Source organism: Maniola hyperantus, chromosome 12 (assembly GCF_902806685.2).
Source record: "Maniola hyperantus chromosome 12, iAphHyp1.2, whole genome shotgun sequence".
In the NCBI taxonomy this organism is placed as follows: Eukaryota; Metazoa; Arthropoda; class Insecta; order Lepidoptera; family Nymphalidae; genus Maniola; species Maniola hyperantus.
This window is the reverse complement of record NC_048547.1, coordinates 7,257,082-7,391,434: the sequence shown is the minus strand read 5'-3', so window position 1 is coordinate 7,391,434 and position 134,353 is coordinate 7,257,082. Positions and strand designations below refer to the sequence as shown.

The 134,353-nt window shown below is 36.0% G+C and overlaps 8 protein-coding genes across 15 annotated transcripts; 3 read left to right on the top strand and 5 right to left on the bottom strand.

Moving 5' to 3' along the window:
* Positions 1-1,434: 1,434 nt before the first annotated feature.
* LOC117987203 (trichohyalin) lies at positions 1,435-10,521 on the bottom strand. The gene is made up of 9 exons (XM_034974160.2): positions 10,428-10,521; positions 9,467-9,611; positions 7,855-7,977; positions 6,360-6,546; positions 5,805-5,878; positions 5,628-5,720; positions 5,019-5,524; positions 2,620-2,692; positions 1,435-1,602 (listed from the first exon to the last, which is right to left on the bottom strand). Exons 1-9 carry the CDS (start codon positions 10,457-10,459, stop codon positions 1,435-1,437), a joined length of 1,401 nt encoding a protein of 466 aa, XP_034830051.1. The 5' UTR covers positions 10,460-10,521.
* Positions 10,522-13,825: 3,304 nt separating this feature from the next.
* qless (decaprenyl diphosphate synthase subunit 1 qless) lies at positions 13,826-90,374 on the bottom strand. Its single transcript, XM_034973649.2, has 8 exons — positions 90,138-90,374; positions 64,518-64,706; positions 52,743-52,882; positions 47,867-48,008; positions 21,103-21,192; positions 20,312-20,443; positions 19,450-19,644; positions 13,826-17,933 (listed from the first exon to the last, which is right to left on the bottom strand). Exons 1-8 carry the CDS (start codon positions 90,285-90,287, stop codon positions 17,712-17,714), a joined length of 1,260 nt encoding a protein of 419 aa, XP_034829540.1. The 5' UTR covers positions 90,288-90,374; the 3' UTR covers positions 13,826-17,711.
* A 4,002-nt stretch (positions 90,375-94,376) lies between these two features.
* Positions 94,377-96,847, top strand: mRpL32 (mitochondrial ribosomal protein L32). The gene is made up of 4 exons (XM_034973650.2): positions 94,377-94,660; positions 95,198-95,434; positions 95,632-95,762; positions 96,635-96,847. Exons 1-4 carry the CDS (start codon positions 94,576-94,578, stop codon positions 96,770-96,772), a joined length of 591 nt encoding a protein of 196 aa, XP_034829541.1. The 5' UTR covers positions 94,377-94,575; the 3' UTR covers positions 96,773-96,847.
* Positions 96,848-97,123: 276 nt separating this feature from the next.
* spn-F (Protein spindle-F) lies at positions 97,124-98,729 on the bottom strand. Of its 2 annotated transcripts, XM_069502122.1 has the most exons (3): positions 98,050-98,729; positions 97,701-97,932; positions 97,124-97,607 (listed from the first exon to the last, which is right to left on the bottom strand). In XM_069502122.1, the coding sequence occupies exons 1-3, from the start codon at positions 98,437-98,439 to the stop codon at positions 97,255-97,257; spliced, it is 975 nt and encodes a 324-aa protein (XP_069358223.1). In that variant the 5' UTR covers positions 98,440-98,729; the 3' UTR covers positions 97,124-97,254. The 2 variants fall into 2 exon arrangements, with proteins under 2 accessions (XP_069358223.1, XP_034829635.1); XM_034973744.2 differs by having other exon boundaries at positions 97,701-98,729.
* A 693-nt stretch (positions 98,730-99,422) lies between these two features.
* On the bottom strand, positions 99,423-107,394 carry LOC117986827 (major facilitator superfamily domain-containing protein 9-like). Of its 6 annotated transcripts, XR_011237350.1 has the most exons (7): positions 106,909-107,394; positions 105,866-105,997; positions 104,885-105,014; positions 104,104-104,322; positions 101,684-101,939; positions 100,013-100,160; positions 99,423-99,658 (listed from the first exon to the last, which is right to left on the bottom strand). XR_011237350.1 is itself a non-coding variant. In XM_034973748.2 (5 exons), exons 1-5 carry the CDS (start codon positions 106,948-106,950, stop codon positions 101,236-101,238), a joined length of 1,227 nt encoding a protein of 408 aa, XP_034829639.1. In that variant the 5' UTR covers positions 106,951-107,394; the 3' UTR covers positions 100,716-101,235. The 6 variants fall into 6 exon arrangements, 4 of the variants coding, with proteins under 4 accessions (XP_034829639.1, XP_069358153.1, XP_069358152.1 ...); XR_011237351.1 differs by lacking the exon at positions 101,684-101,939; XM_034973748.2 differs by lacking the exons at positions 99,423-99,658; positions 100,013-100,160 and having other exon boundaries at positions 100,716-101,939.
* Positions 107,395-107,925: 531 nt separating this feature from the next.
* LOC117986824 (major facilitator superfamily domain-containing protein 9-like) lies at positions 107,926-113,339 on the top strand. 2 transcript variants are annotated; one of them, XM_069502353.1, is made up of 5 exons: positions 107,926-107,945; positions 109,026-109,157; positions 109,394-109,523; positions 110,398-110,616; positions 112,368-113,339. In XM_069502353.1, the coding sequence occupies exons 2-5, from the start codon at positions 109,080-109,082 to the stop codon at positions 113,069-113,071; spliced, it is 1,131 nt and encodes a 376-aa protein (XP_069358454.1). In that variant the 5' UTR covers positions 107,926-107,945; positions 109,026-109,079; the 3' UTR covers positions 113,072-113,339. The 2 variants fall into 2 exon arrangements, with proteins under 2 accessions (XP_069358454.1, XP_034829634.1); XM_034973743.2 differs by lacking the exon at positions 107,926-107,945 and adding an exon at positions 107,952-108,229.
* A 70-nt stretch (positions 113,340-113,409) lies between these two features.
* LOC117986826 (protein PET100 homolog, mitochondrial) lies at positions 113,410-113,774 on the bottom strand. Its single transcript, XM_034973745.2, has one exon. It carries the CDS (start codon positions 113,638-113,640, stop codon positions 113,422-113,424), a length of 219 nt encoding a protein of 72 aa, XP_034829636.1. The 5' UTR covers positions 113,641-113,774; the 3' UTR covers positions 113,410-113,421.
* Positions 113,775-123,753: 9,979 nt separating this feature from the next.
* Adat1 (Adenosine deaminase, tRNA-specific 1) lies at positions 123,754-125,791 on the top strand. Its single transcript, XM_034974159.2, has 2 exons — positions 123,754-125,270; positions 125,364-125,791. The coding sequence occupies exons 1-2, from the start codon at positions 124,336-124,338 to the stop codon at positions 125,668-125,670; spliced, it is 1,242 nt and encodes a 413-aa protein (XP_034830050.2). The 5' UTR covers positions 123,754-124,335; the 3' UTR covers positions 125,671-125,791.
* Positions 125,792-134,353: the final 8,562 nt, after the last annotated feature.

Below are 134,353 nucleotides of genomic sequence, written 5' to 3'. Positions count from 1 at the left end.
GAATGCAGCGACCGAACGGTTGCGCAAGGCGGCAATGCAGTCGGTGGGGACTGCACAGCGCGGACCCAGCAACAGCGGAATGCGTTACACAACCGTATCACAGTGACAACCGCGGTTCAAGGCCGACTTTACTTTTGAAATAAGGTAAATTGATGCGTTTTGAAATTTTTTAACTTAACTAGCTTATGCTCGCGACTTCGTCCGCGTGGACTACACAAATTTACCCCTATTTCACCCTCTTAGGGGTTGAATTTTCAACAATCCTTTCTTAGCGGATGCCTACGTCATAATAGCTACGAGTATCTGCATGCCAAATTTCAGCCTGTAGTTTCGTCTAGTAGTTTGAGCTGTGCGACAGATTTTTATTTATTTTTATGCATCATCATTTGAATTATCGTGCAAAATGTCGAAGAAATACGACTGTAATACGGAACCCTCAGTGCGCGAGTCGGACTCGCACTTGGCCGGTTTTAACTAGTTGAACATTTATGACCTCCACTTCCAAAGTTTCTACGGCTCTAGGTGCTCGTTCCTTTTTTAGAATAAAATCCATGTGTTTCTAACTCTCTACTCTCATCTTCCACGTGACTAACAAATACTTACCGTAAGATGTGTTTTCTGAAAAAAACGGATATGGAACATTATTTTACCTCAATTCCACCCGTGCAAAGCCAGGGCGGGATAGCTAGTAAGAATTAAAGAGCTTAAGTCCCGCAACAGTCTGCAAATGATGACCGATAGAAGACCGATAGACGTCTACTGCTGGATATTGGTCACTTGTAAGGGCTTCCACACGCCACTGTCTTGCGCTGCCTAAATCCAGCGGCTCCCTGCGACTAGTTTGAAGGCGTCAGTTCACCTAGTGGGGGGCTCTTACAACGCTGCGCTTTCGGATGCGGGATCACCAAATAGCATCTTCTCAACTCCAACACGTCTATCGGCTTTTCGAACTATATGTCCTGCCCATTGCTACTTCAGCTTTAACACAAGATTTTGACGCCTTCCTTGGCGCAGTGGTAAGGGCTGTGGTTTTATAAGTGGGAGGTCCCCGGTTCGATTCTCGGCAGGGGCAATTTGGGAATTTATAATTTCTAAATTTTGTATGGTCTACCATAGGGGAGGCTTCGGCCGTGGCTAGTTACCGCCATACTGACAAAACCGTGCCGCCAAGCAATTTAGCGCTCCGATACGATGCCGCGCAGAAACCGATATCACTTATCACCGGACGAGATTGTAGTCAAGGCCTAACTTCGGAATAAAAAAGATTATCTTACCCGCACCGGGTTAGCGTGGGGGGCTGTGCGGCTGTGCGGGGTATTCCCTCCCCGATTACCATTTCAATCTGTCGCGTATACACATGTTCATTTTCATGATGTACTTATAAGTAAGTAAAGAATTTTAAAATATGTCGTACCCGTAACAGTCGCAGTTTATCTATAGCTGAGCATTAGCAAGCGGCGGGGGCACATACAGCAGTTGCGCGAGGTTGCTTCGCGCGTAGCGGCCGCGCAGCTGCGGCGCGCCGTGCCCCGGCCGGCCCCACAACGAGGCCCAGGTGGCGTGGTGACGAACCACGCTCTCTGCCGAATCACGACGGCTCTCCTAATGCAACAAGTCCAATTTAATAAAAGTAGGAAAAGAGAGCCTTGATGGCCTAGTTGTGACGATGCCTGACTGTCGGTGTTCTACAGGATATACAAGGTGTAACCAGAACGCTAGCATAAACGAAGACAGATGATAGCACTGATGATTACTGATAAGGTACCATAAAAACGCGAAAAAATGCTGTATTTTTTAAAAGTTCATAATATATTGCAAATAAAACATCTGACTGACGCTAGAGGTCAACGAACGTTACGTAAATAGGCCACTCGGAGTCCATGCCGCGTCATAGGTAGGGCATTGACCCGAGTTTTGCACGTTATACATTGAGGGTTTGAAAAATACTAAATCACTAAAACTACAAGATCAGGCAAATGGTTCTTGGCATTGGATTGTGTTTAGGTAGTACAACAACAACCCTAAGTTTTTGCTAGCGTTCTGATTACACCGGTATTCCAGAGAGAGAGCTAAGGAACTATTCAACCTAGCGCACCCTCGCCATTTTACTCTTGAATCGCGATGCATCGGCAATGTCTGCACCCCTACAAAATCTTGCTTTGCTTCCTCTTTCTAATATGCACAGCTAGAATATGGAATGCCCTATCAGCTTCCTTTTTTCCCGCTAGCTATAATATCAGTATATTCAAAGAAGAGGGAATAGGCACCTTCTAGGCAGGCGCAGTTCTTAGACTGCATCATCTCCTGTTTGGTATAATTGCAGTCAATCGTAAGCCTATATGGTTAAAAAAACATAAATACGAGTAGGTATTAAAGCTACCAATGTTTACTATTCACGTTAGAGAACCACAATAAATTATGTACGTTGATAATAAATCAATAACTAAATTAATGAGTTGTAAAGTTAATTAAAATTCTTGACTAATGTGATAAATGTGATTAAATTAAATAACAAATCAATTTGCATGCGTACTTCTACAGTAAAAAAAGATTTATTTACCTACTTAGAAATTAATCTATCATTTACATTATACCTATTTAATAGTTGTACATAATTACCTCCTTCTGTTGACATTTTACGCGCATTTGATGTTTTAGTTCCCTCAAATAATCCACTGAGAGTTCGCGCCATCTGCAAAAATGATTTGAATTTTCCATTAAACACTTCATTAATTTGGAAAATACTAACTTGCATAATGCCCTTATTCCATGCTAAACTAATCGACGTGGTAGAAATCATATTTGCATAATATTTGAATAAAATAAGTTTTATGTTAAATTATGAATAAATCTACCTTTTCTGATGAAATCGCTTTACATTATATTTTACTAGCTGATGTGCCCGGATTCGCTCACGTGAAGTTATTCTGTATAGTTCTGGACTATGCTACTTTTAAATAAAGGTACCTAGTGTTGTAATGGTGCAAGAATTAGTTACTTAAATCGGTTCAGTAGTTTCAGAGTTTTTCGATTACAAACAAACAAACACATCTTTCCTCTTTTTTAAATATTAGTAAGATGTAGCTACCTACCGTAATAAAGCTTCATTTATCCCAAAGCAACACAGTGCGACACAGAGGCATGCCACAGGGCAAGCTTGAATAAATTAAAATGTAGGAAGAATCTTTAGCATTCTAATCTTACAGTATGATGCATGCCGCATGCTGCTTAAGGCTGCAAATTTGTACCATGCCATATTGTCGCATGTTGTTCCCCGACGTAAAACATGCGCCGCATGCGACAAGTTAAATACATGCAGTTTAATAGATTATAAGTACCTACTTAAATATTAATATTATCTCACTGGAACCGTTGCTGTTTCGAAGATTAATCAGGCACTTTTACGTCGATAACGTTTTAAAAGCCGCACAATACTTCATATTGATGGAAACAACCTATTACGGGAATGCCACGACCTTTTATGAAACGCTACGAAAGCTTATAAGGAAAAAAGCTGCTCAGAAATTTCTCAGAAATAAAATTTTATCTGCATGTTATTTTGCTTATGTTATGTAATACATTATCTGTTTATGAACTGTATGGTTAATGGTATCAAATCCACCCAAAATAAAAACATTTTGCCCTGTCATGTTTTTTCTTTTTAGCACCTAATCTTCACAATCCAACAGGTCCCCAAGACGCTCGAGTAAATCCCTATATAGCATCGTGGGCTCCCCTACTAAAAGAAACTCACTTACATACTTATCATATCCTTTCCTTTGTAGTTTTTTTAAAAAGAATATGTTAATGCCATGTTAATTATGACCAATATTCTCCTTTCCCCTCCAACTAAGCGTAAAGCTTGTGCTAGGTGTAGGTACGACAATAGTGCAAGGGTGGGGTTGGAACCTTCGACCTTTCGAAATTCATTACGCTCCTTAACCGTTGAGCTATTGAGGCTAACCCTGAAAACATTGCACTCGTTTTTTGGGCCGTCGTGTAATTATCATGAATCGTAATCAAATTACAAAACCTACGTATTTCTACACATTAACTCCTCATTTTGATGATGTTGAAGGCGCAGTCATATTATGTAAGATGCCTATGACAACAGCTATAAGTTATTTTCAACAACATCCATTTGGAAAACTAATTAATAACATTTCTCTAGTCATTGCATGTTTGTCTTCGTGAGACCTTGTGCGACAAGAAATTTTAACGCGTTACGATGTCGTAAATTAGCATCACACCTAATTCTTAACTTGTGAAACAAATCATATAGATAACTAGCTTATACCCACGACTTCGTTCGAGTGGACTTCATAACTTATAAGCCCCTATTTTACCCCCTTAGGGGTTGAATTTACAAAAACCCTTTTTTAGCGGATGTCTACGTCATAATAGCTAACTGCATTCCAAATTTCAGCCTGATCCGTCCAGTAGTTTGTGCTGTGAGTTGATAGCTCAGTCAGTTAGTCAGACAGTCAGCTTTTCCTTTTATATATATATATATATATATTTGTCTTTTTTATCGATAGAGAACATTTATTTAAAAGTTAAGCCAATAATATTTTGTTTCTTTGTCGCTAAACTACTTTGGCGATGCAAGACCGTGGCATGCAGAATTGCCTACGAGAGACATATTATATCCAGCCGTGGACGTCTATAGGTTGATAATGATATTTATCGATATTTTTAATAAGAATGAAACTCGTAAGGTATCATCTGAAATTTGTGAAAATATGCTAATCGTTAAAAAAAAGTTGTAGTAGGCATTTAATAAAAAATATTTAGATTCTACTTAGTTAAATAGAAATGCAATACCTTAATTTCGAAATGGTCTATCATTCTTATAAATAGATTCGGAAGTTTATCTTTAATTCCATGACAGAATAGCTTATAATAGCTATCTATCAATTCGCAGGCAGTAAACTTTCCCAAAACAATAATCTATAACAATAATTACGCTGACCTTATCAGTTGTCATTGATTCCATGATTGGTAATTGGTATACGTACTCGCACGACTGATCCGGAGGCCGAGTGACATCGCTGGAGGGCAAAGTGCGGGCTCCCACGCGCCTTCTCCGCGCCAACAGAGGAACAAGCTCTATTCCACCCGTCAACCTCAATATCGTAGCATCTGGCGTCAGTTTCTTTTCACCACTACCCTCACCATTGTCAACTTCGTTATCAGGCAATGTCTTTCTTACTCTTTCACCATTCGATAACCTCTTCACAAACATATTCTTCTTAGGGCTCCGTTTTGTTTTACCATTCTTGACTTGTTTCACTTCTTTACTGTCACTACTTTTCCTTCTTCGCTCCGGACTAACCTCGGGGCTCGCCTGTTTCCCTATATCAGGCAATTTCTCAACACTGGAAGGCTTAACATTTTCTTCGTTATTTACATCGTACTTGGATTCATCGTCGGCTGTCTTTACTTTAGGTAAAAAAAGTGACGATCTTTTAAACCGCTTGTGCTCCCCTTTCATTTTGTCAAAAATTTCATTATCTGTCCAACCCTGAATTACAATTGCAGCTATTACAAAAATACACATCAAGTCTGAATCTTTAAATATATACTTAATTGAAAAATACATCATAAATAAATTAGGTTTTGGTTACCATAGACTTAGAGAAATTTAGACCAATATTTCGAGGATTCCTCCAAATGGCTCCGCCTGGTCCTGGTCTACCCCATGGAGCATCCATTGTTTGCTACAATTAGTTTTTAGAATAATTTTAATACCTAATATTTTGTGGTAAAATTTCTTTAAACTAAAAATAATATCAATGGGTTACCATTTTCCGCTCATATTCCAAGTCACGTCTTATTTCGTCGTCTAATGCTTTTTGTCTTTTTACCACCATGTCATCTAAAACGAATTTAACGATATTAACTTTAAAACTTATCTATAAGTATATTTATTTTAAACATCTTAGTGGTAGTACAAATATTACCACTAATATATTTAAAATGAAGCACTTAGTTTTTGAACGACTTGTTTTATGCACAGACCAGCATACGACACGATTCGGTCACGATTCGCAACACACGATACACTGAAATTATTTTTAAATCTGCAAGTGACGATTCCAGCAATACACCGTAGTACGCACCGCTCGACTTCCCTTACGAGTCAAACAGCGTCGAGCAATTAGGAATACTTCTTACAGAGGATATTATTATCACTGGAAAAAACTCGCAATAAGTAGCGTCACCAACACCATAGCCATAAAATCGTTTGCAAATCTTGCGACATGCTAAGGTTGCATGAGACGATTCGATATGTAGTTCGAAGTCGTTGATGCGGATTTTGTCATGTCGTGCAATGGTCAGTAGAGAATGTCCCTGACCTAATATTTGTTTGTAAGCCTGCTGCTCGCGTGGAGTTTGCCTGTATCGTATGTCGTTGTCTACAGTCTGTCGCAGCAGCTCCGCGTAGCACAGTTGCGGGTCTTCGCGCAGACGCAGCGGTGTGCGACCGCGATGACGTCGGCGAAAAAGCGACCACCGTCGGTTGAGCTCGTGAGCTGATACACCCTGCAGAGTGCCAAGAATATTCAGTTTATGGCTTAACCACAATAATATGATGCCTCTGATTTTGCGGAACAAAATTTAGCCTACATCCATTCTCCGGAAGAATAAGCTCTGTACTAAATAGATTATACCCATGACTTCATCAGGATTTTATGAAAATCTCGTTGGAACTCGTTGATTTTCTGTGACAAAAAGTATAATAGTGTCCATTCTCGTAATATTATAATTATTTAATTAGCGAAAGTGTGTCTGTCTGTCTGTCAGCTAGATTTTTACCGCCCATCTTTTAAACCAATTTCGATAAAATTTGGTACAGAAATAGCTTGCGTCCTGGGAATGTTATGGCTACTTTTGAAAGAATTCCCACGGGATTCTTAAAAAACCTAAGTTCACATAAATAAATAAATCCACTTAGATGAATTTGCGGACATAATTACTTGGTACAGAGACAGCTGGTATCCTGGAGACGGACGTAGACTACTTTTTATCCCGGAAAATCAAAGGGTTCCCACGGGATTTTTAATAACCTAATCCACGAAGACGAAGTCGCGGGGGGCCATCTACTTAGTAAACTAATACTTAATTGTCGGCCCTCTAAGATCTCCCACACTACAGTGCGAAAAGTAAAATTTTCACACGTTTGTAAAGTCAGGACGAGGTTAATAGCACACTCTGCGGCACCCTCGTTACGTCATTCACGCATCGTCGTCGACGTACATACGCAACGTGACCCTTGCCTTATATAGATTTATTGCATGTTGTTACTTTATGAGCGTTATTAAGTCGCCCGAAGCTCTGATGACGCGATGGAGTTTTCATATTACTATGCGGATGTGCAATGCGTACGTATAGTCCGCAAAAAATGACTCCTCACGCGCTTTTTTAACTCTATGGGTCAACTGTCATGTCAAAAGTACGGTTCACCTTTAAAATAAGGACTGTACTTTTGAGATGAAATAGACAAAAAATTAAAATGACGTGTAAGGAATTAAATTTTACGCGTTATAATTTGCTGGTGACTGAAAACTGCACAAACGACTGCAGCATATTGTTACAATATAATAATAACTAACCAGATGATGTTCGCGACTCATGGATTTAGGTTCTAGAAAAACTTTTAATTTTTCGGGATACAAGTATCTCGAAAACTTCGCGCTCGCTGGGGCGTTTCGAATTGCTACAAAAAAACTGTCATTTTGTATGGCACACGTCTTCCGGCGTACTTTTGCATATGTCCATCTCAGTGGTAAGTAGAGACTAATGTCAATTAATCTAGGCCTTCGAAGTTTAAGCTTTGTAGCTACCTCGTACCTTTAATTCGTCCTCCGGATAAATGCCGACGGCCCGTAGGTTGGTGAAACGTATGCCGTGAGGGTTGGGCGCCCCGCCCCCCGCACGACCCCACGGCTCATACGAAGCCAGCTCACGACGAAGCTTTAAATAAACCTGTATATTATATAAAAGGAAAAACTGATTGGCTGACTGACTGACTGACTGAACTATCAACACACAGCTCAAACTACTGAACGCATCGATCTGAAAGGCAAGCGGATAGCTATTATGACGTATACATGCGCTGAGAAAGGATTTTTGAAAACTCAACCCCGAAGGGGGTAAAATAGGCGCTTGAAATTTGTGTAGTCCACACGGACGAAGTCGCGGGAATAAGCTAGTTACTTAATAATATACTAAGAAGACGTTGGGATCCCAAGGTACTAGAATGGCGACCTCGCACCGGAGAGCGCAGCGTTGGAAAACCCCTGCTAGGTGGACAGACGACATGAAACAAGTCGCAGCCGCAGGGAGTCGCTAGCTTTGGGCGACGCAAGACCGTGGCGTGTGGAAGTCAATACAAGAGACCTACATATTTTTCTAAACATTTTTTATGCACTGGCAGCAAGTGAACCGTGACCTAGCGGTCTAAGGCGCTCCGGGCGCGATTCCCAGGGAGACGCGGGTTCGAATCCTGCCGGTTCCGCAATTTTTGATGTGTATTTAAAAGTATAGTTAGGTAAAACCGAGTTGTTTTCCTAAGGTAAAAACATTCATAAAAATTATAAAAATTGGCTTGTAATTTTTGCTTGAAATAAAATTAATTTATTAATTTATTTATTATAAACAAGAGACCTACCCTATGTCTAGCAGTGGTTTAATTCAGCGCTTCTTTCACCTATTTGGCATCCTGGACAATTGCCCGACCCACCGGCGATCGCGCCGGATATCAACTCATGTGACCGTGCTCTAATCTAACGCCATCGCTAGGTACTAGTTCACTCTGCCGCTACTCTAAAACTGTAGGTAGGTACATAGTTTCAGTGCTCTGAGAAAACCATACAAATAGTCAATTTTATTCCCGTTCGTCATTTTGCTGCAGCTTTCTCTATTGGAACGAGAAAATAAACAATTGGCTTTTGTGTTTTGTGCCATTTCCTTTGACATGCCATTTAAACTTACGTAAAACCACCGTAAAACATACAATAACATTAGGTATTATAAATGACATTCTGCTGTAGTAAGGTGTGAGGAAATTCCATCCGTATTATGCAAAAATCTAAAATGCCAATGATTTTCTATTAAATTTTAAATTCAGTCATTATATTTTTATACTTTATGTAATTACCTAGTTAAGAACCCACAACAAAATTACCATTTATCTACCTACCTAAGTGTAAGCGCACTAGTGTGGTTGTATTGTGTAGGCGCGATTTCGTCTAGGTTTATGTCGAGCCGTGGACACAAACATACTCCTAATAATGACGATTTTGATTAGAAATCGATGTCTGTTCATAGTTTGGTACCTTCAAGTCAAGAGTGAATAGGCATCTTCTAGGCAAGCGTGCTCTATCTTAGGCCGTATCATCAGTTGCTACAAGGTCTGATTACAGCCGAGCGCTAAAAAAAAGTGCCTAAAAAGCTTACCTACCTGGTTCTGTGATTCGAACTTTTCCCTCTGTCGTTGCTCGCGTCGCTCCTGAGCAAGCCTCTCGCCTTCTAGGCGCGTCTGCTCCGCTCGCCGTCTCTCTCGTGCCCGTCTACGCGCTGACCCAGAAGTAGGGGCACTCAATCTTCTACATAGCACAAATTGTATTTACATCCTTTCTTCAGGCATTTTGTATGCGACGGCGGCGAAGCCCAACAGAAGGACGAAGTATGTGTTTAACCTGTATGTATCTCCGTTCCTATGTCCGCTCAGAACTGCGGCGCGGCTCAACCGATTCTGATAAATGATACGGTCTACGCTAAGCCATGAGATTCGTCTTGATGGCACGAGTATAACTGAGTAGGCACATAAAAATTCTTTAAAAAATCAAAATGGGGGACTTTATGCGCTTTAATGCTGCAGACTGAAAAAGGTGTGGTGCAAACCGCAGTCGGGATTTTCACTGAGAAAAATGCAGTTATACGTCCCGATTCCCGCACATAAGCGGGTAGGTATGTAGGACTCACTGGCACTGGCCTAAAGTCAGGATGAACTGTCACGTCCCATCTTTAACTTTAGGCCTAATGCAACTGATTTTATTTTTAAAAAATCCCGTGGGAACACTTTGTTTTTTCGTGTTGGAAAAACAATTATCACTCCTGCATAGTCCTCTACCAACCAGCGACGTTTTGTCAAAGTTGGTTTAGTCGTTTCGAACAGTTAAGTAGCAAAATTTTAAAAATAAGTCTGATTTGATACCTTTTACCCTATAGGTAACCTTATGAGCAATAATTGGGTATTTTGGTATCTAAGATAGCCCCTTCAAATTAATTTATTGCCTAGTATCAATAGAAGCTCGATTAACTGTCTTTTTCTTTGTCTACTTAACCAGGTTCTAAATAAAGTATATAAGCATAATATTATAATCATTATTTCATAGGCTCAAAATTTAAATTTAGCTTACCTCCGCAGTCGATCTGAATGTAAAGCAAACATTTAGGTATACAATTCACTAATGTATCACAAATATAATTTAAGAGGGATCATTTTAGGAAAATCGCATTCATATAAAATAATGTATAGTCATAATAATTATTAAAAAGCAAAAACGATAGAAATTCTTTCAGGCCTGAACCGATTGTAACTGCACGACTCTACGCTCGCTACTGCTAACTTGAGCCTCTGAAATAAGTACGACAAACCACGCCTCAGGAAACGTTTCCACTGTCCTAATTTCAGACGTGATTCGTGAATTTGAAGAAAATAATGACGAAAAGAGGTAAGTACCTACCTACCTAGGTAATGTCCGCGACGTCGTCCCCGCGGATTATGGTTTTTAAAAATACTGTGAGAACTCTTTGATTTTCCGGGATAATAAATAGGTACTTAAGTAGGTAGGTGGCTGATTGAAGGACAAACCGAAAAACAAACGTACGCTAGCATAATATTAGTACCGATATAAAATACAATATTAAAAAATAAGTAAGTACGAGTAAGTTTTTTAAAGTATCTAACTATCTACTTTATCTTAAATCTACTCAATTAACAAAATTGCTTTTAACTTTTACGAAGGCGGACTGTATTAGACCACACCACACCCCACACCTAATGTCGAATATCTTTAGATATTACTATCCATTCTTAAGAAATATTTCAGGCGGCCGGACGCCCCGCACATTTAACATTTACATTTTTCATGATAGAGTAGATTAGGTAGGTAGCAATTAATAATTGTGTAGGTAATTAGTAGGTAAGTATGTAGATTACAGTAAGTAGGTACCTACCTACCAAGCGCGGAGGCTGTGCGGGTGTGTCGGGCGTCCCCACCCCGATTGCCATCTCGACCTATCGCGTATTGTAGGATAGTACCTATACCTACAGGATAGTAGATAATCTATGCCTACAGGCTTTATTATATACCTACTAACCTCTAGCTTTACATACAGAGATGTCACCCTACGTCTCGGGAAACGATCAGTAAAATGAGGACAAAAATACGCAAATTTTTGCAAAGGTTGGACCGACTATCATTTCCATGCTACCAATAATCTCGTTGGGCATATTCAATAGTTATTGATAAAAGTCACGGTATGAGTCTAATTTTATTTTAGTAAGTAGGTATGTAGATAAGATTACATCAAAAACCTAAAATAAATGATATCTAACATTAATTTAATTGAAACATATTTTTTTATAAGTAATTAAAATCCACTCTAGTTTTATTATAATGTGAATCGAGATAATACTTTCATCAAGGATATGGATATCCTTTAATCATCATCATCATGATTAACCCATCGCCGGCTCACTACAGAGTATGGGTCTCCTCTCAGCGTGAGAAGGGTTTTTGGCCATAGTCTACCACGCTGGCCATGTGCGGATTGGTAGACTTCACACTCCTTTGAGAACATTATGGAGAAGGCATTCAGGTTTCCTCACAATGTTTTCCTTCACCGTTAAAGCAAGTGATATTTAATTAATTAAAACGCACATAACTCAGAAAAGTTAGAGTTGCGTGCCCGGGATTGAACCCCCGACCTCCGAATAGAAGGCGGACGTCCTAACCACTAGGCTATCACAGCTTTTATCCTATATCTACAGTTAATTACAAAACGACATGCTACTAGTTCACAATTGGTAATTAAGGCCTAACAATTAAGTAGGAAGGTAGACATACACCTAAGTAATTTGATAAGTACTTACATAGGTATATATACTTTCATACTTATAGTATATTTGCGTGATTATCAAGTTTTGTTATATTTCTAAAATAAACCTTACTGCAAAGTAATAAAGCTTCCTACACCATACAGATAAATGGGTAATGAAGAGTTGTATTTGGAGCGGGCGTCTGAATTTTCCATGTCATTTTTCAGTTAGGTCCTGGCGGTGCCGGTCGCGAGACGATCGATAGCCGCAAACACGCCACATTGTATAGCAGGTAGGTACCCACCCACAAGCTATAATATATTAAAAAAGAGTACCAACTTAGGTTCTTGTCTGTCAACTGAACGATTCTTCCAAAGATAAGCATGCTCCGCTCATGAGCAGTTTATCATATTCTCAATTCACCAGATTTGCAAATCACCAGATTCTCAACGTAGCAGATTCGCAACTGTAAACAAAAAATTTAAAAAAACTATATTTACAAGCAACAATAGAGATAAAGAAAAATGAATTCATAACAAAAAAAGGTGGAAACAAATTATCGCGGGCAGCCGCGACATCGGACGCGTCTCATAGTCTGAAACAAACTATGAGACAGGCGCGACTGATAGCCGCACTGTCGTTTGGGACGAGGCTTGCGAGATATTTCTCAGAAATTACGTCCGTGACATAGTTTATCATAGTTTGCACATTTCAATGTTACCTACTATACAATTGTACTATCCAGATACCTACAAGTCGCGGCTTTTAGTTGCGTTCGTCAGCCGCGTCCGATAATTTGTTTCTGCCTATAAGCTATAATATTGAATTTCTGTTTGATTCTATAAAATCTGGTGAGTTAAAAATCTGGTAAACTGCTCATGAGCGGCATAATCGTATCCATAAATTGAAAATACTGAAATACCTACCTATTAAGGAATTAAAATGATTTATTTTTGTTCTTGTAGAACATATTTGAGGTGGATTTACGAAAATCTTACTAACTTTAATATCACTAGCTTTTGCCTGTGACTTCATCCGCGTTGTAGCTTTCCATCAGTCAGTGAAAACATTTTCAGAATCGGATTATTATTTTCGCAGATTAACCCATACATCCAAACTTACAAACTTTACCTCGAATGATGTTTCTTTATTGCTCTAAACTGGCTCCAGGTTGTTACGTGGAGCCACTGCAATCTTTCCTCCTCAACGGCTAAGAATGAATTATACTATCCACGGAAAGAAGTTAGTATAGCGCTCTCTGTTACGTAATCCCATACAAATGATAGAGACAGAAATCTCAGTGAGCTTTAACCATTTTGAGTAACCAATACTGTAACTTCTAGATGTTTTTCATCGGTTAACGTGCTCTCCGTAACAAAAAGAAACGGTAAAAGTCAAATTCGATCACTCACTCAGATAGTCAGTTACCTACATAGTCGAGTCAACATCCCTTACCCTATACTGCAGTGGAACGTTGACTGACCTCAATATAGTTCGCGACAGGACAACATGGCAATCGGCGTGGGGACGCTCCGCACATCTCCCGCGCTAACCCGGTGCGGGATAGCACGGGCACTGTGCGGGTGTGCGGGGCGTCCCCACGCCTCATACCCCGACTGTCATGTCGACCTGTCGCGAACTATACTTATAGAACGCTCAGAAAAGAATTTCGTTTCCCAGACTAATGTTATTTTGGTGTTTTGAATAAGACAGTTTATCGATTAAATAAACACGTTTATTAAAAATAAAACAATATTCTTGTAACTAATATTTATAATATTATTCGTGATTTAGCATTTTACAAAGAAATAAAATAATATTTACAAACAATAAAAGCTATGAATATGACTACATATTACATAATTATTTTATGTAAATAAAAATTCATTGACTCCCTTTAAACGTATAATGTACACATACGTCCGTAGAGCCTCTGAGGCTCGCGGACACAATGACTAAAAATACAAAATATTAAGTATAATCCAACAAATTAAAGGAGTTCATTCGTAGCGCACTCCAAACAAACGTACTTTGATTCTCATTTGAATACTAACCAATCAAACTCAATAAAATGTAGACACATTCTACAAATTAGGTTTTCCAGATTTCTGTGATATTTTGTAGTTTTAAAGTTACATGGTCTCAAAGATCTACATACAAATCATGAAGCCTGCATAACTTTGCAACTACACGTTTTTACGAAAATCTCACAAATCAAAGACATAGATAGATATTTGCCTAAGAACCAAACTACATTTGTATGGACAGCGCTGGGTGCACCTAAGGAAACTTCTTAAGGATTGTGAACAAAATTACTACTTGAAGAGGTTTCAATGCGGAGAATTACTTACTATAAATGTTCCTTATATTTTATCTCTTAACAAAAATATTTATAAGAACTGTTGAATCTTTAATCATTGCGTCTGGCTCTTAACTGTTTTATTATTATTATTATCAGCAAACAACTTTAATGCTTGCAATACAGTATTAGACAATCGAGTATATCTTTTGCATACTCAATATCAGAAAGAATCGAATTTTCAAAGTTATCTGCTGACCCAATAAGTGCCTCAATCTTCATTAACTAATACTTATGATTAAACAAAAATATTTTTCATACCTTGATCATACTTCTTTTTCGAAATTCTGAATACCTAATATATCTCTATTATTTACAAGTAATAGCTTAGTATTTAACCGTTTTATCTTAATTTTGAAACTAAAGACTTCGTTTACAATTTCGTCTAAATAATGTTGTGCGCGTTCGTACAGAACTAACAATTTAATACTACGCAAGTCCACATACACGAGTACGCAGATACACCCCTAATACGCACGTGTCTACTAACGGCTGAAATAATCAATCTATCCGTAATCTGTCGACAAGTTACTGAGCAACGTTGTTATTTGTTAAAAATTGTATGGATTTTTTTCACAAAAAAAAAAACGTTATCGACAAGTTACAATTTACAGATAGACTGATTATTAAATTTGGCCGTAAAGAAATTGAGGTAATTGGTTTTGAAGATTTAAACACGGGTAACTTAACCAATGACTCGAAGTATTTACAAAGAAAAAAGTACGGAATTTGAAAACTTGCAGCCAAAAATTGAATGGAAACCGCGTTACAAATTTTGCAATGGATCATAGAAATAATTATTGTGCTCTCACACAGCAATGTATCTATTAAGAATTATTGAACAACAGAAAAGTACGAAGGTATAAAACTAACATAATCCTATATACAATTTTCGCCTACTATGCTCAAGTAGACCTGTAATTTATGTAATATTTGAGCACATTGATGTACATTTATTTACGACGGTATTTGGTAACGAGTGGTCACATACACGCTTAATCTATTATACATAGTGGCTTTTTCGTACTGTTCTTATAGATAGTTTACGTTGAACATGGAATTCAAAGAAAACTTAAAATAAATCAGGTCACATAAAAAGTAAGAAATAGTACGTTACAAAATAATAAGGAAATTATACATTAAATAAATAAAACATTTAATTCATGATGGATTTAGCGTCAAGTGAACTTACAGTTGCTCGATATCGAACAATATTCATGTTTTCACTTGACGTAAAATATTTACATTCAAACCTTTTTTCATATTCCATCTATCTCTCTCACACACACAAAATATCTAAGCACACACAATTTCACAATACTCTATAGACACACACAGGATAGTCTCTAGCTATTTCAAACACTCACATAAACCAAAGTTTAATAATTTTCAATTTCACTTTACCTTCAAAAAGGTATCCATAATTCTGCAGTTCGTCGTTTGAACCATAAAGGTTATGCGTGTGATAATGTGTACTTCTAAAGTACTTGGAAGTTCATATATCAGCTTCTGTATATAGGACCTTAAAAGTACTTTGAAGTTGTTCATTAAGAGTTTAAGACCTCCCAAAAACTCCCATAGGTAAATAAGTAGTCTTTAGAACTGTGGATGCCTTTCGATAGTGATTTAAGTACTGTACAGTTTTGTATCGAGATATAGTACGAATACGCCCTAACTATAACATTTAATAAAGTTTCTTCACTTAATTCTCAAAAAATTTCAAACATTATTTGGACTTTATAGCGTCCGAATCCACATAAGTCAATAAATATTTTTTGTTGCATGCTATATACATTCCACGTCTCTTACTCTACTTTCCTGGAATATCAGGACTTACCCAAGCTTGTAACCATATATAAACAATTCCTAGTCTGTTTCTCAAACGTATAACAATGTTATCGTGGATGTGTTTCATGTATGCAACTTAAAGTTTATCATCTTATGTACAAGACAAAAGTCTTTACTACTAAGATTACCATAAAATTAGTTCAGACGCTTAATCTACAATGTTGCTAATTCGATTGTATACGCAAACTTTAACCTAAATTGACAAGTTAAAAAAATTATGCTTTTATTGGAATGAAACTTCTTTAGGCGCGTTGGGCTATTTTAGGATGGGTAAAAATTTCAAGATCGTCTGACTGACATGCTATAGCTATAAGTATGACCTGTTACGCGTATGATATGCGCTTTCAATAATGTTAAGAATTTTTATTGTTTGATACTATACTTTATTGAAACACAACAAAACACTTATTAATTTATGTTTTTAAGTTTTCACTTCTGTCGGCAGTACTCACTGGCTGACAATTGTTTCTTTAAAAATAGTCAACAAAAGAATAACCTACTTTAGTTTTGTCAATTTTTAAAAAGGTAATTCGTGTTCAACCAAATTAGCACCAAATAGTCCATAAGATTTCAGATGTAACATCTCTCAATTGCGACTCGTATTTAAAACTTTGATTTTCTCCTGAAACGGACGTTACCCGTTCAGTCTAGCATCACTTCAGTTCAAGTTGTTCATTGCGATGAAACTGCTGATTTCTATACTGCTTAGTGTGAGATTTTACTTCATCGTTAACGCAAAGTGTACCTTATTAGCCTTGTTTTAAAGCTCAAGTTCATTGATATATTCTATAGAGTTCATTGATATCTTCTGTACTATAGAGATGTTGCCAACAAATTAAATCAGCAACTCTTTATTGACGCCAAAACGCACGCGAGCTTGAGTGAAATAGTGAAAAGTCATTATCATCATCATTAATATTTAATTAACTTTTTGCAGTTTGATCGATAATTTAAAGGGGATATCAAACTTATAACAGAAGATGTGGATTATACGTATTTTGGTTTGGACGATCCTGTATTTAATAATCACTAAAAATAGCTTATTTTCAAGTTAGCCCGCTTTCATCTTCATATACCTTATCATCTATCACCAGATGAGACTGCAGTCAAACCGCCGCCGCCGCACCGGGTTAGCGCGGGGGCTGTGCGGGTGTGCAGGGCGTTCCCTCCCCGATTGCCATTTCGACCTGTCGCGTACTGTAGTAACCCAAAAGCCAATAATTCAGCTAGATGACACATATATGTCACTGCTTTAGCAGTGATTCAAATCCGCTAAACGACATAAAAGCAGAATGAACACATCGCAGACTGAACTGATGCCAAACTGAGGAAGGAACCTCCGTATAAATACTCGCGCACTAAGTCCTTACCTCCGCGGGCAGCGGGCGGGAACTACTTGATCCTGTTGAGCACGAGGTCGGTGGTGACGACGAGCCCCTTCTGGTAAGGCGAGTCGGCGAGTTCGGCGGCCAGCCGCGCCGCCTCCACGCCGTGCTTGCGCGCCAGGAAGCGCGTCTGCTCCAGGCCGCGCGACTTGTGCACCAGCTCGAAGGCCTTCTCCACGTCGCCCGCCTCTTGGAACCGCCTCATTATCATCGGGTTCAGCTCGGGGTACTGAAATACGAGTTCATCTATTGTTACACCTCAGAGCACATATTTAGGGTGAGCGCGGGGTGGTGACCAAATAATACTCCGTAGGTATATAGGCAAAAGCTTTAATAGGTGCGTGCCAAGTGCACTGCGAAGCGAACCTATACCGACTGACTAACCATGCGTCCGTATACAATATATATTACGTTACGTTCGCATATATCAAACCCCCTACAGTAATCCCTGCTTTTGAAAAAAAGAATAATAATAATATAGAATAAGCTTGCTATAGAAAAGCGGGATTAAATCAGAAATGAGGAGATCCGTAGTCTCCAAGGTAAACGATATAGCTCAACAGGTTGCGAAGCAGCTAGCTTATGGCAGCGACTTCGTCCGCGTGGACTACACAAATTTCAAACCCTATTTTACCCCCGTAGTGGTTGAATATTCAAAAATTCTTTCTTAGCGGATGTCCATTGTCCACGTCAGGATAGCTATTAGCCCTTGCATACCTTTCATCCCGATTTGTCCAGTAGGTTGAGGTGTGTGTTGATAGATATTTCAGTGAGTATCAGTCACCTTTTCTTTTCATATAGATGATGCCCGCGACTTCCCGTGGGACCTCTTTGATTATAAAGTAGTATAAAGTAGAATTTGAGTATAAGAGCATCATTATAAAGTATTCCATTCAAGAAATACACAGACAAACCTTCAATAAAGAAACCGTTCAAAAATGATCAAGGTAATCTAGATAATAAATTAATATAGATAATATTATGTTCTCGGCGGTTGTTCTAAATTATTTAAATTACTTTTTAGAAAATATATAACACGTGAAATATAAAGTAAGTTACACGAAGGACAAATTTTAATCGAAACATATTTCGAAACATTCGTTTTATTGGATTTGAACGTGAATGAGGAGTTTGGCCGTAGTCCACCACGCTGGTGGACTATGCCCATAAAACTAAAACCGTTCCAACTCAACTCAACTTGTAACATATACCTACTGGTCAGTGGCGTGCAGGTCATAGAGGCATAAATGCACTGCTTACCCCAGTTGTAATAGCTCAATGCAAATTTTACATTATGACCTGCCAGTAAACAGGTTCCCCTAACTAATGCCTACCCTGGCTTCGAACCCTGTGCACGCCACTGCTACTGGTATAGGTTTAGCTATTTACCATTGAATTAAAATAATTAATAAATAATTTATCTCAGACATGCTCTAAAAAAATTAGAATTTTGCAGATAACTCACTATACATAGAAGCCATCAATTTATTCCGTGGTGTTGTAACAGTAGGGGTAAGCAATGGGCAGCATTGTGTAAGAAAAACGTATTTATCGTTATCGTAATCGGTATTTTGCCCATTGATTGGCTGTGAAAATGTAAACAGCGAATCAACCAATTCTTTAATTGGTTCTTTAATTGGCAGAATTTACTGACGATTACGATGAATACATTTTTCTTACACAATCGGGGGGCGGATCCAAGTTAGTAACATCTGATATATAACAGTCGTAAACCAAGTTTTTACCTTTTCACACGCAAAGAGCACGGGCGCGGTGGCCAGCCCAAGACGCAGGTCGGCGGCGGTGGGCTTGCCCATGGCCTGCGCGGACGACACGAAGTCCAGCAGGTCGTCCACCAGCTGGAACGACAGGCCCAGGTTGCGCCCGTACTGGAACGCCAGCTCGCACGCGCGCTCGTCAGCTCCGCTCAGCAGCGCCACCTGTGAACCACACCATTGTTATGGTATCTGCTGGTGCCAAAGTGATGCCAAATCCCTTGCCTAACCTAAAACTCCGACTGCGTCGTGATTAGCTAACTCAATGTTCAACTCTTAATGATAGAATGATTGAGTATTAAACTCATTTCACATTGGTTAGTTCTACATTGCTGCTTCACTGAGTTATACTTAAATAATTTTTCGTAGAAAACCTTCACTGGATTAAAAATCAAACGAGCTTGGGGGCTATCGTTCAGTGTTGATCACTATTTAGAGAATCACCATGCAAGACAATAAATGATGATTATTATTTATTATTATTCTCCCCGAATACCTATATTAGCTACCCGTACTTCGCTTGTTAACTCTAACAAAACATCATCATCCTTGGAACAGGACACCGTTGAAAAAGGACCCCGGAGCGCTTGAAACTATTCTGGAATTCTTCGACTGACACGTGAACTCAGCTGTCAGTCATTTGTATTTATAGGTACTATTCTCGATGGTGGCTATATGGTGCCTTTGATGTTGTTTTTACTTTTTAGTTAGTTTTTTGGCAAAAAAAATAAAAAATATGTTTTTTTAATTTTATTAATTATATAACTTGTATAAAAGTATTTGTCACAATTTAGAACTCTAGCGCAAATGTACAATAAAATTATATAATTACCGCTTTGACTGAGTTCGCGATTAGCGAGGCTGTCTTTCTGTATGTTTTGGTGAGGTAGTGCGCGAACCGCTCGTTCTCAGTCTCTTTGCTGCCTAGCTGCATGAATTCGCCTTGGACCAAATCTGTGACTACCTGGAAAAGGTCAATAAAAAACTTTAGTCTTAGATTAATGTAAAATGTAAATTGTAAATCAATGTGATTAGTTTTGCGGTTTTCTCGGTTAAAACGCATGGAAAGGCTGTTTTTGTGATCCTTATCTTTTTTCTGTGTTTGTACTGTGTTTGCGTTATGATCCCAAATAAAAGATTTATTTATTTATTTTTACTTATATCTATACAAAAGGAAAAGCTGACTGACTGACCTATCAACGCACAGCTCAAACTATTGGACGGATCGCACACAGATAGCTATTATGACTTAGACATCCGCTAAGAAAGGATTGTTGCAAATTCAATTTCTAAGGGAGTCTGTTTCTGTTAGTCTACATGTCATTTTTCACCTCACCTTTTCGCAGCCTATCCGTTTAGCCAATTTTGCCGAAAAGTACATAGATAACTTGCATTTCGGAGTTCCCACGGTCTCCAGGTATTTAACTAATATCCATCTAAACAATCACGTCGATCCGTTGTTGCTCCATCGCGGCGTGATTGAAGGACAAACAACAAACAAATACACTTTCGCATTTATAATACAGGTAATGATTATAATATATGCAGTTTGGTGATTGGCTACGTTAAGGTCAACACTAACTATGAAGATATAATTTTGTAAAACAAAAAATATTTGGATACCTGGCTGAGTACAAGTGTGACCTCGTCGCTGCGCAAGCGAGCTATCATCATCGACGCCACGGCGAGGATGAAGTCGCCGGCCATCGCCACCTGAAGAAAAATGAAATCTAATTACGCATAGGTTAAAGTAAAAATTGGTCACAGGTTCCACAGATATTCCACAGCGACCCGCACCGGCTTTGCACGGGTAGCTTATTAGTTTATTATATTTTTCGTAGGGATGAGGTTATTCAAGGGGCGGACCAACAAACTCCTGAAAGGCCGGCAACCACGGAACAGAAAAAACAGTGGAAGTGCTAAGTAGGCGTGGCACGCGTGCCACAATTAAGCGTAGTTACGCTTAACTGATCCCAGTCGCGTTCTAACATCGCGTGGAGTTGGTAGTCTCGCGACAAATTCATATTGCCCTAGCAATGCCGTACTACCGTTTTGTAGTGTAAAAATGATAGTAGGAGATAAAATCTTAAAAATGGAGGTGTTTCGTATTATCGGTAAGTACGATTTTCATTGTTTTCTAATAAATCTTAATTTATTTCAATTTACTAATATTTAATAGAATGGTTAGTCAAAATCAACCTTAAACAATTAAGATAAAGTTTATTTTGGATTGATTCTATTCCGAAAGTACTTCGCTCCGTGTTCGCTACTCAAATAGTGATGTGGCCAAGTAGAATATTGAATTTATCGATTGATATCGATACAAGGATATAAATAAATAGTAACGCAATAATTATAATTTATTAATGAGTGAGACGTTGCATTGATCACTAAATAGACATCAGTAGTTCCTCTAACCTTCATTTAAAATATTTTTAGGTTTCCCAAAGATGCAAGCATCAAAGAGAAATGGATAGATGCAACGGGTAGAGTTAATTGGATGCCAACCAAATCAAGCATGATATGCTCTGAACATTTTTTTAGAAGTCGATTTTATAATATCAAATAAAGGATATAGATATACGAAACCTACTGCGCTTCCATCAATGAAAATCGTTAAGTCTTTTAATCAAATAACCTTGTTTTATTTTATTACTTTCAGTAAGTATTGAAAATACTTGATATTATAATACAAAACAACACACCTCTTAGTTATATTTTTGTATGAAGATTGACTGACTAAATATCAAATTTAATTCATAAACACATTAATTTTTCTCCTATTCATTTTTATATAGGTACTAGATGATGCCCGCGACTTCGTCCGCGTGGATTTAGGTTTTTAAAAATCCTGTGGGAACTTTTCAACTTTCCGGGATAAAAAGTAGCCTATGTCCTTTCCCGGGATGCAAGCTATCTCTGTACCAAATTTCATCAAAAAACGGTTGATCGGTTGAGCCGTGAAAAGCTAGCAGACAGACAGACAGACAGACACACTTTCGCATTTATAATATTAGTACGGATTTATTCTCAAAATTTAATTTTGGTTTCAGCCACAAAATGATAAATGTGGTCACTCCAGGTTCTTCAAAAAGACAAAGTGATTCGGAGATTCCTGCGTCTAATCACGTTACCGATTTGATGAAGGCAATAGTCGAAAAATATATACATAAATGTTCGCATACACCATTTATTAAAATTAAAAATAAGACTTTCGAAACGTCAGTTTCTTAACAAATATGTTTTATTTCAAGGGCAATAAATAAAATTTATCTATTTTCATACGTTGCAGTATTTATTGTGCATACTTGTAAAAGGCATGCATACATACCAGCACTTTTATTCAATTTTATAATTACCTTTTTTAATTTTATTTTTGCGAATGAACAAAATAACGAGTATTTATCGATATCGATAGGTAATTCATTGGGCTACGTGGTGCAGCCTTAACTGAGTAGGAAAAAAAATCGACCGATCACGCAAATGTCAACCATATGTTTAAAGTAATTAAGTTTATAATTGCTACTACTTAGAATACCGCCATCTATGGTCAAGTAGCGGAATTAATTGGACAATTGAATCTAGTGTGACTATAGCTCGTAAATACGTTCTTCCGCTAAAGCAAAATAAATCTTATTTCTAGAACGTCAGGGTTTATTTCCAAATCTGTGACGTAGGCTAGTTTTGACTAAACTTAAACGACAAATCAAATGATTTGTTTCTTTGTAGTGCAATATATGACTATCGGTATATTTGTATGAGTTTGGCGACAGCGGTTCCTATAGTAATTTTGGTGAATTGCACTTCCACTGTTCTTTCTGTTCCGTGCCGGCAACGCACTGTAGCTGTCATTTTACCGTAATCGAACAGCTGCACTACGCTTTCAGGATAGCATCCACAGATGTAACGCCTGTAACACGTCATCGACTAAGATCGTAGTCAAAGTCATGTAATATGCATGTAATATTATACTGACCTGTAAGGCGACTACGCGGATTGTAAAATAGAAAACAAAATATTTACGCTGCCTAATGCTAAACTAATTAGATTTGGAAAAGTAAACCACGTACGATTCAGTTCAATGACAACTGCCCGAGGTACAATTTACTAGATAAGGCAAGTTAAATATTGAGTATGTACCTGCCTAGGTACTTTAAGTGACCAATGCTAAGTGGGACATCGTATTACCACGTATTTACTGTGCGTCACTGAGGTGTCGATCTCAATTACACGTCTAAACTCACAGACTACCACCTATAGACGCCTAATAGCCAGACAGCCCCTATCGCCAAGCTTAGGCAGTTGCTTAGCATAAAAGTCGGCCCACGCTCGTTCCGTACCCTTATTCCGCATATTGTCTTGAACAGGTGACTTTTGAGTCCACACAAAACAAAGCATTCTCCCCTGTCCCCCGCCAATATTTTACGATGTTGTTTTCATGCTAAACCTTGTATATGCATACTCTTGAGGTTGGATTCTCTGTGTATAAACTATAGCTTCTACTTCCTAGCCCGTTCCATTTTTAACCATGGTCTGGTTATTATTATAAGCCTTTATTGATAGATCACATACATGTTTTTAAACGGAGCGAATGCCAGTTAACCTGACACGGCTGGTGTAAATTGTTTGCTCTATTAGAATGTTAGTGACAACATAGCCGACACCGAATGCCTATAACCAACCTATAACAAACCCTTATTTTTGGGTCGTTCAGCAGCCGAAATTAAAAATCAATCCATAATCAGTCGATAAGTTACTTATTAACATTGTTATTTACCAAAAAAAGATTTTTGACAAATAACAACGCTTTTAAGTAACGTAGGCACCTATCGACAGATTACAGATAGGCTTGGTTATAATTAATTACGGCCGTAAATAAAACGAATTATCGACAATGATGTCATTAGATTGGTGCGTACTATCAATAAATTGTTATGTACCGATGGCGCTCATTTCTCCACTAGCCACCAAGAATGTGTAGAAAGTTGTGATGTCTTCGCATACTAACTAATACCTACAGTGCACTGTGCAGGAGCGGTTTCGCCGGACGCAGGCGCACGACTTTGCGCGTGTCTTTGTAACTAGGGTTGACACTTATATACAGGATGTATCTAAGGGCCGAAATTAATAATAATAATAATCAATCGTAATCTGTCTATAGTAAAATAAATGACATACCGCCGTACTTACCGCCGTACGCAGAGTCACTAATCGTTACTTAAGATTGAGTAAAAACGAGACAGATTTAACTAAACTTAAGTAACGATTAAGCTAGTCAGAGTACGGCGGTTAGAGTAGCTTAATCGTTACTTAAGTTTAGTTAAAACGAGACAGAGCTATATCTCTCACATAAATCTGTCTCGTTTTAACTCAATCCTAAGTAACGATTAGCGACTCTGAGTACGGCGGTTAGCGACCGCGTTGGTAATAATAAAAAGACCATACAACTACAATATTTGACAAATAACAACATATCGACATATATATTACAGATAGAACTGATTATACTAATTTCGGCCGTAAAACGTCATGATCCCGTTGTGTGGTAGAAGGGGAGGTCAATTTCTATTAAATGACCCATAAATATCTTTGGTCTAAAAGAGCTCGAATTATAACGCGTAAAATTTAACTCCGCACGCTTTTTTTACTTTTGTGTCAATTTTAACTTTTTGTGTCAAATTTCATGTCATATTTTAAGGTGAACCGTACTTTTGACATGCCAGTTGACCCATATCGTTGAAATGGCGCGTGAAGAGTCATTTAGTACGGACTATATGATACCTTTGCTATTTTTACAGAAAAATCTATCTATTTTATTTTGTAAACTTGACAAAAGTGCTATTTTTTAAAAATCACTAAGATTTTTGTCCTGCAGATAACTATTATAGCTATCTAACTATCTAAATATAGGAAGATGCTGTCATTGACATTTTTATTTTTCAATAAGTGTTTTAAGGTACGTATTTGCAACCCTAATGACTGTAGGCTTTCAGAACAACGTTTCCCATTAATAAATACTGGTTAACCTACATACATTGACCGGCTTTGGAATACCTACCTATATATGAAACTGGGTGAGACCGATGGGATTCCAGGAAAACACTACAGATTTCTGATTTATTTTTATGATTTGAAAATAGGAACTCCTGAGTTTCTTTCCGGCTTTTTTTCGGTAGAATCTGCTTTCCAAACCGGTAGTAGAGTCCCAGACGTTGTATAAGAGACATGAGCTGTCATTTAAATAAATTTTTAATTTGAATGTTAATCTTATAGTACTTTATAAAAATTAAAGTTAATCTTATCGTTTACTATGCGTTCGCCTATCGTTGATCCGATCTAGTTGAAACTTTGAACAGTTGCTGTTGGCACTTATGTACAATAGGTGGTGCACGGCGGTCACTTTGCAACGCATTAGATTAGCTAGTAGAGAATAAGTAAGAAGGAAATGTATTTATAGCTGGGCCCTATCGATTTAAATTGACCACCTAGAATATACTAAAAATAGATTATTTGACCTTGGGGCCAGCAGTTGCTATTCAAATAATATGTATTAGCATAGTGGTGTGGTAGCCAATAACAGGTATCATATTGATTAATAACATTGTTCGGTAGGACCATAGAATACTTAATAGTACCTTCCAGATAGGACCCTAAAGGTCTTCGCATATTACACAAACTCGACACCACCGTTCTAACTACAACTTTCGGTTCAGTTGTCCCGTCGACGAAGCGATTAACGTGACGGTCGCCAATGAGTGGGCAACGTGTTGTCAAGAAAATGATATTATAAGGCTAGAACATTAATTTGTAATTGGGACGTGTGCAGTCGTAGGCGCATTGTTGACACGGGCTAATGGGTGGTCAACGCAGGTTTAACGAATGGCAAACTGATCGGAGATACCATAGACTGGCACTATGATACTATGATGGCATTTACACTTCTTTAATCAAATGCTGAAAATTCCACCGTAAGAAACACGATGTAAAGCTGACATTTCCATAATTTACTGTGAGTCGAGTCGGGGTGGAGTCGGTGGCGTTGAGCCTGTGTAATGTGCGAAGACCTTAACCCTGTGCAGTGTATGTTAAGATTATGTTTATAATATAAACGGAGAAACTGAATGAGTCGCCGCCGGGTCTAGAAACTTGGGATTTTGCATCTAAGTAATTTTCTGTAACGTAAACGATCATTGAGAAAAGATTTTGAGGAATAGGTATCGAGATAGGAGGTAGGAATAGGTAGCGAGGTCTATAAAAATCTAAACCGTAATCCACGCGGACGAAGTAGACGGAAAAAGTGTGAGTAGATATTGCACGTTATAAAAATTATGTAGAAAATTAAAAGCAAATCAATTTTGATGAAGTTTGGTACAGAGATAGCTTGCATCCCGGAGAAGGTCATAGGCTACTTTTGATCCCGGAAAATCAAAGTGTTCCCGCGGGATTTCAAAGAACCCAAATCCACGCGGACGAAGTCGCGGGCATCATCTAGTTATGGATAAAACAGACATTGTAACATTTCAGGACAAAAGGTACCGCAGCTTTATTTAAGCTTCGCAAAGTAGAGTGAATGGTATATTTATGTCGCAGGGAAATGAATAAAACCGAAAGATCAAATCCCTTTGTATGTAACAACTAGCTGACATGCCTTGGTTTCGCTCTAGTAGAATATTTGAAAATCGCTAGGGGGTTGGAGTTTCCTAAATTCTTGAAACACGTACCAACTTCTTTATTTTTGCCCAAAAAGCGACACCCCAAATACCAATTTCCATAGATATGAGTTGAAAAATTACTTCATACAAATTTTCGTCACCTTGCCGTGGAATTTCCAGAAAATATTCTTTCTTAGTGAGTGCGAATATTCTTTCTAGTGAGTGCCTTACACTTCCTTAGTGAGTCATAAATTATGACTCACTAAGAAAGTGTACAGATAGTAGGTTCCTTAATTATTTGATTGTAGTTCCTCATAACCATTAAGAAACCTACTGAATTTGAAGTTTCTAACCCCAGCGGCTTAGGTTGTGTCAGTCAGTCAGGACAAGTACATATTTTATATGTATAAATTGCTCGTTTAGAGTATAATCCTATGATTATACAGAAAGTAGAGTTTACAAATTCCATTTCCTTCTCCATAACAAATAAAAATATAAAAGCAAGTTTGTAATCTGCCTACATTGTTTTATGTAGTTAGGTGATTTGCTAGACAGACAGGGGCGGTAGCGGTATCGATATTATTTTCTTGACTTTCATACAAGTCACCTCGTCACTATCACCGCACCCACTTAACCTATCACGTCAATGGTCAAATATACGAAGCAATATGGCCTTGAACCTTATGACCTTTCCGAGATTTACCAAACCGCTCTAAGAACTCGACTGTTGAGAAATAGTGCCACACGGACTATACCTGATACTTTACAACCAATAGGTATTTTAGCACAATATAAGCTGTTATTTTATGAAATTAATAACTTTGATATTAGTTATGACCTTCGTGCTATTTACAAACTTTGTAAGAATAGAACGTTGCTGTTTAATACGGAATCGTAAACATTAATCTATACTTAATAATAAAACTATACAAACTGGTCTAATTCTGTATCTACATTATTTTTTTATTTAATGGAGGAAGATTGTTTATCGATATAACGGATTTCCACAACTCTTTTGTCATTTGAAAGGTTCCCATCAGGTTAATTTTATTAATCCTTTGGTTAGGATCGGATGATTTTTTTAACAATTATGCAGTGAATTTCGATTAGATTTAACGATTATTATTCTTAGATGTTATTTGACAGTAGCCGGGATCGACGGGCGCCAAATTCTCCTGCAAATCTCTAACGTATCCCATCCATTTATCGCATTGAGTCGACGTTGTTATAAAAACCCCCAAAAAGATTTTTTTCTCTGGAAAACTCCTATTTCAGGATTTTTGAATATCTATACTAATAATATAAAGAGGTAAAGTTTGAAAGTTATTTTGAAAGGGATAATCTCTGGAACCCATTTTGAAATTTTGATCCGATTTTGAACATTCTTTCTTCAGTAGAAAGCTACATTATTCCTGAGTGACATAAGCTATAATTTTATTTAAAAAAAATTGGAGATCCTTACGATAATAAGCTACCGGTGCGAAGCCGGTGCGGGACACTAGTCGTATATATTTTGATTGAAAATTTTATTATTAGGTATTTTGTACAGTTATTACTACCTTAGACATTAAATTATTTATTGGTATAAAGCCACTGCCCTCATGACACCAATTTATTCGAACATCAGTTCCGAGGTTGTGATTTTTGCGTCAACCTCGAACTCGAGCTGTAACTACGTGCGCTGAAGCGCGGACACTCGTTCACGACATTCACCAACAAAAAAAGGAAGAAATTCCACTCGAGTGAAGTCAGTTAGTTTTGATTAGGAATCCGTAGCTGAAGGGTGCTAATGGGACCCTATTACTAAGCCTCCGCAGTCGGCCCATCGTCAGCGGGCTGTATCTCGTGAACCGTAAGATCTTGAGAGTTGAAATTTTCACAGAATGTGTATTTCTATTGCCGCTACAACAACAAATCATAAAAATTTAAAAATAAATAACATAAACATTAAAAATGTTATTTCTCGTACGATGGTATGGAAACATTCGTGTGCGAGTCTGACTCGCACTTAAACAATCTACACTAATATTATAAAGAGGAAAACTTTGTTTGTTTGTTTGTTTGTTTGTTTGTTTGTTTGTTTGTTTGTTTGTACTGAATAGGCTCAAAAACTACTGGACCGATTTTAAAAATTCTTTCACCATTCGAAAGCTACATTATCCACGAGTAACATAGGCTATATTTTATTTTGGAAAAAAATAGGGTTCCGTAAGATATTTGGGTTTTTCGGACACAAGGTGTAAAAAATCAACCAGAAAAGTTACTTATTTTGCGTACGCTGCCTAAACTATAAAAGATAGAACCATAAAATGTTCTAATTAATTGTAGATCTTATAAATATCTACAAAAAAGTCCGCGACACACTATACCCATCTATGTCGAGTGAGGCACAGCAACCATTTTTTTATTTAAAAATCTTGAATTTTTTTTGGACTACATTTAAACGCGTTTATTTTACTCATGCTATTAATCCTTATCAAAATAAATGATTTCATCACTAAGAACAGTTTATGGAGATAATATTTGGTCTTTGAATGATTAAAATTGGACGTTTGGTTTTGAAGTTATGGCGAAATTAAAATATTACGATTTCTGCTGCACGGCCCGTTGTATTATATAAAGAGGTAATGTCGTTAAGTTTGTTTGTAGGGGGTAATCTTTAGAACTACTGAACCGATTTTAAAAATTCTTTCACCAGTAGAAAGCTACATTATTCCTGAGTGACATAGGCTATACGGGATCTTTAAAAACCTAAATCTACGCGGGCGAAGCCGCGGGGATCAGCTAGTTGTTTAATAAAAGTATTAAAATAAACATAAGTACAGTACGCGGCAGAAAATACTGTACATCGACCTTTAGAAAGAGATAGCGGTTTCGTAGAGCGTTGTCTCTGTCGTTGAGACCGACAAAACGTCACATAGGTATGAGTGACAGGGACAACGCTCTACAAAGCCGAAATCTCATTCTAAAGATCGATGTACAGTATATCTTGCCGGATACTGTACTCGTTATTTGTATGGATTAGATATTGAACACGGATGAACCAACGGGATTGGAGACAGGAACGATCGGTGGTGGCGCGTGTCGTTCGCGCTTCGGTGCACAAATCACGCACGCATTAGCACACTTTCTGCCGCTATCCGAACTAAAAACACATCCGTTACGAGAATACCTACTTTAATACCTACCTCCACACAGGTAAAATTAATTGAAAGTATACTATATGCATAAAAGTATACATAAACAGCTTGAATTCGCAGCTGTACCGTATTTTAATCTATTTTTTTTCAAATAGATATCTGAGATAAACCGAAAAACAGCCATGTTTGAATTACTATAAGATTTTTTTTTAATCTACGTGATCCATAAAATATTATAACCTATACCCATACTCATATCTACTAACGTTATAAATGCGAAAGTGTGTCTGTCTGTCTGTTACGTTTTCAGGGGCCGATTTTAACGTTTGGTACAGAGATAACTTCCATCCCGGAGACGGACATAGGCTACTTTTTATCCAGGAAAATAAAAATATTGCGGGTAATTTACTTTTAATCCCAGAAATCAATTTCGACGGGATTTAAAAAAAATACGCGGATGAAGTCGCGGTGGCATCATCTACTCATTAATAAGAAAATCAAACAGATTGTATTAACGTCCAGAATAAATAATACTAAAAGTCTCGTTTTCAATTTAAAATTGGGCAGAATCTTGGGCAAATTCCATTGAATCAATTTAAGTTATTTACTCCTTAGTAGAGGAGGTTCCTATCTAATCGCCACACCTACCTATCTTAAAATTTGCGTAAAATCAATGTCACCAAGAGTAGATCATGATTGTAATTCTTGTGTCGTTCTGTTTGTCGTACTTAAGGAATCAAGTTTCTGAAATAATTATAGAACTCAAAAAATAATCAAAAAGAGAGATACTTTCCTACGATGTTGTTTTGGTTTAATTTACCAAGACAAAAAATACATTTAATCCTCTATTGACTACACCCACTCCTACTAAAATTAAAATGCTTTTTGCTACAGTTTAATCACTACCCCTATTAAAAATGCAAAAGTGTGTTTGTTTCTTTTTAATCACGACGAAACGGAGCAACGGTTCGACGTGAATTTTTGCAAAGGTATAGTTTAAGCCCTGGATAGTGACATAGGCTACTTTTTATCGCGGAAAATCAAAGACTTCCCACGGGATTTTTAAAACCTAAATCCACGCGAACGAAGTTGTGGGCATCAGCTAGTCAACTATATACTCGTGTGTATTGGGTAGACGGCACTCGATAAGAGTGAAAGGCTTTTTCAAGAATGCTTTGAAAGTCTGCCCATCGCAAGCCACATGAATAATTTACCAGAAAAATCTCTACGATTTCACGCCAACTATATTCTGAATGCGTTTGAGTTTCTATTCTGCAATTCATTTACACCTATGAATACTATCTTATTTATTCTTATGCAAGTGCTAACAGTGCTGTAAATGAGTCAAAATATTTTAGTTCCGTTACCCACTTCAAGGACTAGAGACCTATTAAATTATTTTATGAATGATTTAAATTTATAGAATTTGCAAATCACATTCCGGACGTGCGTCACATTACAAATAGCTCATCAGACTCATTTTAATATTAATATAGTAGCCAAATTCAAAGCTGACATTATAACTACTGAGTGAAGTCAAGTTTATATATACTCGCATATGGAAACAGACAGAAATTAATAATCAATCCTATCTGTAATCTGTCGATAAGTTACTTAGCAACGTTGTTATTTGTAAATAATGTGTGGTCTAATTTGACAAACAAACAATGTTGCTAACTTACTTATCATTATCAATAGAATACGGATAGATTGATTTTTAATTTTGGCCGTAGAAGAAATCTACTCGTAGTAGGCACTAGTGAACTTGAAATTAATATGACGATGTGAATAAACTGACTATTATTATTAGTCAGTTGCGAAATGAGTTTTTCACAAGTGGACCTCGCGTAAACTGAACGGTCTGCGTGTGTATACTCGACGAGATCTTTCGCAAGACAGCCTTGACAGTGGTGGTGGGCAGGTGGCGGACGTAAGGTGAATGTGGTGGGATGAATGTATGTCACGCGGACGGCCTTGACTCCCCTCTTATAACCCTCCTCTAACAAACTGCTTATATAGCCGCCATCGGCATCTGCAAACGCTCAGAAATCGTGTAAAGAATACTTTAATGTATTTCTTATGTTCACAACGCTAGTTCTCATAACTCCATAGCCTGTTTAGAAATCACACTGTGAAATCAAAATGAATCTACGCTATTTTATTCATTAATATAGCTATAGTAAAGCAGGCAGCTATAATAGTACGCGACAGGTCGAGATGGCAATCGGGGTTTGGTGCAGGAGCGTTCCTTCCTCGATTGCCATCTCGACCTGTCGCGGTCTATAGGCATTCAAATATTGTCACTTAACATATATACGATTTTTTTTAAAATTAGTTATTAATTTTAGAAAATTAAAAAGATATATTGAAGTTGTACTTTAATACTCCGTGCCACTAACCATACTAATACTATGAATGCAAAATTGAGTCTGTCTGTCTGTCTGCTAGCTTTTCAAGGCTCAACAATTTTACCGATTTTGGTGAAATTTGGTACAGAGATAGCTTTCATCCCATATACGGACATAAGCTATTTTTTATCCCGGAAAATCAAAGAGTTCCCTCGGGATGCTTAAAGGCCCATCATAATAGCATGCGTCCCGGAAATCGACATTTTTATCCCGGAAAAACAGAGTTCCCACGGGATTTTTAAAAACCTAAATCCAAGCGGACGAAGTCGCGGGCATCTCCTATTTTAATATAAAATGGGACGTAGTCTTAAATACAGAAAATGGTATCGAAATGATCAAGATTTATTCGAGTTACAGTCGATCGAAGTATTTCGCATTGAGTGAGTGGTCGGTCCGGTGGTTACGAAACATGCAGGCATGTTGTGGCGATTAGTAGCCGAGTGGGCCATCGTTTCAACACACCTGGCTAGATGGCAAGGCGACACATGTACCGCTTAAAATTTGGTCAGTCCTAAGACATTCCACACATTGATAAAGACGCACCTACATAACTATATGAAGGTGCGTCTTTATCAATGAACTCAATTAATAAAATCGATGTACCTAATTTCATAGCCACTACTCAGTTATTTAAATATTATTTGAGGCTACTAGCTACACGATTTATTATTGATCACAGGATCGGTCATTTTCAGTCCATCAGGTAAGTATGGATCTAATGTTCAGGTATGGTCGATGTCATTTCATAGCCACTACTCAGTTATTTAAATATTATTTGAGGCTACTAGCTACACGATTTATTTTTGATCACAGGATCGGTCATTTTCAGTCCATCAGGTTTAAGGGTAAGGTTAAGGTAAGGTTGGTTTCAGGTATGAGTTGTTTTAGCAGCGACATCTAACGCAACTTTAGTTTTAAGAGTCCGCTTTATCGAAGCGACAAGTGACAACTCGTTGGCGGGTGGAGCCTAAACAGTGCTGTTTCCATAGGTTACGGAAAAAACGTTATCTGTGCGTGTCACCATTTCCCTCTAACCACACCTCACCCTGAGAGGCCGGGTGATACAATATTTTTTAGTCAAAAACGGGAAGTGAAAATTTCCTATTTTTGGCAAAAAAAAAAAACATTTTTTTACACAAACTAAAGACATTTGAAATGATTATGAAGTAAAGTGTGACGCATGAAGTTGTTAATTTTCTAATTTTCTTTCTAAAGTTTCTTACATAGTTTATTTACGCACGAAGTTGACTCAAAATTTGCCCCAAGAAAGAGAATTTTCAAGGGCCATAACTTTTGAAATAAATACAATTTAACTAAATTAATTATTTTAGGGCATAGATAATGGAGAGATAAATCGATATATGGCTTAGTTATAGATGCAAGTATAGGAGAAGCGAGTAAGAACCCTCAATACTATTTCTATTATAAAATAATATAATTATTATATATATATTATATATATATATAGTGCGTTTCTATTACATATGGACTTATTACCCAATAAATAATTATTATTATAATCATATCTATCCAGTTGTTTAAGCTCGACATTAGTATTAAGCAGGTACCTTTTTTTTTTTTTTTCCGTGGGGTAATCCTCATGGATGCCACCGCACCCGGGGAGGTACGGAGGTTATGTCGGACTCTTACCGACTAAAACCCCACGATGTTCCACGCATCGCCTGGTGGCTGGGCTACGGGGCCAAACACGTTCGCGCAACCCAGCCAGCGGCGCCTGCTAAGGACCCACCTCAGGGGACCAATAAAATCCCTACACCCCGTCTGAGGCGCACCAGGAACACGAAGGTGCGCCTCCCGACTCGAGGACTGGTTTCTTTCCGGACGATAGTCTCCCCGCGTCCACATTGCCCGAGAGTCCTTCTCAAGGGGGTAGGCGGCGGTCGTGGGCGGCTCGCCTACGCCCGACCCTCCTACGACGGATGGCATGAGAGTCGAAATCATCTTCTCTCATGCGCTCCGCCGACTCCTTCTGCGACATTATCTCCTCGCAAAAGGACTCTACCGCTTTCCAAGACCCATCGCTGCCCGCCATGGCTTTGACCACGGCTGGCAGGGAGAGGTCTTGCCCCACTGCCGCCACGAGCGTCTCTCGCGACTCAGCCCATGCTGGGCACTCTGCATGCTGCATCTGGGCATGCTGGGCACTACCCATATTATAAATGTGAAAGTGTGTTTGTTTGTTGGTTTATTGGTTTGTCCTTCAATCACGTCGCAACGGAGCAACGGATCGACGTGATTTTTTGCATGGGTATAGTTTAAGACCTGGAGAGGGACATAAGCTACTTTTTATCCCGGAAAATCAAAGAGTTCCCACGGGATTTTTGAAAACCTAAATCCACGCGTACGAAGTCGCGGGCATCACCTTGTATAAAATATTATTAATGGATTGCTATTACATATACTTACTTACTTATTATCCAAGAAATATAATTTATTATTATAAACTTGTTTAAGTGGTGCGTAACGCATAAATACTCGTACTATCAACCTATCTATTCGATAACGATTATTTGATTAATATTATATAAGACTAAACTCGATCTAGAGCAAGTTTTTCATGTACAATCAGAGTTCCGTAGTAAACCTCTTTGGCCAACCAAGATTCAAAAATTGTAACAAACAAGTCATAATAAAGAAAATTAAAAACACGACTGCCCTGCCAAAAAATGAATTAAACAGAAAATATTTTCACCGCCATACGTTATCAAAAAAAATTCAAAAAATTATAGTCAGTGTCACTCAGGATCTCTAACGATACCCCATACATCAAAATCTGTTCAGGCGTTTAAAAGTTACAGTGGAACAAAGAAACTCACATACAATGGACCCTGAAAACATTATACGCTCTTTTTTTGGTCAGTTTAACAAAATTGACTTTATTGTGTTTCAAGTACCAAATTGTCTCCAGAGTCCAGATTATCTTGGTCGTCATGAGTAAAAATAAACTCTCGATGGCCGCAAAAACGTTCTAGATTTTTTGGGATTGTGCGATGGTGTGGTTTAGGAATATTATTAGAGGTAGGGGCATGCAACAGTTTGCCCTGTTTTTTTGATAAAAGATAATTAATTTCGAAGAACTCTCAAGGAATAATGATAATTTTAAAATACTATTATTTTATGAGTTCCTACAAGTTGCTTTTCAAGGTTGGGAGGTAGCCAAATGTTATTAAATGTTGTTTTTCAAATGTTACAAGATACAAGATCATTAATGAAAATATAATAAAACCTAATAAGATTCTGTATATTATTTTGTTTTCAGCTTTTCAACAATAGTTTCTGAATAAAAGTGCTATGACTGACGGTGTTCCGTGCCTACTATAAATGATACTATAATATGTAAAAAGTAGATATGTTAACATACGTATCTAAAGTGAAGACTTAAAAACTAAAAGACTTGGGTCACATTTGTGAAGCGTGTTTCTCTTCTATTTTCGTAGTTTTTCTTTTCTGTCTGACTCATCAACAAGCACGAATATTATTATATTCGCTATGTAAATGAGCATAACATGTCTATGGAATAATGTCATTATCAACACTATAAAAAATCAATAGGTTCTATTTCTTTTCGAATATAGTTCAATGAATTCCGAGTAGAAACCCGAAAATATATATACGAGTAATTATTATAATTTATTAACGTTGTTCAGGCAAGTCTAGGAATATAAACCTTTTTTTTATGCTAATCATTATATTACGATATTTCCCTTAGTTATCAAGAATTCTTTGCAAGCAGGATTTGAAATCATCCTTGGTCGACTTTTTTAAATAAACTATATGTTATCATAAATTATAATATAATATGTTAATCGTTAGTTTCAATATTGCCCTTAGTTATAAGGAATCCTTGGCGAATAGGATTTGAAATCGTCCTTGGTCAACCTTTTTTTAAATACTTAGTTACTTTTATTTAATTATAAAATCAATCTATTTTAGGATACCAAGTCTATAAAATAAACTTAAATGTAAATAGTATCTAAAATAAGAAATATAAAAATAAAACAACAAATATAAAAATTTCATAAATTATGTTATAGTGTCGTTTGCAGATATACAATAAATTATAATAGGTCATAGATACATTCCTTACCTATTTATTATGACCTAGCTTCATTCGCTTCAATTCGACTGCGACCAATCTTGTTCTATTTTTAAAATTTAAGAAAAAAATGCGCATTAAGCCTTTTATATATCTTTTGCTATACTATAAAATATTATAGTATGTGCATGCAGCCTTTATAACCCCTTTACTTCATACAAATAAATATCACGTGTACCTAAAAAATGTAATTTATGTTAGTGTGCATTTAAAGAACCTCGTTACATAGTATGTCCAACGATTTCAATTACCATCCTGTAGGGAATTGGTGGCGTGCGCACAGTACAGAGCCGATTACCGTTTTTTTTAAATGAAGCAATTTCTGAGCAAGTGGGAGAAAAATCTTATACAGCCTACAGGCCTACTGTTGCCGGCAAAGCGGCCGGCGAGGCGCGCGGCTAGGTGCGCCGCGGGCAAGTCGAGTGGACTGTGGAGTGTGGAGCCCAGGTTCGACCCACATCCCCGCACCGCGGGCCCCGCAAGGTACTGTTACGAAGACCAGTTTGACTTCACATTCATTATTAAAAGCCCGACAGGTAGGTCAGAGGAAAGTGTTAAACGAATTTTGCTTTCGACGAAACTCTATGTCATACCCAATAGAAAGTGTTAGTTGGTCATCTTAATTAAATAAACTCAGAATTATAATTATCATCTCGCTATAAGTACGTCTGCTGATTTATCAACGAGCGAAATTACACATAGGTAGTAGTGTTTTACATATTCAGTATAATCTAATTAGGGTTCCGTAAGTCATAATGAAACCCTTATCACTCGTGTACCTACCTGTCTGTCCGTCTGTCAGAGCTAATTTGCTCCGTATCTAGGTACTTGACCAGTTAAATTGAAATTTGTTACACATTATGAATTTCTATGACTCCAATACGAACATATAATGTAATATAAATACATAAATGAGTTTTGACTTTGACTATTTTTTTTCTTATTCGTCCCCCAAGAGTGATAAGTACCTACTCTTGGGGGCGAATAGGAAAAGAAAATGTTGTGAGGGTCTCAAATATATACTTTTTTACCATTTTAAAATATCAAAAAAATATTACCATAAGTCTATCTAATACGTATTAATAGTTGTCAATTCTAAGCGTATATAAAAAAATTATTCACTTATCTGTGATTCTAAGGTAAGCCGCACTAAAGACCAAACGCCAAATATAGCCGGAATATTGCGCGCGGATTTCCTATCTGCAATACTATTATTGCCCGTGAGAATGGCGGTGCGAAAAATCAAATCAAATTTATTTTGAAAAGTTTTGGGTTGTGGGCTACAATAGTTAGACTCGTACACAATCTACTGCCGCAGGTTGGAGACTCTGAACGCCCACTGAGATTTTTGTCTCTATCATTTGTATGGGATTACGTAACAGAGAGAGCGCTATACTAACTTCTTTCCGCGGATAGAGTATGACTATTATTATCCAACTCACACGTGTTTTTAAAATTCCACGCAATCCGAGAAGTGGAAGTAGCCAAAAAGTCAGTAGGTAGCCAATTTTGACAGAATGACAACATACGAACACAAGCTAATAAATAGCTTTTAAAAAAACATATATGGACAATAAAATAGAGGACTTACTGAAGTGTAACATAAGAAAATATTTAAGATTGACTGGTGTCGAAATTGCATACCTACGTTCATCTGCAATAAAATAATTCCTTTTACAGTGAAGCCGGTTCTTCTACTTAACGACATTCTTGTGAGTAGGTATTACGTGATAACTGATAAGTGATAACATTTGAAGTCAGATCTTCGGCCCTTACTAATAAAAATTTCATACTGCTTATAAGTGCCTACATGATTTATGCACATTAAATGTATGACAAAAATATCTATAAAGTGTAACCTATCCAAAGCATAAATTTTTCTTAGTAAGGGCCTTTAAGTGTTAATTAATACTAAACGAACCCCCCAATTTAAAAGAGCGAGTTTACAAAAATGTTATTTAAATTGGTTTTAAAATTAAGTGACACGTCTAAATCTATTGCTATCCCTGTCATAATGTTGATTGCGCAAAAGGATAGCACTAGATTTAGACCTGTTAATTTAGTTTAGTTAAGAGTTTGTGTACAAGAGAATCTGCCCCAACATGTTCTTATATAGACTAACCTAGAGATACCATTATTCTGTTGTAAATATCTAAGATGCTCCCGGCTGTACTTACGTGCTTAGTCGACGTAAGCCCGACTAGCTTCCAACCCATCCGGCGGCGATGCGTCGGAAACAATGCGTCGCGGTTGAGATGTGGTTGAGATCATTATTCTGTTTCATTCATTATTTAATTCCACACAAAGTTAATTTGTACCCATATTAACTAAAGTAAGCATGACACACATTTTTTTTACGTTATGATTAATCTTTAAGTTCAGTGTAGGTATTATTTAAGAAATAATTAAGTAAATACGACGAGTATAAGGGCAGTGTGAAACCGTGTCGTAGAATTACAAGACAAAATTATCCAAAAGAAGTGAGATGCCAAAAAAAAAATGTCAGACTATAATTAGTAATGATTACTTACTGAATTCATATTAAGGAAAAGGAATCATTTCAAGCAATCACGACGTAGGTACGAGTTATAAGAAAAATAAAATCACGTTGCAACACACCAAATTGGATTATTAACCTATCATATTATAGTAGTAATCAATACTCAGACTCCTATATAAAATTACTTACCCTATCATTTTAAAATGGTAGTGAATAAACCATTCCGATATATCAAAATTATCGAAAATACTTGTATTATGTACAACTAGCTTATGCTCGCGACTTCGTCCGCGTGGACTACACAAATTTCAAACCCCTATTTCACCCCCTTAGGGGTTGAAATTTCAAAAATCCTTTCTTAGCGGATGCCTACGTCATAATAGCTATCTGCATGCCAAATTTCAGCCCGATCCGTCCAGTAGTTTAAGCTGTGCGTTGATAGATCAGTCAGTCAGTCAGTCAGTCATTCAGTCAGTCAGTCAGTCAGTCACCTTTTCCTTTTATATATTTAGAAGATAACATGTAAGCAAATCTCAATAATTGAAGCTTTTAAGACTAAAATAGTACAAAATAATAACACAGCACTCTGCAGTCTACGCTACGAACGGTGCAATCCATCCTTCTAATTCTCCGTACTAATATTATAAATGCGAAAGTGTGTCTGTCTGTCTGCTAGCTTATCACGATCCATCCGTTAATCTGGTTTTGATAAAATTTGGTGGTACGGCCTGGCAATTTAGCTTAAATCCCGCGGACGGACATGGGTTACTTTTGTCCCGGAAAATCAAAGAGTTCCCACGAGTTTCTATGAAACCTCAATCCACGAGTCGGCATCATCTATTTGGTACAGAGATAACATTGCATCCCGCTTAGGAATATAGTTTATTTTTATCCCCGGAAATCAAAGAGTTCCCAAGGGATTTAAAAAACCTAAATCCAAGCGGACGAAGTCGCGGCCATGATCTAGTATTTAATAATATTCTACACTTTCTATACATATTATGGATGATAGTGAAAGTAATACTGATTCTCATATTTCTACAAATACACCTTTGATATTACAACTATAGTTTCATATTAACAAGAATGTATAAATATTCCAGACGCATACGATCCTGATTAAAACTCACAGTTCTTCGACGACTTCGAAGTCCAATGAACAATATAACGTACGAGACATATTCTGAACAATGGTCACAGAAACGATAGGAATCGCCAATACGGTGCTGACGCTTTACATCGCATCCTTGACAACCGCATCTATTGTCGCGCGTAATATGTGCACGCTAGCTCGCGGTGGTCTCAACAACAGCGATGAACGGGGCGAGAGCGGCGGCGGGAGCGGGCCGATGACACAAGACGCTTTCATAATTCATACACATTCATTTATATGGAGTCTGCCACCGCTGCCGTCCAGGACGGCATCATATAATTGTATGGTACCCATCGCCCGCTCCTGCCGCCGCTTCCGCCCTGCCCACCGCTATCATTGAGGCGGTGGCCTAAGGTCAGCACATAATACGTAACAAAAGAATAAAAAAACTTGAAGTCAATGACTGAACTTCTTGTTGGCAAAATCGAAGTATTAAACTATTACATAAAAGAGAATTTGTTAACAAACCGTAGGTATAATATAGTATAGTTCACTAATGCGTAATGCTTGTCATACCTGTGCGAATTATTAGTAAACCTGTGAATTAGGTATATATCATGTATTGAAAATATAATTCGTTCTGACAAACGCTCGGGGTTATTCAAGGGGCGGACCAACAAATTCCTGAAAGGCAGGCAACGCATCGGCAGTTTCTCTGGGCTCTGGTGCTGCAAATGTTCATGGGAGGCGGTAATCACTTAACATCAGGTGACCCGCCTGCTCATTAGCTCGCTATTTGTATTAAAAAATTGACATCTCAGATTTAAAACACCATACAACATAATATAGAACATAGAATATTATAACATGCTTAAAAGTTATACGAGAAAAAAAGCTACAGATAACTAAATCAACAGAAATGAAAATCTACGACATCGACATCTAAATTAAGCTAGTTTAACATTATTATCGACTAGCTTATGCTCGCGACTTCGTCCGCGTGGACTACACAAATTTCAAACCCCTATTTACCCTCTTAGGGGTTGAATTTTCAAAAATCCTTTCTTAGTGGATGCTAACGTCATAATAGCTATCTGCATGCCAAATTTCAGCCCGATCCGTCCAGTAGTTTGAGCTGTGCGTTGATAGATAGGTCCTTTTCCTTTTATATATTTAGATAATAAAACAAGTAGGTAGTTAGTCTGGTAGGTACAAACTTAGCAGACTTGAATGTGGTTTATCCATGTTTGAATATATTCAAACGGATTCGGACAACATCCGCCATACACACAAATATTTGATATTTTATTTTGTCACCACGATGATTCGTTTCTTTAGTACCAACAATAATGCCTAGGTTGGGTAGGTATTTAATATTTTACTGCCACAAAGATGCAGAATAAATAAAATGTTTCTACTTATTTAAACCCTTTTTCCGGGTTCCGTACCTCAAAAGGAACCCTTATAGGATCACTTTGTTGTCTGTCTGTCTGTGTGTCCGTCTATCAAGAAACCTACAGGGTACTTCCCGTTGACATAGAATCATGAAATTTGGTAGGTAGGTATCGTATTGAAAAACTAACTGAAGTAAAAGAATCCTAGGTCTATCTACTATAATATACACAAAAACCAAAAACTTACAACAGCCTCAAATAAGCAATAATAATAATTTCGATGATTTAGTAAACTTGCGTAATTGTACACCAAGTCAGTGATTTCTTAAGTTTTTGTTAAGGAGGCAATTTTTGACTGAATTGATGCGAATCTTCCGCATTTGCGTATGCGGATGCGAATATATCGGTAATACCCCTGATACCAACCACTTTGTCAATGTAACCGAAGATAAATAAAGTGCTTTAGAGGCGTAAGCTGCAAAAAATAACTAGTATTGAGTTATTGCCGGAAAACGTAAGAATTTTTAAAAACTAAATAAATATGTTTCTAAAAATTTCCGCATTTTTTGGCGATAGCTCATAAAATATTTTTGCAGTTATCGTTTTTTTAAGTATTGTAGTAGCTCCTGAGTAGCGATTCGTGACGCACTTTCTTTATCGCGCACATCTGTATAGGTACAACGAAAGACAAATTTAGACATGCCTTTGTTTTAGGTCGTTACTACTTTCAAACATTTACCCAACATCTACAATCAATTTTTTCCCCTATAACTTCACTAGAGCACAAAGGATTTTAAAGGTACTTAGACCATTTCTACGGGGGGAAAATCATATTGATTGGGCATAAAACCAACCTCCTATCAATTACTATGAAACAATTTGAAAATTTCCGTCATAATAATTAAAACATTTGGTAGCAAACATGGGACACCATGAAGCTCATTTCACACTAACGGTAGGTAAACGCGTCCCATCTTAGGCCGCAACATCACTTCCCATCAGATGAGATTGTGGTCAAGCGTTTGCCTATAATAAATATTTTTTTTAAAGTCCCCATCGATTTATACCTACTGATGTTCCCAACATTCGTACCATACTATGCGAATTATTGTAAACCTTGAATGTCTATTTTGATCGGACTATATTATAATTTATATCCCGTAGTTTGAAATGAGCTTTAGGTTTACTATATTCCCGTCTATATTATTATAAACGAATTGATTTCATGTAGAATAATAAGAACTTTTTAAAACTTATTGTGATATCAGAACGACCTACCAACGTTGTGCAAAGGCTTACGAAAACTACCTTGAGAGGATAACTAACAGTCTTAATACTTTCAACAATTTTTTTTTTAAAGAATATTAGCCATATTAAATGACTAATATTCCCCTTTCCTCTCCAACTAAGCGTCAGGCTTGTGCTAGGAGTAGGTACGACAATAGTGCAATAGTTTGAACCGTTCGACCTTTCGGTTTTCAGTCCACTCCTTTACCGGTTGAGCTATTGAGGCTCAATATTTCATTTAAGGGTAATATTAGTCATTAGTAGAATTACTCGAATATGAATATAACAACCATAAAACTACAGATTTGATTTACCTACATACGGAATATTTTAGAAAACCCTTTTTAGCAAACGAAAATACAGTGTCTTATGTAAATATAGAATATTATTAAAAAAGAAAATATAAGAAAGTTCTGAGAACTTTAGAGATCATAACAGCAAGTTTCTTACTTACCTGCAGAGTAACGCATGACAATGAACTTTGCTTAGAGAAAGCCTATGTCACCAGAAGAACATGCTTACTTTTACTAGACGAGATAATTTTGGTAGAATTTAAGTTTAGAATATACATATTTGTTGTTTTTAAACATTTCAGTCCATGCACTTTATTTGGTGTTGGTAAAGGTAGACAGAATTAAATAAATTTATTAACCCTTATTATAAATGCGAAAGTGTGTTTGTTTGTTGGTTTGTCCTTCAATCACGTCGCAACGGTGCAACGGATTGATGTGATTTTTTCATGGGTATAGATAAAGACCTGGAGAGTGACATAGGCTACTTTTCATCCCGGAAAAATCAAAGAGTTCACACGGGATTTTTAAAAAACCTAATTCCACGCGGATGAAGTCACGGGCATCAGCTAGTAAATTAGATATACTCGTAAGTGATCGAGTATAAAAGGAAAATGAGGCGAAAACAAAAATTATACCCGTGAGGCTGCAGGGCACTTTCACCGGGGTCGTCAGCTTTCGGCCCCTCTCTGGCATCTTAACTGACCACCACTCTCGCTACGTAGGTTATACATCTTTGTTCACGTACGTAGGTTTTATTCATACCGGCCAGTAGCGCCGTCTCCTTCTTATTAATGCTAGTGAAAGGTAGCAACGTCTGTCTATATCGTTAGGTGTAAGCGACGCGGACTACTTCCCACAATTTGTGTTATTCTTTTTTATGTAGGACAAGAACCTGAACGTGACAATGACCCAAATGGTTCACTTCTTTTCTTTTTCACTCTTGCCGAGCTTAGGTTACCCAGCAACTAGTGTCGAAATGGGACAAGATGCGAAAAGGACGAGCTGCGAATGGGACGAGCTGCGAATGGGACAAGCTGCGAATGGGACGAGTTGCGAATGTGGAACGAGTTGCGAATGGGACAACTTGCTAACAAACCCTACCGAAGGCCGATTTCTGGCCGAAGCCAACAAATAACTCCAAAGAAATTCAGTTCAAGATTGGTTAAAAGTGAATAAAATAATGTTTTTAGGGTTCCGTACCTGAAAAGGAAAAACGGAACCCTTATAGGATATCTTTGTTGTCTGTCTGTCTGACTGTCTGTCTGTTGACCTAGAATCATGAAATTTGGCAGATGGATAGGTCTTATAGCAGACATTAGGGGAAAAATCTGAAAACCATGAATTTGTGGTTACATCACAACTAAGAAAATTAAATTATGGTCATGAACTAGAATTAGTATTTTCAGTTTTCGAAGTAAGATATCTATACCAAATAGGCTATCATATGAAAGGGCTTCACCTGTGCATTCTAAAAGAGATTTTTATTTATTTTTATGCATCATAGTTTTTGAATTATCGTCCAAAATGTCGAAAAATACGACTGTAGTACGGAACCCTCGTTGCGCGACTGACTCGCATTTGGCTGGGTTTTTTTAAGTTTATGTAGACGTTGTTTTGTTGAACTTGTCATAAACAATAATAGATAACACTTCATAGTAATGTCAGTTATATCTATAATATAAAAATGAATCTATAATATAAAAATTAATCATTAAATGTGTTGCTGATCGCAAATCTCGAGAACAGCTGAACCGATTTCGCTAATCCTTTTTTTATAATATTCCTTGAAGTACGAAGATGGTACTTGCTAAATTTGCTAAGTTCCCACGGAATTTTTAAAAACCTAATTCCACGCGGACGAAGTCGCGGGCATCAGCTAGTTATTATTTAAAAGCAGTTCGTCAATTTCGGCGCTTGCTAGAATCCTTCGTCTTCGGCCAAAACATTGGTCCAATTTGGCCGAAGCCGAAGGGTTTGGCCGAAGGTTCGGTTGGCCACTACCAACAACCCAGCTCTAGCGATAGAAGAAATTGTGTTCTACTCCAGTTACATGACATTACGTACATACCTATAAGGAGAGTTGATTTACGGCCTCATTAAATAATTTACACACGCATTGCTAGTCGACGCAAAAATCAGCTTTCTACATTGATTGTAAACTAAATTGGACAACGATCAATGTTCTATGTTTGATGTTATTGATTACGCAACAGATCAGTATGGCACCCCTACTCATTTAAATTCGAAATTATAATCATACATTATTATGCTATACCTACAGCTAGTCGATTAGAAAAAGCTGCATCAATCATTGCTACTATCTCTATTGCTGTGATTGGCAGATTTTACAGTAATTCTGATTCAACAATGCATTTTAGCCAATAGCGAGAGAGTGTCGGCCAATGGCTCCAATGAGAGGTGCTTGCCATCGTCACACTGTAAGTGTAGTTGTCAGTTTACCGTTCTCAAGCGGCTGATTATAATAGATCCGAAGAGAGAAAAATACAACCCTACGACCTACTTGTTAATTAAAAACGTTAAACGTTGCTCTAGGATTGCTCTACATTGTGCTTCGAAAGATTTGAGAGTTAAAACATAACGAATAATTTATTTTTATTTTATTTTATTTGTCAAAGAACCGCCCACAGAGCTACACACTCAAAATTACATAAAATGTTTTTGAGTTGTATAGGTCTCGTGTAACCCAATTTACAATACTATCTTCTATATATAATCTTTTTCCGTCCCTAAATATACTACTACTACTACTACCACTACTATTTTCCTATTCGAAATTGATATTTTATTGTTCGACTTCGTGATACCTTCATAATACGTTTAGTTGCGCCTACTACTTTTAATAGCAATTTAACATTCATGTATCATCTCGTACAATAAACAAAAAGTCGAGTCCTGATTCAATAACTCACTGACTAACACATAAACGCCTAGAACTAAACCTTAGATCTAGAAAGCTGAAATTTTGCACAGAGTAAAGTTATCTGTTATCCTGTAGTATCCCGCACAAGAAGTCGGATAATTCCTATTACGTGTATAAATGTTTATATCTTTGCTTTACAAATGTTTGCGAATTTGTTATGACAAGTTATTATCCTCCTTAGCAACATTTATACACACATCATTATCTATACGACGCCATTCATACCAGACGATCCTTAATGGAGACGACACTATGTTCATATTTAAATAGTAGGTATTTCGGGTAATTCCGCTACAAACTACAAAGGTCCATTTTGAGATTCGAAGCATACCTATATAAATTCTATTAAGTTTAGAGGACGGCGGTTAACGGTCAGCCATATTTCCATCTGCACTGACATCACAATAGATTTCAGCGAAACGTAAATTTTTCATAAGATAATTCTTGTCACGACCTGATATTCCCAAGATAATTTCCAGATTAAATACATCAATAGACCTTGTGCAGACTATTTGCATTTCATTAAATAGTAGATGTTATGTTACAACAGGTTCAACCATATAAAGATGACACATTACAAACAAGGAACTTATCTCTAAATGATCATTATCTAACGATACTCGATACCTATTTAATATACATATGTACCGCCTATAACCTTATGAAATTGGTTTGATTTTTTACATACTAATAGGATAACTCACGGTTACTCAAAGTAACCGACATAGCTCAACGGATTGCGAATCTGTAGAAGCAATGTACAAGGCACATAATCCGAAAAGCCATAGACATTGTGGTCTCAAGGTGCTCGAATGGCGATCTCGCACCGGAAAGCCCAGCGGTGGCAGATCTCTACTAGGAGGCCAAACGACATCAAACGAGTCACAGGGAGCCGCTGGATTCAGGAGACTCAAAATCGTGGAAGTTCCTACAAAGAGATCTATGTCCAGCAGTGGACGTCTATCAGTTGACATGGTAATGATGTTTAGGGCAACTTAAACTCAAAATAGTAAAATTAAATTAGTAGATAATTGACAGATACCTACTAACTTTGGCCCTGTGCTTCACTCGCTTTGAAATCTTAGGTTTTAAATTTTGCTTGACTGATTTTTTTAAACTAAACACCTTCTGTCAGTCTATGTAGAATTTATGCGTTTGAACTTTGAAAGTCTCATCTTAATTAATTTAGTAGTTTTTGAGTGAAGCGGGCTTGAATAATAAAACTTGCAAACTATTACAATTTTATAATAACAGGTATATGACTTTCGAAATTACCAACCCGCCGGAACGCTACCTTAGTATATCTAGCATGAACAAATTAAACTACAGAAACTAGACTCTCTTGAAATTAAATAGTGATTGAGATACTAGTTACTACATAGTCTTAGTGATTGGTATATTAGTTATTACATATCCTAAAACGTGACCGATCTAGAATGATATCTACTTTAGCTAGTGATGAATCGTACAAAGGGACCTTGGAACAATATTGTTTCATTTCATTATTGCAACTCCATGATTGCTGATTGCGCAATCAGGTGAGATAATAAATCGACGCTTACCTTCTTGTGATTCCAGAGCACGTTGACTGAGGGCTTTCCGCGTCGGAAGTCGCTCTGGTCGATGACGTCGTCGTGGATCAGCGACGCTGAGTGGATCATCTCGCTGATCATGGCCACTTGCCTCTGCGATGGCAGCAGCGCACTGTTGTCACAATAAATATATTATGATTAATCATATTGCAAAATACTAAGTATCTAATTTGAAACGATACTTAAACTAAAACAACGTCTCACTCTATAATCTATATCAAGCCAGGTTCGGTCTGGCATGCAGCAGTACTGCTGTCACCTTTGGAATGGCTCTGCCAAGAACCAACACAATGAATTAGACTCAATAGATCGCTGCACCCGAAGAATAAATTGGTGATCAATCACGAATCAGTGACGAAATTGCTTAACTTAGCACCGAGGCGATGTCGCCTGTAACTACTCAACGGCTCAAACGATTTTGATAAAAACGATACGTCATTAGATTCATCTAGATGGCGCGAATGTCACTGGCTAATATCTTAAAAATCAAAAGGACTGAAAAAGATGCAATGCAACCGCAGTCGAGGTTTTTTTAAAAAACTTTTCATTTGTATCAGATATATACATATACTTTGGAGAGTGTACATCCACGTAGATTTAAGTTTGTGTCGTATATCGTGTTATAGTTATCCGATATCAACCGACTTGCTAATTATTATGCGAAAATTATATAATGACTAATGACATACCCAAACAAGTACAACTACAATATTTGTTGCGGCGGGTCTGAAAACAGTGTGTTCTAGGTTTTGCGTACGGTGATACCGATAATTCCTTTCCCTAACGTGCTATAATTATACGTATTTAAAAGTTGTATTTGGACTAAAATTAGTAACTAATTTAAATATATGTACTTACTATTCCTACTAAGCAGTTTTATTTTGCTTCACTTGCAAACTACACTTACATACTTAAATTCATTTCATTTGATATTTTTAACCGACTTCTATAAAGAAGGTGGTTCTCCATTCGGCGCGTGTTTTTCAGGGTTTCGTACCTCAAAAGGAAAAACGGAACCCTTATAGAATCACTTTGTTGTCTGTCTGTCTGTCTGTCTGTCTGTCAAGAAACCTATAGGGTATTCCCGTTGACCTAGAATCATGAAATTTGGCAGAAAAATCTATAAACCGTGAATTTGTGGTTACATCATCAAGAAAAAAAATATGTTCATAAACATTCATTGCTATTTTCAACTTTCAAAGTAAGATTAATATATCAAATGGGTTATCATATGAAAGGGCTTTACTTGTACATTCTAAAACAGATTCTTATTTATTTTTAGGCATAATAGTTTTTGATTTATCGTGCAAAATGTCGATAAAATACGATTGTAATACGGAACACTCAGTGCGCGAGTGACTCGCAATTGGCCGGTTTTTTTTCGAGATTTCTAGACCGATTTGCAAGTTTTTTTACTCAATAGCGGAAGTTTGCGAGAATTTTGAATAATTAATACATCTGGATCTAACTTAAGGCGAATATAGACTTCATTAATCATTATTGAACTCCAAGTCCCAACTCCTCAATCGTGGTGTTGCGGGGGGGGGGGTGTGTACCTACCTACTAAGCCGTGGGGATTAAGGAACTGTTTATGAAACTGAGAGATATATTTAACACCATTATAACACTTGTATTATAATGCAACTAGCTTATGCTCGCGACTTCGTCCGCGTGGACTACACAAACTTCAAGCCCCTATTTCACCCCCTTAGGGATTGAATTTTCAAAACTCCTTTCTTAGCGGATGCCTACGTCATAATAGCTATCTGCATGCCAAATTTCAGCTCGATCCGTCCAGTAGTTTGAGCTGTGCGTAGATAGATCAGTCAGTCAGTCAGTCAGTCAGACACCTTTTCTTTTTATATATTTAGATAAATATTAAATTATATATTTCAAATATCAGACATAAAATGGTCATATTACTCTCTTCTCTCTTCAGGTCTTTAACTATACCTACTCATGCGAAAACTCCCGTCGCGTCGATCCGTTGCTCCGTTGCGACGCGACAAACCAACAAACAAACACACACTTTCGCATTTATGGGTAGTGATTATACGAAGATGACAGCCTCCCTTATGTATTATGGAACACTATGATGTTATTATTTATAAGATTATAAATAATTCTATACGCAACTTCTGTGCACGCATCGGATTTATCACGTCCTTTAAATATTCTTAAAGTGTTTAGTTCAGTACGCGGCGAATCATAGCAACGTGAATATCCTACGTAATTACTAAATTTAATATTCATCCGATGAATTCCTTAGGTTTTATCTTCAAAGAATTCTCGAGTTAGATTTGTACTGCAGTCAGTAAAACTGGAATAATTTTGTTAGAATGCAGAATTGTATTCGGTTGTAAAAGGGTACCAGAAGTGAGTTAAAAAGTTAGACAGAAAAGCAGGGTATTATAAGCTATTTTTGGATTGGTTATTGGACTGTCCTCTCCTTTAAACTTGCGCGCAGACATTGGTCACACGCGCAGAGCTTACCGAGAGGTTTAATCTTTAAACTAACCTAACTACAACAGTTGTCTACAAAGACAACTTGAAATGTAATCATGATGTCTCGCAATATTTATCGATATGCAACGCTTCTCTAGATTTTTTTCGGATTGAGTATCCTGCGTAGAACCTTCTGCAGTGTTTCCACTCATAGGGAATTCGCCCTATTTTAAGGCGACAGGGCGGCCTATTTTCGAACAGGGATTTAATAAGGTGATTTAATTTGGGGTAAAATCGAACTTTCAGATGGTAGTAACCCTATTTTTAACAGACTTCAAAAAAAGGAGGAGGTTCTCAATTCGTCGGAATCTTTTTTTTTTTTATAACCCACACAATGTGAATTTTGTATTTTTTAGATTTATAAAAGAGGATACGCTCAAAAAGGCTAGAAACGATCAGAATGAAAAAAAATCTGCATTGCGGAATAATGGAGTATTTTATAGGTATAATAACTAATTAGCTGGGTATTAATAATTTCTTATGAGACCGAGTTACAATAATTTGAAAGTGGAAGAAAACGATAATCAAAAACCCTTTTCGCTACAAGACTTTAAGACTATTATAAGTGGAAACAATGGCGCCGATTCTGTTGTCTTTCTCTAAACTTAATTTAGAGTATCTGCATCTTTTGCTTTTAAACATTGCTAAAAAGAACGGACATGAATTTTGGATTTAAAGACTCTAAATTTTAGTGCACGCTACAAATTTAAACAAAAGGCCCGCGGCTGGCAGCTAAAGTCACGAGGTTTGGCAGCTCTAAATTAAATTTAAAACTGCGATGTATATTCCGTCCCTTTTTAGCAATATTAAAAAGAAAAAGATGCAGATAGTCTAATTTTAGTTTAGAGAAAGACAAGTGAATCGGCGCCACTATTTAGGTAATATTAAATACTAGCTGATACCCGCGACTTCGTCCACGTGAAATTAGCTTTTTAAAAATTCCGTGGGAACTCTTTGATTTTCCGGGATAAAAAGTAGCCTATGTGTCTCTCCAGGTCTTCATCTATACCCACGCAAAAAATCACGTCAATCCGTTGCACCGTTGTGACGTGATTGAAGGACAAACCAACAAACAAACACACTATCGCATTTATAATAAGGGTACTCATGTTATTTACATATTCCTTTACAGCCCTTTGTGACCCAGAAATAGATTCATCTAAGGATTCAATATTTTCAATTTCTCAACTTATTTGAGCAAATAAATTGAAAAATCTAACCATATAATTTAGCAACTACGAGTACCATTAGAGTGAATGGCTCGGTATTGAAAAGGCCAGACACTATTCAATTATATCTATAGCCTTATACTGTTGATTTAAATATTTTTGTAATACCATATTTACGCAAGTATAATTAAGACAAAGTATAGCCAGAAAACTATAAACACTAATGTATTGTCTTATGCTAGACTTGCTTTGAGCACAATCTCACCAAACCATGCCAGATATAATTACAGATGTCATACTACAGCATGGAAAGTCCCGCCCGTCCCGCCAAACGGTCTCAACTCTCAACAAAATCAAAATCATTTATTCAAATCAGGTATCATTGTACACGTCTTTTTGATAGTCAAATTGTGGAATTTGTAAGATAATAATGTAATGGTGATAATTTATTACGTAGTACGTACGTAAACTTAAAACTAAAGCTACGAGCTACAACATAACTTGTGTCACTTTTCATTTTATCTATCAACGGTCTTTTTTTTCTGTTAACTCATAACGCAATGTTAACGTTAATGAAACGGTCTATAGAAAAAGATTACATTATTACGAATACACCAGTACCTATGAGGTTAGCAGTTAGCTGCTCCAATAATATAACATCTCTATATCTAATGCTAAGTGTCGGCTAGCAATAAAACTAGCAGAAGTTAGTTCTGGCCAGTCACTTGTACTGTGTGAACACTAGGAACAAGTCAATTTCCGCAAGTTTTTCCATTCCAAAGTAACTTCCGCAATTTCTTGCAGAATGACTTGTGCAAGTTTTAGTTGTTTTAGTTTACTACTAAGTAAGAAACTACTAAAACTATGTGCGTTTTAAAACAATTAAATATCGCTTGCTTTAACAGTGAAGGAAAACATCGTGAGGAAACCTGCATGCCTGAGAGTTGTCCATGTTCTCAAAGGTGTGTCAAGTCTCAAGTCTGCCAATCCACATTGAGCCAGCGTGACACACTATGGTCCAATAGATTCTAAACCCTTCTTACTCTGAGAGGAGACCCGGCTCTGTAGTGGGCCGGTAATGGGTTGATCATGATGAACTACTAAAACTTGCTAGTGGACACTTTTCTTAAGTTAGTGTTAGGTTTCGTAGTATATAAAATGGTGTATCTTACCTATTTTCTCCATATACGTGGTAGTTGACCGCTCTCGCCATTAATATCGCCACCATAGGCCTTAGCGCCTTGCCTTGTCCGTCGAAGTAGTATGTAGCTATGGTGTTTAATTCTGGCTGGTTTGTGTTGCGTTCCAATTCCTGTTAATAAGAAGAACTAAAGTCGAGTTTGGATCTAATTGTACTCTACTGTGCCACATTGTGCATTGGTAACAATCACCTGAACATATAGCATCTCTAGCGGTTGCAGTATATTGTATAAGTGCTAGGTATAGTATGTTATGAATACGACATCCGCCTCCTATTCGAGACGTCGCGTCGGGGGTTCGGTCCCGGACACGCAGACCTCTAACTTTTCGGAGTTATGTGTTTTACTTTTAAGCAATTAAATGTAACTTGCTTTAACGGTGAAGGAAAACATCGTGAGGAAACCTGCATGCCTGAGAGTTGGTGAAGTCTGCCAATCCACACTTGGCCAGCGCAGTGTGGCTAGGCTAAGCCCCATCTCATTCTAAAAGGAGATCCGTGCTCTGTAGTGAGCCGGCGATGGGTTGATGATGATATTATAAATTAGAATTATTTATTTATTGAAAAGAAGCGAGATCTCAAACGATTTTACCCAATAGACGTCCCGGCCTTAGCTTGTAGGAACCTAGGAACCAGTTAGGAACTTAGTGTGTATCAACTATCATGGAAACATAAAAAGGTCAAAGGAATAACTGAAGCAGTTTTGACTTAAAGTCCTATTTTTATCAACACAAAGCGTTTTCCCACCTAGGTGGGTTCAGCATTCCTAAATTTTTGCTCACTTTGTCCGGTCTTGAGCATAACCCATCACGGTGGGTTCCCAACGAGAATCGTGTCAGTGTGACTCGTTGGGAACTCGTCGATTTTTTCCCCATCGAGTCACACCGTTATTAGTTGCAACCTTTTTATCATTAGAATTCCTCACGAGTCACACTGTTTTTATTTATTTTTTATTGAACCACCAACAGAATCATACAAAAATAATTACATTATTCAAATATTGTTACTCTGGGTGTGACTCCTTGGCAAGGTTTATATTACTCGTTTTGGACTCGTTGGGAACTCATCGATTTTTTTCCCATCGAGTGACACTGTTACTAATTGCAACCTTTTAATCCATTAGAATTTCCAACCAGTCGCACTGTAACTGTGGATGTGACTCGATGGGAGAAAAATTCGATGGGCTCCCAACGAGGCACACTGTTACACAATTAGGTGAGACACATTAGGAACCCAAGCGACTCGGTTCGGTCTATTGAATAGACCGAACCGAGTCGGGTAAACGCAAGTCTGCGTTCACGACTCCAGCCAGCGCGTTCTTGGGCGAGCTCGGGATTTAGCTCCAGGGACTACGATATTGAGACATCTGTTACCGACAGGGGAGTAAACGTAAGTAGGTACCTTATGTAAATTCTAATAATATCCATTTCCTGTTTATAGTAAGGACAAATACGAGAAGGTACTTAATTAATCCTTTGTAGTGATTAGAAGTCAGAGTTTTTAATGCGTTTAGTGAAGATAAAACTACGAAAAATTAAGTAACATTAAACCAAGGTCGGTATATAGCGCCGACTTTATAAGCATTTACGCAATGCACTGAGTAGACAATGCGCATCCTACATAGTGCCAAGTGAATTATTGCACATTTACTTAAAATTAATGTAGCTCGTATTTTATTTGGGAAACTATTAACTACTGTACTGTACGACTAGTTGCTTGGAAGTGATGGAACACACTCGGATTATGTAAAAGTGTACAAATAATAATATGTTACTATGTGTGTAGGTAAGTAATGTATTCCTTAAAAAAGTGGATAAATGCTGAAACATAGTTAAAAATTATTCCTATACTCGTAGCAGCTGTAATCCGCCCCGACTTCGCTTAAGTTAAGTGGGATTTTGGAAAATTAGTGAAGTAGTGGAATTTCCGAACATACTAAAAAACGTTTGCTCATTTTTAGGATTCCGTACCCGAAGAGTGCCATCAAGAACTTATTACTAAGCCTCCGCTGTCCGTCCGCCGTCCGTCTGTCTGTCTGCGGGCTGTTTCTCGTGATAGGTAGAGCGAGAGAACCGTAACAGGTAGAGAGTCGAAATTTTCACAGAATATGTGTAGTCCTATTGTCGCTCTAACAACAAATAATAAAAAAATAAAAATGGCCGCGTTGAAAATTAAAAAAAAAGTTTTATTTAATGATGGTGCAGAACTCTTCGGGTGCGATTCCAATTCACACTTAACCGATTTTTTAATTGAAAACACAAGTACCAATTTATGGCTATAACTTGGAAAATGGCGGTGTTTCATACAAACTTTAATCCCCTTTTTAACCTCCTAAGGGGTGGAATTTCTGAAAATCCTACCTTAATGAGTAGCCTACCTTATAAAAGGAACCTACGGTCAAAATTTCTGTTTCTAATCACAGTGGTTTAGATTGTAAGACAGGTCCATGGTTATAAGATGATAGATCAGTCGATCAGTAGGCAGTAGATTGATTTTTCATCCGGTTTTTTAGCACTTGTCCAAATAATTGCAAGGTGCAATTTTATTATGGTATCTACATACTTTTAGAGCTTAGTGTCTCGAAGTTGCATTAATGTCTATAATTATATTTTGTTTACAATGAAAACAACACTTACTTTTGTAAATAACGGAAATGCTTACGGTAAGTTTGCCATAGTAATTATCACGTACATACTTGTTAGTATCCTAGTAAGTACTTAATAACTTTATCTAGGTATTTGTTACGATCGATTGTTGTTTTATTTTCTCTAATACGTAAATTAACACAATATTCATTAATTAATTTTAATTAATTTGATTTTATTGGACTATTTAGTTAAATTGTTAAAAAGGTAATTATTAGCGAATGAATAGAATAGAAAAATTTCTTATTCTAAAAAACTTTTACAAATCACCTACTTTTTATAAGTTTTTAATAAGAGTAGGTATGTACACAAATTAAACAACACATAATATGAAAAAGTACATTTGAATATACATATATCAATAACTATGTGTACGTGTTTGTGTTACCAAATTAGGTGATAATATGGTCTTACGTTTTAACACTATGATTTGGTACAACCTGTGTCAGTTCCTTAAGTGGAAACTCAAGTATTTTATAATCATTTGTTACGAAGGCAAAGTCACAGTTGAGCAAATTGAATGACAAACATCGCATAACCTTCGGTTTTTGTTCCCAGGGACATATTTTCATGCATTTAACGAATAATGAAACTGGATAGCAAAAATGATATGTATATCAATTTCATGTTTCAGAAAAAAACCGGTCAAGGGTGAGTCTGACTCACACACGAAGGGTTCTCCGTTCTATACCATCGTACAAGATATACCTAACACTTTTATGTAGAGCACTGCAAGTTAATTACGTACAGCGCCATCTATATGTGTTTTAGTAAACTAATTAATTTTTCATTACATTTTCATTTTTTCCTGTGATGTGTAACCACAAAAAAGTTTGCGGATATTTCACTTCACTTGTGCTATAAGACCTACCTACATGCCTTTCATGATTCTAGATCGACGGAAAATACCGTACATTTTCTTGACAGACAAGACATACAAACAGAGTGTCCTATAACGGTTTCTTATTTCTTTTTGAGGTACGGAACCCTAAAAATGAAACAATGAAGATTGTTAAACAAAGGTTTGTTATCTATAAACTAAATTAAATTATTATGAGGGCATTAAACTCGCACTTTTTCACAACTTACACTTTACTCACGCACACACAAACACACACCTCACACAAGAAAACCCGTTTTTCTTTAGTAGTTTTTAAAAAATTTTTACAAAAAAAATAAAAACCGACTTCGTTACACAAACACTAAAAATTGAAAAATAATTTAATTTATTACCGAATATATTATGTATACAAGAGTTAATATAGTTCCATAATAATACTTTTTGGTGCCGGTGCCAATTAGCTTTAGCTGCGCGAATCGTCTAGACTTCATATTTTATGGGACTCCACAATGGCACCTCATTGGCACCGACCCCAAAAATATTATTATGGAACTATATTAACTCTTGTATACATAATATATTCGGTAATAAATTAAATTATTTTTCAATTTTTAGTGTTTGTGTAACGAAGTCGGTTTTTATTTTTTTTGTAAAAATTTTTTATTTCACAATTTTTAGTGGCCCCATGGAATAATGCTATGACTGGTTAAAAGTCTACTGTTTACTAAGCTATTACACTGATCGCGAGCAATTTACTCTTATCCGTTGAGGAGTTCCAGTATCTATCTTCGAAGATGTTCATCAGATCTTCACCAAATTGAAATGGGACCAACTTTGAAGTATACCCTTTCAAACAAAAAAATAATTTTTAAAATCGGTCTAGGCGTTTTCGAGTTATCGGGGAACATACATAAAAAATAAAAAAAAAAAAAAAAAAAAAAAAAAAAAATTCCGACGAATTGAGAACCTCCTCCTTTTTTTGAAGTCGGTTAAAAAGTAGAACAGTATCGGTTTGGTAATCTTAAAGGGTGATTGGTTTCACTGTAGTCTATAACTAGGTAGACCGTATTATCAGTAAACTTTACAACATCATTTTGTGATACAAATCAGATTTTAAAGGCAAAGTCGGGCGTGTATCATGAACTTAAATATGTGACATCAATGACTACAAAATATAAATAATTAATTAATGATTACTGATATAGATTCATAATTGATTAGAAAAAATACATAACAATAATCTGATGGATTGACGCTGGTTCCCTGGGAACGGGGACGGGCGCTAATGTGGGACGCAACTTGCGTTGACACATTGGCCCCGTGTCATATCAGGAAGACAGCATCAAGACCGGGAGCCGCAGCAGAAACAGCTGAAAACGGCAAGCGGCGCAAGTATGCCTCTCTTATAGAGAGTTACATTTTTGTGCCGTTTGCCGTGGAGACCCTGGGGCCATGGAGTCTTAGTGCTAAAAATTTTTTACGAGACATTTCACCGCGATTAATAGCCTCAACTGGTGACAGAAGGGCTGGCTCATTTTTTGCGCAGCGGATCAGCCTGGCTGTCCAGCGCGGAAATGCAGCCAGTATTCTTGGCACCATTCCACGCGTTCATGATTTATATAGTAATTAGATAAGGCTAGCTTTAAGTTTTATTGTAACAATAATCTAAATATATATAAAAGGAAAAGCTGACTGACTGATCTATCAACGCACAGCTCAAACTACGGTACGGATCGGATCGGACGGCCTTTCAAGTATATATAGCTAGAATAGTATATATAGCTTCCACGTCACTGAACGATACTGAAATAGTAACAGCAATTCTTTAAGTAAAGGAGTAATTTAATTTGGAAAATCATTTTCTAGCTCTTTCTTTTTCTTTCAGAAGCTTCTTTACAAACATTTATTTTTCATAACAACTCTATTAATTTTCTTTGTAATTTCACTAAAAACTTTTTAAGAACAATTACTGTGGGTTTTATTTCTGTTCTGACCTGCATACTTACGAGATTTTTTTTAAATCTGCGAAGATTTTTTTTTATTTTGTTTAAAATCGATGACATGGTTCCTTAGACCAAATTCCTGTATTTACTCGTTTAAATTTTCGTCCGATAATGCTTGCGGACTTCGTCCGCGTGGAGTTATGTTTTTAAAAATCCCTTGGGAACTCTTTGATTTTCGGGAATCAAAAATGGCCTATGAGCTATTTCTGTACCACAATTCGTCAAAATCCGCCAAAGGGATGGGCCGTAAAAAGCTCCAGACAGGTAAACAGACAGACAGACACACTTTCGGATTTATAACATTAGTATGGATTAGTAACGATGGATATCCCATTAGCATAAAGGAAAAAATAATTTTCATTAATTGTGGCTAATCCTCCTTCTAATGGACCTATTATTACATATTATCAGAAACTTTTGTCTGTTCATTATTACCTATACAAGGCCGTACGTAAAAATCAATTGCAATATACTTTACTTATTACTTCCTATAAATACGACACAGGAATTATAAATGATAACTCATTGTGATGAGTAGATATTAGTACCTAATTACTAATTAGTCGTTTGAAGCCGTTTTGAAGTAGTAAAGATATTATATGTATGTTGAATATATCGTATTTACTGACTACAGTACAAAAGCCGGATTCCATCTGTCTTTGAAATTGAAATTTCACTGATCTCAATAGTAAGGTCGTTGCTCCCAACCTTGGCCGAGTAAAGCCTTACGAGACAGCGCCTTTCGTTTGTCATCATGGGGAATTCCAGATGCCCGTCCTTATTATTACTAAGTAGGTATAACCTGTACTATTATGTGTCCTGAAGACCTACCTTACCTATTTAACCAGGAATCACAAAGACCACTCCTTTGATTTCGTGTTCACTTTATAGGTAATTTATTTGAACAAGTAATTATTTTAATTTTGAAGAGAAAACTTCGTGTTTCCGATAGTATTTTTATAAGCGTAACTCGCCAAGGGTATGTAATGTAAGTTGTAACATGAAATACATAAATATTTTTTTCAATAAGTTATGGCATTACTTATATTATACACATTTAAAAACCGGCCAAGTGGGAGTCGGACTCGCACACGAAGGGTTCCGTACCATTATCTATAAAACAAGCAAAAAAATTACGTTTGTTATAGGGAACCCTCTAAAACATTTATTTTATTCTGTTTTTTAGTATTTGTTGTTATAGCGGCTAGCACGGTTCAGGAGATAAAGCCTGGTGACAGACATGGACAGTCAGACAGCGGAGTCTTAGTAATAGGGGCCCGTTTTACCCTTTGGGTACGGAATCCTAAAAATATATTGGAAAAAGCAGATTGTTCTCTTCTTGGTATATAATACATACAATTACTAGTGCAAAAATATTGCTAGATGGAGTTACTTAGCTCACAATAAATAAAATTTTGTTGAAATATCGTATTCTATTGCTCTTATTTAGCATGTTTATTTAATTTTAGGATCAAAACTACAAAATTTTCATAACATCACATATGGAAATAGCAATTTGATATTCAACTACTTATTTAACAATCGACTCATTGAGTATGTCCGAATTTATAGCAAGTTTTATTAGTAAGTAATGTCAGTAGGTAGGTCAGTTGGATGAGAATGCAATTGCACTGAATTCCGGTAGATGGCATCACAATTGACATTTGAAAATTATCCAAAAATTACAGTAGCCATTGAGACAATGAACTTGGAGTGTGGAAACTCTCGGTTTGATCTTAAATCGACATTAGTTAAATCTATTAGGCTAGGGGTGACGTGAAATCAAAGATACCTATATAGTCGTTTCATAGGAGTTTCATAACTGTCGTGAAATTGTGATTGAGGTAAGTATAATGTACCTACCTACTAGCAATAGCTGCGGAAATGTAATTTTGAAACGCTACGTATCGTGTCAACTGTCAGGTGAACCGTGATGTTGCTATTGTGAAATTAAATTATCGCAAATTCTTGAAAGATTTCCCAACTCAGGATAGTCAATGTCAAGTGTTAACACAACGCGTAAATGTATTATTTGGTGTTTACCTCGAATATGTTTGAAAATCAAACAAGAAGGTTAAGTGTTACACTTAACTCAAGTTACGTAAAAATTACAGAAAATCCTTGTTAGTAAGAAGAACCTTACCTATAAGGCATTCGACAGAGTAGTCGTATGGCTCATAATTATCTGAGGATGCGAAAAACTGTATTATATAATATTATTACATGGTTGTGAGTTTATCTGTTTATAAATTAATAAATTTTCTCTATCATCAATTTTTTCTGGAAAATAGTCTATTTTAACACCTTTTACAAAAAGGAACACACTGAAACGCAAATTACTCAGTACATACATACTCATACAATTAATGTACGCAGATTTTGAGATTTGTAAAAATTTCAAGATCGCGTCACCGACATTCTAATGTTGATGTGCTCGGAGTGCTGATAGATGTTGTTTATTTGTGATGTTTACAAATTATGAAGTTTACATTTTTCAAACTACAAATTATTATTTTACAGTCTAAAAAAAGCACTGTTATTTTATAGTATTAAGTTTTCTGTCGGCAATTCCCACTGACTGCAATTTTTTTGTATATAATATTACAGTATGTACATTTATTTGCGATGCAATGTGATATAACTCGTCAATGTGTTGATTGTTCTTCAACCTACCAAGTACCAATCGCGCCGCAGTTGCTTGATAATTGAGAATGAAGGTAAAGGTGTAAAGTCTTACGTAAAATCGTGATGGAAAACCCTGTACGGTCAAATGATTCAGTATTAATAAAAACTTTTTGTTTAGAGCATTTATAGTACTGTCCGTACAAATTTACTCCTCACGCGCCATTTTAACTCTATGGGTCAACTGTCATGTCAAAAGTCCCGTTCATCTTAATAAAATCGTACTTTCGACATGAAATTTGACACAAAAAATGAAAATGGCGCATGAGGAGTTAAATTTTACGCGTTGTGTGCTCGTTGTATTAATTGATGGTTATATTTTTAAAAATATTTAACAAATATATAAAAAGTATTTTACAAATATAAGTATGTATATGCATAGCGCACGGAATAAAGAAAGTGTTTGTTCTTGGAGGTTTTCTTCACCGTGTTTAGCCTCGAAAGAAGGTCAAATGCTTAAGTTTCGCGTGGTTTCACACGCCACTTTCCATCGTCTAACGCAACGTCAGTCTAGTATTGAGATAATGATATAATAATGTACTTAATTACTAATTCCCATCAAAAAATAATTGAAACCAGTATGACTTATCAATTACTAAAACTATTAGCAATTTGATATACAGAAAATACAGATAATTGTTTCAATAAAATCTTCAATTCGGCGGAATTTCATCCATTTGCATTGCTTTGAAGTTACAAAACATTTTTTTTCATATTCGTGTAGTTTCGCGTACTTTTTTTGGTTCCGTACCTCAAAAGGAAAAAAGGAACCCTTATAGGATCACTTTGTTGCCTGTCTGTCTGTCGTCTGTCCGTCTATATGTCTGTCCGTTTCTTTCGTGTCTGTCAAGAAAACCCGGGTACTTCCCGTTGACCTAGAATCATGAAATTTGGTAGGTAGGTAGGTCTTATAGCACAAGTAAAGGAAAAAATGTGAAAACCGTGAATTTGTGGTTACATCACAAAAAAATTAAATGTGTTCATGAACAAAACAATTAGTATATTCAACTTTCTAAGTAAGATTACTATACCAAGGTGGGTATCATATGAATGGGCTTTACCTGTACATTCTACAATTTTTCATTTATTTTTATTTTGATATACCTATCGTGCAAAATATCGAAAAAATTCGACTGTAGTACAGAACCCTCGGTGCGCGAGTCTGACTCGCACTTGGCCGGTTTTTGGTACTTTGTAAATTCGACGTCAGCCGCTATCATTGCTTCACCGTTACCGATCAGTTCAAGGCATTCGAGTATTTGATTTTATTGATGCATTTTATCTCTGGTGTCTTCTTTTATCAATACTTTACTGTCAAAGAACAACCAAGTCAAGGACAAATGAAATCAACATCCGAAGCGGATTTTTGCAACGCTGCCTATGTAATAATATTATAAGAAGGTACTTATTATATTTTTTACAAAACGACAACACTGTCATTAGACGAAGTAATCTTGATTAAAAATTGTCGTAGCTTATGTTTTCATTGTACTTATCTATAGTAGTATGCGATAGGTCAAGATGGCAATCGGGGATTAAACGCCCCGCACACCCGCATAGTCCCCGCGCTAACCCGGTACGGGCAAGCGCGCGTGACGTACGGGTGTGCGGGACGTGTACCCCCCCCCCCTCCCCCCGCCTTATACCTCGATTGCGATCTCGACCTGTCGCTGTTACAAATTTCCATCAATTCATTTTGGTATGTTTGCCACACCACAAAACCCTGGTCCAATTTCATTTTCGAATAGGTACTGTGAGTGATAATTAATGTCACTAATAATTAAAACTTTGAAATAAGAACCACAATAAAAATCAAAAGTTACTAATAAAAACCTATTATATGAGTTTTCCAAAAAAAAATTGCAAGTAAAACTTGCAAAAAAGACTTGCTGCATGTCACGTCACTTGTCAGAGCCGACTTCTGAAATTTTATAAAAACTTCATGATTTGTAAATTAAGACCAATTAATATTACTTAGTTTAATTTTTACATCTATCGGCACTCGGAAAACTATTAACCTTAGCATGTCTGTGACGCGATCTTGAAGTTTTTTCATCAAATTCCCATTCAAAAATCATCCAACGCGCCTAAAGAAGTTTTCGCTTCAATAAATTACTAAACAACTTAAAACCTGCAGAAAAATTAAGCCTTTGTTGTAATATGTAACAAATGAAGGCACAATATTTATATGGTATGGCCTCAATTTTGCTACAGGATGCACTAACGAGCACGTTTCAAAACTCATCTCATCGCTTTCGATACAATTACTGCACATCCACATCTGTGAACATCATCCTGATCCACCACTATTTTGATAATACAATATTCAAGGACATTGTTATTTTTAGTTTTTATTTTAAATCGTCTCATTTATCTGCAATCAGTCGGGGGACTATAAGCAGATGGAATCGAAAGCCTCGACTCCCCGAAGCGGTAAGAGCGGTTATATCACTTATAGCCTAGTGGTTAAAACATCGGCCTTTTATTCGGGAGGTCGGGGGTTCGATCCCGGACACACACCTCTAACTTTTCCCAAAGGCTAGTTATTTATAATATCGCTTGGTCTGTGCTTGGTCCTCGTTTCGCCCAGTCACAAAAATTAATGACTATTAATCAACAGAAATACTGGTTTTATAATAGGCAACTGATGATGCGCATATTGCTTAACCCTCGATGGCTCGCGTGCTGGCACGTCATGACTTTGACACACTTGCCGATCAATGGGCACCACATTGGCACTCAAAAAGTACCATTAATTTGAGATATATAGAATGCACTCACGTAACCGAATGGCATTTCCATTATGGCACAACATACGAATTTAAAAACATATTTTGTTCATGACCCTGATTTTAGGAATGACGTGAACTTTAGTTGCGTTATTTGTATTTTAAAATAATTGTAATGTCGTTTAGTTACCTACCGCATGGAATGTTCAGTAATTAGTTAGGTATTATTATATCATTGTTTTCAATTAGCAACGCTATTGTACCAGCTTCACCTGCTTAAAAACGTTCTGAATACGTAATACTGAAACATCTCTTGACTTCTTAAGAGCACTTTTACGTTTGCATTCCTCTTTCTCGCATCATTCTAACATTTTCAATTATTGTGAGTCTCAGTACACTTTTGACAAAATTTGGTCTATTATTTATTCCCTTTGCTAGTAAAATTACGAACATTTTAGACATATTTTACTGTCATAATATATATTATTGATACCCACCCTGTTTTTAATAAAGTAAAATGGCGGGAGAAAATATTTCTAGTTGTTTTCGCCAATTTTCTCAATTTAAAATTTGGTATTTGATATTAAAATACGTCTAAAAATATCCGTTTATTGTCAAATTCAAAAATAGTCAAAAATAGACCACAATTTGTCAAAACTATACTGAGACATTTACAATCATTAAAATGTGCGAGAGAGATGTGCAAAAAGCGCTCTTAAATGTAAAGTGGCTTTTATATAATGCTCGAAACTATTAACCTGGATATTTTAATGTTAACTAGCAAATAAAACTAGTTTTATATTTATCTTTAGGATACTTGGATAAAAATTGGTATAAGAAAATTCTTACTGATCGTATATCCTCATATATGCCGTTTAGGTCGTCTTCTAATAGACGATAAGGATCGACGATCTGTGTGCCATAGTCGGGAAGTGAACCGGTGCTCGTACTCTGTAGGCTGGAGGCCAGCCGCCTCGCCGCGCCGGCCACGGCTCCTGAGCCAGCCGATCCGCAGGCTGGACCGCATGTTGTTACTCGCTGTAAAGAGTAAAGGAAATTTTTATTATCCTAAACCGCACAAAACACCTACAGATACAGTTTCTGGCTTGAAATAATAAAGACAGGATGAGAAAGTAAAAACAGTGGCTGGAAAAAATAAGAAGGACGACGCAAGCGCCAGTTTCGCAATATGCTATTCACTTCGTAACAATGTTATTTCAGTAGTCATGGATGGATTGGCTGGATTCCGTGGCGCCACTTGAGGGCCGCTAGTCGCAACTGAAAATCAGCGCTTTGTGTTTGTGCAAAGGCAAATAGCATTATGCTGAGTATTGAGTTGGACCTTTCTTTCCACCAAACTTTTGTCAGTTTCATATGATCGGATTTAAAGTGGGAAAGGACGTTTGAAAGAAATGATGAAGTGTTAAAATTATGCAAAATAATCGTCTAAACTCTAACAACGGAATTCATAGTCGAGATAGGGGCTTCTTTAGAGGACAATTCAGACGACATTAGTTGTGTCATATACACAACCTTGATGCATTGCATAAAGGTTGAATATGTAAACCGACGAAAACTCTAATATACGTTGCATGCACAAAATAGAAATGATTTTTCCTGCATTTATATAGCACCTCCTAAGCATGAAGGCCCTATTATTAATGGCATAAAACTATTGTTACTTGCTGTAAGAAGTTCAAGGACTATTAATTAATATTAAGTCATTATTTTCCAGCCAATTAAATATTTTTCTAACACTCATTATATTATGATTCTAGTTCAATTGGTACAAAGAATCAATTAGTAAGTATAATAGTGTAGTGTAGTGTTATCATTAACTGTGCAAGTCTACGTAATTCTTCATTCATAGGCTACTCAACATTATGAAACAACAATTGCATCACATCGGGCGTAACTGAATAGTAAAACATGTAAAATCGCGTCACTTTTCATACCTGTACGACGTACGTACCTCATCATTGATTTATTGAACACATTATACCTACCTATCTATTGAGAACAAGAAAAAGTACAAAACTAAAACCTAAATTAATATTTTTAAAAGCTTTTTATTAAGTTACTTTTGAGTGGAGACCGCGTTTAAGCAAGCGTAGTGTGGGACGCCCTCCAGCACGATGGACCGACGATATAAAGAGGCTGGCGGGAAGTGGCTGGATGAGGAAGGCTGAGGACCGGGTGTGGTGGCGCTCTTTAGGGAAGGCCTATGTCCAACAGTGGACATCCACAGGCTGATGATGATGAAGTTACTTTTTAGGGTTTCGTACCTCAAAAGGTAAAAAGGAACCCTTATAGGATCATTGTTTGTCGTGTCTGTCAAGAAACCTACAGGGTACTTCCCATTGACCTAGAATCATGAAATTTGGCAGGTAGGTAGATCTTATAGCACACGTAAGGGGAAAAATCTGAAACCCGTGAATTTGTGGTTAAATTACAAAATAAAATAAAATGTGTCATTAACAAATAATTAGTATTTTATCTTTCAAAGTAATATTAATATACCAAGTGGGGTATCATATGAAAGGGCTTTATCTGTGCCTTCTAAAACAGATTTGTATTTATTTTATGTATTTAATAGTTTTTGCTTAATCGTACAAAATGTCGAAAAATACGATTATAGTACGGAACCCTCGGTGCGCGAGTCTGACTCGCATTTGGTCGGTTTTTTTTTCATGTTTTTATTCCGACGAAATTGGTAACTGATTTTTCAGCAACTATCAATTTTCCGACTGAGCGGGGCGGACACGTGTGGTTTGGATGACAAAAGATGATTATGGTTGCATTGAGCGTCTCTAAAGATGGAGATGGGAGGTGGAGATTGGAAGTCTCTGATGGCATACGACAGGACAGTCGAATTTGGACTCATTTGCTTTGTTTTCATGAGTACTTTTCAAAAATACAATGACAAGAGCCTGAATTATGGAGATGGAAGCTACCTTCCATCTCCTTAATGGTATATGCTTGGATCGATACCTACTAGTGTTTCGACTTATATATTTTGCTTCGATGAGTAATTTTCAATCGTTTTTAACCGACTTCAAAAAAAGGAGGAGGTTCTCAATTCGTCGGAATCTTTTTTTATTTTTTTTATTTTTTATGTATGTTCCCCGATTACTCGAAGACGCCGAGACCGATTTTGAAAATTCTTTTTTGTTTGAAAGGGTATACTTCAAAGTTGGTCCCATTTCAATTTGGTGAAGATCTGATGAACATTTTCGAAGATAGATACTGGAACTCCTCAACGGATAAGAGTAAATTGCTCTACTAAAAATTGTGAAATAAAAAAAATTTACAAAAAAAATAAAAACCGACTTCGATACACAAACACTAAAAATTGAAAAATAATTTAATTTATTATTTAAAAATATTATTATGGAACTATATTAACTCTTGTATACGTAATATATTCGGTAATAAATTAAATTATTTTTCAATTTTTAGTGTTTGTGTATCGAAGTCGGTTTTTATTTTTTTTGTAATTAAACGACTTTTTTGATGTACTAAACATCAAAAAAATTGTTTACTTAAAAAGGTATTTTGGGAGTCATTAGGGAACTCATGCACGTACTATTGCTTAACTTATAAGTATAATATAACGCTGCTGTAATCGGATAAAAAAGGAAAAGTATCCTTCAACCTAAGTTTCGAATGAAGAAACGCATAAACGTCATGAAAATATAGCAAGTCCAGTAAGTAAAAGGTTTGTGTATAGTCTTTTGAAATAGATGTTGGTACTTGGTACCGACTACCGTGTTATAGTGTTTCTGCAATAACTAAGTTAATTATTAATGTATTTTTTTAGATTAATTTTTTGTCAATAGGTAAGTATGTCGATTTAATTTTTGTACATGTTTTAAATTTTAAAATAAGACATATTTATTCACCTACACATGGAGAAATTAATAAAATTATCTTATGTGATGGAAATAATGGTTACAGATACAACGTTGTCTAAGCTGGTGGTAGAGCCACTGCCGCCATCACCTTCAAAATTCCTCCTTTAAAAGGATCCATACCCGAAGGGTGCTAGCTAGCGGGACCCTGCCTCCGCTATCCGTCCGTCTGTCTGCCAGCGGGCTGTAAACCGTAATAGGTAAAGAGTTGAAAAACAGAATGTGTATTGTCGCTATAAACAACAAATAATAAAAATTTCATAATGACCACCATAAAAATAAAACAAAAAAGTGTTATTTTTTGTACGATGGTACGGAACCCTTTGTGTGAGAGTCCGCCTCGCACTTGACCAATTTTTTGCAGTCACATGCAACAATATTGCGCATCCCTGGTCAAAGTGTCCCAATAGCCGTGTTTGTTTGCCTTTTTTGACATGCGCAATTAATTAAAAATTAAATTTATCAATGTCTCTTTTATGTAATGTGTCAACATATTAAGTATTATCACTCTCTTGCTATAAAAGATGAATATTTAATTACATTTTTAATTTTAATATAAAAGTAAAACACCCAGCTTATGCTAACGAGTTTTGATATAAGCTGCCCAATCCGAATACCAGTTTCATCTCTACAAGTTCAGAGAAAACTGCGAGAATGAATGTGATTTATAATCCCAGTTTTGTTTAAGTTAGACGTCAACCGAGATCACTCAATCCTTGTTAGGTTAGGTTATTTCATTACATAAACATAATCTAAAGCTAAAATCATATACATTTTCTTCAGAATAGAACTTAAACAGCAAGATAATATTAATAATTATTATTGTTATTTAAGTAGGGAACAAAAAATTGCTTACAGATTCGAATCAGTCACACTTTCCTTGGATACCTATACATATACAAATACAATTAATACACCTTGTGAAGCATAAATATATTTTAAGCAAAGTGAGAGTCAGACTCGCGCACGAAGGTTTCCGTACCATTATCTATAAAAACGAGCAAATACCTATCACGTTTGTTGCATGGGAGCCCCCTTCAATATTTATTTTATTCTGTTTTTCTAGTATTTGTTGTTATATCGGCAACACAAATACAGCCTGGTGACGGACAGACAGACGGACAGACAGACAGACGGACGGACGGACGGACAGCTAAGTCTTAGTAATAGTTTCAAAATAATTATGCTTAGACCTTATCGATCACCTGATTAAACACATAATTCAAAGTTTTCCACTGTATCAACAGCTTTCTTTTTAAAAATCATGTTTGAAATTGAAATTACTATCACCATCAAAATCTCAACCGCACCGACCACGCTACTGTGTGCGGGTCGCCTCTCAAAAGGAGATCGGTTTATACGTGGTAGACTACGGCTTACCATAGTCTACTGCGCTGGCCAAGTGCTGATTGGGCATACTTCACACATCTTTGAGAACATAATGGTCAACTCTCAACTATGCGGATTTCCTCACGATGTTTTCCTTCATTACCAAAGCATCAATATCACATTTTGCACACACACACAATTGCCTAAAACAGACATAGTTTCGAAGCGTGTTCGGGATCCCGGCGGAAATCCTGATCCCCTATAGGTACCTATAGGCGGCTAACGTCTTAACCGCCGCTAATATTTATTTCTTTTTCATACTTTGCATCCATTTATTCTTGGATGCTTACTCTGCGTCATCTATGATTTAGCAAACTCTAGTGCACAGTTTTAAAGCTAAGTGATCTAGTTACTCCTCTCGAGTCAAATATTTGAATGATTCCGTTTAAGTTGATAAAGCGAGGGTGCGGCAGGTGCCCTTAGCTTAAAGCGGCAGTGACCGAGATCCGTGTTTTGCAACTGTTTATGCAACTACAAGAGTGCAGTCCACACCTGATGGGCTACGACCGGCCGTTGCAAAACCAACAAGCTACCACTGATGCACGCATGCATATTATATACGTGCGCCGTGTAAAGTACGCCACAGTTTTATGCTTAAAAAAGAAAACAAATGTTTATTGGTCGATGAAACTTTAGAAAAATACCCGTATAAGAAGACCACAAAAGTTTCTCAGAGGAAACTAGACGATTGAAATCCGATAAACGAAAAATCTCAAGATCTTAAACGAGAAATCTTATCAACTTCTGTTGCCATCTCTGTGCTAGTCTTCTAATAGGTACTAGTTCCAAACAAAAAGCTCAAAGCTTCGTATTTTAAACTTTAAAATTATTTAAAAACATACTTAATAATGTAATGCTCAATTAGTAACTGCATTTTGTACTATTGTCCTATATTATTCCTTAACTAGGTAGTATCAGTATATAATTAATATTTGCAAACTTTCTTAGAATATAATGAAGTCTGAGGTTAAGAGGTCACTAAGAAAGAAGGCGGCCTTGAGATAATGTATACTTAATTCTTATAGCTAAGTAAGTATGTGATTCAAGTTTTTTGTTTTAATTTTGTTTCCAAATAATATTTCAACATGAGTACAATCTTGTTGGCTTGTTCAGACTCAATCTTTATTTTAGTATATAGATAACAGTAGAAATAATGTGTTTTGTAATTTTCAGAATTAGGATGTAGATTTGATGTAATTTAAGAGTGGGTTGTACAGTAGGTATAGTCCGCGACATGTTGAGATGGCAATCAGGTATGAGTCGGGAGGACGCCCCGTACAGCTACACTTCTTCTTCTTCGTCACTCTGGGCTGGTTTCCGCACTTAAACGTTTCCGTCTGTTGTTCGTTTACTTGACTTGACTTGTTTAGCCGGTGACTACAGCTACACGTACACGTCACCCGCGCTCGTCCGCACCGGGTCAGCGCGAGGGCTGTACGGGTGTACCATTGCCATCTTGACCTGTCGCGTACTATATGTGTTTCCAAACAAAAGCAACCTCAATATGCCTACTGGCAATACAAATGCTAAATACTTTAGGTCTAGACTAGAAACAGAACATTATAAAGTCACCGTGCTGTTGAACAATGTTTTAAGTATACAACATTTCCTTTAATGATGTTCAATTTAGTAGAGAATGAAAATATTCGCGCGCATGCTATTCGTGACTACGTTATTTTGCCTATACGTTGTCTATATACTTTATTGTGTATCTACACGAATAGGTACTTTGAATAAAAGTATGTTTGTATTTAATTTTGTATAATTTACAGTTCACCAGTAGTTACCTACGGTAAGCAAGTACGCTGTGGTAACAAATTTTCAGTTAATGTTTTCCTTAAGTTTCATTTAGGCCAGAGCAACATAGTGCGACAATGCGGCATGCCAAGGGTCGCATGGTGCTTACAATATATTTTAAAATGTAGCAAAAATGCGGCAGACTATGAAAGCGTAATATTTCAATTCTGCAGCATGATGTCTCGGCATGAAATAAATTTTCGCATGCTATATAGACCGTAAAATTGATTTTTCCATTTGTAGCATGCTGCATTGTCGCATGTTGTAGCTCCAGCATAAAACAGTTCTTAGTCACAGGAAAATCAATCTGTGGCATTTTGTAGTAAATTTCTTATGAATCATGGTCATTTGGGTCTCACCACAAAAATATCATTACCCATATTACAAATGTCAAAGAATTAGTTTGTTGGTTTGTCCTTTAATCACACCGCAACGGAGTAACGGATCAACGTGATTTTTGCATGTATATAGTTAAAGACCGAAGAGTTAGTGACAGGCTACATTTTATCCCATAAAATCAAAGAGTTTCCACGGGATTTTAAAAATCTAAATTCACGCAAGATCAAGTCGCGGAAATCAGCTAGTTTATGATATAAAATAACCACTTCACCAGAATTTCACTTATTAGTCATAATATGAGTTCGTACTTAGTAATAAATTATAACCTTGCGCAGGTACTTGGCAATTGGGTTAGGTCAACGTACATATTATAATATTACTCTGGAAAATAAATGTTTGTGGCCAATAAATCGGTAGGTAAGGTAGGTATACGACGGACCTGGCGTTTCATTTCGTCACGAATTCAAATAATATGGTATGCACGACGCACGTATATTAGGTAATTATTTGCACAAATACTTCTCAATTGAAGGAACACAGTAGATTTTATTATAAAAGAATTAACTTACCTACTTTGTTTAGTTACCAAACAAATAATTATCATGAACGTGTTACTAAACATAAATCCAGATTTTTAATTAAAGTAATAATTTGAATATATTTTATCTGTCCAAATGTTAAATTGCACATTGCATCTGTGCATTGTATAACATTGCACAGGTGGTTAATTGCATTATGTGCAAATTACAACGTAATACATTGTCATAAGCGAATAAACTGTAATAGCCTAGTGGCTAGGACGTCCGCCTTCTAATCGAAGGTCGGGGGTTCGATCCCGGGCACGCACCTCTAATTTTTCAAAGTTATGTGCGTTTTAAGTAATTAAATATCACTTGCTTTAACGGCCTGAGAGGTCTCCATAATGTCCTCAAAGGTGTGTGAAGTCTACGAATCCGCACATGGCCAGCGTGGTAGACTATGGCCAAAAACCTTCTCACTCTGAGAGGAGACCCGTGCTCTGTAGTGAGCTGGCGATGGGTTGATGATTTTCACGGACTCGGATCGGATGCAGTGCGTGATCACTATTAAACCAAAAGGGGAAAAAAGTCATTCATAGAACAGTCCGACCTAGAACAGTCTCCGATCGCCATGTCGGAGGAAAAGGGAGGAACACATACAAAAATACATTGCACAGGTAAGTAATATAATAGCGTATAATTATGCCTAGAGAATCTATATATGTATATTATTTCTAAATAATTTGCAACTTATGAATCAAAATTATACGATTAATTATGAACACTGTACAAAAAAATTGGCACAACCGAACGTCATACGCTTAGAATACAATTCATAACGTCATAACTTTGGTCCATTCATTCAAATACTTTACAAATCAGGTATCGAAATATAAATTAGAACCCCGCAAACTATTTAGCAAGTACCCAATTCACGTCGACATCCACGGATCGCATAATAATGATATGTACCTACATTACGATTCGCACAAGCGATAGCGATGTCCGCAGAAAGTTTATTTTATTTCTTAACAAATTAGCATTTAATTTGGAACATAAATATTTACCAAAATATAAAAAGTAAGGTATAAAGTTAGAATAGGTATAGGTAACAAGATCAAACGAAAGCATTTAGAAGCGTTTATTCTGAACCACAGTCCTATTTTTATTTTTATTATTTATTTATTATGCATACAAAAGTTTATAAAGACCACACAAATATGTACTTAACTAAACCAGAAAACTTATAATAAATTATAATTTACCTTCTAACTAGTTTACCTGTGTCTAGTCTAGTAGATCACTTCTATTCCCGATGCAGTTTGCGGCTGACAAGTTTGCCAGTTGACGTACGAAGTGCAAGTCTATACTTTGCACTTTGTACGTGAACATCAAACTATGATTAAATCTAATACTATGTATAACAATTTCAGCTTTGCATTCTTATAAATAGCTGAATATAACATTTCCTACATGAGAATACCCTAATTACGCATTACAACTGCATGCTTACTTTACACACGAGTTGTAAATCACAAAAAAACTAATCCGTTTCAATGTAAATGTGAGTACACATTGCCGCACGTAAAATTGCATGTGTCAGCGGCACATAACAATTAATACGATAGAAAGTGAGCATTGGCCGTCCTGCGCTTCTATAAATAGTCAGTCGCCAATTGACACGTTCGATTGATTGAAATAAACACAATCAATACGTAATCACACCAATTAACGATTAGTTAAGTAAGAATCAGAATTAAATATTTTATTCAAAGTAAGTACATATTATACTACACTTTTTGAACGTTGAATCATTAAAAATAGAAAACATAAAGATAAAATTAATTATTGATTTTACAATTTTAAGGTAATAGTTGGCTAAAATAATAAAAAATGGTTAAGAAATAACAATATAAATTATTATAAATACTGATAAATAACATTAGGTACTTCATTATGATAGAGGAGCTGTCCAAGCGCCCTTATCCGATAATACGTAATTATAATCGTCTAAAGTCTTTCTTACAATGGCTTTTTTGATGTACCTTTTAAAGCTAAAGATAATGCGAATCAGATTTGCGTGTTCACTTCCGAGTTTCTAAAAAAACCCCTGGAAACTCTTGATTTTCCGAGATAAAACCGTTGCGACATGGTTGAAGGACAAACCAATAAACTAACAAATTTAATATAGATAGATAGAAAGTCTTTATTGCACATAATACTAAAAAATATAGTACCGACTACAGATTAATAAAATAAATATGATATAAGTAACTCGATTTACATTTTCAGCCTCTTTATTCTTGGGCTTTTACTTTCCGGATTTTCCGGCAACGTAAATCTATGTATATTACATTATCAAGGACAAACTAACTGGCTAATATATCATTGTAGAGCCGTAGCCACTGAGTCTAGAAACTTGAGATTTTGCATGTAAGTTTTGTCTATAATTAGACCTTTGCACTAAGAAAAGATTTTGTAGAAATTCCACCAGTCAAGCAGGTAGTCTGCGAAAGGTTGAGATGGCGGGGTATGAGACGGGGGATGCCCCGCACACCCGCATGTCACCCGCGTTCGCCCGCACCGAGCACTCCCCGATGGCCATCTCGACCTGTCGCGTATTATAGTAGGCAGTAATATAAAGCTGTAGTACCGCGAAGCTTGATATATTATACAGAGTAAAAGACATAAACGCGCGACAAGCTCGCGCTCTAGGTTGATACTGCAGAATGTTTTTATTGTAGTAGATAGATAATACTTGGATATGCCCGCCTACTTGCTTTTGTCTAGTCAATTTATTGCGTGCTGTACAGTGGAAGTGATGAGGGTTCAATTATATTTAGTTATTTAAATTACGAAAAGAAAATAATTATTATCAATAGATACCTTACCTAGTTCTTTGACTGTTTAAAGACAAACATTAATTTGCATTTTGACTACGAGTATGACTTTTTCCGGTATAATATGTACCTATATGTCCATAACATACAAATCATCAACCAATCGTTAACTACTGTTGAGCAAGGACTACCTCTCAAAATAAAAAGGTTTTAGGCCATAGTCCACCTCGCTAGAGAACAACAAGGAGAACCCTTCGCCGATAAAGCAAGTGATATTTGATTACTTAAAACTGATATCATAGTATTTAAAACGCCCGTCGTCGGCCTCCTATTCGGGATTCCATGGTTTGATCCCGGGCACGCAACTCTAACATTTGGGAGGTACCTACCTATGTGCGTTTTAAGCACACTGACTGACTGACTGACTGATCTATCAACGCAAAGCTCAAACCACTGGACGGATCAAGCTGTTTGGCATGCAGATAGTTATTTTAAAATCTAGCAGAAAGTATTTTTGAAAATTCAATCCCTAAGGGGGTAAAATAGGGGTTTACAATGTATGTAGTCCACGCGGACAAAGTAGCGAGAGTATAAGCTAGTTAAAACATATTTAAATAAATTCTATAAAAAATTAATCGTTCGGAGAATGCTTAGACGGCCTGCACTGTTTATTTTTTTAATTCTGTATAGAATGAGAGAAAAGTTAGTTATAATTTAACAACTCCAAGTTTTAAATAGTAATTTTACTTATACATTTAACATTTATATTATTATATATATTCAAAAAGGCGTGTACCTAACTTCGTATGCTTCCACAATTACATGAAAATTATAAAAAAGTCATAAATAAGGAGGTATGTAAACAATTTTTCTTGTTAAGTAACTACAAACAACATTACAAATGGAGTTTCAACATTCATATTACAAGGAAGGTACCTAACCTATATTTTATTTTAAAAAGATCATCCTCCTTGCAATTCTTTATTCAACGCACAAGAAGCTTTATAACCATTTAAATTATTTAATGTAGGCATATTGTATGCTGCTACGGACAGTGTATTAAAAAAACCCTAGAGAAAATGTTCTTCCCCTTAGGCACCAACTGCATTCCTTTAAAATGTTATAGCGTGGGTTACTTCTTATAAAGTTTATTGTAGACATTTTATTGAGATAAGATTGTACGTGAAATGCGTACAATGGCAATGTCGTGAGTTCGTTGCTCTACCCGGATCCTTAACAATTTATTAAGTATACCTATTATTAATATTTCACGCTCATGAAACACCACAAGAACATAATTATAGGCAGAGCAATCAAAATTAATAATTTCTTACTTGCATACTTATGAACTAAGAGCCAGCGCGCGCCAGGCCTTTGTTATGTTATAAAAGCTGGAAGTTTCTCTGCGTATTACGCAGCGTTCCTTTTAAAATTACCTATTTTATTTAACGAGAATTGAGTTTGTTATCAAAGACCGCTAAAACTACTGCAACCGTTGATAAATTAAAAATCATTAACAATTAAAAAAGAATCCCAAGGTTAGAGACTCGTTGCACAGGAATGTAAATTGAGATAAAAACTATTTTGATCACCCAGGATGTCTTATAAAATTAAGTGGGAAATTTACTACAGGCTTTACAGAAACGTACTGGCTTTTTATTACAGACGTCAACTCACGAAGAATTTAAATAATATCTCCCTTTCTTTTATTATTTTCTGGCGCTCGTAAATTCTTCGTAGCAGGTACTCGTAGGTACTTTAGGTCGTACATGGGTATTCCCTGTCAGAAATAACACTTTTGTTTAATATTTATAGGATATTTTACATATATATTATGCCAAGTCGTTTAACACAAACCTATTTATGGAAAACCATACAGTTGAAGCAGTAGTAGCCTGGTGGGTAAGACATCGGTCTCCTAATGTGGAGTCCGGAGTTCGATCCCGGGCACGCACCGTTAACCTTTCAGTTATGTGCGTTTTATGCAATTATAGTATAATACCTATCACTTGTTTTAACTGTGAAAGAAAACGTGTGTGAAGTCTGCCAATCTGTACTTGGTAAGCGTGGTAGACTATGGCCAAATCCTTCTCATTTTGTAGTGAGCTAGCGATGGGTTGATGATGATGATGATGATACAGTTTGTCAATTTTTAGTCTTTAAAGATTTTCTAATAACATCGTCACGAAAAGTCACCCCAACGTTTCCTAAGCGAACTATCATTAGTTAACAAATTATGTATAATGCTTATGCCCGCGACTTCGTCTGCGTGGACTACACAAATTTCAACTCCCCTATTTCACCCTCTTAGGTGTTAAATTTTCAAAAATTCTTTCTGAGTGGATGTCTACGTCATAATAGCTGTCTGCATGCCAAACAGCCCGATCCGTCCAGTAGTTTGAGCCGTTCGTTGATAGATCAGTCAATCATAACCGAATTGCGATTTTATTTACACTAGTTTAACATTATTATCGACAACCTTATGCTCACGACTTCGTCCGCGTGGACACAAATTTCAAACCCCTACTTCACCCCCTTAGGGGTTGAATTTTCAAACATCCTTTCTTAGCGGATGCCTACGTCATAATAGCTATTTGTATGCCAAATTTCAACTCGATCCGTCCAGTAGTTTGAGCTGTGCGTAGATCAGTCAGTCAGTCAGTCAGTCAGTCAATCAGTCACCTTTTACTTTTATATATTTAGATTATTAGTAATTTTATTTTGATACTTTGGACAGTTTGAATGCGTAAATAGCGTTTTATCTGGGCTTCACTTCGGTGGTTTCATCAGAATCTGAGTGCCATTCTCTAGGGTCATAATATGCATGTACGTGTAATAATAATTGCGACTGTAATTACTAAGGTGAGCCAAACAAGCGGTAAGTGGGTCAAAGACCGCACCACAGCCTCCAGAGTTCAAAAATCAAGGACGCCCGTTAAGACTTCTCTACATAGTATAAAATAAAGTCGCTTCCCGCTGTCTGTATGTATGAACGCGTAGATCTTTTAAACTGCGCAACGGATTTTAATGCGGTTTTCACTAATAGATAGAGTGACTCATGAGGAAGGTTTATAGGTATAGTTTAATATTGGTTTGTGTTAATTTGATGAAATATGACGATATTTGAAGAAAATGTCTACATTGCACCCATGCGAAGCCGGGGCGGGTCGCTAGTAAGGTAATAACTTAAGGTTGTATCATTCTTAAGGCAATAGAATCCGAGGAAACACTTTTTTCTCTCTCAATATTTAGGTAGGTAGGAACGTTCATTGCGTTGGCAAAATGTCAATCCTATTTTCTAGCACCCGTCGTTACTATTATAGGTATAAAGCAATGGGTCCCTAGCGAAAGTCTGTCTGTCTGCTAGCTGCTTTTCACGGCCCATCCGCTAAACCGAACGAAATTTGGTAAAGAGATAGCTAATATACCTACTAATAAAGACATAAACTACTTTTTATCCTGGAAAATCCAAGGAGTTTTCAAAGGATTTAAAACGTTATATCCGTCCGTAGCAGGTATCATCTACTTATTTTTTATAAAGTAAGCACTTAATACTTATGATTTTTAGGGTTCCGTACCTCAAAAGGAAAAAGGAGCCCTAATAGGATCACTTCGTTGTCTGTATATATCTGTCAAGAAACCTATAGGGTACTTCCCGTTGATCTAGAATTATGAAATTTGACAGGTAGGTAGGTCTTATAGCACACGTAAAGAGAACAATCCGAAAACCGTGAATTTGTAGTTACATCACACAAAAAAAGTGTTTAGGAACAAATAATTAGTATTTTCAACTTTCAACGTAAGATTATTACACCAATTAGTGTGGTATGATATGAAAGGGCTTTACCTGTACATTCTTAAACAGATTTTTATTTATTTTTATGCATCACAGTTTTTGAATTATTGTGCAAAATGTCGAAAAAATACGACTGTAGTACGGAACCCACGTTGCGCGAGCCTGACTCCCACTTGACCGGTTCTTTTAATGTGTGAGATAATAAATATCAAAGTGCTCTTTTCCGTTCAAAGTTTTTGTTATAATTTTAGATAGGAACACCAATTAAAACAGCAACAATTTCTCTGCCAGAACAACACCACTTTCATGGCTAAAAAATCTTTCTTACTTCGGAAAATACTGAACAACTTTTAGTATAGGTAGGTACCTACTTTTAATAAGAAAATGGTACACAAACAAACACGAGTCGTACTATTTATGTTTTTTATGTTTCATGATTGCCTTACTTTTAAATACAATTTACAAACGTGTATAGATAATACAATTTGTAAAGGAACCCATAAAAGCCCTGTAAAGTAAAGTAAAATATAACCTGTAAACAATATGTTGGTTTACAATATAGAGTAATAAGTAATGTCACTTCTGTTTATCTCGACGTTTCCGCCCTATGTTAAACAACTCAAAAATATGTACGTACATACAAATAAGGAATATTTCAAACATTTATCCTTTTAAGTAAATGTCAATAGGTATACGAGTACCAATGACGTAGTTTTGCTTTTGTGGGTAAGTGTATAATAAATGTCCAACTACGACGAAAAACCCAGGTCATATAGTATCTAGTTAGGTATGTAAATTGTAGGTATCTACATGTCAGAACACATAGACCATTTTTTGTTATTAATTTTTAGGGTTCCGTACACGAAGAGTGACAACGGGACCCTATTACTAAGCCTACACTGCCCGTTCGTTCGTCTGTCTGTCATAAGGGCTGTATAATATCATGAACCGTAATAGGTTGAGCGTTGAAATTTTCACAGAATATGTATTTCTATTGCCGCTATAACAACAAATATTTAATAAAAAATTCATAATGGCTGCCATGAAAATTAAAAAAAAATTAAAAGTATTATTTCTTGTACGATGGAACGAAATTCTCCGCGTGCGAGTTCGACTTGCACTTGGCCGATTTTTTAAGATAATATAATATAGGTAATTCATTTTTTCTTACCTACAGGGTAGTCCCTTAAAAAAGGTGAAGATTTGATAAAGATCTTTGGGTATGAATCACTCGTAATCAATGCAATAACTACCCATATTATAAATGCGAGTGTGTTTATTTGTCCTTCAATCACGTCGCAACAGAGCAACGGTGGTTTTTTTTGCATACCTGCCTGGAGAGTGACATAGGCTACTTTTTATCCCGGAAAATCATAAGAGTTCCCATGGGATTTTTAAAAACCTTAATCCACGCGAACGAAGTCGAGGGCTTCAACTACTAGTTTAGTAGACGGTTTTTCTATCCATTATAGTAATATTAAAGTATGTAGTTATTTTTTAAACTTATTTTTATTCAAAACTCATCAAACTATTAGTGATACTATTTAAATGCTATCTTTCTATATCTACGTTATACCTACCTAACTGAGTTCTTAAGACTTAACTAAGTCAGGGATAGGTAAATTAATTTAAAGAACTGTCACACCTTATTACTACTAAACTAAGTAGTGCTTACTTTTTATTAATTTTTAAGTTCTCAGCTAATTTGCAGTCATTTTATTATTAATAGTGACTAGTTCAAATTACACCTAATAAAAACGGAGTTCAGTAGAAATGATTTTAAATTTATGTTTTAAAGTATTATGCCAAGGCTGCATGCTATGATTTATGAAAATATATTTACAACTAGCTTATGCCCGCGAATTTGTCCGCGTGGGCTACACGATTTTCAAACCCTTATTTTACACCCTTAGAGATAAAATTTTTAACAATCCTTCCTTAGCGGATGTCTACGCCATAATAGCTATCTGCATGCCAAGTTAGCCCGATCCATCCAGTAGTTAGAGCTGTGAGTTGATAGATCAGTCAGTAATTCAGTCAGCTTTTCCTTTTATATTATATATCATCGACATAGGATACCACTGTTATATATAGATACAGAATAATAAATTCGTCTCTGAGTTAGTCGAATCATATTATATGACTGTATGAATGCAATATGCTACAGAACGAGCAAACGAGTTGCATTAAGTAGGCATTCGACATTACAAAACATGGCACGGTCACGCTCTCAAAAACCGAAATAACTCGTATTACCTTTAACTTATTAAATAATTATCCAAATGAAGGAAACTCCTATTATTGTTGAAATATTTTCTTTTTCAATTAAAAATGTTTCATATTTTAATTATAATACTTAGCCAATTTTATTATAGTTAGTTAAAGATTGCTTTTTTTAACAAATTGAGTACCTATCTAATGTTTTTATATTTCTTAGTAATAATAACCTTTATTAGTTAATTTCAAGTCTTATATGATTAAGAAATTAAAGACATTTGTACACAAATACGTAAAGTCTTAATATATATAAAAAGGAAAAGCTAACTGACTGATCTATCAACGCACAGCTCTTACTGGACGGATTGGGCTGAAATTTGGCATGCAGCATGCAGCTGGCTATATGACGTAGACATCCGCTAAGAAAGAATTTGGCAAATTCAACCCCTAAGGGGGTAAACGGGGTTTGAAATTTGTGTAGTCCACGCGGACGAAGTCATGCATAAATAAGCTAGTACTTAATAAATGGAGAAAAAATTTAATACTTAATTATTGAATAGAACAAGTAAGTATGCCTTCTTCTCATTCGTTTACTCTTGGCAGATCTTTAAATCGAACACCTGACGCAACTTCACAAGGGCTGCCCACCCCAGCTCAATAGTTAGGTAAGCCTTCTTATCGAAGTTGTTTCTACCGAATTGTATAGGTAACTTGTCCATACGAAGTCGCAATCCGCGTTTGTCCATGTCCGGTTTACAACTTTGAACTCATAAGTCGATTTGGACGCGATTTTCAGCATAAGGGAGTCTGTCAAATGAAGCAAAGTGGAGCGGAAATGTGTAGGGCGATTACGTAAAACCTGCATCAATCATTATTACAATCTCAATTGTTGTGATTGGCTGAATTTGTGCTATTCTTATTGCAACAATGCATTGTAGCTATTGGCTACTATTGGTAAGCGAGCGTCAACCCATCGGAGGTGATTGCGATCGTGACATTGTAGCTGTCATTCTACCGCAATCGCACGCGTGTTGAACTCATCAATCGCATTACCTATTGATAGATTATTATTATTATCATTTATTTATTCAACTTATAGAATGTAGAGGACATTATTTTTGTTACTTTCAATGCCGCAAAAACCACAGTCGGTTTAAACGAGCACTGCGTCAAGTTAATGTAATCTTAATTTAATAGATTAGGTGATAAATACTTCATCTCGCAAAAATCTGATACTGAAATCAAAGAGTTCCCTTAAAAAATAATATTAAAAGGTCTATTTAAAATCCTGATGGGCGAAGTCACGGGCATCATCAATTTGATACAAAGAGAGCTTGCATCCCAGAAACTAATATAAGCTACTTTTTATACCGGGAAATCAAAGAGTTTTACCGCGGAGTTTAAAAAATTTATAGCGGACGAAATCGCGGGCATCATCTAGTTAAGCATATTTAAAACATTAATTCTAATTATAGTCTACATTCTAGAGAATAGCTATACTACACCCGTACCAAGCCGGGTCAAATCAGCTATAGTTAATATGAAATAAAATAGACATAAAATTTAGAACTATCTAACGAGATAGGTAGGTACTGCGAAATTCTCAGACCTTATCGAGCTCCAGCATCACGTGCCAGGGTAACTGCAATTAATATTGCTTCCACAATCGTTGATGAGTTCATTGTTTGCAAGAGACGACCGAAACGCGCTTGCTCAATGGTACCAGGCTAAACATTCAGTGGTCGCAAGGACGTTTAGTAACCGGTGAGGGTGACCGCCTGCTACTAACTACTAAATGTAAATTTATTAGACAATTTTACCAGACCACTTCAAAAATTAATGCTTTTTCTACAATAACTACCTATACATATTTATCATTGTACGTCAGTGCAAGCATCCGATTGCAAAAACATCGTAACTCACCTTTTAGCGAGTTTGAGTTACAATCATATTCATAGTGAACAAAAAATGGTCTTTGTTTTGAGCTCACTCCTGAATCTAAATTAAATCTCTTTGCGATTTTAGCTAGTGGAATTAGATTGTAAGTCAGCATTCATTGAAGATGATAAAATGGTATATTTAGTTACACATAGTTGCCTAGGGCAGCCATTAATTTTTATTACCTTAACTAAAATTGTAATGTAAGATACAGTCAACATAAAATAATAAACCATAATATGAAAATGTAGATTTTTACCTTGCTGACAAACATTTATAAGGTTGGATGGCGTTAAGGCTTAACAAAAATTAATAAAAACAATGATATCTTTGACGCGCTCTCTTGTAAAGTTACGAAAAATGAGTTACGATGTTTTTCCTAGCAGGTGTCGAATTATGTAGCTAGTAATAAGTGTTGTATTTAGTAGCAGCCTATCTTTTAGCTCCCTGAAAAATTAAGACTGGACACAAAAATAATATGTGGGCGCATAATTTGTAGCACTTAATAAAGCCAATAATAATAAAATTTATATCGTCTGAGCTCCCTATCTTATGTTTAGGGTCACTCTGCTTATTTGTGTTCTGAGTTCTGACACGTACTTGACCAGATAATTTTAATAAAATTAATTTAAGCGTCCATTCGAAAAAATTGTGTCTTATGAATGTTATGTTATATGTATTTGAAAACTATAACTGTACAAAAAGGAGCTTTGATATTCTAGTAAATGCTTTTTAGGAATAGGTGTATGATCTAAAGTATGTAGTTATGAAATAGCTGTTTATATTCATACGATTAGATTGGATACAATTTCTTCCATAGTAAAAAAACCGAAACTGCTTAAAATATTTGGACTTTTTAACTAGGTACTTACGTGATTTTAATCGGAATATGTAAAGAATTTTTCTGTAATTTTTTAAATTACGTGGATAAAATATAAATTTCCAAAAGCGTCATGAAAATGTTTTTGTTTCGTAACGTACACAGTTTACTTTTAAAAACGCTATATTATTTGATTTTTTTTCTCGTCACGGCGATAATTGCTTTACCGTCATCTCTTTCTTGATACACTACAATTAATAAATCTATATTTCTCTCATTTTTGTTTCGTTATGACCATTATGAACATATGTAGTAGAATTTCATTTTGTGCTTTGTCAATGTAAAGTTTTCTGTTGATAACCTAAACATTTTCGGTAAAGGTGATTTTTTATGCGAGTTTGTGGTAAATTCTGTTCTTTTTGAAGAAAATTATGTTTTAATGTTAGGAAAATGCTACTAACACTTGTAAGTAACTATTGCAGTATTACAAGACAAAAATGCTAATATTAAAAGTATACCAACTCAGAATCCTCTACAGTAGTTAATAAAACAAACGAGAGTAGGCTTAAATAAAACGAGTCAATTTATAAAATATCTCACGTAGGTATACGAACTAAAACTGGTAAAATTTACGTAATTTTCATATATATAACCTACTTCAAAGGTAGTATGTAAAATATTAGACGATTGGTCAATTGAATAATGTGATGAGTTATTGCGAAAATAATTTAAATGTTTGATTCATGTGGCAATAGTTATTAGTTAAATCTACGATGAATCAAATTTTACTTAAATGTGTATTTAAAACTATCTTACCTATAACCTTGGCTTCGCTCGCTTTTCTTAGTAGGAGCCTACGTTAAGGAGAAAACCGACATGTAACTAATGATTTTAGACTCATTGAATTTCATGGCGCGTTGGGCGATTTTTGAGTAGGTAAAAAATTCAAGGTCACCAACATGCTGTCAAAAAGTGTACAATGGTACCTATTTTAAATAAATTATTTGATTTTGACTTTGACTTGACTTTGAATATTAAGCGCTCGGCTCGGAGTACCAATAGATGTAAAATCTAAATTAACTTAATGTCAATGGTTTTAATTTACAAAAATGTAACTTACTATAATACTTGCTTGAAAATCCGATACAACACCTACTGTACAAAAAATGCTAAAGTTTTTCGGGATAAAAACTATCTACTTATATTATGTTAATCGAAATCGGGAGTACCTATTAGCTACATATATGCCAACTTACGTTATAATCCGTTCAGTAGTTTCAGGGTGAAGCGTACACAGAGAGACAGATAAAAATTCCCATAAAAATTGTTTTGGCGACTAGTTAGGTAAGTGCTTACCTATGTACCTAAGTATATTGATAATAATGTTTAACTCGATTAAAATTTTTAAAATATATTCACGGGCGAAATCAATAATAATAATTAAAAATAATAAATCAATCTATGCGTAATTCATTGATAGCCACGTTGTTATTGTCAAAAAATACCACACATTTTTTTGACAAATAACCATGTTGCTAAGTAACTCATCGACAGATTGCAGATAGGATTGAATATTTTTTGCCGTAAATATACAGAAATCAGTGCATGCATGTGCAAGCAGTGATAGCCTAGTGGTTAGGACGTCCGCCTTCTAATCGGAGGTCGGGGTTCCGATCCCGGGCACGCACCTCTAACTTTTCGGTATTATGTGCGTTTTAATTAATTAAATATCACTTGCTTTAACAGTGAAAGAAAACATCGTGAGGAAACCTGCATGCCTGAGAGTACTCCATAATGTTCTCAAAGGTGTGTGAAGTCTACCAATCCGCACATGGCCAGCGTGGTAGACTATGGTCAAAACCCTTCTCACTCTGAGAGGAGACCCGCGCTCTGTAGTGAGCCGGTGATGGGTTTATCATGATGATGATACAGAAATCGTCCAGCTGCAGTTTTATTATTTAAGTATAGTAAGATGATACCCCTACATAATTACTATTACCATAGACGCCCTTTGGTATGGTTAGCACGTATTTTGGTATCGAAAAGAGTGTTGTAAGTCCAAAATAACATATGCTGCGATGTATGTATTGCTGCAAACTCTTATACAATGATGTCGACTGGACAAATAGTGGTGTGTTCCGCATTTCTAGTGAGCATCATTTTGCAAAGGAAATTACGTGCCGGTCGATTTACTTCTTCAATTAATTTAATAATTATAGGTAGGTATATCTACTTATTTTAAAATCATACGCTAATTTAAACACTTGCATTTATAATAATATACTCACAGGGTTAAATAAAAATATCAGAAAGCTATTTAACATATTTAAACCTTCATCACTACCCATCACCACCCATTAATATTATAAAGTAATAAATGCGAAAGTTTGGTTGTTGGTTAGCTGGTTTAGTGGTTTGTTGGATTATCCTTCAATCACGTCGCAACAGATCGACGTAATTTTTTGCATATCAGTATCCTTATTATAAATGAGAAATTGTGTTTGTTTGTTGGTTTGTCCTTCAATCACGTCGCAACGGTGCAACGGATTGACGTGATTTTTTGCATGGGTATAGATAAAGACCTGCAGAGTGACATAGGCTACTTTTTATCCCGGAAAATCAAAGAGTTCCCACGGGATTTTTAAAAACCTAATTCCACGCGGACGAAGTCGCAGGCATCAGCTAGTTGATTATATACTACTTAATAAATACTTAATTGAAGACCTGGAAAGTTACATAGGCCACTTTTTACCCCGGCAAAGCAAACGGTTTTTGCGGGATGGCATGCAATTTTTCACGCCTTTTGTCGTTCAATCACGCAGCAACAGATTAAGGGATTCACGGTTCATGGATATAATATGTAGTTTAAAGAAGTACTTGCATTTCAGAAAACAAAGAGTTCCCACGTGATTTTAACAAACTTACATCAACGTGAACGAAGTTACGGTTTATAGTGGAATATAATTTGGGGCAAGTAGGTACTTTAAATAGGCTTAGTTATTCGGTCAGAAAAAGTGACTAGGTAACTCTAAGTAGCTATTTAATGGAAAGCGCTGTTACTACGCTTACTGGACATTGGTGACTACTTACCTAGTAGCAACTGGGATTATTTCAATTTTACTTTTTTCTACCAATAGCATAGTTAGTAGGTAGGTACCTAATGCTGATTGTTGTACCTACCTAAGCTGTAGACAGGTTGTCGGAATTATTCACGCAAGTTCCGCTTTTGTTCTTGGGAAATCTTATTTGACTCAACCTTGTTTCTACTTAGATGATAAAAAAAAAGATTCCGACGAATTGAGAACCTCCTCCTTTTTTTGAAGTCGGTTAAAAATAACATCGCGATAGGTCATCTACCCGATATTGGCGCTCATAAAAATCTGCCGAAACTCACATAACTTTCACTGACAACCGGCACTGAGTCTGCATGACTTTTATTTGATTAAGTGGACGTTTTCGTTGAAATTCTCGTAGTGATTCATGAATGACAGCAACATTTCCAAGCTACTTGGGTAGGTAGCTAGATAGCTATACCTAGTTAAGTGAAAACTTCTTGCGCATTGGGCAATTATGGGATGGATAAAAACTTCAAGGTCACGTCACCGACATGCTTTTCTCCCTACATGCCTAAGGTTCAATTATTTATGGAAGTGTAAGTATTCTTTCGGTAGTCGGAGTACCTCCTAACAGCTTCTAATTTTATTCTTAGTTTAAAGTTTTCACTCCTGTTGGCAGTCCCTTTAGTTAAAGTTACATTCCGGTTACCGTTAATCATAGAACATTAATAAAACCAAAATGGGTTGCACAATTGGTCAAGGTTTATTAACTTGGACCAAAATAAAAACCTTGATTATGGATAGGGTTGCCATCTGTACGGGTTTCCTTGGATTTATCTTTGCAGCAGGGTTTTGTTTGTCGGGATTTCAAATTTTTGCGCGCTATCCAAAGAGAAGCGCGGCGTAATGCGTCCATGGCGCATCGCTGCGCGGCTATTGAAATTTACACAGTTGATAGTTTTACACATCAGTGGACGAAGGAAGAAATTTACTGAGCCAAAAAACAATTTCATCACTGAACAAAACTTCATGTAACTCCAGAAACTTTAACTGTGTTAATTTACTAAGATAAAATTTAATGTAAGGAAAGATTCTGAAGGGTATTGGAAATATACAGTCTGAGAAGTTTTCATTTCATGATTGATGAAAGGAAAAGACTGTTTAATTTTTAGAATCAGTCAGAATCTGAATTAGAGTTTCTTTATTGCATCATACATGTTTAACATAAAGAAGATGTTGAAGGATAGTCAATAAATAAATAATAATCTTTTTTATTCAAATAAACTTTTACAAGTACTTTCGAACACTTACACAATGTATTAGTTATACCAATATAATGATGTGCAATAATAATAAGCAACATAACTAAATTAGTGTATTGTTACCAAGTTGAACCCTAGGTTTTTCACTTAAATGATATATACCTACCTATAATAGAAATAGATAAAAAGCTGATAGCCTAGTGGTTAGGACGTCCGCCTTCTAATCGGAGGTCGGGGGTTCGAACCCGGGCACGAACTTCTAACTTTTCGGAGTTATGCGCGTTTTAATTAATTAAATATCACTTGCTTTAAGGGCGGTGTGCACTCATCCGTATTCGGTTCGTATCCGTGATTAATCGAAGTGGCCGTCATACAAATACGTAGGTACATTCGATTTGTATTTTTTTTACGGATCCGTAAAATCACGGATGAGTGCACAAACGCCCTAACGGTGAAGGAAAGCATCGTGAGGAAACCTGCATACCTGAGAGTTCTCCATAATGTTCTCAAAGGAGTGTCAAGTCTACCAATCTGCACATGGCCAGCGTGGTAGACTATAGCCTAAACCCTTCTCACTCTGAAAGGAGACCCATGCTCTGTAGTGAGCTGACGATGGGTTGATCATGATGATGATAATATAAATTTCGAAGATTAGGATTTGTACTACGCAACTCTCGGGAGTTCCATAGTCCTTTGGTAATACGATTACTATATTACGCCTTAGTCCGAAGCAAGCTCGAAACAAGCACCTGTGTCTGGCATCCGTACGAGGCAAAGTACGGGCTTATATTAGAAAAAGTACAAAAGGCCTTCCTAAGATACCTGTATAAACGTTGCTATGGATATTACCCTTTCCTATACCCAACCAAATTTCTGTTAGGTTGCTTAGGTTTCAACTCCCTGGAGGTCAGACGCATTTGCGACCAACTGAAAATTATGTGTCAAATTTTGCGAGGAGATGTTAATGCTCTAGAACTTCATGACCAACTGTGTCGCATACATGTCCCTGAATCCAACAGTAATCTTCGTCCACGAAAAAATAAACTTTTCGTGGTCCCACATCATCGCACTGTTGCTAGATCTATGTCACCTATACCCCGTTCATTAGCATCATTCAACGCGCTTTTGGACAATAATGCTCAATGGGACCCATTTAATGATGGGTCTATAATACTGGTTCGGGAGTTACTGAAGTACGTTGAGAGCATTGCATGAATGTCATTCAATGTTCTCAGCGTACAATTACATATTCAAAATTCTTTGATCTTTTATCGTTTTGTATTTTATGTCTTTTTTCTTGTACCTTTATTCGTATTTAAAATTATTAATCATCTAGTTAGTGTAAGTGGCACTGCCGTTCTAATTAGATATAAAATAAATAAAATAAATAAATAAATAGATAGCAAGGAAAGGATATGTCCGGGTATTTCGCTCAAAAATCTGGGGACTTCAAGGTCCTTATCCTAGTTTATAGATATTTAACAGATAGCAACCCTATGGCATGGAGATATGAATATTGTTTTTTATAAGGTCTAAGTTCTGATATGCAACGGGGCATAAGAACTAACTAGCCAAAAGTGAAAATTTTCAACTTTCCTCATTAATTCTCAGTACAAATGTACTTATAAAAATATATAGTACTTATAATTTCAATAGAATATAGGTTTTAAACTTTGAAGTACATAGATACTAGTATCTACCTTTTTCTAGAAATATGGATTTTACCTACCTATATTTGAAAGAATTTAGAGGTAAGTAACTAAGTTAGAAACTAGTAAAAGTAATCGGAGCAATAGTAATTTTTATGCAGAAAAATATCTATTGGGATATGAAATAGCGAAATGAAATATTAATGTCTTATATGGACACTTAATTGTTGCTTAGAAAGTTTTCTGTGACTCGTCAAGATTTTACATCGCATGCTCGCACGCTGCGCGAGAAAGCACGACGCGCGACGCGGCGGGCGGCTCATGACCGTACCAACTACAAGTGGCCGTCAATTGCACTCTACTGAATCACATACTAATAACTATTATAAGGAAATAGTTATCAGTTTATTACCTACGCCTAACTTATGTATTTAATTTAACTTTAGGTACCTACATTAATTATAATATTTTATTTAAATAATATACTTAATTATTGTTTTCATAAATAATAGATTTCAACAGATGCTTATAGTCGAAAGTAAAAGCTTGATTTTAGTGGAAATCGTAGATTAAAGCCAAGAAACCTGTGCCGCGAATTGACCTACTGACCGCAGACAATTTCACTTTTTAGAATTTATATGATTTCATTATTTCATTTCTTACTTTGGGTAGGTATAACTTTTGATTTTATGGTATCGTTATATAAAGTAAATTATGATAAAATTGCTATGGATATTAATTATCACCTAAATAGATCAGCTGACTTAGGTTAATGTCATAGTCATGCTGTTATATAAAAAGGATTGTTACTGATGTCAAACAAAATAACAACCAAGGACCTGAACTTCTATTATGTTTCTAAACTAATCAATAATTGAATATTTACGTAACAAAGTTTAAAAAGGGACTATTAATTAGTTAAAAATAATTATCTAACCTGACAAGTCTTTCCAAATATCCGCAATGGAGATGGTCCGGGAGGTTTAAGTTTCACAAATACAGTCTGTCTTCGAACTTTAGGTCCGAATTGACACATAAACTTATCCTGAACACGAGCACAAAACCTACTCGAACTTAAACACGCCATAGCTACAACTGCGACCAAACGCTTGAAGACATGAACTACTTTACAATACGTACATAGCCATCGCGGACGCGGATCGGCCTTTTCTCCCCCACTCGAGTCAAAAGACAGCTGATTGTCAAAGTGTTGTCAATTTTGTGAATTGATCTTTTTTTAAACTGGTTTTACGGCTCTGGGCGTGAGCTGGTAGCTTATTAGAACGTGACAAAATGATTATGTTTTGTCCTTATCACCGTAGCCACTTTTTTTTATTTGCCAAAATGTATTTGTACGTGAGATTTGGGCAAACAACGTGAAGTGAGGTTATGTTGACTCAAGTATTGTAAATAAATAATTGATTCGTTTTGTTGTTTTTTGTTTTTGAAGTTATTGTGCAATGGTGGGTTGCAGTATTAGTATACTGCAACCCACCATTGCACAATAACTTCAAAAACCTAGACAACGTAAAGACGGAATAACGTGGGAATAACATTTCACAAGTATTACATAGGTACCTCTGCTTAAGCGAGAGGGACTGAGGGGGCCACACTAGTTGCATATCTGTGGGCTATGCACTATGCACAGTCGACAACAGCTGTCAAATACACAGACCTTACTCATCGACATAGGAATACATCAGTAGGTACCTACCTACTTAGAAATTCTTTGTGTATACTATCTCTATGCCCTGCAGTCAACCAAGAGCTTACCAAGAGTCAACCAGTCAAATAGGATAGGTACACCCCATAGATTATCTACTATATACTAGAGATAGATGTGCGACTCTAGATTTCTTTTTCAAAGTTACGCGTGTGCTCACATCTAGAGGGCACTAAAAGCGCGCTAGGCGTGCGAGAGCGCGAAAATTTAAATGCTATTTAAATGTACTTTACTAGAATATTTTATATTTTTGAACATGTTTTAAAAAAATATCAATAATTCCATTAACGTTTGTTTAAAACATGTTTAAAAATATATATTACAAGACTGACTCTTTAAGATACTAAAACACTATAGAAATAAAAAGGTTTTAAGGTTTTGTAAAATATTTTATTTTCATAAATTCGTAACTAGGTACATAAAATACATACCCAAATTCAAGACCCACGAGATTGTGAAATAGGTAACGCTCAAATCCAAAATTTTTGGTTATTTACTTTTCATAACTTTCATATTACTACCACAACTGGTGTATTTCAACGATCTTCAAACTGGTGATTGCAAATTTGATAATTCGTAACTATATATTATTTCATTATCAGTCTTGCTTTCTAAATGTTGTCCTACTATCTCTTTTCATTGTTTAAATGGTTTCAAAGAGAGGAGTAGCCAGGTTTTGGAAAGCCATGCAAACATCTGAAAAAGTAATAACATAAAATAGGTATGCATTAGTCTATACTTACTTATTGTATTTAATTAGTTGATAGCTGATACCTATAATATAAAAATAACTTAGTCAATAAAGTTCAAAACAAATGTTGTAAGTACACTTAATCACAAAACAAAAAATTTACAGAATTAGTAGTTAATAATCCATAGCAATATGATAAATGCAAAAGTGTGTCAACCAGTCTGTATGCTAGCTTTTTACAGTAAATTTGTGTAACCGTTTATGATGAAAGTTAGTACAGAGATAACTTGCATCCAGGTAAGGACATAGGCTTCTTTTGTCACGGAAAACTCAAACAGTTCCCATGGGATTCCCAAAAACCCTAAATCCACGTAGACAAAGTGGTGGTCATCATCTGTTTGGTACAGAGATAGCTTGCATCAGACGGTTGTAACTTGTAGGCCACATTTATCCCGGAAAATTGGACTTCTCACGGGATTTCTAAAATAGTTTTTTCGAGCGGACGAAATCGCAGGAACTATATACCTAGTATCATGATAAAATACCTAATGTGCTAATGGTGATTTTATACTTACCGAATTAGTCACATCCAGACACACATCGAGATCTCCGTGGCATTTTTCTGCACAAATATATTCACAGAAAAAACATTTCACAAAGCAAAAACAAGTCCGGAATCCGTAGCCGTGGTCAATCGTTCAGGCATGAATCGAGTCACTAAATCAATCCTTAGAATATAGTTATCGAGGTGGTGAAAGGAAATACAGACTACAGAGTCCTGTTATTAAAGCAGGGTCAGATAAATTTAACAGAAATATAAATATTTACAGCACACGAAAACATGAAAACTGGATGAAAACTTGGTTATAATTTATTAATGTCATTAAAATTACACCAATGTGCCCGCCATCTATTGACGTCTTTTGTAAACTGTTCTCTATTTGTTTAGCCGTGCTCGCGCTTAGATGGCACCACAAGCGATTTTCAATTTGCGATTTTTTAATGTTCTAGAGTTGCACCCCTATGGTACACCCATAGGGGTGCAACTCCAGAACATTAAAAAATCGCAAATTGAAATTCGCTTGTGGTGCCATCTAAGCGCGAGCACGGCTAAACAAATAGATAAGAGTTTACAAAAGACGTCAACAGATGGCGGGCACATTGCTGTAATTTTAATGACATTAATAAATTATAACCTCTGTGATTATAACCAACTTTTCATGTTTTCGTGTGCTGTAGTAAATATTTATATTTCTGTTAAATTTATCTGACCCTGCTTTAATAACAGGACTCTGTAGTCTGCATTTCCTTTCACCACCTCGATAACTATATTCTAAGGATTGATTTACGGACTCGATTCATGCCTGAACGACTGACCATGGCTACGGATTACGGACTTGTTTTTGCTTTGTGAAATGATTTTTCTGTGAATATATTTGTGCAGAAAAATGCCACGGAGATCTCGATGTGTGTCTGGATGTGACTAATTCGGTAAGTATAAAATCAGCTCACTCGTAATCTAACTCAAAATTACTTCAATGAGTCAAACTCTGTGCACCATTAGGACATTAGGTACCTATATAATTCCTGCGATTTCGTCCGCTCGAAAAAACTATTTTAGAAATCCCGTGAGAAGTCCAATTTTCCGGGATAAAAGTGGCCTACTAGTTACAACCGTCTGATGAAAGCTATCTCTGTACCAAACAGATCATCTGTTTGGTACAGAGATAGCCTGACCACCACTTTGTCTACGTGGATTTAGGGTTTTTGAGAATCCCATGGGAACTGTTTGATTTTTCCGTGACAAAAGAAGCCTATGTCCTTACCTGGTGGCAACCTATCTCTGTACTAACTTTCATCATATACGGTTACACAAATTTACTGTAAAAAGCTAGCATATAGACAGGTTGACACACTTTTGCATTTATCATATTGCTGTGGATTATTAACTACTAATTCTGTAATTTTTTTGTTTTGTAATTAAGTGTACTTACAACATTTGTTTTGAACTTTATTGACTAAGTTATTTTTATATTATAGGTATCAACTATCAACTAATTAAGTACAATAAGTAAGTATAGACTAATGCATATTTTATGTTACTATTTTTTCAGATGTTTGCATGGCTTTCCAAAACCTGGCTACTCCTCTCTATGAAACCATTTAAACAATGAAAAGAGATAGTAGGACAACATTTAGAAATCAAGACTGATGATGAAATATATACCTAGTTACGAATTGTCAAATTTGCAATCACCAGTTTGAAGATCGTTGAAATACACCAGTTGTGGTAGTAATATGAAAGTTATGAAAAGTAAATAACCAAAAATTTTGGATTTGAGCGTTACTTATTTCACAATCTCGTGGGTCTTGAATTTGGGTATGTATTTTATGTACCTAGTTACGAATTTATGAAAATAAAATACTTTACAAAACCTTAAAACCTTTTTATTTCTAGGTATAGTGTTTTATAATTTAGTATCTTAAAGAGTCAGTCTTGTAATATATATTTTTAAACATGTTTTATACAAACGTTAATGGAATTATTGATATTTTTTTAAAACGTTCAAAAATATAAAATATGCTAGTAAAGTACTTTTATAAATAGCATTTAAATTTTCGCGCTCTCGCACGCCTAGGGCGCTATTAGTGCCCTCTAGATGTGAGCACACGCGTAACTTTGAAAAAGAAAACTTAAGTCGCACATCTATCTCTAGTAATATAGTAGATAATCTATGGGTACACCACTCCTGGAGTAAATGTATTCTGTGAGGTACACAGAGCACATTACCTATATATACACATATAAAAAATTTGATTGAATTTTGGAAACAAGCATTTTTTTCGTTGGTGATCAAGTAAAGAAGGAAAAAGAGTAGAAAAATACTAGGATTAGAATTTTAAAGAGCTGTTGGTTTTCAGTTAAAAATCAAAGAGTTCAATACACTAAATTCATTCAAAATGATAGCTCGTGTCCACCACCTGAAGAATATATTAAAGAATGTTGAAAAAAATGTCCTACAAATATTTGGATTTCCACCTAGAGGTACGCCAACATTTTTATTGATCCTGGATTCAGTTAAAAGCCAGCAGGCCTATTTCCTTATCTCCTTTCCTTCAGTGGCTCAGTGTCTAACAAATTAAAGTTAAATTTTTATTTTGTAACTGTTATTGGTTAGTTACTTTTCATATGCAAAAATTTCACCGTCACGAAAATACAAAATAAGCCGCCATATATCTGCTTTATAACTTCCAGTACCTATTCTTTAAATAATTAAATTGTTCTTACGAAAACGGTTGGGGGTTGCAATTATTGTACCTCTTATCAGAAGATTCATTTATTTATGCATTTATCTCATTTTCTATAGAGACTTATCACCCTCAAGTCTGTGGCTTCACACTAATCAGCTCTTCCGATGGCTTGCAGCAATACCTGCAGTGTTAATCTTTTTTTTATTCTACTATTGCACAACCAAGTTCTTTACGGCAGTCTCTATCCTTTACTTGTCAATTGGTTTTAGTCCTACTACTTTATTACTAAAAAACTTTTACTACCTACTTTTATTTAAAATTTATATTTTAGAGTTAGCTTTGGCATATACTTATGAAAAACAACTGCCACAACCCAAAAAGTTTTCCATTCAAGACATTATAGGAGATGGTATTGTGCTAGCTGTACCCAAATTCAGGAGAACTGTGGAAAAAAGGTTGAAGAGAAAGTTTGGAAGTCCTGAATATGTGTGGAAAATGTTAGTACCAAAAACTAACATCATTGTTTGCAATGATTGCGGACATTACCATGAGCGTGGCTATATCTGTGGTAAATAGTATTATTTAATATTTTTTAATTATTCCAACTGGCCAAACGTAATATATTTGAGATTCATAATAAATCAGCAATATTTCATAATTTTGATTTCTCAAAAACTTCGAAGCACAGTAAATAGTCATCATTTTATTTTATATTGCTTATACTTATAAAGTACAATTTGTTATAAAATAACTACCTGTTTTCAGGCCATTGTTATAAAAAAGTGGAAGCAGAAACAAAAGAAATTCAAGATAAAATCCAGGAAAAATTAGGCAACCTAAAACCAATTGAAAGTGAGGTCATTGTTTTATATAATGGGGAGAACTTGCCAGAACAGGTGATTGTTATAAATACTAGCATGGCCATATGAATCTAGTCTTTTGTAAATCCTGAAGGAACTTTTCAATTTTATGAGATAACAAGTATCTTATCTGGGATGTAATCAGAAAAGTTGATGACAGGTCGTGTAAGAAGATCAATCCAGTGGGGTGATTTCGTAAACCTGCATCAATCTCAATTGTTGTGATTGGGTGTATTGGTGGTATTCTTGTTGCAACAATGCATTAAGAGCCAATAGTGAGCGAGCGTCAACCAATCAGGATTGTGATTGTGACATTGTAGCTGTCATTCTACCGCTATCAAGCAGCTGGTCTTGCTACCTGAGCAAGCCTTTCTGAAACCCCTTCTTCGTGGTGGTCTATATTATAGAGAATCTAAATACAAAATAGAATGTTCATACACCTAGCAGTTTGATTGATATATTGATAATAGTCAAGTTTCTCTTTTTTAGGGTTCTTTACCTCAAAAGGAAAAAAGGAACCCTTATAGGATCACTTCATTGTCTGTCAGTCTATTGTGTCTATCAAGTAAAGGGAATCAAAACTTACAGGGTACTTCTCATTACCTAGAATCATGAAATTTGGCAGGTAGGTAAGTCTTATATAGTATAGCACAAGTCAAGGAAAAAATCTGAAAACTGAAATTGTGGTTACATCACAAAAAAGAAATTTGACACTGTAGGTAATTAACTTGCAGTATTACACATAGATGTGCTATATCTTGTATGATGGTATGGATTGGAACCCTTCCTGTGCGGGTTAGACTTGCACTTGACCAGTTTATTTTTTATTTTTGTAATGTAATTCTGAAAATGAATACAATAAAATATGCTAATCTTGTTTCTAACTCCCCATTTTATTAATTTTTTAGCCCAAAGAGTTCTGGCAAGGGAAAAGGATAATTGAAATGAAGAAAGATAGACCACAATGGTTCAGTAAGAATCTTTTGCAGAAGTCAACACAACAACCATCACAATCTAAAGATGTTAAACCTACTGATTTAGCTTAGATAATAGTATAATGTAGTAGCATATTATATTGTTTTAATATATTATATTATAAATAAATAAAAACCTCAAATGAGTGGGCTGTTTGTTTTTAGTATTTAACTAAATTTGAAAAGTCATTTATAAAACTGCAATCCATAGTAACTATGTTTATCTGTTTATAACATACCTTTTCAGGGCTCAACAGCTGATCAGATATTTACTGGCACAACAAAGTACCTACGAAAAGTAGGTACTTTGTTGTGCCAGTACCCAAAGAATTAAACAGTTCCAATGAAATATTCAAAAACCTAAATCCATACAATCGAAGATGTGGGCATCAGCTAGTTATTGATAAAAAAGAACATTTGAAATATGTTGAAAAATAAAATATTTAATTAAATTCAAATACTAATTGAACTTAAATTAAAATTTATGTTAAGAACTATAGTAAATTCACTAAAATAAATAAGTATCACAAAATTATAGTTAGGTTCTTTTAACTTCACATCACAATATCCAATGAATTTGGAACTGTACCAGAGTTTTCCATAGAATCTTCTTCATTTTCACCAACAAAATGGTGTTCTACATGTGTCTGGAAGTCTGCGAATGCAGTATCTTTTTGATACTTTTCTCCACATATTGGACACATCTTATCGAATGGTTCACAATTTTCATCACCATCTTGGTAATTCCCTGAATTTATATTTGCTGTAGTATTATTGTCCTCAAAGTCATTACTGCTAGAATCCATTTGCGGCCTTCCAAGAAGGCTATCACTGGTTTCTGTTTCTTTGTTTTCGCATATTACACTTTTTGATTTACTTGCCAGGCATGAGGGACATTTGTAGCCTTCTGAAAGTAAAAGATTATGTACAGAGTTAACAAAACACATACATATTCAAAATGCCAAACAATACCTACAGATTTTTAATTTAATTCCCATACCTTTCATTATTGTTTCTATTCTTGATACTACAGTTTTTAAATCTTTTTCTTGTTTGGATAAACCTTTCTTGAGACACTGTAACTTTTCAGTTTGACTATGAATTTCTTTGAGTGAATCAGTAGCTGGATCTTCCATATATGTAAATCCTATTGAATCCATGTTTAAAATATCATCATCCATGTCTTGTAATTGTGTCATTTGTTCATATTGTTCTACAAGTTGCGACTTTTCCTGTATATAACTGTTTATTAATTTCAAAGATATTTCTTCCAAACTAGAGTCTGAGTATTTTTCTTGATTTTGTGTATTGTATTTGGGAGTACTGTGTATGTATGTGTTAGTGCGTACCAGAGGTTGTTTTGGACGATCTCGCACTGACTTTTCCGATCCCTTTAAGCTGGACAGCTTATTCCACAGGTTCTTGTTTTCACACGAAACCATAAAGACGTGATGCAGCAGTTGCGATTTCTGTTTATTAAGCTCAGCTATCTTTTGATGCAGAGATACTTTGTCATCTTCTTGAAGATTAGGTGTATATTCAGATTTTTCTGTTGCTTTGGTAATATCCAACTTTAACCGCATATTGTCTGTTTCCAGGGTGTTTATTCTTCGTTGAAGTAGTAGACATCGATCTCTCATAGCATGAAGCGCCAATTCATGGACGTTACTATAATCTGCTTTTATTGTTGTTTGGTAAGTTGAATCATTATTAAAACTTACAATAGATGACGAATCCATTGCTATTATATTCTCTTTGAAAGATTGAATGAAAATAGGGCAATATTAAGTGCACGGGCCACGGTCTCCCTAGGGCTTAGAGTAAATATGTTCCTTGGCCACGGTGCACTTCTTGGCTCCTATTATTTGTTTTAGTCACTTCAGTATTCTCCTGTGGACTGTGATATTCTCTAAAATAGGTCAATTCAATACTACATAATATCTGTGCTATAAATAATTGTTGTAAATATGTTCCTTAGTGTTGTGCAGTTGTGCTCTTTTGACGCGTGGCGAAAATCGAAACTAAACTGTGAAACTAAGCTCTGAAACCTTCTGAAACTAAACGCCGCCATCTTGTCAAGTGTCACGCGGCTCACGGCTGTCCCTCAGAACAAATACACAAACACAGTGCGACAAGACGCGTCTTGTCAATCTTGGAGCGTGGTGAAAATCGGAGTCCCCTTTTTTCTTGTTTGAGTTTTGACGAAATATTCCGAATACCTACGTAAATAAGAGTAATAAAGGAACGTTTGCTTTCTCATTCGCACAGATAAAGTTACTAATGTGATAAACAGAGACGCAGCTAACCTATTTTTGGTCCCTTATCGTGTAACTGGTTTTTTTCAAGAATACATACAAGAAGTTGCAAAACAAACTTTGAGAATTCGTGGCGTGATTGTATTTCTCATGAGTTATTTACTTGTTTTCACATAAAAAAACGTTTAATACAAATATTGTTGATCGGTTAATACAAATATTGACTACTAAACAATGGTAATAATTATCGTGTTATTCATCGCAACGTCGTGCTATCGCTATCTCATCCGCGGTTACACAGAACTTACATCTACCTATTATTCTATCTACGTCCGAATAGGTATTCTCCAACAGAGATTTCATAGAGCTTCACATGGAAAAAAGCACGAAAAAAGGAAACTAGTAAAAAAATTGACGAATTAGACGGTTTTAATAAGCATGCTAGCATACAGTAATTACCTAGATACTTTGTTTAAAAAGTAATTTATTTAATGTAGGAATTTCTCTTCTCACAGTGTAAAATACATAATTTTTTGTTGAATTACAGAGGCATCGAAGTCGATCTTGATCTTAGTATCCCGATTTGGTCGCTTTATCCCAGGAGTTGTTACTTTTGACGGAAATTCACTCAAATTTGAAATTAGACTGGTCTTTATTTTTTGTCTTAAAATTCGGATTACATGTAGATTCCGATAGTACACATCTGTAATCATAAAACAAATATAATTTTAAGTTAACTACCTACTAGTTTATAAAATTAGATTATTTTAGTAACCCAAGTAGCATTACTAAAATATATATAACTAGCTGATGCCCGCGATTCCACATGGATTTAAATTTTTCAAATCCCGTGCGAAATCTTTGATTTTCCGGAAAAAAGTAGCCTACGTGTTAATCCAGGCTATAATCTATCTCCGTTTCTATATAGTTTCCTTACCTCATACAAATATTTTAGTATTATCTAGTAAATTAGATAAACTGTATATTATCATGTCCCGCCACCATACGCAATATAAAGGGCAGTCAATCTTTGTAACTGGTCACCCTATAAACATACCTGTTATGGCGGCAACTCGAAAGTTCGGGCGCGAACTTTTTGGAGTTTAATAATCAGCTCGTTTTCAGCCTTATCTTTTTCACGAAATGCGTAAACTTGAAGAACAGTTTATCTTTTAGCACTTTTTATCACCTTTGGATATATCCCCCTGAAAACAAAAGATACCGTTACCTACTTATAAAGAAGTAAATTCAAGATATGAAGAAACAAATGAGATCAATAGAACGAGAACAAGCTAACATTTACAACCTCTATGTAAACATTAGCGCATAGGTTCTATGTATATTTAATTATAGTTTTAAATGAAACACTATTAATTTTTCATGTAAATATATTAAAATTATTGCATTTATAGCTACACTACAACAAACAATATTATGGATGGAGCTCTATGTAAAGGTGTCTCATAAAGTGTAAATCACAGGTGTTAGGTATATTAATTGTAAGGTGTGGCAACATTATCTATAATCTAGGGGCGAGTCGATGGTAGCCACAGACCAGTAATGGTAGCAATCTTGAATTGCAATGTCCCGCTTGTGAATCGTACTTGTAAAGAACCTCCTCCTTTTTTTGAAGTCTGTTAAAAAACCTAAGTGGAAAGTAATAAATACTAGTAAAGACATACAATGAATTTCAATCAATATAATATGACATTAATTAAAGAAAGATTAGAACTTCGATAGTCTCAATTCCCACTAATATAAATGCGAAAGTGTGTTTGTTTGTTGGTTTGTCCTTCAATCACGCTGCAACAGAGCAACGGATCGACGTGATTTTTTGCATGGTTATAGTTAGGAACCGGGAGAGTGACATAGGCTACTTTTTATCCCGGGAAAACAAACAGTTTCTGCTGGACAGCAATCTATTTTCTTTCAATCACGTCTCAACAGAGCTATGTATCGACGTGATTTTTGCATGGATATAGTTGGAAAGCTGGAGAGTGTCATAGGCTTCTGTTTATCCCGGGAAAACAAACAGTTCCTGCGCGATAGCGATCTATTTTTTTCAATTTTTTAAAGCGTCCTTAAATAGTGCACTGTTCTGTATCCATGGTCGGTGTCTTATTCCTCCTGGTAAATTTTTTCAAATTACCACGCGAGTGAAGCCACGGGTAAAAGCTAGTAATTTAGTAAATTAAAATAAATCTGCAGAAAGTAGTTAGCAGTTAGTGTGTACCTACTATTTTTATATATCAAACATTCACCAATCTATTGCCAAACTGTTTAGTCTACCTTTGACTTTTTATTCTTGTAATAAAAACTCATTATAAGTCCAATAAATGTGGAAAAGAATGAAGCATATATAACAGAAGCTACACCAAAAAATTCACCTACTAATCCAGCTACCAAAGGTGCTACAATACCGGCTAGAGACCTGACACTATTTGAAGCTCCTATCAAGGTCCCTCTATGATATGCATGACTCCTCTTCAACAACATGTCTAATGCAACTAGTCTACCTACTGCATTACCTATGGCTAGCGGGATTAACAAAGCAGTGTACATAACAATGTTGGTTGATAAGCACATTCCTAACAAAGATGCACTTTTCAGAATAAATATATGATTATTTCTTATGATATAATCTTCGTCATGAGAGTAAAAGCTGTTAATGTAGCCCATCATAAAACTTGATATGGCACCAATAACACCTTGAATTGAAACAACATACCCAATATGTTTTGGTGAAAGGCCATACTGGGTTTTTAAGTGCAGTGTATAATTTGAGACGTACACAGCCATTGCAAAATTATTTATGGCTTGAAACATAAAAATAGCCCAATATTTGGACCACTCTACTTTCGATAAATGTACAAAAGATTGTTTACTACAAGACAGAAGAGAATGTACAATACTATGAGAAGAGGTTGTAGGATTAGATTTTCTTCTTACAGGAACGTTTACTTTTGGCAGCAGATAAACAAGACCTGAAAAATAAATACATTATATTACATACTCCTACCTAACTACTCTGGTTTAAAAAGAAAAGTTTCATATATGAAAATAAATTTGAATGAAACATTTCAATGGGTACCTACCTACTTTTTAAATTTGGACTTAAGAACAAATTCTGAAGTTCAAATCATAAAATTGATCATGAAAAACATAAAAGTTTAAAAACCTCGAAACTTATGAATTTTCGATTTTGAACCTTATGGTAGGGGATCCCAAGCGGGGATTTTGGGTTTTTGCTCGAGTAGGGTCAGATTAAGGCAAGGTAGTTAAGTTAATAGGCTACTTGACTCATATCTAATTTCGTCCAATAAATGATTATTTATTATAGTATTTTGCTTAAGACAACGAAATATATCAATAACAATTATTAAAAACGCAGGATGGATATATAAATCCAATTTTAAAAAATACAGTTTTTATTTTTATTTGAAACGCAGAAAGCGCTGTCAGCCATGATGTGACGTCATTAAATATGTAAACAAAGAAATGTCATCCCTATGTCACGCGGGGACTAACGTAGTATCCATATATATAAAATTTAAAGTCCTGACTAACTTATATATCAACGCACAGCCTAAACATCTAAACAGCTGGTCCTAGATACTTGAAATTTGGTGGGTGTGTTCTTTGTAGGTAAAGAGAAGGTATCCACTAGGAAAGGATTTTATGAAATTCCACCCCTGAGTGGGTTAAATGGGGGTTTGAAATTTATGAAGTCCACGCGGGCGAAGTCACGAGCATAAGCTAGTTTTTATATATTTCTAAAAACTCATAGTAAACGTAAAAAAATATCGTTTTCTCTTTATAAATTGAATAAGTTATTAAGTAAGACTTACAACAAAGTGATCTTTGCAAAAATAAATTTGGGTTGAAGTCGTTAGTCATATAGGATCCCTTTAAGCAAGTCTTCGCGTGTTACGTATATTTATTTCACTGGGCACTCTAATCCACAACTTTCCTGTGGTCTTTATCGATGCGTTTTTTACATTTTCGGATGATACAATAACGATAATTACTATATTTTTCATGTAAACTAGTATAGAAGTCATGTTTATTAAACTTTGGGAGGTTATGCTGTTGTTTACAAATGCATCACGTCAGAGCACAGATAATCTATCGGCCAAACATGGCCGACTGTCTAAGAAAAATATATTTTTAAATTAAAATTTTACGGTTTTTATTATTTTATTACTTAAAAAAAGTGTCAACTAGCCTATTAGATGCAGAAAAATGTGCATTTCAATAATCTGACAATTTGAGCGTGGCATAGGAAAATGGGAAGGTCACAAAGTTTCAAACATCGGCCATGACTTTTGGCTACGTCCAAATCGTCAGTCTTTTGAATAGGAGCTACAAACCGTTCTCAATATCTGACGCGTTCGATAAATATTTTTGGTTCTATTTTTAGGGTTCCGTACCTCAAAAGGAAAAACGGAACCCTTATAGGATCACTTTGTTGTCTGTCTGTCTGTCTGTCGGTCAACCTACAGGGTACTTCCCGTTGACCTAGAATCATGAAATTTGGCAGGTAGGTAGATCTTATAGCTGACATTTGGGGAAAAATCTGAATACCGTGAATTTGTAGTTACATCACACACAAAAAATTGTGGTCATGAACTAATAGTATTTTCAATTTTCTAATTAAGATAACTATATCAAGTGGGGTATCATATGAAAGGTATTCACCTGTGCATTCTAAAACAGACTTTTATTTATTTTTATGTATCATAGTTTTTGATTTATCACAAATGTTCTGCCATGAATATGTTGAGCGATGAGTAACAGGTAACCCTTTAAATATGAGGTGGTTTAATTTCCATTATGGCTACTATTAAACTTTGAAAGTTAATTTTAATTTTAATTTTATTTTATTGGTTTTCCAACAGATAATACACATAAAACAAAAATTACAAAGCAGAGAAAAAAAATAGAGTACACCCAATTACTGACAAACCGGCATGCATTTTTAAAAGTGTGCAAGTGCTTTTTATAAAGCAAAAAGTCAGGGTTTGTTGAATTTTGGGTGCAAATTTTTATTTTAAACTTTAATCATGGAGGTATGAATGGACTTGTAAAGCCCACTTTGATTTTTTTTTAATATTTTAAGCATCTGGCAACTTAGTTTCAAAAACTTACAAGCATTGGCAAGAAAGCAGATAGCTACTAATACAGCTCCAATGCGGAAGCCATGAATTGGATGCTCTTCTACAATATGACCACCAACAACAGGTCCTAGTGCAATTCCCACACCACATATTGCAAACATTTTTCCATATATCACAGACTGTTTCTTCTCATCCCTCTCATAATCAGGGACCAACGCATTTGTTAACAACTGTGTTTGTTTAAATATACCTGAAAACATAGTGTATTCCATTGTATTATTACATTACTAGCTGATGCCCGGGACTTCGTCCGCGTGGAATTAGATTTTTAAAGATCCCGTGGGAACTTTTTGATTTTCCGGGATAAAAAGTAGCCTATGTCACTCTCCAGGTCTTTATCTATACTCATGCAAAAAATCACGTCTATACATAGCTCTGTTGCGGCTTGATTGAAATGTTTTAAAAATAGATTGCTATCCCGCAGTAACTGTTTGTTTTCCCGGGATAAAAAGTAGCCTGTCACTTTTCAGGTTCTTAACTATACCCATGCAAAAAATCACGTCGATACATAGCTCTGTCGCGAGTATCAGCTAATATTGCAATATAATTAAGCTAGGTATACCGAATCCTAGGTCTATGATTGAATCTTCGCTATGTTTATAGAATTTTGATACCATTTTCTTCGTAAATTTCTTAAATTAGCAATAGTCAGTCAAAAGGTAACAGATATTCAACTATGCCTCTGGAATGTAAATCGTTATTAGATTTAAAATAAAATCATTAATTCTAACTTGAAGGATTTAAACATTTACCTAGAACTGCTCGCATTAGTAAAATAATTGCAATAGAATTTGATTTTCCTGATATCAAATAAGCGGCACAACATACTAATAATGTTAAAATAAGTACAGGTTTCCGTCCCTTCAGGTCACTCAAGCTACCCTAAAACATAAAACATCAATGATTAAGTAGGCATATTGAATTAGATTACTAATTTCACACTTATAAATGATATCTGTCCCGGCTGTACTCACGTGTTTAGTCGACGTTAGCCCGACTAGTTTCGAACCCATCCGGGGTCCTTTTTCAAGGGAGCGCGGTTTTGACAACGGGCTCTACGAGCAGCGGCACGCGCGGTCCGCAGTCAAAACCGCGGCGCGTGCGCGAACCGACTCCCTTGAAAAAGGACCCCGGATGGGTTCGAAACTAGTCGGGCTAACTTCGACGTACAGCCGGGACAGATATTATTTATAATGGAAATCACTCACGGTAGTTTAAACGCTAAAATAATTTCACCCTGCAGTTTTAATGTATATACTACGCGACAGGTCGAGATAGCAATCGGGGTGCGGACGCCCCGCACACCCGCACAGCCCACCGCACTAACCCGGAGCGATATAGCGCGGGGGTGCGGGGCGTCCCCCCGCCTCATACCTCGATTGCCATCTTGACCTGTCGCGTAATATACATTGGTCGGTGTCGGTACTATAGGTATAATGCGTAAAAATTGACTTTTCTAAATAGATCTATTATAATATGCAAAAAAAAGCTGACTGACTGATCTATCAACGCACAGCTCAAACTACTGGACGGATCGGATTGAAATTTGGCATGCAGACAGCTTATAACTGAAACGATATACCATGTTGTGCAATGAACCAACTGATGTATTATTTTGCATACCTAGGTTTTCTCTATAACTTAGATAGAACTAAGGGGTGAAACTTACTTTACACTAACACACTAATGATCTCATAAGTAAAACCCTTCTAGTCAAATAAAAAAATACATACTATGAATGGACTGGAAAACAATTGAAACCCCGCAAACAGTGAGCCCAGCAGGCCAATATAAATGTGGTTAACTCCCATCTGTCGCACATGGTTAGGTAATAGTGGCACTATAAGGCCGACTGCAAATAGATCCTGAAATTTCAAATTACTTATTAAAATGTATTAAAATAATTGAATTTCTAATTCAATATTTGGTTTCAGGTCAACATTCTACGTCATAGACAAAAATTTCAGTTTTATGCAACTCATTTTAGTCTATGAGCTAGAGACCTGTGACACACTCTGTAATAAGGCTGTTTTTACCCTTTGCGTACAGAACCCTAAAAGGTTAAGTATAATAAGTATTACTTTAATGGTTAGATAAGTAGGTGCTATTGATTTGGTTTACAAGGTAACCAAACATTATTTTGGTTTACATGTTAACATCCTGTGAGGTTAACAATAAATACTCTTACAAGAAAAATAGGTAGGCATGCATATAAATCAGTGGAATTTAATTTGGTATGGTGAAATTAAAAGTTAATTAGACTATTTTTGTTTAGGAGGAATATTGTATCTATATAATGATGCCCCAGAATCATCAACGCCAGCGTGGTCGGCCGAGGCGACGTTGGCGTGATGAATTAGATAACTTTAGTTATGTGGCCTGAGGAGGCACGAAATAGGAAATGGTGGAAGGATCGGAGGGAGGCCTTTGCCCAGACGTGGGACAGCACAGGCTGATTTAGATTTAGATAATAAGTATATAAGAGGAAAAGCTGACTGACTGATCTATCAACGCACAGCTCAAACTACTGGACGGATCAGGCTGAAATTTGGCATGCAGATAGCTATTATGGTGTAGACATCCACTACGAAAGGAATTTGAAAATTCATCCCCTACGGGGTTACTTACATAACACAAACTTACATTAAACATACAAATCCCCATTTTACAATGGGGGTTTGAAATTTATGTAAGTACATAATCCACGCGAATGAAGTCGTGGGCATAAGCTAGTTTTACTGCTGTAATAAATTTGTAAATAAAATGGCGAACTAACCAAAGAAGCCACAAACAGCAGAATAGGAACAGAAAACGACATTTGCAGTTTTTAACGAAGGCTCAAGTTTGCAGGTATGTATAAGATACTTTACGCTTTGCCTAATGGGAAAGGTAGGTGTATTCTAGATCTTTTTTAAAGTTCAAAAGTAAAAAAAATACCTTCGTGGTTCACTTTTCACGCATTTACGAATTTTTAATTCATCAAGATTTTATTCATGAGTACCTAATATTCCTTTAAATCTTGCTTTAAATTAACAAACGTACCTAGTGATTATATAAAATACTCTTTGAAATTAACAATCTGCCTGTAGGGCGATTGTCTAAAACCTGCATCAATCATTATTACAATCTCAATTGTTCTGATTGGCTGAATTTGTGCGATCCTTGTTGCAACAATGCATTGTAGCCAATAGTGAGCGAGCATCAACCAATCCGAGGTGATTGCGATCGTGACATTGTAGCTGTCATTCTCCCGCAATCGCGCAGCAGGACCACAGATCACTATCACCACAGATTATTAGGGATACTACGTATCACCTACGTATCACTATCCTGGACTCAGACTAAGAATCAAGAAGATGATTCTTAGTCTGAGACACAGATCACTAGGTACTACTAGGTATATACTAGTCTGTCTGATCCTGGACCGCCAGGCAGGCGAATCTTTCATACATTCGTGAATATAGCATTTTTGAGTATGAAATGGATGACTGCAGATGACCATGTGTTATTGGTCTGTGATTGACACAGCAACAAACATAGAATAATAACTCATTCGTTAGGTTATTCTCTGACTGTTGTATATAAACATACTCTGTGGTCATAAAAAGTCAGTCCAGTGAACTCATGAACTCATAGAGAGTGAACTCGTCTCCAGCAGTGTTACCTATTTTATGTACTCTGTGGTTATTATTCTCTTTTTCTGGTCGGTGGTCGAAAAGATGTTATTGGTCACGGTACATTGTAAAATGAAATGCATAAGGCTCAAAAGGGCTAGAACCCAGAACCGTAAAACCAGTTTAAAAAAATGTACAGGTAAATTTATTAATGTTGATGTTGTTGAATTAAATATTCGTAAATCGTGAACCGTGAAGATAATTTTTTGTACTTGAACTATGCTTCAACTTTAAGAATATACCTATTACCTACCATTTACATTAGACATAGCGTAAACTAGTAAAACACGTTTCAAAAGTCAGGACGTCTTGATAGAATTATTCATAGTGATAGAAAGTCTACCTACCTAATGTTCTCGAGGCTTCGTAAAAACAGTGCAAATGTCGTTTTCTGTTCCTCTTCTGCAGTGTGTGGCTTCTTTGGTTAGTTCGCCATTATATTTACAATTTAATATTAGCATGGACCCCTCATCTTATAAGAACACAGAATCAATAATTAGCGGGCGACGGAGATAGCTATGCTTGGAGTTTCTCTTCATAATCAAATCAGATATCTCCTCGTAAAAGATCTCCGTAGGAGAACTAGAGTAACCGACACAGCACAATGGATTGCAAAGCTGAAATGGCAATGGGCCGGGCAGATAGTTCTAAAAACCGATAGACGTTGGGTTCCCAAGGTCCAATGGCGATTCAGGCAGCGCAAGACTGGCGTGTGGAAGTCTCTACAAGCAACCTATGTCCAACAGTGGACGTCTATCGGTTGATGATGATGATTATGATGAATATACTATAAATAAAATATAATAATATTCCTCCTAAACAAAAATGGTCATATTAAACTTTTAATTTTACTACACATTAATGATAAGTCTACAGATTTATATGCATGCCTTCCTACAGCTCTTAAACAACATATTTTTCTCATAAGAACTTCTTATTAACCTCACAGGATGTTAACATGATCTTTTTGTTACATTGTAAACCAAATTAGTAACACCTATTTAATTTATTATTATACTTACCTTATTCAGGTTTCATAGTCCATACGCAAAAGGAAAAAGGGAGCCCTATCTGTCTTTTCATGTGTCACAGATATCTAGCTCGTAGACTAATTAATGAGTTACACACCTGAAATCTGTCATTTGGTGTAGAATGTTGATCCGAAACCAAATATTGAATTCAAAATTCAATTATTTTAATAAGTGAATTGAAATTTCAGGATCTATTTGCAGTTGGCCTTATAGTGCCATTAATACCTAACCATGTGCGACAGATGGGAGTTAACCACATTTATATTGGCCTGCTGGGCTCAATATATGCATGTTTCCAATTGTGGTCAGGTCCAGTCATAGTATGTATTTTTTTATCTAACTATAGAAGGGTTTTCTTTATAAGTTCATTAGTGTGTTAAGTGTCAAGTAAGTTTCACCCTTTACGGTGAGTCCTAAGTTATAGAGATGCCTATTCACTCTTGACTTAAACCTTCCTACCTAAATTGAAAGTGGAGGGTACCTACATTAAAACTAGAGGCTGCAACTAATAAGTAACCTAATTCAAAATTATAACCACTGATGTTTTATATTTTAGGGTAGCTTGAGTGACCTGAAGGGAAGGAAACAGATACTATTTTTAACATTAATAGTATGTTGTGTAGCTTACTTGATATTGGGAGGAACAAACTCTATTGCAATTATGTTACTAATGCGAGCAGTTTTAGGTAAATATTTAAATCCTTCAAGATAAAATGAAACATTTTATTTTAACACTTATAATTATTTGCATGCCAGATGTATGCATAATTGAAAATATGTCCATCTGTTACCTTCTCACTGCCTATCCATTTAAATAATTTTGACAGGTACAAAGAGAACTTGCATCCCAGATATGTATGTAGGCTGCTTTTTATCTCTGATTTTTTATGAAATTTCTATTGGGCCATTCTATTGGATTTTTATGAAACCTAAATCCATTTGGATTAAGTTGGTGGGCATCATAAACCATTACAATAATAAGTAAAAAACCACGACAGTAACCTAAAAGTGGGTAATATATGCTTTATATAAGAATTAATCAAAATTATTGTGGGATTAATACAATAACTGGATCTTATACTTCAGTTCGGTACATCAATAAGTTGCACTGAATGATAATATAATCCCTAAAGGTATAGAACTATTGCAAGAAATAGACACTGAACTACTTAATGGAGCAGTGCTGTATACCTAGAGTGTAGACCTAATGGGGTGAGAATGGACACCTGCCATTTCAATATGTTACAAATGCAAAAATACAGCTGACTGTGAATAGGTGCCTAATACTAGCCGATGTCACTATCCTATGAGTGATTGCATCGAGCGTCCTAACTATTACAAGACACTTCCATTTTGGGTTTTACAGCCCCATTCTGTCTGACCAGTGAAAGCAAGACTGAGGTGGGCACCCAGCATAACCAAAATCTTGCCACAAAACTGCCCTGCAGCTGCTGCTACCTAATAGCTAGGGTGTAGAGAGTGTGTGGCAGCAATTTTTGTCATATTTTTAGGTAATTAATAACAAAAGATTTTACATTTTTTAGATGCATATGTTTTCAGGTATATTTAAACAAACTCAGTTGTTGACAAAGGCGTTGGTCCCGGATTATGAGCGGGACGAGAAGAAACAATCTGTGATATATGGAAAAATGGCTGCAATATCTGGTGTGGGAATTACAATAGGACCTGTTGTTGGTGGTCATATTGTAGAAGATCATCCAATTCATGGCTTCAGCATTGCAGCTGTATTAGTATCCATTTGCTTCTTTGTCAATGCTTGTAAGTTTTAAACTATCTAGGTACTTTTATTTTTCATATTACCAAAACTGTAGTTACAAAGTATCTAATAATAAATCAAGTAACATTTGAAATGCTTATCTCTAAACAGAGATTTCTTCCAGCTTTCCATTTAAGATCGCAACTGGCCCTTAGTATACTTATACTGGGTTACTCATAACTATATAAGCAAGCAGGCAGGCAATAGGCCACAGTCCAAAAAAAAGTACTCATTGAAATGGTTTCATCTTTTATTTTCATAGCTGACACCATTGATTTATTAACTACCTTAGATACAATATCACCTACAAATTCAGATGCAAAAAGCGTCCACAGTCATCTATACGAACGCAGCTATAGATAATATACACCGAGGCTCCACCCGGATCACAAAAACCAACCATATCAACTTAGCGTTAAGATTCAATTTTGTAATGAATGTTCGACAAGTACGATGTTTTGAGAACCACACCGCAGTATTTTCTATGTTCCAAATGTGGAGTCGCGTTTTTATTATTATTTTAATTTTTTTTTTGTCCGCGTAGGAAATATTCTACACGTAGGTGATTTTATGTCATTGAGGACGGAAGTACCTATTAGTGATATTATCTAAGTTAATTAAGTTAATTTAATGTTCTTTTGCATGACGTAACCGTATAAATTTGCATGCTGTAGCCGCCAGTAATTGGAATTGTGTAATGACCTGGCACCTAGGATTTGAATTATCTAATTTTTAGGGTTCCGTACCTGAAAATAAAAAAAGGAATCCTTATGTGTGTGAAGAAAACCTATAGGGTACCTACTTCCCGTTGACCTAGAAGCATCTTTTGTCACCTTCCGGTACCCTTTTTTTGTGTAGTACATATCAGATTCTAAAAAATGGGCAGAACAAACGACATGAGAACGATTGGGTTTAAAAAACTCATCTTCTCTTTGGCGATCTATAATTTTCCGCCACTTTTCGCCAATGATTTCATTCACAGGAAATCTGCAAAAAAAATATATTAAGTTATCAATGTTATGGTGCGACTACGTCTGTCGGCCTGGCTGTCTGTCACAACTAGCCAGCCAGTGGACAGAAAACAAACAAACTTAGTTTTGCGGTCTAAATAAAAGCGTAAGGTCCTTAATTTATTTCCAAACTACGAAGGTTTCGGTTTGATAAAGATCCATATTGATTTCTGAAAGATAGTTTAATTTTTTTAAGTGATCTCTAGTGACTACACTAGAGATCACTTAAAAAAATTAAACTACTCTATATATTTTTGTATCCATTCTGTTCAAACGTGATTCAAACACGCCCCTTTCGCGTTCTCTTTTGGCGCGTAAGCCTAGGTAAGCGTGTGAAGGAGATAGCTGCGCCGCAGAAATATTGTTATTTTAATGACAAAATAATTAAATTACGTAAGAATTTCACATTATTTCACTACTATATCGTAGTATTAATGTAAATAAAGTATATTCTTACCGAAAATATGATATTCCATCTTTTTTTGCACATTTATTGGATTATTTTTGCACTTTTTCACGGAGCACGTCGGCATAGTTTCACCTTGTCGACTCATGCGCGACTGAGGGCAAAACTGTTCACGTTTTCTAAACCAGCACAATTGGGCCGTGCCATTTTTTGCGTGTTGATGGTGCATCTTAGGTAGTTAATAAATCAATGGCTGACACTTTTCCTTTTTTACCAGGGTAGGTAAATAATAATTAATATATTGTATGGGTAAGAAAATAATGTATTTATTTTTCAGGTCTTGTTTATATGCTGCCAAAAGTAAACATTCCTGTAAGAAGAAAATCTGATCCTACAACCTCTTCTCATAGTATTCTACAGTCTCTTCTGTCTTGTAGTAAACAATCTTTTGTACAGTTATCGAAAGTAGAATGGTCCAAATATTGGACAATTTTTATATTTCAAGCCCTAAATAGTTTTGCAATGAGTGTTTACTTTTCAAATTATGCACTATACTTAAAAAGCCAGTATGGCCTTTCACCAAAACATATTGGGTATGTAGTTTCGATTCAAGGTGTTATTGGTGTCATATCAAGTTTTATGATGGGTTACATTAACAGCTTTTACATTCATGACAAAGATTATAGCGTAAGAAATTATCATGTATTTATTCTGTTAAGTGCATCTTTGTTAGGAATATGTTTATCTATCAACATTGTTATGTACACTGCTTTGTTAATCCCGCTTGCCATAGGTAATGCAGTAGGTAGACTAGTAACATTAGAAATGGTGTTAAAGAGGAGTCATGGAGATCATAGAGGGACCTTGATAGGAGCTTCAAATAGTGTCAGGTCTCTATCTGGTGTTGTAGCACCTTTGGTAGCTGGATTTGTAGGTGAATTCTTTGGTGTTGCATATGTTATATACGCTTCATTCTGTTCCACGTTTATTGGACTTATAATGAGTTTTCATTACAAAACTAAACTGTTAAAGGTAGACTAAACAGTTTTAAATAGATTGGTGAATATTTAATATAAAAAAATTATAAGTACACACTACTTTCTACAGGTTTATTTTAATTTATTAAAGACACTATTGAATCCTGTTCCAATCTCCTTTATTAACATACCTAATACTTACCTATTTTTATTATATCTGTGATTTACATGTGGGCATAAAATATTAAGAGCCACCTTTACTTACAGCTGCATCCATAGTATTGTTGTAGTTATAAATGCAATAATTTTAATATATTTATATGAAAAATAAATGGTGTTTGAATTATCAAAACTAAAATTATGTATATGTACACAGTAAGCGCTAATGTTTACATAGAGGTTGTAAATGTTAACTTATTCTCCTTCTATTGATCTCATTTGCTTCTTCTTCATATCTTGAATTAACTTCTGTATATCTTCTCTATTCTGCTTATTTTCAGGGGGATATATTTGACGCTTAGTTTTAGTAACCCATTCCTCGAAATAGGTTGGTTGATTGAAGAAAAAGAAAAGACCAACAGGAAATGAAGTATACATAGCCATCCTCCCTACTTCTAATTTCCAGTTACCCATATTTCTTTAAGCGTAAATTACGTTTAGACTGAAGAAATTACAGATTATTTTTTCCGTTCCGTAATTCCGTATTTTTCACTGTTCACCACAGAGTACATTGAATATAGGGATTAGGGGTACTACTGTTCACATTACTTTTTTTTAAAATTTATTTTACAGTCCTGGATGTCAGTCCTTTAAGGCCTTTCTAAAAATACAAAATTGCTTATAACTTATTATTATTAATCTAAAGTTATAACATTTTATCTACAGTATTACATATTATATAATTAAAAATAGGCTTAAAATATGAAAATTGTTGAAAACAAAGCTCACTATGAAAATGACATTTACTTTTTTAAAGGTTTTACTTACTGTATGGTTTTACGGCTCTGGGTTCTAGAAAGACATTTACATTTCCTGACATTCAAGAAAAATTGTCAGTGAGATGTCAATGAGAAAAATTTGCTCGTTTCAAAATTTTTATTTATTAAATATTTGGCTCGGTTATTCTGGAATAATATTGGCATCAAATTGGCACTTATTCGCGAAATACCCCGTGGTATTATTTTCACGCCTGATATGCGATACTAACAGCACTTTTTGTTTCAGGGGCCTCAACGGGCAGCGCCTGCTCTGCAGGCCTCCTGGTTGCCGCTGTCGGGGCTCCGCGCGCTTATAGACGCTATTGTGTAGTGTTTTAGTGTTTTTATTTTTACGTGTTTCGAAGTATGAACCCCAGTGCTTCTCAAGGTGAATACCTAGAATGCCCCCACTGTAGCGATGGCAGGCAGTTTAAGGGTCGCAAAGGCCTTAATATTCACATCGCACGTTGTCACGGACCGCCTACACGGCCTCTTACTTGCCCAAATTTGATGTGCGATCAAACCCAATCAGGAAGCGATAACCAGGTACCATTTGAAATTTTATTATCCAAATACAGTCAAAATATTCCATTAATAAAACGCATTCCGCGAGGAGCTAGGATATCGTTAGCTAGATCCTTATCACATACAATCCAAAATGTGCTATCAAATTCACTTTTAGATTGGCAAAACCTCTTTTTTTTTGCATATAGACATTTCTATGTTAATAAGTCAGAAATCGGGTCGCTATGTACAAAATTAAAAAAAAATAGTTTGGCTGATCGCGTTTTTCCAATCCCTGACTGCTCATTTCGAACACAAAATTACAATTTGAAGAAAATTGTGGAAAACAAGGTTATGGATGGGGATCTTAAAAACGCCGCCCGCATTTTGTTTTCTAGTGATACACTGGCTCCATTCAATGATATAACGCTGGAAGCCTTACGTGACAAGCATCCCTTACCAAATACCGATTCTGTGCTGCCAGATCCACCTTCTAACACTTCTTATTTACAGATAAAGGATGAAGAAACTTACGCTGCGATAATGTCGTTTTCTAGTGGCTCTGCTGGTGGCATGGACGGCATAACGCCACAACATCTTAAGGATCTTGTGGGAGTTACTGCTGGGGACGCCGGCAAGGCGCTACTGAGCGACATTACCAGACTATGTAATTTCATGTTATCTGGCGAGGTAAATTCATCCTTTCTACCATTCCTTTATGGCGCGAGGCTTTGTGCTTTCAATAAGAAAGATGGTGGCATCCGTCCCATCGCTGTTGGCTGTACTTTTCGCCGTTTGGCGTCAAAATTAGCGTGTAGTCACATAGTCTCTACCCTAAAGGATAAATTCCAACCTATTCAAGTTGGATTCGGCAGTAAAGGAGGTTGTGAAGCAGCAGTTCATTCGGCTCGTACTTTCTTAACGAATGGCGAGGTTGAGGTACTGCTGAAAGTAGATGTAAAGAATGCTTTTAATTCTTTGGACAGGGCAACTTTGCTGACAGAAGTCTCAACGCAACTTCCTGAAATTTACCCATATGTTTGGCAATGTTACAGCTCTGCTTCTAAATTATTCTTTGGAGATAGCGATATTAAGTCTTCTGTAGGCGTTCAGCAGGGGGATCCTTTAGGTCCGGCCCTGTTCAGCTTAGGGATCCATAACCATATCTCAAATTTAACATCTAAATTTAACATATGGTATCTTGATGATGGAACCATTGGGGGCAACGTGGATGACGTTCTAAAAGATCTTAATCATATTAAGCAACAGTTTGGGAAAATTGGTTTAGAACTTAATTTTTCGAAATGCGAATTGTTTTTTACAGAAAAACTGTCGCAAGAAAGAATTCTATTGGCCTCTGAATTATTCAATGAAATTTCACCTAATATTAAAATACTTGATAAACGTTCACTTTGCCTTCTCGGTGCTCCTCTTTATAATGAATCCATACAACCACTCTTGGATCAAAAAGTCAGAACATTTTCGGCTAATACCGACAAATTGGGCACTCTAAATTCTCACATTGCATTTTCGATCCTAAAATATTGCCTTTTTGTACCTAAATTAATTTACATTCTCCGCGCGAGCCCAATTTGGAAATTTCATGGACTACTCGATAACATGGATGCCACCCTTAAAAGTACACTAGAACAAATTCTAAATTTAACTTTTGATGAGCACTCCTGGAACCAAGCAACTTTACCGGTCAAGTACGGTGGCATCGGCGTGAGGAAAATTTCCAGTGTAGCTCTTCCGGCTTTTCTGTCCTCTGTGCATAGTATAAAAGAGCTTAGCTCTCAAATTCTCAAATCCAATTCATCATTGACCTATGCCACAGAGGCCCTAGAGAGTTGGAAGGTCAGATGTCCCAATGTCGACATCCCGAAGGAACGTACTACACAAAAACTTTGGGATTTGCCATTGGTTCAACTGACACATACGAATTTGGTTCAAAATCTTACAAGTGACAGAGATCGTGCCAGGCTTCTAGCATTATCCGAAAAGGAATCTGGGTATTGGCTGCATGCCTTGCCATCAAAAAATCTCGGCACACTTTTAGATAACGAAAGTTTTCGTGTGGCTCTAGGTCTCAGATTGGGAACACCACTGTGCCATCAGCACAGATGTCCGTGTGGAAAAGAGGTTGATAAATTTGGAATCCACGGACTCTCTTGCCAAAGGAGCTCCGGTAGGCTGTTTAGGCATGGCTCTCTTAACGATACAATTAAAAGAGCTCTTGCCACCATAAATATTCCTGCGCTCATTGAGCCGGCAGGGATTAGTCGGGATGATGGCAAGAGACCTGATGGATTGACGCTGGTTCCCTGGGAACGGGGACGGGCGCTAATGTGGGACGCAACTTGCGTTGACACATTGGCCCCGTGTCATATCAGGAAGACAGCATCAAGACCGGGAGCCGCAGCAGAAACAGCTGAAAACGGCAAGCGGCGCAAGTATGCCTCTCTTATAGAGAGTTACATTTTTGTGCCGTTTGCCGTGGAGACCCTGGGGCCATGGAGTCTTAGTGCTAAAAATTTTTTACGAGACATTTCACCGCGATTAATAGCCTCAACTGGTGACAGAAGGGCTGGCTCATTTTTTGCGCAGCGGATCAGCCTAGCTGTCCAGCGCGGAAATGCAGCCAGTATTCTTGGCACCATTCCACGCGGTCATGATTTATATAGTAATTAGATAAGGCTAGCTTTAAGTTTTATTGTATTAAAAAAAAAAAAAAAAAAAAAAAAAAAAAAAAAAAAAAAAAAAAAAAAAAAAAAAGGAATATGTTTATGTCTTTATCACTCTTCAGAGCTTTTTTATACACCTAGCTTGCTCTAATAATTTTGATGCCAAGTCTCCTTGATCCTTAGACTGAGGCATGGACCGAGAAGCTTGTATATTCTGGGTCCATGGACTGAGGCATTATCCACCCGTCCCATAGGGGTGCAACTCTAGAACATTAAAAAAATCGCAAATTGAAAATCGCTTGTGGTGCCATCTAAGCGCGAGCACGGCTAAACAAATAGAGAACAGTTTACAAAAGACGTCAATAGATGGCGGGCACATTGGTGTAATTTTAATGACATTAATAAATTATAACCTAGTTTTCATGTTTTCGTGTGCTGTAGTAAATATTTATATTTCTGTTAAATTTATCTGACCCTGCTTTAATAACAGGACTCTGTAGTCTGTATTTCCTTTCACCACCTCGATAACTATATTCTAAGGATTGATTTAGTGACTCGATTCATGCCTGAACGATTGACCACGGCTACGGATTACGGACTTGTTTTTGCTTTGTGAAATGATTTTTCTGTGAATATATTTGTGCAGAAAAATGCCACGGAGATCTCGATGTGTGTCTGGATGTGACTAATTCGGTAAGTATAAAATCAGCTTACTCGTAATCTAACTCAAAATTACTTCAATGAGTCAAACTCTATGCACCATTAAGGCACCATTAGCACATTAGGTATTTTATCATGATACTAGGTATATAGTTCCTGCGATTTCGTCCGCTCGAAAAAACTATTTTAGAAATCCCGTGAGAAGTCCAATTTTCCGGGATAAATGTGGCCTACAAGTTACAACCGTCTGATGCAAGCTATCTCTGTACCAAACAGATGATGACCACCACTTTGTCTACGTGGATTTAGGGTTTTTGGGAATCCCATGGGAACTGTTTGAGTTTTCCGTGACAAAAGAAGCCTATGTCCTTACCTGGATGCAAGTTATCTCTGTACTAACTTTCATCATAAACGGTTACACAAATTTACTGTAAAAAGCTAGCATACAGACAGGTTGACACACTTTTGCATTTATCATATTGCTATGGATTATTAACTACTAATTCTGTAAATTTTTTGTTTTGTAATTAAGTGTACTTACAACATTTGTTTTGAACTTTATTGACTAACTTATTTTTATATTATAGGTATCAGCTATCAACTAATTAAGTACAATAAGTAAGTATAGACTAATGCATATTTTATGTTATTACTTTTTCAGATGTTTGCATGGCTTTCCAAAACCTGGCTACTCCTCTCTTTGAAACCATTTAAACAATGAAAAGAGATAGTAGGACAACATTTAGAAAGCAAGACTGATAATGAAATAATATATAGTTACGAATTATCAAATTTGCAATCACCAGTTTGAAGATCGTTGAAATACACCAGTTGTGGTAGTAATATGAAAGTTGTGAAAAGTAAATAACCAAAAATTTTGGATTTGAGCGTTACCTATTTCACAATCTCGTGGGTCTTGAATTTGGGTATGTATTTTATGTACCTAGTTACGAATTTATGAAAATAAAATATTTTGCAAAACCTTAAAACCTTTTTATTTCTATAGTGTTTTATAATTTAGTATCTTAAAGAGTCAGTCTTGTAATATATATTTTTAAACATGTTTTAAACAAACGTTAATGGAATTATTGATGTTTTTTTAAAACATGTTCAAAAATATAAAATATTCTAGTAAAGTACATTTAAATAGCATTTAAATTTTCGCGCTCTCGCACGCCTAGTGCGCTTTTAGTGCCCTCTAGATGTGAGCACACGCGTAACTTTGAAAAAGAAATCTAGAGTCGCACATCTATCTCTAGTATATAGTAGATAATCTATGACCCGTCCGTTCTCATCCGTCGCGCTCGTAGACGGAGTAAAAAATCTAGACAAAAGAACGTTTGCTTTCTAATTCACACTAAAAAGAGAGCACAGATAAAGTTATTAATGTGATAAATAGAGACGCAGCTAACCTATTTTTGTCCCTTATCGTGTAACTGATTTTTTCAAGAATACATACAAGGAATGCAACTTTAGTTGCAAAACAAACTTTGAGAATTCGTGGCGTAATTGTATTTCTCATCAGTTATTTACTTATTTTCAAATAAAAAACCGTTTAATACAAATATTGTTGATCGGTTAATACAAATATTGACTACTAAACAATGGTAATAATTATTGTCGTGTTATTCATCGTTACGTCGTGCTATCGCTATCTCATATGCGGTTACACAGTACTTCAATCTACCTTTATTACTCTATCTACGGTTATATGATGCGCGACTTCTTTTTCAAAGTTACGCGTGTGCTCAGTGCTCACATCCAGAGGGCACTAATAGCGCGCTAGACGTGCGAGAGCGCGAAAAAAATGCTATTTAAATGTACTATTACTAGCAAATTTTATATTTTTTTAACAAACATTAATAATTCCATTAACGTTTGTTTGAAACATGTTTTAAATATATAAAGACTAGTTACTTATAACTAATAAAAAGGTTTTAAGGTTTTGTAAATACCTACCTATTTATTTTCATTAATTCGTAACTAGGTAAGTACATAAAATAAAATACATGCCTAAAATACACTCAAATCAAACATTTTTGGCATCAATGAATTATTTACCTGTGTCCGATGTTTTGAATGAGGCGGAAATTGCATAAAATGGCCTTTTGGTTTTTTTAGAACTCATACTTAGTTAAATATTTTCAAAATACTAAAGGGTACATAGTTACTCAAATCTACAAATCCAGTAATATAATATTCTTAATTCACCTGGCTGCATTAGGTGAATTAAGTCAACAAAGTAGGTACCTAGTAGACTTGATTCACCTAATGTGAATCAAGTCTACGGCATCTTAATTACTTACTTAAAATATTAATTCTTATCCTAATCCCTATAGTTCCAAATGCTATAGCGCCAGGGTTTAAATAATCAGTAAGTAATAAATAAATGAAATAAGTATTTAAACGTGTGAAAATAAATTCAAATTATTGGTTTCAAAAATACTGGATTTTCATAACCCTCCCCTCCCTTTTTTGGTCTTCGCCGCAGTCGGGTTAAAAAGCTAGCTTCTACTGTAATCTAAGTAAACAGGTTAGAATACAAACAATCGATATTAATGTGGTCGAGCTTTTATCATTGCATTTTGAATTTCAATGGCGATGATAACGAATCGGAATCGTGCTGGGGCCACATTAGCACGCGGCACGTTCCGGTGCGCGGCATCAGATATCTACGTAATAATGCAACCGTAATGCGCTCTCAGTATTTCATGTTACTACTTACAGTCTGTGGAGTGCGGACATAGTAGGTACCACTACCTACCTATAATATCTTTGGTAGTGATCGCAAAGTTGCTCTCTCCGATATCAACATGGCGGGAATTCTGCTATACGGAAATAAACTCATGGTAGAACATTGATCATCATCATGATCAACCCATAGCTAGTCCACTGCTAAACACAGGTCCCTCAGAATGAGAAGGGCTTAAGGCCATTGTCTGCCGCGCTGGCCCACTGCGGATTGCCAGACTTCTCACACCTTTGAGAACATTATGGGGAACTCTCAGGCATACAGGTTTCATCACGATATTTTGTCTCACCATTAAAGCAAGTCTTAAATTATTGCTTAAAGCGCACATAACTCCGAAAAGTTGGAGGTAGGTACCTGCCCGGGATCCAACCCTCGAGCTCCCGAAAAGAAGGCTAACGTTCTAACCATTAGGCTATTACCGCGACTTTAACATGTACATATATTACTTATAGATCACCGAGTAGAAATCCATAGTAGACCTTATACAAATAACAAAATAACATCAACTCAAGTGTTTTAAATTTTCCTAAAAAATATTTTAACCTGCATCCCGTCATTCGCACTAATAAAAATCTGCGTCGTGTGCAGATTCACTAAGTACCTAATATTTTTACCGCAACAGAATTTAAATACTTAATTATTTTTTACGTAAAGTTTTTTTTTTTTTAAATTAGATTGAGTATTGCAAAATATAATATTTTTTCCCGGACACTATGCACAGACCAAATTTTTATCGACGTACACGCAGTTTTCTACTTGAAAGCTAAGTAAGATTTATATCTAACCAAAGGCTTTAAGAAGGTACTTAGGACCTTTATCTAAATTATAACTACATAGTACTTACCCACCTAGAGTACCTACTACCTACTACCTAGACTACCTACCGAATAATATGAATATTATAAAAATGAGCTTGTACAATATTGCTTCTGTTGCTTGAACAAGTGACTTGCCTAGCCGGCACTAGACTTTGTAAGGACATCTTTATGTATCCGCTGATAACGGTTGCTCGTAATAAGTATTAGTGTTCGGCACGTCATTTATCAGCATCGTATTAACGGTCCTAACTCCTAACACTTCCGTACATATATCATTGAGTTAAAGCTTGTCATATCTAATAGGTTGTAACGCGATATTGATGTCGTTAGTGAACAAATATTACCGCACTATCGTGTAGAACTAGATCATAATAATTACAAGGAGACGTGGGTTGTGAGTACCTACCTAGATGTAATCTTGTAGTTAAATTGAATAAGGGATGCGGTAGTGGGTCGTGGGATAGCAAGGTATTGCAATTTGCTGTTAGTAGTAGTTTAAAGTTACCTACCTATGGGTGGTCCTGCCAACAAGCCCTTAAAATAACGTGTTTCAACTTTCAACATAAAATTGATACATTTTTTTCTAAAAGACATAAATATGCAGGTATTAAATAATTCAATTTGGATAACCTATTTGGTAGGCTACATAATTATAATGTATTATGAAGAAAAGTAATTTGCAAAATTGTAAGCAACTAAACTACCTAACCGCAGAAAACGAAAAACAGAAGAGCATGTATAAGTCCGCTACAGGTTGAGATGGCAAACGGGGTATGAGGCGGGGGACGCTCCACGCGAGGGCTGAGTGGGTGTACGGGGCGTCCCCCCCCCCCCCCCGCGATTGTCATCTCGACCTATACTCGCGTACTATAGAAAACTGTGCTATATGTATAGGTATAAAATCCCTACTCGTTAAAGGTACCTATAGAGTCTGCCGTTTTAAAATTGTTATTATAGTAGTAGTATTACTGGGCACACGACTGTTGTTCTAAGGTTGAATCTAAGATTGAAGATTGCTGAAGTTTTGTACATAGCCAGCATTTAAAAAATATAATAGGTAGGTAGGCCGTAGATAATGTGAGTAGGTAAGTAGTAGGTATGTAATCTAAATATATAAAAAGAAAATGTGACTGACTGACTGACTGACTGATCTATGAACACACAGCTCAAATTATAATATGACGTAGGTATCCGCTAAGAAAGGATTTTTTGAAAATTCAACTCCTAAGGGGGTGAAATAGGGTCTTGTTTGTGTAGTCTACGTGGACGAAGTCGCGAGTATAAGCTAGTATAACAATAATATTATAGTGAAGTAAGGGAAATGGACGATATTATACAGCGTCTATAATGGCGATGCAATTTACCTCGGCCCCGGCTCACTTATAGAATTTGATGGAGATGTACCTACTACCTAGGTACTAGATAGGTTCCTATCTAGGAAGAAAAACAGGAATCTAAACTATTGCGAGCTTAGCTGATTTTGTTATGAATAGGTAGATACATAGATTTTTTATTCCAATTAAATTTTACAAGATTGAACTTTTGAATTTTCAAAAGAATCTACCACGGGTTGGGTTTTACCCGGAAATTAGTTGATCCGCCCACACGGGCGGAGTTTAAATTAAGGTATTTGTAAGTAGGTAGGTACCTACCGACTTTAATAAAATAATAGTTTCTTTTTTGTTTAATGAAGTGAAAAACTCTTTTATTCGTTTTTGCAAGTGATTGTTTTGTTTTTTAATAATTTCTATGCCATTATTTTCATTGAGCCGTCCTCGACTCACAACTCACAATGTTTAACACGTTTCCAATGTTACCCGTAACTACTGTAAGGTAGCCGGAAATTGAATGACTTCTAAAGCTAGAAGCCAGAGCCGTAAAGCCAATTGAAAAAAAACGAAAATTATTTTATTTGACAGCGTAGATAGAGTAATAAAGGTAGATGCAGGAACGTTTGCTTTCTCATTCTCACTAAAAAGAGAGCACTGACAAAGTTACTAATGTGATAAACAGAGACGCAGCTAACCTATTTTTGGTCCCTTATCGTGTAACTGGTTTTTTTCAAGAATACATACAAGAAGTTGCAAAACAAACTTTGAGAATTCGTGGCGTAATTGTATTTCTCACGAGTTATTTACTTGTTTACACATAAAAAACGTTTAATACAAATATTGTTGATCGGTTAATACAATTATTGACTACTAAACAATGGTAATAGTTGTCGTGTTATTCATCGTTACGTCGTGCTATCGCTATCTCATACGCGTTTACACAGTACTTAAATCTACCTATTATTCTATCTACGTTTGACAGTGACATCACCATTTGTCATTGACAAGTTGACAGTTCGAGTATGGTTAGTGTATTTTATTTCTGTCAAAATCCGGAGTATTTAAATGGTATTTACAAGTAAGAATTTGCAAGTACTACTACGTAAGTATTTAACTACTTATGACATGACATGCACCTACTGAAAGCTGTGACTGAAAGCCAGACTCAGAAGCCAGACATATCTGTGAAGCCACAAAGCAAAATAAGAAGAAGAAGAAGATGTTGTCATTAGGTAGTTAATAAAGCCACATAGTGATTATAATTTATATACCTACTCTTTTTGGTAGTTAAAACGACGTATAGATAGACTGGTCACTGCCACTGCACTGGTGTGAACTCAAGCTTTTGATTTTCTAATTCTTTGTGAAAATTATAATTGTTTGTGAATTAAGTTAATGAATTTCGTTGATTCCGAATGTATATTTTTGGATTTTATGGTTTTATTTTGTGTAACACAGCACAAGAGATAAAATTTTGTTTTGAGGTATGTGTAACATCACATCTTGGACCCGGGAATAGTTAAGAGTTATTAGATATTCAGATTTAAGAAACTAAATCTATAGTCAATACTTCATTCTAAGCGCAAAGCAGTAAGCACAATAATGCCTAACCTCTGCCAAACATTAGTAGATGAGATTGCAGAAAACTGTGTCCGTGCATATACAAATCTACCAAAAACTGGTAAACCTGTTGATGCAGAGTGGACAGTGCTGTCTTGTATAGTGCAATATCAAAAAGACCCAAAAATGCATGAAGTAGTGGCTTTGGGCACTGGATCAAAATGTATTGGAGCCACAAAGATGTTACCTCAAGGTAATATTCTCAATGATTCTCACTCTGAAGTGATCGCACGCCGCGGATTTTTGTTATATTTGTATGAGAATGTAACAAATGCAATTGAAAATCGGCAATCAATATTTTTAAAAGACAACATTAATTTTACATTGAAAGATAACATAGAATTTGTTTTTTATTCATCACAGATGCCTTGTGGAGATGCATCAATAATACCTAAGACTGAAGATTTCAGTAATATTGGTGAGTTAATATTAGGTGACAAGAGAGAAGCTCAGGAGGATTTATGTGATGTGGATGTTAAAAAGAAAAAGCTAGACATCCATAGAACTGGAGCTAAATGTCTGTCCTATAATCAACAAGATCTTAAGGTTGCTGGACAGGAGTACCATTTAGTAGGCCAAGTGCGGACAAAGCCTGGACGAGGAGATCGTACACTATCAGCGTCTTGTAGTGACAAGATTGCTCGTTGGATTCACTGCGGAATTCAAGGGAGCCTGTTAGATTTATTATTGTCTGAATCTGTATTTATTAAATATTTTATATTTGGGTCAGGTGTACCTTACTCAGAAGAGACGTTACACAGAGCTCTTTTGCAGAGAGAATCTAAAGTTAGTATTACTGATAGATTAAAGGTAATACCAAACTTCTATAGAAGCTCATTAATATTTCCTCAAGTACGAAGTAAAAGCAATGAAAGGCCTGCAGCAGGTAGCATTGTGTGGGTTAAAACAAATAAAAGGTACCTACAGTATTTCCTAAGAAATATTCATTGGCAATATTACCTCTTATTTTTTCTTCAATTCCAATTAAATGTTATTTCTTTTTATTTCAGAATACTAGAAGTGGTTGTTCAAGGTAAAAAGTTAGGTGTAACAAAGAAGAGAGCAAACAATCCGAGCAGTAGTGTTGCTATCAGTAAAAACAATTTATATAAGAAATATCTGGAAGTGTTACATAAAAGTAAAGATTTAAAAGTCCATATTTGTGGCGAACAATCCTTACAAAGTATCCCATATAATGAAATGAAAAGAAAAGCCATCTTGTATCAGACTCAGTGGAGTAGAACAAAAGAAATATTTTTTAAATCATGGACATTGAAACCAGACATTTGGAATTTTTGTATTAATATTGGACCATGATGATAATAATTTTTCATAACATTTTTTTGCTTTATTTTAACAATAATATTTTATAGATAATGCAAATAACATTAAATGTGTTAAATAATAAAATATGATTTATATAAGTATGTTAGGAATATGTAAGTGTGTATTTATATTATGTAAGCACCTATAACAGTTTTACTAGTTCAGTTGTTTCCAATGCTTCTGTAATTTCTCGTGGATTTAATTTTTACCTACCTCCAGTTTCTTGTGGTAAAGTATATAGCCCAGGTGCAGAAGGTACCTACTAAACTATCTCAGCGATCAAGATTGGTTCAGCAGTCCATGAAACAGACTAATCAAAATCTATACTTACTAAATTGCGAAAGTGTGTCTGTCTATCTGTCTGTTACCTTTTCATTGACTGCCTACCACATCGGTCACCACCGGCGGTTTCCAACAGCGAAGGAATTTTTTTTGCAAACAAGTGCTTACACTGTTGTAACCCTCTGATGGGACCAATGTGGAGGGCTTGTTTACAACAGTCTGGCTCGGCCTTAACCGATTTTGACGAAATTTGATACAGAGAAAGCTTGCATCCCAGAAACGATAAAAGGATATTTTTATCTCGGAAATCCAAGTTCTCACAGGATTTTTAAAAACCTACATCCATGCGGACGAAGTCGGGGGAATCCTCTATTATTAAAATAAATAATATGTTTCTTTCGAAATTACCTACTTAATATTTTAATAAGACAGTCTAGTTTAATAAAAGTCGAAAGTAGGTATAAATTGTACCCGTTATTATAAATTGCCAGAAATCTTACAATTTACGGGAATTTAATTCAATTGTTAGGGGAATTACAAATTAAGCAAAACAAATGGATGTGTCATACGATGCGGAGGTTAAGCGCCTACGCGTTGTTCCTATCATGTATCAGTCACTGATTACGTTGATTTACTGCTTTATTAATGCCTTAAAAGAGATAGGTTCTATAGCCGATGCGATGTTACAAGGATTTTTTTTTACTTTGAGATTTATTTTAATGTACCTACCTAATACTTATCTATTTGTGTATGGAACACTTGAGCCGAGGGCTTCCAACTAAACATAGGTAGCTTTTATTTTGTGCTGTGCTGTTTTATTTTTAAGCTGTGCCTGCTTGCAGTTTGTGTCCGCCTCCTAATACGCCACATAACTTAGAGGTGCGTGCCCGGGATCGAACACCCGACCTCCCGATTAGGAAATGCGATTTGATCCCGGGCGGAGTTATGTACGTTTTAGCAATTAAATATCACTTGCTTTAATGGTGAAGGAAAACATCGTGAGGAAACCTGCATGCCTGAGAGTTCTCCAAAATGTCCTCAAAGGTGTGTGGAGTCTGCCAATCCGCACTAGGCCAGCGTGGTAGACTATAAACAAAACCCTTCTCATTCTGAGAGGACCCGTGCTCTGTAGTGAGCCGGCGATGGGTTGATCATGATGATGATGATAACCTTTTATTCACCGTAAGATACTTAAGTGCCCTTGTTCACACGGACGATTTCTACGAGCGTTAAAAATGCCTCTAACGATACCTACTCTCAACTCAAAACACGCTTTTTCAAAACAACGCTTACTTAGCTTGTAAATCCAACACTGCGATGTAAAAGCGTAGTATTTGAGAAGGTCTGATGAGAATATCAAACCCTTATTATTTTTATTCTATCGTTTTTTTATCGTGCGTTAGGAAAGTGTTCATCTGAAGGAGGGGTTTGCGCCTAACCTTTCTACGTACTCTTACTCTGAAATTTGCCAATATTGTAGGTATATTATATAGGTAGATATATTTTGGGATCAAGTTACTGCTTTCGGCGATGGAATTCGATGCAGTCTTGCGACTGGACGAATGCAAGTCGAGCTGATTTGCTCGCCTTGCAGAAGCTTGCTGGTTCACCTACTTTCTACCGGAATGCAAATAAAACTCATATGCATTTCTCTTTCTGCAGGCTATGTAACTTGTAAGCATATTAAATAAACTTGCCCTCCGCCCAGGCTTCGCACGGGTGGGCTTACGCATTCCATAGACAATATGTGTGTGAACATAAAAACCTTCCTTGTGAAATGATAGGTACCTACCCACTGAATTATGAAACATGCATTGAATTGCACTGAGAAGTATCTAGTATCTACCTATTATTATTTTTACTGAAATCGAACCTCTCACCAATATGGAAGAAATGAATTATAAATTCAGTCAGTAGGTATTATAACTAAAAGTAGGTATTTACTTTTTACCTATTATTGCCATTGATTTGCTAGCTACTAGCGTTGAGAAGTTCCGTCCTCCATTCTCCGATAAACTACTTATTCATCTGATTTGCTTTATGTAAAATGGGTAAACTTACACATATAGGTAGGTATGTATATTAAATTATTAAACTACTAGGTAGGTAGTTAATAAGTTGAATCTTGCTGTTCTCTGTGACAGCACAATAGCTATTCTAGGAAATAAATCATAGCAGGTGAGCGCGTGCGCAGGTCCTATATACGAGGAGTAACTATGTGATCAATGAATGAGCATAATATTATTATTATTTGTGTACCTACGTTACAGTTGTTTCATAACGGTAATAATTCGTAATAAGGTATTTTTACAAAAAATAACAAAAACCGGCTTTAATAACCACAAACACTAAATAGTAAAAAATAATTTAATTTATTTGCGAATATAATATTATGTAGGTACACAAGAGTTATTGTAGTTCTATATTGATATTTTTTATGCCTGGTTAAAAACCTGTTCACTAAGCTATTACACTGATCGTGAGCAATTTACTCTTATCCATTGAGGAGATGAAAACAAAAAAAAAAACACCAAAATCGGTTCATAATTGATTGAGTAATCACGTAACAAACATACACAAAAAACATACAGTCGATTTGAGAACCTCCTCCTTTTTTTGAAGTCGGTTAAAAAGAGGAGAGGTGGAGTGAGGAAGACCAAAGAAAAGGTGGATGGATCGTGTGAAAGAGGATACGTGTGTTTATGCGTTGACGTATGACAGAAGTGAGTGGAAAAAAAGACATGTGCCGACCCCACATAGCGTGGGATAAAGGACAAGAAGAAAGTAGATGCGTCTTATTCGTTACAAATAAATTGGAGATAGAAAAAAAGATTTAAAAATTAAAATATCCATCACTGCACTGCTTTTAGGATAGAATGAGCAGCACAGCGATACGCGATGGCAATTTTCTACGCGAACTCTTAGAAATTAAGTAAGTAGGAGTGCAAGCGAACAAACTACATAGGTACGAAGTGCGGGTTGAAATTGCGGTCCTGCAAGCGCGCCTCTGTTCTATGTACAACAAATCTTACACGCATACACGCGCGTTCAGTGTGATGACATGCCGTTTATCGCGCATTGTCTATAGTTCAGGCTGTATTCACGACTTTGGTCTGGTTAATATTAATAAAATTTAAACCGTGCCTCAATAAATATAACGGTTAGGTCGTAAATTGGCTGTTCCCCTGATCCTTCTATCAGAAGGAGGGCCCGGTCACGACTCGTTGTTTACTCACAAATAATTACCACGGTCAAGTCGCGAAGAAAGCTGACATTGTATAACATGCTAATAAATCATGTTTGACAATAGCGATGGTCGTTATTGCGATGGTTGGTCTATATTGATCATTGTTTTATATGCAACCGCGGTCCAAATTTCATTGTTCCTTTGTAATTTAAAAGTCATCTTATTTATTAAATCTTGAACAGTGTCCTGATACCTACCTAACGGCTGGATAGATACAGAAACGTCTCTAGCACCTTTAGTCCTAGGTACCTATAGTCAATGTATGAATGTGTGATAGTGAAGCGGTGATAGCCTAGTGGTTAAGATGTCGGCCTTCTATTCGGGGGTCCGGTATTTGATCCAGGATACGCTCCTCTACCTGCCTCTACTAACTTTTCAGAGTTAGATATATCACTTGCTTTGACGTTGACGAAAAACATCGTGAGGGCACCTGTATGCCTGAGAATTCTCCATAATTTTATTTTATTTTGTTTATTTGAAAGTAATCAACAGCGTGAATACATAATTATTATTTAAATTTAAATCTAGGTATAATAGAAGGCCAAAAGAGATTACTTAAAATTATAATTAAAACTATTTTAACAGAATAGATTTAGAATAAATGTAGGTATATACAATAATAAAATTACAACAGTGTGTGTATGGTTGTGTGTGTGTGTGTGTGTGTGTGTGTGTGTGTGTGTGTGTGTGTGTGTGTGTGTGTGTGTGTGTGCGTGTGCTTGTGTGTGCGAGTGTGTGTGTATGTGTGTGCGTGTGTGTATGTGTGTGTGTGTAAGTGGGAGTGTGTGATTGCATAATGTTCTCAAAGGTGTGTGGAGTCTGTCAATTTGCACTACGCTAGCGTGGCGGACTATGGCCTAAACCCTTCTCATTCTGAGAGAAAAGCCGTTCTCAGTTATCAGCCAATGATGGGTTAATCATGATGATAATGATGATTAGAAATGTATTATTATAAAATACCTTACTCTCAGACCAATTTCTAATAAACAAAAAATTATAATTGCAGGTAGTTTTTAAAGTAATTTTTAGTGGATTACCGTATGGGTTTGTAGACTAATTGTGGTAATATTTTGTCGCCCAACGGTTATACCTACCTTACCTACCTAGGTATTTTGTAATTTTGGTAGCGGAGAAAATAAGAATCACTTTACGAGCAAATGTAATAAAAAAAATATTGATAATATGTAGGTTTACTGGTTCAACGTAAGAGAATAAGTAAGGAAGCAGTCTGGTTGCTTTCAATCCATGTAAAGTAAGCTACAGTTACTCAGCAGTGTGGTCCTGTTTAATGGCCTAACTATCAGTTACTAGTTTTATACGTGTTTTAAAATACAAGATAATTAATTAAATGCTCGCTGTCTTCGATTAAATTCGATATATTCCAAGCTTGCACGTTGGAGTCTCTAAAACTACGAAAAGACGTCAGCTCTCTTTATATCGACTCTAATTTGAAATATTCTGAGTCCCAAGAAGTTGTTTGGAACGGATACCACCTTCCCTATTTTCTGAGTAAAAACAAAATGGCGTTGTCTATTGTAATAGGCTAGTTGACACTTTTTTTAAGTAGGTCTTAAATGGTTAATATTTGTCCTATTAGATCAAAAAAATTAACACTATATTTTTTTGCGCCCTAAAAACCGTAAAACTTTAATTTAAAAATATATTTTTCTTAGACAGGTGAAAACACTGTCGGCCATGTTTGGCCGATAGATTATCTGTGCTCTGACGTCATGCATTTGTAAACAACAGCATAACCTCGCAAAGTTTAATAAACATGACTTCTATACTAGTTTACATGAAAAATATAGTAATTATCGTTATTGTATCATCCGAGAATGTAAAAACGCATCGATAAAGACCACAGGAAAGTTGTGGATTAGAGTGCCCAGTGAAATAAATATACGTAACACGCGAAGACTTGCTTAAAAGGATCCTATATGACTAACGACTGCAACCCAAATTTATTTTTGCAAAGATCACTTTGTTGTAAGTCTTACTTAATAACTTATTCAATTTATAAAGAGAAAACGATATTTTTTTACGTTTACTATGAGTTTTTAGAAATATATAAAAACTAGCTTATGCTCGTGACTTCGCCCGCGTGAACTTCATAAATTTCAAACCCCCATTTAACCCACTCAGGGGTGGAATTTCAAAAAATCCTTTCCTAGTGGATACCTTCTCTTTACCTACAAAGAACACACCCACCAAATTTCATGTATCAATTACCAGCTGTTTAGATGTTTAGGCTGTGCGTTGATATATAAGTTAGTCAGGACATTTTATATATATGGATACTACGTTAGTCCGCGCGTGACATAGGGATGACATTTCTTTGTTTACATATTTAATGACGTCACATCATGGCTGACAGCGTTTCTGCGTTTCAAATAAAAATAAAAACTGTATTTTTTTAAATTGGATTTATATATCCATCCTGCGTTTTTAATAATTGTTATTGATATATTTCGTTGTCTTAAGCAAAATACTATAATAAATAATCATTTATTGGACGAAATTAGATATGAGTCAAGTAGCCTATTGTATAATGCGTAAAAAATGACTTTTCACGCGCCAATTTAACTTAGTGCATGTCAAAAGTACGATTTTAGTCGTTATTTTAAAGGTGAACCGTTCTTTTGATATGACAGCTAACCCCTTAGTTAGTTAGTTAGTTAGTTAGTTTTGGTATGAGAGTTAAAATGACGCGTGAGAAGTTATTTTGTATGGACTAGTAATATTGAAACAATCATTTGGTCATTCAATTATTTTCGTCGTAAATTTCAATTCGTGGCGATTACAAAAAAAAAACCATAATAAGTAATATTCGGTTATATTAAGGCCATTATCATAATAAAATGTTTTATCAGATTTTATATTCTCAATAAAAATGTTATTAAAAATAATCAGGATTAATTGAGTAATCTTAAGGTGTAGGTAGATACAAAATATGTATCGAAATAACAGTTTAAGGGTTCCCATATTTGGATTCATAATTTCGTATTACACATAAATTGCATTGTCACATAATATCTTTTATAATTATTTTGAAATTAGAGCACACGAGAACGAGAATTTCACAAAGCGAAGATACTTAACAAACCCAATGTTATGAAAACGAAATATATTTGAAGCTTCCGTGTATCATGTTTCAACTTACCTAACAATCTTGCAATTAAGATTTTGTTATGGAATAAATCTTCCAATCGAATGCAATGGTCTACAAACGATCTAGGTCAATGGTTTTGATAATGGTTTCTATGTGGAAATTATTTAAATCCAAATTAACGATTTACTTACTAATTTGTCATCATCAACACATCGCTGACTCATTAGGTACAATTGGTACAAAGAACGGGTCTCCTCTCAGAATGAGAAGGGTTTGGCCAAAGTCCACCATGCTGGCATCATATACGATTTGTCCGACTTCACATACCTACCTACCTCTGAGAACATTATGGGACACTCTCAGGTTTTAGTGGGTATTCTGGTGTGTTACAGTGAGTCCCACATACCTCCCCGGAAGAAATGTGGTCAACTGCGTTGCTTCCGGGAAGGATGCGTAAAAGCATTTCCTAGCGAAAAAAGGCATGAAGGTTTACCCAAGATGTTTTCCTTTACCGTTAAAGCAAATGATATTTAACTGCTTATGTTATTATGTAACTCCGAAAAGTAAGATGTGCTTGCCCGGGATCGAACCCCCGACCCCGACTCCGAATAGGAGGCCTACATCTTAACTACTAGACTATCACCACTCTATTATTATTATACTTAATTGGTTTCAATTTAGTAATATATGCCATTAACATAAATGCCCCGTTTATATATTTTTTTCTAGCTAATTTGTTAATGGGTATAGCAAAAGCTATCTTTTCATTCTATTTCTTGGCTAGATATAAACTAAGTAGTTTAACCTGCCTTGCGCTACGGGAATAGGTAGGTAGTTAGACCTGCAAGAATTATTACAAAAAACAGTAAACCTGCTTATAGATAGGTAATATAATTTATTAGACTTTTTTTAAACCCCAAGAGAATTTTTCGATTTATTTTATCTATGGTTAAGAGCTATTGGTAGGAACTTGAAATCCCAAAAAGGGCTCAGGGTCCAATGAAAGGTCATTTATTTGTTAGTAAAATAAATACCATCGACCCAAAAGTGTCAATACGTGCGCAAGACTTTCGCAAATTGATTGCAATGGCTACATCTTCAGTTGATATGGGGCCCTTTTATTATGTTACTAGCTGATGCCCGCAACTTCGTCCGCGTAAATGTAGGTTCTGGAATCCCGTGGGACTAAAAAATAGCCTATGTCACTCTCCAGGTCTTTAACTAAATTCGTGGGAAAAATCACGTTGATCCGTTACTCCGTTGCGGCGTGATCGAAGGACAAAACAACAAACACACTTTCGCATTTATCATAATAATAGGTAGCTAGCGACCCGCCCCGGTTTCGCACGGGTAGCTTATTACAATTTTCGTAGGGATCTCTAATTTTTTAAAATAAAATATAGCCTATGCCACGTAGTAATATTGAAGCTGGCTACTGGTGAAAGAATTTTCAAAATCGGGTTGGTAGTGCCAGATATTACCGCCTACAAACAAACTTTACCTCTTTAGAATATTAGTATAGATGGGTACTGTTTCTATGGCACTACTGCACACAGGAACACTATTTTAATTATCTAATAGTCCTTTATTGTAAGCTGTGATAGCCTAGTGGTTAGGACGTCCGCCTTCTAATCGGAGGTCGAGGATTCACCTCTAACTTTTTGGAGTTATGTGCGTTTTAATTAATTAAATATCACTTGCTTTAACGATGAAGGAAAACATCGTGAGGAAACCTGCATGCCTGAGAGTTCTCCATAATGTTCCCAAAAGTGTGTGAAGTCTACCAATCCGCTAATGGCCAGCGTGGTCGACTATGGCCAAACCCCTTCTCACTCTGAGAGGAGACCTGTGATCTGTAGTGAGCCGGCGATGGGTTGATCATGATGATGATGATGAATAGTCCTTTAAAGCTGTGCAGCAGCAGCAGATTTGTCATATTACTCGAAGTCAGAACTCAAAAGTCAGAGCCGAAGAAGATTTTGCGACGATTGTAACCCGTCCCAGAACGCAGATGACGTCTTTTGAACTTGTGATCA

Bases quoted from the DNA above. Each gene is read 5' to 3' on its own strand.
- LOC117986826 (XM_034973745.2), bottom strand. From the start codon at position 113,640: ATGGGTAACTGGAAATTAGAAGTAGGGAGGATGGCTATGTATACTTCA.
- spn-F (XM_034973744.2), bottom strand. From the start codon at position 98,439: ATGGATTCGTCATCTATTGTAAGTTTTAATAATGATTCAACTTACCAA. The intron at 97,608-97,700 runs GTATGGGAATTA...TTTTACTTTCAG, and splicing joins AATAGAAACAATAATGAAAG to AAGGCTACAAATGTCCCTCA.
- LOC117986827 (XM_034973748.2), bottom strand. From the start codon at position 106,950: ATGTCGTTTTCTGTTCCTATTCTGCTGTTTGTGGCTTCTTTG. The intron at 105,015-105,865 runs GTATGTATTTTT...TTTATGTTTTAG, and splicing joins TGTTTTCCAGTCCATTCATA to GGTAGCTTGAGTGACCTGAA. The intron at 104,323-104,884 runs GTAAATGTTTAA...CTATGTTTTCAG, and splicing joins ACTAATGCGAGCAGTTCTAG to GTATATTTAAACAAACACAG.
- Adat1 (XM_034974159.2), top strand. From the start codon at position 124,336: ATGCCTAACCTCTGCCAAACATTAGTAGATGAGATTGCAGAAAACTGT. The intron at 125,271-125,363 runs GTACCTACAGTA...TTTTTATTTCAG, and splicing joins TGGGTTAAAACAAATAAAAG to AATACTAGAAGTGGTTGTTC.
- LOC117986824 (XM_034973743.2), top strand. From the start codon at position 108,188: ATGTCGTTTTCTGTTCCTCTTCTGCAGTGTGTGGCTTCTTTG. The intron at 109,158-109,393 runs GTATGTATTTTT...TTTATATTTTAG, and splicing joins TGTGGTCAGGTCCAGTCATA to GGTAGCTTGAGTGACCTGAA. The intron at 110,617-112,367 runs GTAAGTTTTAAA...TTTATTTTTCAG, and splicing joins TTGCTTCTTTGTCAATGCTT to GTCTTGTTTATATGCTGCCA.
- qless (XM_034973649.2), bottom strand. From the start codon at position 90,287: ATGGCGTGTTTAAGTTCGAGTAGGTTTTGTGCTCGTGTTCAGGATAAG. The intron at 64,707-90,137 runs GTTAGATAATTA...TACTCTTTACAG, and splicing joins TATTTGGAAAGACTTGTCAG to CGAGTAACAACATGCGGTCC. The intron at 52,883-64,517 runs GTAAGAATTTTC...TCTTATTAACAG, and splicing joins TATATGAGGATATACGATCA to GAATTGGAACGCAACACAAA.
- mRpL32 (XM_034973650.2), top strand. From the start codon at position 94,576: ATGATAGCTCGTGTCCACCACCTGAAGAATATATTAAAGAATGTTGAA. The intron at 95,435-95,631 runs GTAAATAGTATT...ACCTGTTTTCAG, and splicing joins TGAGCGTGGCTATATCTGTG to GCCATTGTTATAAAAAAGTG. The intron at 95,763-96,634 runs GTGATTGTTATA...TTAATTTTTTAG, and splicing joins GGGAGAACTTGCCAGAACAG to CCCAAAGAGTTCTGGCAAGG.
- LOC117987203 (XM_034974160.2), bottom strand. From the start codon at position 10,459: ATGTTTGCTTTACATTCAGATCGACTGCGGAG. The intron at 5,721-5,804 runs GTAACCCATTGA...AACTAATTGTAG, and splicing joins TGGAATATGAGCGGAAAATG to CAAACAATGGATGCTCCATG. The intron at 1,603-2,619 runs GTAATTATGTAC...TTGTTGCATTAG, and splicing joins TAAAATGTCAACAGAAGGAG to GAGAGCCGTCGTGATTCGGC.